Genomic DNA, 144,179 nt, shown 5'->3' on the forward strand with positions numbered 1-144,179 from the left:
ATTCTGCTTATTTATCTGTTTATTTCTTTTTATTTCTAAAGTTTGATTAGACACTCCCTAAACAACAGACATTGAGTTCAATGCCTTTATATATTAAAAGTGAACAGAGAGCATAAGCTTTCCAGGATTTAATTGTGAAAATGTGCAAATAGGAAAACTTCAGACTTCTTCAGTGCATATCAATATATCCACCATTGCCTAGCTTATAATTTAAATATTTTGCTGTGCTTCCTTTATAACATATTAATCCATCCCTCTATTCCTCATTCATGAATCTTATTTTTGATATATTTCAAAGTAAATTTCAGACAGCAGTAAAATTTCTCTAAATACTTAATCTTGCTTATAATTTACTAAGATTAAATATTTGTTTACTGGTTTATTTTCTTTAGAGTTTAAATATATATACATTGAAATGCAGGAACTTTTGGTGAACATTCACTGAGTTTTGACAAGTAGATAGTTATATGTAACACCCAAATCTGCAGACCCCAGATTCTCTCACTTTCCCATCCATTCTAGAGACAACCATTGTTTTTTGTTTTTTCTCACCATGGAAAAATTTCGTCAATTCTACAAGTTTATACGTACAAAATAATACATCTGGTGTTATTTTGTGTAAGTTTTTTAAAACTCTTTTTATGTTGAGTTATATTGTTTTTTGGAGAAGGCAATGGCACCCCACTCCAGCACTCTTGCCTGGAAAATCCCATGGACAGAGGAGCCTGATGGGCCGCAGTCCATGGGGTTGCTAAGAGTCGGACACAACTGAGCGACTTCACTTTCACTTTTCATTTTCATGCATTGGAGAAGGAATGGCAACCCACTCCAGTGTTCTTGCCTAGAGAATCCCAGGGATGGGGGAGCCTGGTGGGCTGCCGTCTATGGGGTCGCACAGAGTCGGACACGACTGAAGCGATTTAGCAGCAGCATATTGTTTTTATCTAAATATGTTCCTTTTCATACTGTTCATGGGATTCTCAAGGCAAGAATACTGAAGTGGTTTACAATTCCCTTCTCCAGTGGACCACGTCTGTCAGAACTCTCCACCATGACCTGTCCATCTTGGGTGGCCCTACACGGCGTGGCTCATAGTTTCATTGAGTTAGACAAGGCTGTGTTCCATGTGATAAGATTGGTTGGTTTTCTGTGATTGTGGTTTTCAGTCTGGCTGCCCTCTGATGGAGAAGGATAAGAGGCTTATGGAAGCTTCCTGATGAGAGAGACTGACTGAAGGGGAAACTGGGTATTGTTCTGATGGGCGGGGCCATGCTCAGTAAATCTTTAATTCAATTTTCTGTTGATGGGTGGGGCTATGTTCCCTCCCTGTTATTTACCTGGGGCCAAACTATGGTGGACACTGAAAGATGAGCTCCCCAGGTCGGTACATGCCCAATATGCTACTGGAGATCAGGGGAGAAATAACTTCAGAAAGAATGAAGAAATGGATCCAAAGCAAAAACAACACCCACTTGTGGATGCGATGGGTGATGGAAGTAAAGTCTGATGCTGTAAAGAGCAATATTGCATAGAAAACTGGAATGTTAGGTCCATGAATCCAGGCAAATTGGAAGTGGTCAAACAGGAGATGGCAAGAGTGAATATCCATATTTGAGGTATCAGCAAACTAAAATGGACTGGAATGGGCGAATTTAAATCAGATGATCAGTATACCTACTACTGTGGGCAAAAATCCCTTAGAAGAAATGGAATAGCCATCATAGTCAACAAAAGAGTCCAAAATGCAGTACTTGGAGGCAATCTCAAAAGCGACAGAATGATCTCTGTTCATTTCCAAGGCAAACCATTCAATATCATAATAATCCAAGTCTATGCCCCGACCAGTAATACTGAAGCAGCTGAAGTTGAACAGCTCTATGAAGACCTACAAGACCTTCTAGAACTAACACCCAAAAAAGATGTCCTTTTCATTATAGGGGACGGGAATGCAAAAGTAGGAAGTCAAGAAATACCTGGAGTAACAGGAAAATTTGGCTTTGGAGTACAGAATGAAGTAGGGGAAAGGCTAATGCAATTTTGCCAAGAAAATGCACTTGTCATAGCAAACACCATCTTCCAACAATACAAGAGAAGACTCTACATGTGAACATCACCAGATGATCAATACTGAAATCAGACTGATTATATTCTTTGTAGCCAAAGATGGAGAAGCTCTATACAGTCAGCAAAAAACAAGACTTGGAGCTGACTGTGGCTCAGATCATAAACTCCTTACTGCCAAATTCAGACTTAAATTGAAGAAAGTAGGAAAAACCTCTAGACCATTAAGGTAGGACCTAAATAAAATCCCTTATGATTATATAGTGGACGTGACAAATAGATTCAAAGGATTAGATCTGGTAGACAGAGTGCCTGAAGAACTATGGACAGAGGTTTGTGACATTGTATAGGAGGCAGGGATCAAGACCATTGCCAAGAAAAAGGAATGCAAAAAGGCAAGATGGTTGTCTGAGGAGGTCTTACAAATATCTGTGAAAAGAAGAGATGGGAAAGGCAAAAGAGAAAAGGAACAATATACCCATTTGAATGCAGAGTTCCAAAGAATAGCAAGGAGAGATAAGAAAGCCTTCCTCAGTGATCAAAGCAAAGAAATAGAGGAAAAGAATAGAATGGGAAAGTCTAGAGATCTCTTCAAGAAAATTAGAGAGACCAAGTCGAACATTTCATGCAAAGATGGGAACAACAAAGGACAGAAATGGTATGGACCTAACAGAAGCAGAAGATATTAAGAAGAGGTGGCAAGAATACACAGAGGAACTATACAGAAAATATTTTCATGACCCAGATAATCATGATGGTGTGATCACTCACCTAGAGCCAGACATCCTGGAATGTGAAGTCAAATGGGCCTTAGGAAGCATCACTACGAACAAAGCTAGGGGAGGTGATGGAATTCCAGTTGAACAATTTCAAATCCTGGAAGATGATGCAGTGAAAGTGCTGCACTCAATATGCCAGCAAATTTGGAAAACTCAGCAGTGGCCACAGGACTGGAAAAGGTCAGTTTTCATTCCAATCCCAAAGAAAGGCAATGCCAAAGAATGCTCAAACTACCACACAATTGCACTCATCTCACATGCTAGGAAGGTAATGCTCAAAATTCTCCAAGCCAAGCTTCAGCAATACATGAACTGTGAACTTCCAGAAATTCAAGCTATATTTAGAAAAGGGAGAGGAACCAGAGATCAAATTGCCAACATCTGCTGGATCATGGAAAAAGCAAGAGAGTTCCACAAAAATCATATACTTCTACTTTATTGACTATGCCAAAGCCCTTTAACTGAGTGGATCACAACAAACTATGGAAAATTCTGAAAGAGATGGAAATACCAGACCACCTGTCCTGCCTCTTGAGAAATCTGTATGCAGGTCAGGAAGCAACAGTTAGAACTAGACATAGATCAATGGAGTGTTTCCAAATAGGGAAGAGAATATGTCAAGGTTGTATATTGTCACTCCTGTGTATTTAATTTATATGCAGAATACATCATGAGAAACATTGGGCTGGAGGAAACACAAGCTGGAATCAAGATTGCTGGGAGAAATATCAATAACCTCAGATATGCAGATGACACCACCTTTATGGCAGAAAGGGAAGAAGAACTAAAGAGCCTCTTAATGAAAGTGAAAGTGGAGAGTGAAAAAGTTGGCTTAAAACTCAGCATTGAGAAAACTAAGATCATGGCATCTGGTTCCATCACTTCATGGGAAATAGATGGGGAAACAGTGGAAACAGTGGCTGACTTTATTTTTCTGGGCTCCAAAATCACTACAGATGGTGACTGTAGCCATGAAGTTAAAAGATGTTTGCTCCTTGTAAGAAAAGTTATGACAAACCTAGACAGCATATTAAATGCAGAGACATTACTTTGCCAACAAATGCCCATTTAGTCAAAGCTATGTGTTTTGTTTTTTTTTTTCAGTAGTCATGTATGTATGTGAGAGTTGGACTATAAAGAACGTTGAGCACTGAAGAATTGATGCTTTTGAACTGTGGTGTTGGAGAAGACTCTTGAGAGTCCCTTGGACTGCAAGGAGATCCAACTAGCCCATCCTAAAGGAAATCAGTCCTGAATATTCATTGGAAGGACTGATGCTAAGGCTGAAACTCCAATACTTCGGCCACCTGATGTGAAGAACTGACTCATTGGAAAAGACCCTGATGCTGGGAAAGATTGAAGGCAGGAGAGGGGGACAACAGAGGATGAGATGGTGGATGGCATCACCAATTCAATAGACATGAGTTTAAGTAAACTCTGGAAGTTAGTAATGGACAATGAGGCCTGGATGTCCTGCAGTCCATGGGGTCACAAAGAGTCAGACACGACTGAGTGACTGAAGTGAACTGAAGTGAAATATGTTCCTTATTTACAACATATTTAGAATTACATTGGGTAGAATTACATTGCATAACCTTACCCCAATTTTCTATTTTTCTAATATTTATGGGCATTTGGGCAGTTTCCAATTTGAGGCTGATATAAATCAGCTTTCTATCAACATTCTATAAAAGTCTTCTGGGGTATGTATCCATGTGTGTGTGTGTGTGTGTGTGTGTGTGTGTGTGTGTGTGTGTGTGTTTCCCTGCAGTACTCCAGGATAATATGACATTTGATCTTATTTTTGTGTGTACATTTTTATTTTTCAAAAATAAGAGAGATTGTTTAAAAAGATATAGACCATGACATCAGCTGTTAGTATCACTGAGATAACAATGTGCTCAGAAAGAAAAAGAGGGTAGCTCTTACCTTTGTGACCCTTCTGAAATTCTCTGGAAATTTTTCTTTATAGTCATATTTAATAATCTTAGAGAATTCATTTCCTTGCAGGTGAAAAGTGTTTTAAAAGACTCGGTAGGCCTAGATTTTCAAGATAGACAATAACAAAGACTCCAGCATTTCTCATCAGAAACAGTCATGTTCAACTAAATTAAAAAGAGAAAACTAAATGTCAAGCATTGTGTATAAACTTGGTTATCCTGTAAGGCTTAGAAACACTTAATGACCAAACATGGGAGAGGGTGTAACATCCCACCTGTTTGGGAAGTTAGGGAACCATTCTGTCATTCCTGTTACTAACTAATGTCATTATTTTGAAATATTTTAAACAATGTGTCTGAATAATATTTGACCTTGTGGTCCCTTGCTCCTGTCATGGCTTTTCTTTCTAAAGCCCAGTATATTCAGTATAAGTTGTGAAAGTTGGGATATATGGACTTGTACCATATGAACTTAACTGCTTTTCAAGCTTTACAACCATCTTCATAAAATTTGTTGTTTCTGAAAATATTTGTTTGCTTCTCTTTCCTAAAGACCTTTGTGCTTTAGCTTTCCTCACTACACTTAGTTCCCACACAGTAATGCTATAAAAGACTCTGGCAGTCTTTCCTGCTGACATTCCAAATGTGATTTCTCTTTCTTCTGAATCCTTACATCTTTTAATTATGTATCTTTATCATTAGCACATGAAAGCTTGTACAGTAGTGACATTTTTCAAATGTTTCTTTACCACAAACTAGGTAGTAACATGGTTTATACATCATTGTCTTCCTCCTTGCTCCCTAATACCTAAAAAATGCATTTACATGTATGAAGAGACACCTGGTTGTGCAAAAAAATGAAAGAATCTACCTAGAGATGTAACACCCACCCACACCATTTCACATACCATAGCCGTTAAAAGCCTCAACAAATAAATCTTTCAAAAAAAAGAAAAGCACACACACATTGAGCAGACTTTGTTGAGGCTGACATCAAATAAACAAGATGAAAAGGAAAACATACTAGTTCCATGGTTGGATTTTTTTTTTTTTTAATTTTTACTTGCTTCCAGACAGAATTGCATTGTTCTTTGTGGCTTAGATGGTAAATAATCCACCTGCAATGCAGGAGACCTCAGTTTGATCCCTGGGCTGGGAAAGTCCCCTGGAGAAGGGCATGGCAACCCACTCCAGTTATCTTGCCTGGAGAATTCCATAGACAGAGGAGCCAAAGAGTTGGAGACGACTGGGCAACTAACACTTTCACTCTACAGACAGAATTATCCTCAGATGTGTTCACTGCACATAGAATCAATACTTTAATTGTATAAGAACAATTAAAAATTAATGTGTTAATCTCTGGTTGGGGAACTAAGATCCTATATGCTGCAAGGCAACTAAACCCACGTGCTGCAACTACTGAGCCCACGTGCTACACCTAGAGAGAAGCCCTCACTACAACAAAGATCAAGCATGCTGCAGCTGAGACCTGACAAACCAAAAAGAAAAATAAAGAAATAAATAATTAAAAAAAAAAAGAATAGTATGACAAGACACTTGATGAAATTTGAGAAACTCTGCCATGGTTTTTGGAGAAGGCAATGGCACCCCACTCCAGTACTCTTGCCTGGAAAATCCCATGGATGGAGGAGCCTGGTAGGCTGCAGTCCATGGGGTCGCTAAGAGTTGGACACAACTGAGTGACTTCACTTTCACTTTTCACTTTCACGCATTGGAGAAGGAAATGGCAACCCGCTCCAGTGTTCTTGCCTGGAGAATCCCAGGGATGGGGAGCCTGACGGGCTGCTGTCTATGGGGTCACACAGAGTTGGACACGACTGAAGCGACTTAGCAGCAGCAGCAGCAGCCATGATTTTCCATCAAATTAAATACTACCTTAGCATTCCTAGTACTGTTATTTTTTTTATTAAAATACACGGGCTGTAGATCTACCACATCCTCCCTGCTTATAGTAATTTTTAACTGCTATAATTAGGTTTTCAGTTGATCAGTAATTGCCCATGAAGGATCCCCAAAACCCATCATAAGCCTGTGACAGAGTCCTCTGAATTTTCTTTTTCATCTTCACTGCTGAGTGAGGCTATGACAAGTAGTCTTTGGTAAATATAAGCAAGAATTTTTCATAATACTTTAAAAAAACAATCCATGGATACTACTTGTATTACTCTGCTCTGATAGAGGTTAATTTACTAAAAAAGTGTGTCTGCATTAATGGGAAAGTGATATATGTCTATATTTAGCATAAATATATTTATGATATATATCATATTTATCACACAAGGCTAGCTGTAATAAAACTTGAGTTGCATTTTTCCAAGATTATTTAGACTTTGTTATTTTATCCTATCTGGAGAAGGGAATGGCTACCAACTCCAGTATATTATATGCTATTCCAATTTTACATCACTTTCAGGTGGTTCATTATAGTTGAGTTTTATGACCTCAGTGTAAGATATTACAATTCAAAAAAATTTAGATTCAAAGACCATCTTATTTTTTATTCATTTTGATCACATCTTATAATATTTCATTGTACTGGCCTAATTATTTTTTTCCATCTAGACAACACATTTTACTAAAAGAGCCAGAAAAATGTACCTCAACTCACACCCAAAAAACTTTTTAGTCTAGAGAGCAATATCAGTCTGAAAGTTTTTCCCAGGTTCCACACATTCTGTTCATGCACACAAACAAATAAATCTGCTCAGACCAATTCCAAGGAACAAGACATTTGGTGTATAGGATAATTCCCTGAAAAGAAACTGTGATAAACATAACTTTAGGGAAATCACAAAGCCCTTTACTGTTCTTCTTCCCATTACATCCAAAATTCTATGTCATTTATCATATTTGCATCAAAATAGAAAAGAAATATATGTAAACATCATATATATTTCTAAAGCACATACTGTGTGCTATGCAGATAATGATAAGGATCAACATTGGCTAAAATATTATATATAACATAAACACCAAGACAGTAGCCAGCAACTACTTCATCCATCTAAGCTGGGGCCAGAGAACATACAAGGTAACTGGGAACGCTCCAAACTCACTGGTGAGTAAGACTCCTTCCTTAAGTGGAGTCCAGGGGCTGGGATTAATGAATTAGATGTCTATTTTTCAGGTCATATTGGCTTCCCAGGTGGTGCAGTGATAGAGAATCCCCCTGCCAGTGCAGAAGACAGAGGAGATTCAGGTTCAATTCCTGGGTTGGGAAGATCCCCTGGAGAAGGAAATGCAACCCACTCCAGTATTCTTGCCTGGAGAATTATATGGACAGAGGAGTCTGGCAGGCTATAGTCCATGGGGTTGCAAAAAGTTGGGCATGACTGAGCATACACACACACACATGTCAGGTCAGACTTATTCCAGTTTGAGAATAGCTTGAGCAAACCAAAAAAGAGAGAACAGCTTCACATCCAACTTTTACCTAGAATCCCACAGAGGGTCCTCTCTCTGAACACTGCTCAAGAGAAGTTAATTCTCCCAGTATCCCCTCCCCAACCTTCATCAAAAGCAAACAGCTCTTGCCTTCATGGCCCAGCATCTGGTAAGTAAGATGGTATTCCTCTTCCCTTCACTTTATATTCATTTTATTTACAACTGTAGTATAGGTAAAGGTATGTAGAGGAAGGAGAGAGATAGTTGAAATGTTCCTTTAAGAACACCATGGGACTTCCGCTGGTGGCCCAATAACTAAGACTCCATACACCCAATGCAGGGAACCCATGTTTAAACTCTGGTCAGGGAACTAGATTTCACATGCCACAAAACAAACTGAAGCCTGCTGAGGTCCTCTCTTCATGGAATTCTCCAGGCAAGAATACTCTTCTGCAAGGATCTTCCAGATCCAGGGATCAAAACTGGGTCTCCCACATTGGAGGCAGATTCTTTACCATCTGAGCCCTAAGGAAGCCCAAGCATTCACACATCACAACTAAAGATGTCATATGCCACTGCAACGAATATCCTGTGTGCCTCAACTAAGACTTCGCACAGCCAAATAAATGAACAAATGTAAATTTAAAATTAAAAAATAAGTACATTTAAGGAAGGTATCTTTCTTTTCTTTTATTATCTATATAATCTCTGAGATAAAGTGATTTGTCACATTGGAAATTACAAAGCCCATTAATTGGGTTTGTAAAAATCAAAGCCAAGCACAGAAATCACACACACACAAATGGACACTATTGTTTTCACACACAGGCTCCCAGAGAACATATATTACATTGCAGAAGATATAATTCAGTCATTCCTATAAGGAGCACTACCAAATCTTTGCATATTGAAAACCCTACTTACTGACCTACTTCCTTTCACAGCACACTAATTAACTGTTGAACCAATCACCACAAACGTTTTGGAAAAAAAAAAAATCACTGCAGTCAACAGCTACTTTTTTTCAAAAGCCCTATTCTCTATTTGAAATTAAACATGAGAGCAGTAGGTGTGCACAATGAAAGTTTACTCCAGCCTACTTCAAAGGACAAGCAAAACAAGATAAAGAAAGAAGTCATTTCATTCCCTTTATTAACAGATCTAAGTGAAAGTGCTCCAAACAGTTTGGGACTTAATGATGACAGAGACCAGTGGAGAAGATCCATCATCTTTTTCTTCTGACTATGAATAGTACAACAAGTCTTAAGCAGACTGATGCAGAAATAAGGAAAAACTCTTTCTAGCCACTCTAATTTGCTGGCTGATGTCTTTGAAAGTAGCATGTCATTTTACCAGAATGTGTTTTATTCAGTCTTATACCTAAATAAAAGAAATTATATGCATGCTGTCATTTTAACACATCAGGAAGTATTAAATTAATTAAAGAGGCCATTATGTTGAAAGGCTTGTGTGTAAGTTCATTCTTGTCTGACTCTTTGCAACCCCGTGGACTATAGCCCACCAGGCTCCTCTGTCCATGGGATTATCCGGGCAAAAATACTGGAGTGGGTTGCCATCTCCTCTTCCAGGGGATCTTCCCTACCAAGGGATTGAACCCCCATTTATTATGCCTCCTGCATTGGCAGGTAGGATCTTTACCACTAGCACCACCTGGGAAGCCCAGGCTACTGAAACAAACAAAAAGCCTCAAGGTTAGGAAATGGAAACAGAAGGAAATGGCAATCCACTCCAATATTCTTGCCTGGAGAATTCCATGGACAGAGGAGCAAGGCAGGCTACAGTCCATGGGGTTGCAAGAGTCGGACATGATTTAGTGACTGAACAACCAACCAACAGAGGACAACCAGTGATAGCCAGCTAGACTTTAATTGATAGTCAATCAGTAATCTCCTTAACTTTTCTTCCACCTTTTCTCTATTAAATTCTCTCTCTGAGGATCCTATGGGTGGAGTGCTCCTAATCACTTACTATTGATGCTACCTGACTGAAATGAATTTTTATTCAAATAAGCTATTAAAATTTTTTAAATGCCTCAGATTATCTTTTTACAGAAACAAAAAGATTTTAAAGGAAAACATTTCTGTTTTTAGTAAATAAAGCACACTGAAAAAGTATTTTTGCGTGCATTTTAAGAATTTTACTATGAATGTCTGTTATTTTATAATATTGGAATACATTAGTGCCTTCTTGGGTCTTTGATATCAGCCAAGCTTGTCTGCCTTTGGCATCCTTGTAATTCATACAGTTTACTCCGATGTTCCAGTGGGCTTCTGCTGTGTCCAGATGCAATGGTTTCTACAGAGTACCTCCTATAACGTTTTAGTTAATGCTTCTGCTTTTCTTTTCTTGCATCTGAAACCTTGGATTCAGCGAATTTATTTCTATTGCTTTCCAAACTTTCATTCTAATTTGGATCATCAGTTTGTAAAATCACTGCCCCAATTTCTGATTGTAATCTAAGGAAGCTGGTAAAAATAACAAAAACATAAGATGCTGCATAATTGTTATTATAAAGAACAAATCCATCACTGCCTATAGTATATTTAGTAATAATGAATTTCTTCCACTTCTAAATTCTTGTTACAATTGTTTAGCAATTTTCCACTTCTACTTCATTTTATGCACACTTTATGTATGTCTTAGCTTTCATACTAAATTTCAGTCTTTTTAAGGACAGAAGCAAGTACATAATGATTTCTATCTTTCCTTACTAGTCCCAACGTAGTATCTTAAAATGAATGTCTGAGTAGTGGAAAGAGCATATTCTTTGAGACAAGATTTTATAGATTAAGAAAAAGAATGTTAAAGAAAATATCAGAACATGGAAAACAAAACAAAAGTGCCAACAAACAAAAATAGTATGCTGCAATTGCTAAACACGTGCTTGTGTGCATGCTAAGTCACTTCAGTCGCATCCAACTCAAATGCTAAACACAGCACCTGTAAAATAGGATTTATTTATAAAGAAAAGCAACAGTCTCCTGCCTCATCTTTCTTTAAATACAGGCTTCCTTGGCAGAGTTGGCTATGGTTCATTCACGTAGCTATATATATGCCTTTAATTCTTTGGATTTGACTCATATTACAAATTAACTTGCTTAGACTGCTATGTCTTAACTTTAAAGTTTTAAACATTTAAAATTGATGTGTTGTGGGAAAGAGAGAAAGACTTGGAGTAGGAAACCCTCTGCCACCCTCTGCTCTCAGGTACACCAAAATTGCAGCTATTTACATGGGACCCCCAACTCTCAGGTCCTGCACCAGGAACACCAACCCCCAGAAAGCTGGGCTTTGAAAACTAGTGGGGCTTTTGTTCAGGAGAGCCACAGTGCTATAACAAACAGAGACTCTGCTTGCAAAATCTCACACTCAGAGTCCCAGTACAGAGGCACTAGTCTGAAAGGAGCTGGGGACATACCCAACAGGGAACTTGGGAGAGTTTCATGAGAGTCAGGAGAGAGCCAGGACTCACCCTGGTGACTGAAACACTGGAGTCAGCCATTTGGGGAGCTGCTCTGGTAACACCAGCTATCAAATGCTAATTTGAAATCATTCCTTTAGCCTATTAGCACTGCAGGCCCCAACCACCAATGAGTCCACAGCAGCCAAGCAGCAATGGGCCACATGCCTGCCTGCTCAGGAAAGCAGCCTCACCCGCCAATGGCTGCAGCAGCCACAAGGCCCGGTCTTGCAGCCTGCCTGTTGGGGGCCAGCCTCACTGTATCCATGTAGTCAGCCCTCCACAATAGAAGGGTTCACATAGCCCACCTAAGGGACAACTTTGAAGCATCTAGCTCTGATGGTCAGAAGGGAACATGTGGCTGGGTTCCCCAAGATGTCCTTCTAAAATCAGGAGGTATACTGTGCTGTACATTGTCACTCAGTCGTGTCTGCCTCTGTGACCCCATGGACTGTAGCCCACCAGGCTCCTCTGCCCATAGGGATTATCCAAGCAAGAATACTGGAGTGGGTTGCCATGCCCTCCTTCAGGGGATCTTCCCAAGCTGGGGATTGAATCCAGGTCTCCCACATTGCAGGTAGATTCTTTACCTTCTGAGCCACCAGGGAAGCCCCAGGGGATATACTAGACTTACTTGACACATAGAAAGAAACAGAGAATTAGACAAATGGAGGAGACGGGGTAATATGTTCTAAATGAAGGGAAAAAGACAAAACTTCAGAAAAAGATCTAAACAATGATAAGCAACCTACCTGTTAAAGAGTTCAAGGTAATGATTATAAGATACTTAATGAAATTGGGAGAGGAATGGATGAACACAGTAACAATTTTAACAAAGAATTAGATAATATAAATAACCATAAATACCTGAAAAATACAATAATTAAATCAACTACAGAAAAAAAACCCTGAAAAAAACCCACAACCAAGTGGAGGATAAATAATATGCTGCACTGCTGCTAAGTCGCTTCAGTTGTGTCTGACTCTGTGTGGCCCCATAGACAGAATCCACCAGGCTTCCCCGTCCCTGGGATTCTCTAGGCAAGAACCCTGAAGTGGGTTGCCATTTCCTCCTCCAATGCATGAAAGTGAAAAGTGAAAGTGAAGTCGCTCAGCTGTGTCCGACTCTTAGCGACCCCATGGACTGCAGCCCACCAGGCTCCTCCGTCCATGGGATTTTCCAGGCAAGAGTACTGGAGTGGGGTGCCATTGCCTTCTCCGAAATAATATGCTACCAAACAAATAATGAATCATTGAAGAAATCAGTGAGGGAATGGACAAAATACCTAGAAAGAAAGGAAAATGGAATCTCAATGACTGACTATTAAGGGACTCACAGGAAAAAAACCTTTAAAAAACAAGATCTAAGAGACACAGCAAAACAATTCTAAGAGAGAATTTATAGAGATACAATCTTACTTCAAGAAACAAGAAACATTTCCAATAAACAATCTAAAGTTACACTTAAAAGAACTAGAAAAAAGTAACTGGAAGAAAAGAAACAATAAATATCATCAGAAGTAAGTAATACTGAGGTTAAAAAATAATAGGAAAGATCAATGAAACTAAGAACTGATTCTTTGAAGAGACAGACAAAATTGATAAACCTTTAGTCAGACTCAACAAGAAGAGAGTCTGTCCCAAAGAGAGAAGGCCCAAATAAATAAAATCAGAAATGAAAGAGAAGTTATAATCAATACCACAATAAAATGGTATCCTAGAAGAATGAATAAATTCCTAGAAAATAACATGATCCTGAGATCAATGGAATAGAATACAGAGCCCAGAAATAAACCCACACATTTATGAAGTGCATAGAATATGCAAATATACAAAGAATATACAGATGCAAAGAATATACAGATATATAGAATACAGATCAGATCAGATCAGATGAGTCACTCAGTCATGTCCGACTCTTTGTGACCCCATGAATCGCAGTACTCCAGGCCTCCCTGTCCATATGCTTTTTCCTGTGGTCATGTATGGATGTGAGAGTTGGACTGTGAAGAAGGCTGAGCACCGAAAAATTGATGCTTTTGAACTGTGATGTTGGAGAAGACTCTTGAGAGTCCCTTGGACTGCAAGGAGATCCAACCGGTCCATTCTGAAGGAGATCAGCCCTGGGATTTCTTTGGAAAGAATGATGCTAAAGCTGAAACTCCAGTACCTTGGCCACCTCATGCGAAGAGTTGCCTCATTGGAAAAGACTCTGATGCTGGGAGGGATTGGGGGCAGGAGGAGAAGGGGACGACAGAGGATGAGATGGCTGGATGGCATCACTGCCTCAATGGATGTGAGTCTGAGTGAACTCCAGGAGTTGGTGATGGACAGGGAATACAAACATACGTATACAAATATACTAAGGAGGCAAAAATAGACAATAGGAAAAACAGCATCTTCAAAAAATGATATTAGCAAAACTGGACAGTCACATGCAAAGAATCAAACTGCACTACTTTCTCACACTGTATACAAAAATAATTGCAAGATGGATTAGATATTTAAATGTAAAATCTGAAGCCATAAAACTTCCAGAAGAAAGCAAACATAGTAGGCTCTTTGACATTAGTCTTAACCATGAAGATTTTTTTTTTTTTTTTGATCTGCCTCCTTAGGCAAGGGAAATAAAAGCAAAAATGGAACTACATCAACTGAAAAGCTTCTGCAGAGTAAATTACAAGTCAAAAAGCACCCTGCTAAATGGGAAACAATATTTGTGGATAATATATCTCTGACAAGAGGTTAATATCCAAAATATACAAAAAAAAAAAAAAACTCATACAATTCAAATTCAAAACAAACGACTCAATTAAAAAAATGGGCAGAAGGCCTGAATAGATTTGTTTTCCCCCAAAGAAGACAAAAGGTGGTCCATAGGCACATGAAAAGAGGCTCAGTAGTGCTAATCATCAGAGAAATACAAATCAAATCCACAATGAAATATCACCTCACACCTGTCAGAGTGGCCATCATTAAAAAGACCATAAAAACAAAATGTTGGCCAGGATATGGTGAAAAGGGAACCTTGTACACTGTTGATGGGAATGTAAATTGATGCAGCCACTGTGGAAAACATACTGTTCCTCAAAAGTTTAAAAACAAAACTACCATATAAACCAGCAATTTCACTTCTGAGTAATTTTCCAAAGAACAAAAACACTAGTTCAAAAATATATATGCACCCCGTGTTCATTGCAAGATATGTAAGCAACTTAAGGGTTTATAGATAGATTATTAGATACAGAAGTGGTAAATAGGCACAACTAAATAATATTCAGCCACAAAGGAAGAATGAAATCTTGTCATTTGTGACAACATAGGTAGACCTAGAGAGTATTACACTAGGTTGAAATAAGTCAGAGTAGGAAAAATATCATACGGTTTTACTTACATGTGCAATCTAAAAGGTAAAAAAAAAATAACAAAACAGAAACAAACTCATAGAATAGGGAACAAATCAACCACTGTCTGAGGAAAGAGAAATGAGGGGATGAGTGAAAGTTGAGGGAAATTAAGAGGTACAAGCTTCCAATTATATATATATATATATAAAAGTCATGGGGATGTAAAGTACAATGTAGGAAATATAGTCAATAATATTATAACAATTATATATGGTGACAGATAATAACTAGACTTGGATGATCATTTTGTGGTATATAAAACATTGCACCTGTCAGAATGGCTATCATAAAAAAGACTAGATATAATAAGTGCTGAAGAGTGTGTGGAGAAACAGAACCCTTCTACACAGTTGGTTGGAAGTGAATTGGTTCAGCCACCACGGAAAACAGTTTGAAAGTTCCTAGAAAAACTAAAAATGTAACTACCATATGACCTGACACTTCCACTTCTGAGCATTTACCAAAATAATAATAATAATTACAAAAAGTATATGCATCCCTTATTATGTTCATTGCAGCATTATTTACAGTTGCCAAGAAGCAACCTAAGAGCCCATCAAGAGATGAATGAAGAAGATGAACATATGAATATTACTTAGAATAAAAGGATAACTTCTTTAAAGAAATCAATAAACACTGAATCGTTTATGTAATACACCTGAGAGTAATATAGTATTGTGATTCAATTTTACTACAATAGAAAGAAAAAAAAAATTAAGAAGTGACAGGAGCCAAAATAAACCTCTTTATCTTTGTAAGATTTATGTCAATAAAATTATTATGACCTTCCGCTTCAAACTCCAAGGAAGGTAAAGCTAGTTCTCACTTAAATAGATCTGGCAGTCCTCGATGATGAAATTGTGTGTGTGTGTGTGTGTGTGTGTGTGTGAGTGAGAGAGAGAGAGAGAGTACTATTTTTAAAAAATCTGCTATAATTCAAATTCTATACAGCATATGGTTTACTTTATGGCTAAAATAATAATACTATGAATTATATTACTTTAGATTTAGTAAATCTGTTCCTTAAATCAGCCCTCCTATACAAACACTATTATTTTCCTATTTGAGTAAACTCAAGTACAAAGCCTGTTATTTCCCCAACGTCAGGAGACTAATAAATGGTTTTGCTACACAAATTGAGACACAAGCTGTTTGTCTTCACAAAAAGTACATTAAACCACCTTCTTCTCATATCTTGTCTTCTCATATGTCTCAATATGTCAATATGTCTTCTCATATCATATTTGATTCAATAACTAAGAAATAATTTTCAAGACATTTTCTTTAATAACCTCTTGCCAACCTATTTGCTGCCCCTTGACCAGCTACCCCTTTCATGTTTGTGTATTCTACAATCAGCTCATTTGTCATACTGTATGAAACTGTTTATAAATTGTCTCCCAAAGGAAAATTCAATTCATTGAAGATTAAGCACTAGACAACTATCAAAAATAAAGAAAATAAAGCTTTTGTGCAGAAGATCATATGTGAATGTTTAATTAAATAAATTCATGGTTATATGCTTTCATGTTAATATTCCTTCCAGCTCTGCACCCCCATGTCAATGATACAATGAAAACTTTCCAACAATGTTTTCACCATCTTGGTCCTGACTTTAAAATCAGCTTTTCCCTGTAAATAGAAGGAATTTTAAAAATGTTCCTTTTTATTATAACACTTTTACTTCTATTTGCCTATTTTTTAAAATTTAAATTTATTTATTTTAATTGGAGGCTAATTACTTTACAATATTGTATTGGTTTTGCCATACATCAACATGAATCTGCCATGTACACATGTACGCATGTTCCCAATCCTGAACCCCCCTCCCACCTCCCTCCCCATACCATCCCTCTGGGTCATCCCAGTGCACCAGCCCCAAGCATCCTGTATCCTTCCTCAAACCTGGACTGGTGATTCATTTCTTATATGATATTATAGATGTTTCAATGCCATTCTCCCAAATCATTTATTCTTTATTTTTATTGAAGTGTTAGGTAATTAGAATAGGGAAAAGGAGTCCAAAATGGCGGTGGCTAAAAGACAAGGAAGGGAAAAGCCTGCAAAAATAGAACAAAGGAAGGTCAAAGAAAGGTCCGAGGACCAGAATGAGGACCTCAGGAAGAACAAACAGCACTCCTGGCTAAGCCCAATTTGCATAGGGCAGGCCCAGGGGGAGGAAGAAACATATAAAAGGAGAAGCCAAAATGCTTTCTCTCTCTCTCTCTCTCTCCTGCACGTGTGCGCTCTTTTTCTCTCTTTCTCCACCGACCCCCCTCCCCAACTCTCTTTTCTTCTTCGAGGATGGATTCTTCTGCTATCTTATAAATAAAATAGAGCTGTAACACTGATTTGTCTAAGAGCTATGACACAGTTTGTTCAAGACCCAAGATCTGTGACGCGCCAAGGGCTTTAATGTCCGTCGCCCCAAATCATTGTTGTGATGAGACAAGAACCGAGAAACATACACTCACCTGACAGTTCCATAATTACTTTCTGCTGTTTAGGGGCGTAGTCCTTAAATTGTTAAGGCAACATTTTCTCCTAACCCTCATATTGAGGGTCTCTGGTCCAGGGGCCCCAAGTAATATTTGGAAGAGGCTGTGGCACTCATAGGAACTTGGACAACCATTTCTAACTTAAAGGCCTTCATGCAACTAGAAACAAATCCAATTTTACACAGTTACAGATGTAAGGCAAAATAGTCATTAAAACAAGTTAAAATTAAAGTTAAAAGTCATATTTTGTCCATAGATACATCAGTCCATCTTAGGATTGTTAAATGTCATCAGTTTAAGAAGAGGCATCACATGCGATTGTTGTTGAAGGTATTTGCAGACTTGGAGAAAGTATTTTTCTTGAAGTAGAGATGTCCACCATGGGAAGCCTTCCACTGATGAAGAGGGGAGCGCTCCACAGACCCAGCAGTTAGACTGATTGTAGAATTCAGCGTAGGAGTGAGCTCAGGACAGGAAGGTATTGTCTTGTGGATCAAACGGCTCAGGATTTTTGGAGTTAGCAGAAGTAGGCTCACATAGATTATCAGGCCCATCTGAAAAGTACAAAGTCAGAGCATAGAAAGTAAAAACATAAAATGAAGTCACTTAGTTCTGGCCAGGGTGCCACCTCTTAACTTGAGTGTGATGTATCCACAAATCACTTCCTGGTACTTTGACAGCTGTGGGAGAAGAAATAATAACCTGGTAAGGGTCTTCCCAGAGGGTCTCAAGGGATGGGCCCCCAGATCCCAATGTTTTTATGAGGACCTCGATTCCTGGCTCAAATAGGGGCTTGCTTGACTCAGAGGCTGGGTCAGGAGTCGTCTCCTGGAGTTCTGTTAATGTCTATTGAAAAGCTGAGAGCTGAGTTACATAATTAGTTAATTCCAAGGCTTTAGGGTCTATAACAATTTCCGTGCGTAAGAAAGCCCTTCCATAAATATATTCAAAGGGGGACAGTCCCTCCTTTTTTGCGGCAGTTCAAGCCCTCATTAAAGCTATGGGCAGGTCTTTAATCCAATTGTCCTATGTTTCCTGAGTTAATTTGTGCAGATGTCTTTTGATAATGTCATTAGCTTTTTCAACCTTTCCTGAGGATTGGGGTCTCCAGGAACAGTGTAAGTGATATTCTATTCCTAGAGCTTTAGACACCCCCTGAATTACAGCAGCTTTGAAGGTGGAGCCATCGTCACTCTGAAGGCTCTGTGGCAGCCCAAACCTGGGGATAATTTCATGGATTAAAATCTTTATAACCTCCTTAGCTTGTACACTATGACAGGGAAAAGCCTCAATCTATCCAGTAAAAGTATCCACCCAAACTTGTAAGCAAGAATACCCATTAGCTTCTGGCATATGAGTAAAATCAATTTCCCAGTCCTCTCCAGGATATTTTCCACTTTGTTGTAATCCAGATTTTGCTATCTTTTCAGTCTTTGGGTTATTTTTCTGACAAACCTCACACTTTTTGATAATGTTCTTTAAAGTTTTCATTACATTTTTACTTTCAAATAAGTGAGAAGCCAGCTGGTAAGTACTCTCTGTACCCAAATGAAAACTCTGGTGTAAATCTCTTCCACTGAGCACTTTTAGGAATTATTAATCGTCCATCCTCAGACTGTAACCATCCTTTATCAGTAATCTTTGCTCCTTCTTTCTCATCTTTCTAATTCTTCCTCAGTATATTGTGGTTTTTCCTGTTCTACAGGACCTGTCCAGATCAAAGATGTCTGTAGTGAAGGGGTTTTGTAAAGTGCCACTTTTCTGGCTTGACAGTCAGCCAGCTTGACCTTCAGCTACTTTACTCCCATCTCTGCTGTGTCCTTTGCAATGCAGAACAGCTACTTCTTTAGGACAATATATAGCAGCTGGAATGGGTGAATTTAACTCAGATGACCATTATATCTACTACTGTGAGCAGGAATCCCTTAGAAGAAATGGAGTAGCCATCATGGTCAACAAAAGAGTCCAAAATTCAGTACTTGGATGCAATCTCAAAAACAGCAGAATGATCTCTGTTCGTCTCCAAGGCAAATCATTCAGTATCACTGTAATCCCAGTCTATGCCCCAACCAGTAATGCCGAAGAAGCTGAAGTTGAACAGATCTGTGAAGACTGACAAGACCTTCTAAAACAAACACCCCAAAAAATGTCGTTTTCATTATAGGGGACTGGAATGCAAAAGTAGGAAGTCAAGAAACACCTGGAGTAACAGGCAAATTTGGCCTTGGAACATGGAATGAAACAGGGCAAAGGCTAATAGAATTTTGCCAAGAGAATGCATTGGTCATAGCAAATACCCTCTTTCAACAACACAAGAGAAGACTCTACACGTGGACATCACCAGATGGTCAAAACCAAAATCAGATTAATTATATTCTTTGCAGCCAAAGATATAGAAGCTCTATACAGTCAGCAAAAACAAGACTGGGTGCTGACTGTGGCTCAGATCATGAAGTCCTTATTGACAAATTCAGACTTAAATTGAAGAAAGTAGGGAAAACCACAAGACCATTCAGGTATGACCTAAATCAAATCCCTTATGAATATACAGTGGAAGTGGGAAATAGATTTAAGGGACTAGATCTGATAGATTGAGTGCCTGATGAACTATGGATGGAGGTTCATGACATTGTACAGGAGACAGGGATCAAGACCATCCCCATGGAAAAGAAATGCAAAAAAGCAAAATGGCTGTCTGAGGAGGCTTACAAATAGCTATGAAAAGAAGAGAAGCAAAAAGCAAAGGAGAAAAGGAAAGAAATAAGCATCTGAATGCAGAGTTCCAAAGAATAGCAAGGAGAGATAAGAAAGCCTTCCTCAGCGATCAATGCAAAGAAATAGAGGAAAACAACAGAATGGGAAAGACTAGAGATCTCTTCAAGAAAATTAGAGATACAAAGGGAACATTTCATGCAAAGATGGGCTTGATAATGGACAGAAATGGTATGGACTTAACAGAAGCAGAAGATATTAAGAGGTGGCAAGAATACAGAGAAAAACTGTACAAAAAAGATCTTCATGACCCAGAGAATCACGATGGTGTGATCACTCACCTAGAGCCAGATATCCTGGAATGTGAAGTGAAGTGGGCCTTAGAAAGCATCACTACGAACAAAGCTAGTGGAGGTGATGGAATTCCAGTTGAGCTATTCCAAATCCTAAAAGATGATGCTGTGAAAATGCTGCACTCAATATGCCAGCAAATTTGGAAAACTCAGCAGTGGCCACAGGACTGGAAAAGGTCAGTTTTCATTTCAATCCTAAAGAAAAGCAATGCCAAAGAATGCTCAAACTACAGAAAAATTGCACTCATCTCACACACTAGTAAAGTAATACTCAAAATTCTCCAAGCCAGGCTTCAGCAAAACATGAACCATGAACTTCCAGATGTTCAAGCTGGTTTTAGATAAGGCAGAGGAGCCAGAGATAAAATTGCCAACATTTTCTGGATCATGGAAAAAGCAAGAGAGTTCCAGAAAAACACCTATTTCTGCTTTATTGACTATGCCAAAGCCTTTGACTGTGTGGATCACAAGAAACTGGAAAATTCTGAAAGAGATGGGAATACTAGACCACCTGACCTACCTCTTGAGGAGCCTGTATGCAGGTCAGGAGGCAACAGTTAGAACTGGACATGGAACAAGAGACTGGTTCCAAATAGGAAAAGGAGCACATCAAGGCTGTATATTGTCACCCTGCTTATTTAATTTATATGCAGAGTACATCATGAGAAAAGCTGGGTTGAAAGAAGCACAAGCTGGAATCAAGATTTCCAGGAGAAATATCAATAACCTCAGATATGCAGATGACACCACCCTTATGGCAGAAAGTGAAGAGGAACTAAAAAGCCTCTTGATGAAAATGAAAGAGGAGAGTGAGAAAGTTGGCTTAAAGCTCAATATTCAGAAAACTAAGATCATGGCATATTATCCCATCACTACATGGGAAATAGATGGAGAAAGAGTGAAAACAGTGTCAGACTTTATTTTTTGGGGCTCCCAAATCACTGCAGATGGTGATTGCAGCCATGAAATTAAAAGACGCTTGCTCCTTGGAAGGAAGGTTATGACCAACCTAGATAGCATATTAAAAAGCAGAGACATTACTTTGCCAACAAAGGTCCGCTTAATGAAGGCTATGGTTTTTCCAGTAGTCATGTATGGATGTAAGAGTTGGACTGTGAAGAAAGCTTAACACCGAAGAATTGATGCTTTTGAACTGTGGTGTTGGAGAAGACTCTTGAGAGTCCCTTGGACTGCAAGGAGATCCAACCAGTCCACCCTAAAGCAGATCAGCCCTGGGATTTCTTTGGAAGGAATGGTGCTAAAGCTGAAACTCCAGTACTTTGGCCACCTCATGCGAAGAGTTGACTCATTGGAAAAGACTCTGATGCTGGGAGGGATTAGGGGCAGGAGGAGAAGGGGACGACAGAGGATGAGATGGCTGGATGGCATCACCAACTCGATGTAACTTTGAGTGAACTCTGGAAATTGGTGATGGACAGGGAGGCCTGGCGTGCTGCATTTCATGGGGTCGCAAAGAGTCGGACACGACTGAGCGAATGGAGTGAACTGAAAAGTCTCTTGATCTCTCTGAAATGTTTAATAGGTTCTCTTGTTACTTTTTTTTTAAGAGAGCCTATAATTTAATAGGAAGAAAAAAACCCTTAATTGATTTAATTAATGTATATTTGAATACAAGTTTGTGTTTTTTTATATCTTAATTTAATTTTATTTATTTTAATTGGAGGCTAATTACTTTACAATATCGTATTGGTTTTGCCATACATCCACATGAATCCACCACGGGTGTACATGTGCTCCCCGTCCTGAACCCCCCTCCCACCTCCCTCCCTGGACCATCCCTCTGGGTCATCCCAGTGCACCAGCCCCAAGCATCCTCTATCGAACCTAGACTGGCAATTCGTTTCTTATATGATATTATATATGTTTCAATGCCACTCTCCCAAATAATCCCCCCACCACCACTCTCTCCCACAGAGTCCAAAAGACTTCTATACATCTGTGTCTCTTTTGCTGTCTTGCATATAGGGTTATCGTTACCATCTTTCTAAATTCCATATATATGCGTTAGTATACTGAATTGGCGGAGAAGACAATGGCACCCCACTCCAGTACTCTTGCCTGGAAAATCCCATGGATGGAGGAGTCTGGTAGGCTGTAGTCCACGAGGTCGCTAAGAGCCCTTTCACTTTTCACTGTCATGCGTTGGAGGAGGAAATGGCAATCCACTCCAGTGTTCTTGCCTCTAGAATCCCAGGGGCGGGGGAGCTTGGTGGGCTTCCGTCTATGGGATCTCACAGAGTTGGACACGATGGAAGTGACTTAGTAGCAGTAGCAGCAATACTGTATTGGTGTTTTTCTTTCTGGCTTATTTCACTCTGTATAATAGGCTGTTACTGTTTTAAACTGTCTTTCTTTCCATATTACTGCATGAGCATGTAAATTCAAATAAGCACACTTAGAATCAGTGTAGATATTTGCCTGCTGCCCTTGGCTTAACTCTAGAGCTCGGGTCAGAGCCACAAGCTCCACTAACTGAGCACTGGTTCCCTGGGGGAGAACCTGTTCAGCAGTCACCACAGCATAACCTGCTTTATGTCTCCCATCCCGAAAAAAAGAACTTCCATCTGTAAATATTTCCATGTCAGGATGTCTAATGGGGTATCCATTAGATTTTCCCAAGCTGCATAGTTTAAAGTTAGGAATTGGGAACAATCGTGACCAGGTGTTTCATTTTCCTTCTCAGGAAGGAAAGTGGAAGGATTTAAATTTCCACAAACTTTAAGCTTAGTTACTGGTCCTTCTAACAATGACTGTTATTTAAGAAGCCTTCTGTCTGTGATCCAAATATCAACCTTAGAATTTAAGATTCCACTCACGTCATGAGAAGTCAGTGCAGTAATGTTTTGTCCATTAATTATTTTTAAAGCTTCAGGTGCTAATAAAGCCAGTGCCTCAATTACTCTTAGGCAGTGGTGCCACCCACGTGAAATTACATCTGATTCTCTGCTTAGATAAGCAATAGGTTGCTGGTGGAGCCCTCGGGGTTGTGTCAAAACTCCCAAAGCCACACCTTTTCTTTCAGTGACAAACAAATTAAATTCTGACCCTGTGGGCAAGCTCAGAGAAGGAGTTTGCAGGAGAGCAGTCTGAAGAACCTTTAAAGACTTTTGAGTATCTGGAGACCAAACCAGTTTGTCGGTTTGGGCCTGCTGAGTTTCAGCTATAAGTTTATATAAAGACCAGGCAAGTTCCCCATAACCCAGAATCTAAATGCGACAGTAGCCTGTGATTCCCCAAAATCTTCTCAGTTGCCTTAAAGCCATAGGTAGGGGATGATTTAGTATAGGTTTAATTCTCTAGGGGCCTATGGCCCGAGTCCCTTCTGATATGATTAGGCCCAGATATCTAGCAGATTGTTGACAAAGCTGAACCTTTTCTCTTGATGCCTTGTAACCTCAGCCTGCCAGAAAGTTTCAGAAGTCTTCTGAGGCTCGTGAACAAGCTTCCTCTGTCTCAACACAGAGCAAAATATCATCTACGTATTGTAACACCTCTGCTTCGAAGCTATTAAAGTTTTGTAGATCCCGTGACAAACTTTGTCCAAATAAGTAAGGACTGTCACGAAATCCCTGGGGCAAAACTGTCTAGGTTAACTGAGAAGTTGGCTGCGCAGAGTCCTCAAAGGCAAATAGAAATTGACTTTCTTCCGCCAAAGGCACTGAATAGAAGGCATATTTCGAATCAATTACTGAGAAATATTTGGCTCATTCAGGAATTTCAGACAACAGAGTATAAGGCTTAGGCACCGTGGGGTGTAAAGGAACTACAGCCTCATTTATTATTTGTAAATCTTGAACTAGTCTCTATTCACCATTTGATTTCTTTATACCCAAAATATGAGTGTTGCATGGACTGTTACAGGGAATTAATAGTCCCTGTTCCTTTAAATTTTCGATGATGGGTTTTATCCCTTTCTTTACCTCAGGTTTCAGTGGATACTGCTTCTTATATGGAAATAAGTGCGAGTCTTTGAGTTTGACAACTACAGGAATAGCATTTTGTGCTTGGCCCACAGATTTTCCATCAGCCCATACTCCAGGATTTACATTTTGTTCAGTTAAAGGGAGAGAAAGGGAAGGCTCCATATTCATGAAAACAAAGGCATGGACCTTGCTCAGTATATCCCTCCCCAAAAGGGGTGATGGAGACTCTGGCACGATCGGAAACTTGTGTGAAAATAGCACCGGATTCCAGTCACAACTGACAGAAACAATGAAGTAATACCTTTTGGCTCGTCTAGATAGTCCCATTATGGAAGCGGATTGGGAACAAAGTGGGCCAGGGGCTTCAGTAAGCATGGAGTACGTTGCCCCAGTGTCTAAAAGGAAACTGATGGATTGGCCCCCCACAGTTATTAATACCCGGGGTTCCTCGGGTGTAATTAGGACGGGAGCTAGTGTGGGGACCCCTGGGCACCTTCAGTCCTGATTGTCTTGAGTCTGACTCCTGAGACCTACGGCTCTGGGGGCAGTATCTCTTCCAGTGTGGTCTTTGCAGACCGGACATGGAGCCGGGGGCAGCTTAGATGCCTGAGGGCAATTCCGCTTGAGGTGCTCCTCCTTTCCACAGTAATAGCAAGTCCATCCCTTTTCACCTGGGTGCCTCTGGGCATTTTTCTCAGGCTGTTTAAGAACGGTTCTGATAGCCATTGCGAGGGCTTCCACTTGTTCCTTTGTCCTTTTCTGACTTTCTTTCTTTTCCTCATATTCCCTTCCATAATAGACTGTCTGAGCCAGTTGTAACAGAGTATTTAAAGACTGATTTGGTCCATACGCCCATTTTAATACCTTATGGCAGATATCTGGAGCCAACTGAGTGAGAAATCTATCCTTGAAGATCACTCTCCCCTCTTCACTTTTGGGATCAATCTCAGTGAATCTGCAAAGGGCTCCTCTCAGTCTATCTAGGAATTTACCAGGAGCTTCCTTCTCCTGTTCTATGTCTGCCAATTTGCCATAGTTTAAAGGACTGAGTGACTTCACTTTCACTTTTCAGTTTCATACATTGGAGAAGGAAATGGCAACCCACTCCAGTGTTCTTGCCTGGAGAATCCCAGGGACAGAGGAGCCTGGTGGGCTTCCGTCTATGGGGTCGCACAGAGTCAGACACGATTGACGCGACTTAGCAGTAGCAGCAGCAAAGGCTTAGCATGCGCCTGCCTGAGTCCTTCAAGAATACATCTGACAAAATGACTCTGATCCCATCTTCCTTTAGCTGTGCTGTAGTCCCAGTCTAGTTCTATAGTTGGGATTGCCTGCTTTCCAGTGGGGAGCGCGGCTATCTCGCCCTCCCTCTTCCCTACTGATTCATTACCAAGCCATTCATCTCCATAAGCAACCACTTTCCCCAAAACTCGACTCTTTGAGTTGGGAGTCAGCGTTTGTCCCAAGATATACATCACATCCTTCCAAGTAACGTCATAAAGCAGAGTAACACCTTTAAAAGCTCTAATATATTTTTCTGGGTCCTCTAAATAGTCTCCAAGATCCTCCTTGATTTTTTGTATTTCTTGGTAAGAAAAAGGCTTATTAACTCTCATAGACTAATTATTTCTCCTAGTGGGTTCTTCATGAAGAGGCAACAGTTTGTGTGGCTGTTCTTCAGTCTCTCTGGCTAGTCTGCGCATATGATCCCAGGGATAGATTGGAGAAACCTGCTTTTCTTTATCTCTTTGTCTCCTGTCCTCCATCTCATCTAGCAAAGTAGGAGGACAGGAGGGAGCTGAAGGTGTCACACCCAAATCTATACCCTTAGGACATAAGTCTGGCATATTTCACAAAGAGAAAAAGGGCAACGCATATGCTACTTCTACCCATTTTCCTTGTTTTCTACAGAACCAGTCTAGAGACCCTCCAACTGGCCACAATTTGCCATCCTTCAATGGATACCGTGGCCATGAAGTATCCCATAGAAAGACCAGGTTTGTTTTCTTTAAGCTTGGGGATCAAATCTATCCCAGTTTTTCAGGATACAGTTCAAAGGAGTGAGGCTGGAATTGCTAGCTCCCATCTGTAAGAGAGAGAGAGAGAGAGAAAAGAAACCAGCACCCTCTTTCTACAGGAGGCATCTCTCCTTGCTCTAGATGGGGGTGTAGACAGACTTTACACCAAAGCTTTTCTTTCCTGGGCGGACTTAGTCTGTCCCTTACTGACGCAGGCAACATACTCGTCCCTCCTGGTTCTACCCCCAAGATGGGATGGAGACGCACCAGGGGTAGACCTGATGGTATCCCTGACTGACGTCCAGCTCCTCACCATTGAAACCTTGCTTGCCTCTGATGCCACCCAGGGTGCAATCAGAGTAACCTTCTGGAATGCCTCCCAGGCTAAACCACTGGGGAAAACATTTCTCACCTGAGTGCCAGTGCATGACTGTATATTCTTGACCACAATAAGACTGATATGAACATAAAACTGAGATATTCCTTTCAAGCGTCACCACACCAGTATAAGAGCCTCCTAAGCATCACCACACCAGTATAAGAGTCTCCTCTGGTCCACTAAGAGCCAGCATTACCAATGGGGAAAAAAAAATCCACTGTAGTTCCAATCTGAGTAACCTTTAACCTCAGAGATGCTCTTGGAGCTAGAGCTCTATCTAGCTTCCAAACTTTCCATGCCTAGCGAGGCTAGGCGCTTCCTGACTACCAATCCAAGTTTGGGACCTAACTCATAGTACATAGTAACAGCGTAGATCACAAATCCCTTAAAAGTCTATAATCCAACAGATTAGGTTAGTACTTCTAATTTCCAAGGAGTTACGAAATGGTCAAAGAGACTGAAAAGTTTGACCAAGAAAGGAGAGTTTGGTCCACACGCTTTGCCCATTTCTGGTCAGTCCCCCAAAGGAGACATGGGGTGCCTCTTGGCATTGGCAAGTTGGTACAAACCCCCGACAGGTTTCTGCCATAAGCCGTATGAGGTCACCATGGAACCACAGAGCAGGGCTCCTCATTTGCTTCGCTCAGGGCATTTCATTCATCCACGCAAGCATACCGTAGAGTTAGTAAAGTACAGCAGAAAACGTGTTCGCTAGGAGAACAAAGAACTAGAGCTCCAAGCATCCTTACCTTGTCCTGAAGAATCCTGGATGAGACCCCAAGATGAAAGCTTGTTGCTGACACATGAAAAGACACAGGGATTCTTGGCCTCTGGAGGAGAAGAATTCAATCTGGGGCCAGAGACGAGGCTTGGTCACTCACAGCTTTTGTGTAATAAAGTTTTATTAAAGTATAAATGAGATAGAGAAAGCTTCTGACATAGGCATCAGAAGGGGGAAGAAAGAGTACCCCCTTGCTAGTGTTAGCCATGAAGTTATATACTCTCTAATTAGTTATTACGGTGAATCAAAAGAATGTCTGGAGGTTGTAAAGACCTCACTAGACCTACTCCCATAATTTACACCTTAAGATAACAGGATTAGCCAGAAGGTTTTTTCCAGAGACTGTCCTCAAACAGGATACATTATTGTTATATAATCCTAAGGAATGTAGAAGGACACAAAAGTTTGTCCTTTCTTCCTCATTGAGAATTCCAGACCCCTCTCTCCTTGGGGACATCTGGACTTCTTATCAACCTGCCTAGGAAATGACTCTCTCATATATATATATATATATATATATATATATATACACTTGTATATGTGTATATATAATATGTATATATGTATATTATATATTATATATATATATATACATTCTTTTTGCAATCTTTTATTGTTTATCACATGAGATTGGTTATAGTTTCCTATATTATACAGTAGGACCTTGTTGTTCATCCATTCTATATATAATAGTTCATCTGCTAACCCCGACCTCCCACTGTATCTTTCTCATAACCCTCTCCCCCGTCTCACAATTCTGATCTCTATCTCTGTGATTTAGATTTATATGGAATATAAAAATATGGATATATTTTATCATATGATATTTGTCTTTCACTTTTTGACTTAACTTCACTTAGTATGACAATCTCTAGTTGCATCTATGTTATAATAGTAACTGAAAATGGCATTATTTCATTCTTTTTCATGGGTGAGTAGTATTTCATTGCATATATGTATCACAACTTCTTTATTAATTCATTTGTCAATGGACATTTAGCCTGTCTCTATGTTCTGTCTATTGTTAGTAGAGTTTCTATGAACATAGCATGCATATGTATTTTTGAATTATAGTTTTGTTTAGATATATGCCTATGAGTGATATTGTTGGATCATAAAGTAATTCAGTTTTAGTTTTCTGAGGACCTGCTATATTGTCTTCCACAGTGTTTGCACCAACTTGCAATCCCATCAGTTGTGTAGAAGTTTTCCTCTTTCTACACACCCTCTGCAGCGTTTGTTATTTGTAGACTTTTAAATGATATGGAATGGAGTTTTCAAGTCAAGAATGCTGAAGTGGATTGCCATTCTCGTCTCCAGCTAATTGCCAACATCCATTGGTTAAAATAAAATGCAAGAGAATTCCAGAAATGCATCTACTTCTGTTTCATTGGCTATGCTAAAGCCTTTGACTGTGTGAATCACAACAAACTGTGGAAAATTCTTAAAGAGATGACCTGTCTCCTGAGGAACTTGTATGGACATTGAACAATGGACTGATTTAAAATTGGGGAATCAGTATATTGTCACCTATTTATTTAACTGCTGTGCATAGTACATCATGTGAAACGCTGGGCTGGATGAATCACAAGCTGTAATCTAGTTGCCAGTAGAAATATCAATAACTTCAGATATGCAAATGACGCTATCCTAATGGCAGAAAGTGAAGAGGAACAAAAAAGCCTCTTGATGAAGGTGAAATAGGAGAGTGAAAAAACTGGCTTAATACTCAACATTAAAAAAACTAAGATTATAGCATTCAGTCCCATTACTTCATGACAAATAGATGGGGAGAAAATGGCAAAAGTGACAGATTTTATTTTCTTGGGCTTCAAAATCACTTTGGACAATGATTGCAGCCATGATATTGAAAAATGTTTGCTCCTTGGAAGAAAAGCTATGACAATCCTAGACAGCATTTAGGTTGATTCTATTCCTTGGCTATTGAAAATATTGCTGCAATAAAAATTGGGTTGTGTATATCTTTTCTCTGGATACATGCCCAAGAGTGGGATTGCAGTATCATATGGTAACTTTATTTTTAATTTTTAAAGGAACTTTCATACTGTTCTCCATAGTGACTGCACCAGTTTATATTCTGATCAGCAGTATAGTGGGGTTCCTTTTTTTCTACACGCTCTCCAGGATTCATTGTTTGTAGATTTCTTGAAGATGGCCATTCTGACTGAAGTGAGGTGATATCTTATTGCAGTTTTGATTTGCATTTCTCTAATAATTGTCTATATTGAGCATCTTTCCATATGTCTTTTTGCATTTTCTATGTTTTCTTTGGAGAAATGTCTATATAGTGTATCTGCCCATTTTTGATTGGGTTGTTTTTTGCTTGTTTTTGCTTTTACAATAAGTTGTATGAGCTGTTTGTGTATTTTGAAAATTAATCTTTTGTTGGTTGCATCTTTACAAATATTTTTTTTCCCCATTCCATTGGTTGGATTTTCTGTTTATGGCTTCCTTTACTGTGCAGAAGCTTTTAAGTTGATTAGGTCCAATTTGCTTATTTTGTTATTATTGCCATTACTCTAGGAGATGGATCCAAAAAAATGTTGCTACAATTTATCTCAAACGTGTTCTGCCTATGTTTTCCTCTAGGAGTTTTAGAGTCTCTGGTTTTAACATTTAGGTATAGTCCATTTTGAGTTTATTTTTATATATAATATTTTAAAAAATGTTCTGATTTCAGTTTTTTACATGTGGCTGTCCAGCTTTTCCAGAATCAGTTACTGAAGAGACAGTGTCTTTCCTCCACTGTATATTTTTTAACTTAATTTTTATTTTAGTATACAGTTGCTTTACGATGTTATGTTAGTTTCTACTGTTCAGCAAAATGAGTCACAATAAATGTACATATATCTTCTCTTTTTTGGATTTCCTTCTCATTTAGGTCACCAGAGAGAACTGAGTAGGGTTCCCAGAGCTATACTGTGGGTTCTCATTAGTTATCTATTTTATACATAGTGTCAATAGTGTGCCTGCATGCTAAGTTGCTTCATTCGTGTCCAACTCTTTGTGACCCTATGGACTGTAGCCTACCAGGCTCTTCAGTCCATGGGATTCTCTCAGCAAGAATACTGGAGTGGGTTGCCATGCCCTCCTTCAGGGGATTTTCCCAATAGAAGGATCGAACCCTCATCTCCTATGTCTCCTGTGTTGGCAAGCTGGTTCTTCACCACTAGCACCTTTATGTAGACCATAAATGCCTGGATGTATTTCTGGACTTTCTGTCCTATTCCATGGATCAATGTGTCTACTTTTGTGCCCGTACCATACTGTTTTGATTACTGTAGCTATGTAGTACAGTCTGAAGCCAGGGAGCCTGATTCATTCAGCTTCATTCTTCCCTCTCAAGATTATTTTGACTTTTTGATGTCTTTTGTGTTTTCATATAAACTGAAGGACTTTTTGCTCTAGTTCTGTGAAAAAATGGCATTGATAATTTGATAGGATTGCATTGAATCTGTAGCTTGCCTTGTGTCATTTTAACAATAATAATTCTTCCAATCTAAGAACATGGGTGTATCTTTCTATCCATTTGTGTGTTCTTCAGTTTCTTTCATCAGCATGTTATAGTTTTTGGAGTACAGATTTTTGCCTTCTTAAGTAGGTTTATCCTTGAGTATTTTTTTTTTTTTTGATACCATTGTAAATGTAATCACTTTCTTAATTTATCTTTCTGGTATTTTGTTGTTAGTAAAATCATTTAAAAAATATTTTTATATTTCCTTCTGCACACTCTGGCACTGAAATTAGCAGTTCCTTTAGGTTTATTCCCCTCCCTCACTCAAGCCTTACAAATCTTTCTTTATACTAAATTACTTATGTGAATCTAGGTTAAATTTTGTCATTTGATAATCAGTTTATTTTTTCTGTTATCTCTATAGACAGTATCATTTTATACAAGCAAACATGTTTTCTTATCTATGTCTCATATTGTCCCCATCTAGTTTTCTTATTCCAATCATTAACCTGTCTTTTGCCAGTTTAATATTACCTGTCTCATCCCATTACTCACTCCCTCATCTGTTTTCCTTAATCCTCTCTCCCCACTCACTATGCAACAAAATTTTCCTAAAACCATTCCAAAAGGTAGAACAGAATGGTCTGGGACTTGAGACTTTATCTAGTTATAAAGTTAAATAATTAAAAGATTCAAATGTAAGATATCATTTCATAATGATTTAAGAAGAAAAAACAGAGACATAGGTGGCTAAATGGCTAATGATTGGGTATAATTTTGAGTAATAAAGACTATTTAAAATCTTTTTCCTTTTTAATTTAAATAAGATGCTATAAACCCTTGCTCTGGTTTCTGATAAATACTACTATCACAAATACTACTGCTATTACAACCTTTTTAATGAAGACATAAAATCTAGTGATACTTCTCTGCCAGAAATTTGAGATAAAATTTTTAGAAATAAAGAAGTCTAAGTAATTCTACAAAATGATATTACAGTATATATTGCTAAATATTAACTAAGGTTTTAGGAGTATGTGTGGAAAAAAAGATTCATTTATATTTGAGTGCTTTAGAGGAAATGGGAAAAAATCTTCAACTTAAAGAGAATGAATAGCATTCATGGTTTGGAAAAGGAAGAGGTAGGAAAGGAAGGAAAGGAATAAGGAGGGGTAGTGGAAGGGGGTAGGAAGGGAATGATGCACAGAGAAATTTTGAGAGCAGAAACCTGCCAAAGAAACCAAACACTTCCCTGTGATTTGATGACTCATTTTTCATAGCAAAAATTATAATTCTGTTCTAATTTTTTGTGTTGAATTCATGAAGCATTAACACTAACTGGGAAAAATTTAAGTGATAAAAACAATAGTATTCACAAAGCATTCTACAACAGTGCACAGAGATATGGGCAATGGGTCTGGACATCAGATCCTGGACATGGAACCTTTGGCTATTGGGCTTTGAAAGAGCATACACAAGGAAACACTAGCTCTTTCCCTGGTGAGACTGAGTACAGGGCACAAGCAATATGATATGGAGGGGAAAAAAAGTATGATTTAGCCCATCATCCCATCTCAGGCTTTATGTTTGGTGGGAAAATGGCCTCCCCCTAGACCTATAACACTCCAATGTCTGAGGCTCACAGCTGCAGCTCAGTGGCCTGGTAGAGCCTGTGTTTGGAGGATGCATCAGGCACCATCCAGGTGGGATGGAGCTTGGACTCAAACATTGCTGTTGACTGAGACTGAAATCCTGAAGCACAGGGCTCTGGTTAGTGTCTGTGGAGTTTTTCAGAAAGTCAGTTCTCTTATGGGAGGCCAGCCAGAAGGCAATCTTACATAATTTTCCTTCCCCCACTTTGTTAGTTTTAGAGGAAGCAGCTGCTGTTGCATGCTTCCCAGACACTTCCAGACTGGCAAACACATGGTCGTCTTTAAATCATTAACATACTTTAATGTCCTGATGTTTATAAAATTGTTCATCCCCATACTTTTCAAGATCAATGGAAACTTAAAAAAAATTTGAGTAAGAACGTATGCCTCTGGCATTCTGTTTTCTCCCTCAAATAGAGACACTGGGGTTGACATTATAAATTCTTTTCAAATAATCAGATCTTAAATTTAAAGAATCAAGTTTTCTGGTATATGTTTTAGAAATCATTTTATATTTATTGCTTTTTCTAGTTTACCTTAATAACATTTTTTTTCAAATTTTTAATCTTACACATTAATTTTCATTCTGACAAATATATTCTATCTTCTAAAGTGGTACCTAGTTAAACTTAGGCACTTTTGCAAAACAAACCATAAACACAATGAAAAGACCACACTCAAAATGGGAGAAAATATTTACAAAGTAAGCAAGCAATATGGATTAATCTCCAAAATATACAAATAGCTCCTGCAGCTCAATATCAAAAGACAAATATTCCAAACAAAAAATGGGTGGAAGATCTAAATAAATATTTCCCCAAAGAAAATATATGGATGGCTAAAAACCACATAAATATACAATATTATCTCTAACCATTAGAAAAATGTAACTCAAAACTACTGTGATATATCCTTTTACACTGGTAAGAACAGCCATCGTTAAAATCCCCATTTTATTAGGGAGCCATGGGGCCATGAAATGTACTTATTAAGGGAGTTTTAACTGGTAGGATATTAACAAACCATAGGCAAGAAGATATGACATTGAAAGATGAATTTCCCAGGTCGGTAGGTATCCAATATGCTACCGGAGAAGAGTGGAGAAAGAGCTATAAAAAGAATAAAGAGGGTGACCCAAAGAAAAAACAACACCCAGTTGTGGATGTGACAGGTGATGGAAGTAAAGTCCATTGCTGTAAAGAACAATATTGCACAGAAATCTGGAATGTTAGGTCCATGAATCAAGGTAAATTGAAAGTAGTCAAACAGGAGATGGCAAGAGTCAACATCGACATTTTACAAATCAGTGAACTAAAATGGACTGGAATTGGTGGATTTAATTCAAATGACTATTGTATCTATTACTGTGGGAAAGAATCCCTTAGAAAGAATGGAGTAGCTGTCATAGTCAACAAAAGACTCAAAAATGCAGTACTTGGGTGCAATCTCAAAAGCGACAAAATGATCTCTGTTAGTTTCCAAGGCAAACCATTCAACATGACAAAAATCCAAGTCTATGCCCTAACTGAAGAACGCTGAAGAAGCTCAACGGTTCTGTGAAGACCTACAAGACATTCTCCAACTAACACCAAAAAAAAAAAAAAAAAGATGTCCTTTTCATGATAGGGGACTGGACTGCAAAAGTAGGAAGTCAAGAGATAGCTGGAATAACAGGCAAATTTGGCCTTGGAGTACAAAATGAGGCAAGGCAAAGGCTAAGAGAGTTTTGCCAAGAGAACATCCTGGTCATAGCAAACACCCTCTTCAAACAACGTAAGAGATGGACACGGACATGGACATCGCCAGCTGGTCAATACCGAAATCAGATTGATTATATTCTTTGTGGCCAAAGATGGAGAAGCTCTATAGAGACAGCAAAAACAAGACAAGAAGCTGACTGTCGCTCAGATCATGAAATACTTATTGCAAAATTCAGACTTAAAATGAAAACAGTAGTGAAGACCACTAGTGAAAACATTCAGGTATGGCCTATATAAAGTCCCTTATGATTATACAGTGAAGGTGACAAATAGATTCAAGGGATTAGATCTGACAGGTAGAGTGCCTGAAGAATAATGGATGGAGATTTATAACATTGTACAGGTGGTGGTGATCAAAACAATCTCCAAGAAAAAGAAATGCAAAAAGGCAAAATGGTTGCCTGAGGAAGCCTTACAAATAGCTGAGAAAAGAAGAGAAGCAAAAGGGAAAGGAGAAAAGGAAAGATATGCCCATTTGAATGCAGAGTTTTAAAGAATAGCAAGGAGACATAAGAAAGCCTTCCTCAGTGATCAATGCAAAGAAAGAGAGGGAAACAACAGAATGGGAAAGACTAGAGATCTCTTCAAGAAAATTAGAGATACCAAGGGAACATTTCATGCAAAGATGGTCTCAATAAAGGACAGAAATGGTATGGACCTAACAGAAGCAGAAGATATTAGGAAGAGGTGGCAAGAATACACAGAAGAACTGTACCAAAAAAAAAAATCTTCACGATCCAGATAATCATGATGGTGTGATCACTCACCTAGAGCCAGACATCCTGGGATGGAAAGTCAAGTGAGTTCACCTAAACTCATGTGCATCGAGTCGGTGATGCTATCCAGCCATCTGATCTTCTGTCGTCTTCTTCTCCTCCTGACCCCAATCCCTCCCAGCATCAGAGTCTTTTCCAATGAGTTGGCAGTTTGCATAACGTGGCCAAAGTATTGGAGTTTCAGCTTTAGCATCAATCCTTCCAATGAACACACAAGACTGATCTCCTTTAGAATGGACAGGCTGGATCTCCTTGCAGTCCAAGGGACACTCAAGAGTCTTCTCCAACATCACAGTTCAAAAGCACAATTCTTCGGTGCTCAGCTTTCTTCACAGTCCAACTCTCACATCCATACATGACCACTGGAAAACCATAGCCTTGACTAGATGGACCTTTGTTGGCAAAGTAATATCTCTGCTTTTCAATATGCTATCTAGGTTGGTCATAACTTTCCATCCAAGGAGTAAGCGTCTTTTCATTTCAAGGCTGCAATCACCATCTGCAGTGATTTTGGAGCCCCCCAAAATATTACTTGTATGATATTCACCTTAAATTTTTTAAGATGTTCACTTTTACTCAGAATTCTATTTAAACAAATGGTATTTGACAAGTTACTTACTATTCAAAACATGCTTTGCTCATTGATGCTATATATTCACTTACCTTTTCTCAGATATAAAATAAGACATATTTGTCTTTTAAGGCTATACAAACTATATTTGTTGTTTTAATTTAATCTTTATAAAATGTAATTCCCAAGCTCTTATTTTTATATATCCTGAATTCTTTAATTCAAATTTCACAATTAAGGTATTCAGTTCAGTTCAGTTCAGTCGCTCAGTCGTGTCCGACTCTTTGCGACCCCATGAATCGCAGCACGCCAGGCCTCCCTGTCCATCACCAACTCCCGGAGTTCACTCAGACTCACGTCCATCGAGGTGGTGATGCCATCCAGCCATCTCATCCTCTGTCGTCCCCTTCTCCTCCTGCCCTCAATCCCTCCCAGCATCAGAGTCTTTTCCAATGAGTCAACTCTTCGCATGAGGTGGCCAAAGAACTGGAGTTTCAGCTTTAGCATCATTCCTTCCAAAGAAATCCCAGGGTATTAGTCCCTGATAATATCTTTTTGTCTGTATGCCTGTGTATCTGTCTTTCTATGTCTCTTTGTCTCCAATTCTCTCTTTCTCTCTCTCATACACCACACACACACACACAAAGCACACTGTTAATCTTATTTGCCTCGGTCACTAAAATGCCAAGAGAAAATTCAGAGCCATGCTAACACCATAACTTTTCCTGTTGCACCCTCAGCATCCCAGATCTAGAAACCCATTGCAGAGTGGGGTCTTTGCTAGGTGTGTGTCCTCAAACTAACCTCATGGTAAACATCTGCTGATCCCAGCAGGCAAAGGTGTTTCTACAAAGTAAGTTCCCATCTTCTGTGCTGTATGATAACCATGTGTATCTCTCAATGGAGAAGCCTGGACCCAAATGATACAGCTTTCTGGTGGTATTATGTTTTCAACTCACACACAGTCTGCCATTTTCTCCAAACCCTTTCCATAGTCCTGAGTTTCTGGAATGAAATCGATTCTGACATCATCATTTTCCTCTAGTTTTAATGAGATAAAACTCTGCTGGATCAGACTCATTTGATCTTAGTCATAATTTCTTTCTCAGATATATCTTTATCCATTTCTGTAAAAAACCTTGGTAAAGAACATCTTGTGGAGGTAAGGACTATATTGATTTTGTTATCTCAAGAAAATAACATAGTTCCAGGAGTGTTATTAATCTGTTTATGTATTTGCTCTCTCAAACTTACTCTCCTAAACCTTAGCAGCAGGGATAATGTATTTTACAGTAATCACTGCATTCCTTGTTCTCACTGTAGTGCAAGAGACATGGGGAGTACACAGTAATGCAGGATTAATAAACATTTGTCTGATTGGTGGGTTCGTAGGCAGGCTTCAGGTTGTCAGTTCTCCGACCCTCCCCTTCATCATTAATTTACATGAATATATGGTAAACAGTGATGAGTAAAGTGACAAAAACAGAACTTTAAATAATTTTGAAGCTAGCTCATGGGTACAATAAAATAATGTAAAATATGTTCCATTTGGTTATTTCAGTCAGTTTGAGAAATGCATCAAGGGAGAAATCTGGGGAAGTTTTTAAGCTTATTATTATATTACTGTCTTTTCAGGAAACTCTCATGTTCTGCCACTGAATCTAGCTGTTTCTATTTTGATTTAAATCATATATATATAATTATATATATAATATAGAGAAGGAATATATATATAATTATATATATAATATAGAGAAGGAAATGGCAACCCACTCCAGTATTCTTGCCTGGAAAACCCCATGGATGGAGGAGCATTGTAGGCTACAATCCATGGCATTGCAGAGTCGAGTCAGACACGACTGAGCGACTTCACTTCACTTCATATATATATATATATATATATATATATATATATATATATCATTACATATATGTTAGATCTGATAGAGCACCTGAAGAACTACGGGCAGAGGTTTGTAACACTGTACAGAAGGTGGTGGCCAAAAGCATGCCCAAGAAAAAGAAATGTAAAAAGAAAAATGGTTGTCTGAGGACGCCTTACAAATTGCTGAGAAAAGAAGAGAAGTGAAAGGCAAAGGAGAAAGGGAACAGTAAACCAAATTGAAAGCAGAGTTCCAGAGAACAACAAGGAGTGATAAGAGAGCCTTTTAAGTAACCAATGCAAAGAAATACAGGAAAACAATAGAAAGTCTAGAGATCTCTTCATGAACATCAGAGATACAAAGGGAACATATCATGCAAAAAATGGGTACAATAAAGGACAGAAACAGTAAGGACCTAACAGAAGCAGGTGAGATTAAGAAGAGGTAGCAAGAATACACAGAACAACTATACAAAAAATGTCTTAATGTCCCAGAAAATCACAATGGTGTAGTCACTCACCTGGAGCTAGACATCCTGGAGTGTGAAGTGGGCATTATCATATGTGAAACAGATCGCCAGTCCAGGTTCGATGCATGAGACAGGGTGCTCAGGGCTCATGCACTGGGATGACCCTGAAGGATGGGATGGAGAGGGAGGTGGGGGGGGGTTCAGGATGGGGAACACATGTACACCCCTGGCTGATTCATGTCAATGTATGGCAAAAACCACTACAATATTGTAATTAGCCTCCAATTAAAATTAATTAATTAATTAAAAAAAGGAAGCATTTGTTGTTGATTGTATAGTCACTAAGTTGTGTTTGACTCTTGTGACCCCATGGACTGTAGCCTGCCAGGCTCCTTGGAATTCTCCAGGCAAGAATACTGGAGTGGGTTGCCATTTCCTTCTCCAATTAGGAAGCATAACTACAAGCAAAACTAATGGAGGTGATGGAATTCCAGCTGAGATATTTCAAATCCTGAAAGACGATGTTGTTAAAATGCTGCACTCAATATGTCAGCAAATTTGGAAAACTCAGCAGTGACCATTAAGACAGGAAAATTTCAGTTTTCATTCCAATCAAAAAGAAGGGCAATACATGCTAAAGAATGTTTAAACTACAACACAATTGTGCTCATTTCACATGTAAGCAAAAAAATGCTCAAAATCCTTCAAGCTAGGCCTCAACAGCACATGAACTGAGAACTTCCAGATTTTCAAGCTGGATTTAAAAAAGAATGAACAAGAGGTCGAATTGCCAACATCCATTGGATCATAGATAAAACAAGGGAATTGCAGAAAAACATCTACTTCTGCTTCATTGACTATGCTACAGCCTTCGACTGCATGGATTACAACAAATTGTGGAAAATTCTTAAAGAGATGGGGATACAAGACCACCTTATCTGCCTCCAGAGAAATCTGTATACAGGTCAAGAAGCAACAGTTGAAACCAGCCATTGAACAAAGGACTGATTCAAAATTGAGAAAGCAGTACAGCAAGGCCGTATATTGTCACCCTGTTTATTTGCCTTCTGTGCAGAGTACACCATGTACAATGTTGGGCTTGATGAAGCTCAAGTTGGAATCTAGATTGCAGGGAGAAATGCCAATAACCTCAGTTACACTGATGACACTACTCTAATGGCAGAAGGTGAAGAGGAACTAAAAGGTCTCTTGATGAAGGTGAAAAAGAAGAATGAAAAAGCTGGCTTAAAATTCAACTTTCAAAAAGTGATTTGGAAGCCCCAAAATAATGTCTGTCTCTGTTTCCATTTTTCCCTATTTACCATGCATAAAGTGATGGTACCTCAGTTGGTACCATCAAATCACCAGATTTGTGAGGTATCACAAATCACTGCAGACAGTGACTGTAGCTGTTAAATTAAAAGAAACTTGCTCCTTGGAAGAAAAGCTATGACAAAACTAGTTACTGTATTAAAAAGCAGAGATGTCACTTTGCTGACAAAGGTCCACCTAGTCAAACCTAGAGTTTTTCCAGTAGTCATGTACAGAGGGAGATTTGGACCATAAAGAAGGCTGAGTGCCATAGAATTGTTGCTTTTGAATGGTGGTGTTGGAGAAGACTCTAGAGAGTCCCTTGGACAGCAAGATCAAACCAGTCAATCCTAAAAGAAATCAGCCCTGACTATTCACTGGAAGGACTAATGCTTAAGTTGAAGCTCCAATACTTATAGCCACCTGATGTGAAGAGCCAACTCATTGGAAAATACCTTATTCTGGGAAAGTTGAGGGCAGTAGGAGAAGGGGGCACAGAAGTTGAGATGATTGGATGGCATCATTGACTCAATGAACATGAGTTTGAGAAAACTCAGGGAGATAAAGGACAGGGAAGCTTGAAGTGCTGCAGTCCATGGGATTGCAGAGTCAGATAGGACTGAGCTTCTGAACCACAACAACAACTAAATATATATATGTATGAAGTGAAGTCTCTCAGTCGTGTCCGACTCTTTACAACCCCATGGACTGTAGCCTATCAGGCTCCTCCGTCTATGGGATTTTCCAGGCAAGAGTGCTGGAGTGGATTGCCATTTCCTTCTCCAGGGGATCTTCCTAACCCAGGAATCAAACCCGGGTCTCCTGCATTGCAGGCAGACGTTTTACCATCTGAGCCACCAGGGAAGCCCATATATATGTATATATGCATATATATATGTATATAGCACAGTGATTCCATTGGGTATCAACTTTGTTAAATGATACATTAGTGTTCTTACTTATAAATGTTAAGAAGAGTAGGTTAGATTCAGTTTTCAAAATCGTTCAGTTCAGTTCAGTCACTCAGTCTTGTCTGACCCTTTTTGACCCTATGGACTGCAGCAAGCCAGGCTTCCCTGTCCATCACCAACTCCCAGAGCTTACTCAAACTCATGTCCATGGAGTTGGTGGTGCCATCCAAACATTTCATCCTCTGTCATCCCCTTCACCTCCTGCCTTCAATCTTTCCCTGATTCAATCTTTCAAAGCAGTTACCTAAGAAAAATTAGGATTCTCTTTTTATACCAGATGGCTGTCTTTGGACTACCTAAAGCCTTGTACTTTCACTGGAGTATTAAAAACACTCTGAACTGTAAAATAATTTTACTTTCTGCAAGCTGTAAACTTTTCAGAAATCAAAAGAAGACAATTGATATTGAAGGAAATAAAAATTTTATTACAAAAATGATCAGGAAGTTTAAAAGAAATTGTTAAACTGTTAAAAATCACATTTCACTTTTATCTGGACACTCGATTCTAAATGATTTATAATAGTAGCTGACATGACTATCAAATAGATATCAGACACATTAAATGTGTTATCATGACAACAGATGTCTTACAGTGACTAATGATGAGTTTTCTTATTTAAAACTGTTTATCTCAAATAATTTATGAGTTCTAATCAATCCCATCAAATTCATCTCTGTTCTATTGAAAAGTAAGCTCATCATTGATTGTTCCCTTGAAGGCTCAGACAACTTAGATGGCAAATTTAGTGTAATTATACCAGTTAAAAATTGTTTGCTGCTAAGTCGCTTCAGTCGTGTCCGACTCTGTGCGATCCCATAGACGGCAGCCCACCAGGCTCCGCCGTCCCTGGGATTCTCCAGGCAAGAACACTGGAGTGGGTTGCCATTTCCTTCTCTAATGCATAAAAGTGAAAAGTGAAAGTGAAGTCGCTCAGTCGTGTCCGACTCCTAGCGACCCCATGGACTGCAGCCTATCAGGCTCCTCTGTCCATGGGATTTTTCAGGCAAGAGTACTGGAGTGGGTTGCCATTGCCTTCTCTGAAAAATTGTTTAGTATGCATTAAATAAAAACATATTCAAAATAACTATGCTTAACTGGAGATATACAGCAAACTGCTTTATAATCTGTCTTTCTAAATATTATATATTTTGTCAATTGCCATTTATAAATACTATTAGTTGGATGAGTTTAAAGTACCAAACATATTTTCATGTGCCTGTTGGTCATTTGTATGTCTCTTTTGGGAAAATCTCTATTCAACTTCTCTGCCCATTTTTTTAAATTAGGGATTTTGTTGTTGAGTCATGTGAGGTCTTTATGTTTTTTGAATACTAGCCCTTATCAGACATACTGTTTACAAATATCTTTTCCTATGCAGTAGGCTGCCTTTTCATTTTGTTGATAATTTCTTTCACTCTGTGAAAGCTTTTTAATTTGATGTAGTTTCATTTTTTTTGCTTTTGTTTCCCTTGCATTTAGGAGACAATACCCAGAAATATGTCACAAAGACCAGTATCATAGTGTCAAACTATTAGTGTCAAACTAATACTGCCTATGATTTCCTCTGGGTGTTTTGTGGTTTGGAGTCTTTCATTCAAATCTTTAATCTATATTTAGTGGGGTTTGTGTATGGTATGAGATACCGCAGCCAGAAAATTAAAAGACACATGCTCCTTGGGAGAAAAGCTATGACAAACCTGTAGATAGCATATTAAAAAGCAGAGACATCACTTTGCTTAAAGATCCATATAGCCAAAGCTGTGGTTTTTCCAGTAGTCATGTACAGATGTGAGAGTTGGACCATAAAGAGGGCTGAGTGCCGAAGAGTGATGCTTTCAAACTGTGGTGCTGGAGAAGGCTCTTGAGTTTCCCTTGGAAAGCAAAGAGATCAAACCAATCAATCATAAAAGAAATCTACCCTGAATATTCACTGGAAGGACTGATGCTGAAGCTGAAGCTCCAATAATTTGGCCACCTGATGTGAAGAGCTGACTAATTGGAAATGACCCTTATGCTGGGAAAGATTGAAGGCAGGAGAAGGGGTTGACAGAGGATGAGATGGTTGGATGGCATCACCAACTCAATGAACATGAGTTTGAACAAACTCATGAGTTTGAGAAAACTCACGAAAGTAGTGGAGGACAGGGAAGCCTGGTGTGCTGAAGTGCATGGGGTGGCAGAGTCCAACATGAATTAGCAACTGAAAAACAACAAATGAGATAGTTCTGTTTTTTTTTTTTTTTTTTTTTAACATGTAGCTGTCTAGTTTTCTCAACATGACTTATTGCAAAGAGTATCCTTTATCTATTGTATCTTTTTGCTCTTTTGTCATAAATTAATTGTCAATTTATGTGTAGGTTTATTTCTGGGTTCTCAATTAGGTTTCACTGATCTATGTGCATGGTTTTTCGCTAATAGCATGCTGTTTTGATTACTGTATCTTTGTATTATAGCTTGAAATTAGGGACTGTGATGTCTCCAGCTTTGTTCTTTTATCTCAGGATTGCTTTAGCTATTTGGGATTCCACATAAATTTTATAATTTTTTGTTTTATTTCTATGAAAACTGTCCTTGGGATTTTCATAGGGATTATATTTAATCTGTGCAAATTGCTTTAGCTAACATTTAAATTTTATCAGTGCTATTTTTTTTTTCAATATGTGAGCATGAAATATCTTTCCATTACTTTTGTCTACTTCAGTTTCAACAATATATTCTGGTCTTCAGTGTATAGGTCTTTTATCTCCTTTGTTAAATTTATTCCTAGGTATTTTATCCTTTCTGTTGCAATTGTAAATGGAATTCATTTCTTAATTTCTCTTTTTGGCAGCTCATTGTTAATAATTAGAAATGAAACAGATTTTTATATTTTCATATTTTATGTCCATTTTATTGTATTAATTTATTATTTTGAATAGATTTTTGGTGGAGTCTTTAGGATTTTCTATGTAAATAAAACCATGTCATCTGAAAATAATGAAAACTTCATTTCCAGTTTGGATGCCTTTTATTCTTTTCCTTGCCCAAGTGCTCTCACTAGGACTTCCAAAACTATGTTGAATAAAAGTGATGAGAATGGGAATCATTGTCTTATTCCTGATTTTAGAGGGACAGCTTTCAGTTTTTCACATGGAGTATGATGTTAGCTGTGAGTTTGTCATATATGGTCTTTGTTAATAACTATGTTTCTTCTATGCCCATTTCACTGGGAGCTTTTTTTATTATCAATAAATGTGGAATCTTCTGAAAATTTTTTCTGCATCTATTGAGATGATCATATGGCTTTTATCCTTCATTTTGTTAATGTGGTGAATCACGCTGATTGATTTATGAATATTAAGTCACCCTTGAATCCCTGAAATAAATCCCACTTAATTATGATATATGATCCTTTTAATGTATTGCCATATTCAGTTTGCTAATATTTTGTTGAGGATTTTCACATCTAAGTTTATCAGAAATATTAACCTGTAATTTTTGTGTGTTTGTGTTCTCTTTGTCTTATTTTGATATCAGGATAATGTTGGCCTTGTAAAATGAGTTATGAAGTATTCCCTCCTCTTCAAATTTTTGGAACAGTTTGAGAAAGATAGGTATTAAATCTTTCAGTGTTGAATTGACTGATGAAGCTGTCTGGTCCTGGACTTTTGTTTTGGGTAACATTTTTTATTTCTGTTCCAATCTCTTTATTAGTATTTGGTCTATTTCAGATTTTCTATTTCCTCATGATTCAGTATTGAAGGATTATATGACTGTAAGAATTAATTTTTTTCCCCTAGGTTGTCCAATTTGTTTGTATATAGCTGTTCACCAAAACCTCTTATAATCCTCTGAACTTCTGTGGTATCTGTTGTTCTTTCTCCTTTTTTTCCTCTGATTTTATGTATTAGAGTCTTCCCCCTTTATAAAATGAATCAGTTTATTAATTTTGTTTACCATTTCAAAGAACAGTTTTATTGATATGAGTGACTTTTTATAATTTAATTCTTATTAGTTATTTTTTCTTTGATTGTTTACAAACACTTCAGCCACCATTTGACATCACGGGGATGGATGGGGTAGATAAAACAGTTTTATAAAGGTTCAGATTGGGTGTTGATAATGCATATCCACATACATAATTGTAAAAGTAACCTTTTCACAGTATAAAGTGTGTTAATATAATCTAAATTCATGAGGCTTTCACCTATTGCCACTTAAAAAAGTTGCTTTTTAGAATGTACTCTTCACTTTCCCTTGCATACAAGGACCTCTCAAATTACCAGGCTGTGGCAATGAGTAGGAATTTCATAAGAGCAACTTCACAGAAAGTGCCATATTTGTGAAGTAAATTTTCTGATAATGTTTTAATCTCAATATTATTTGTCATAAGACATATCCTGGGATATTAAAAAACATTTGACCAATACACTTTATGAAACTTTCAATATGATATTTTTTTCTCATGAGAGGAAGATAGCAGAGGTTCCTATTAATTCTATGCTATGACTTCTCCCAGAAAATAGCTTATAATTTTCCTACAGTTCTAGAAAAAATTGTATGTAATTAATATGAGTCCTTAATAAGTTAGAATTTTCTGGTGTATTAACCACTGAATAAACATAAAAAATAAGTTCTTCAGAAAGCTATATCAATTACACAGACATCTGAAGATTCCTTGAGAGGTTTTCATGCTATTCAATAAATGCCATTCTGTGATAAATTAATCACTTTACATTTATCTTTTAAAGTGCAAAACATTTATTTTGGTATGAATTACATATAGAAATCACTTGACCAAGTATGTCAATTGATTACTTGTATTTATGCAGCTTCTTTTCCTTTTTATTTCTAGAATATTCATAATAAAATAAAACTTTTAGAGATTATTGAAAATAATTGAAGGATCAAATATAGTATGAACAGATAAATAAGAACTTAAAAAAGGTATAGTACTAGATGAATCTGTAAAACTCTGAGGAAAATCTTGATTGTCTGATACTCAAATCATCCCAAATAACATATTATAGAAGACAATAATCTATTTTCACAAATTGTGTTGTTTTTTTAATATTGAATGTGGCATTACTTATTTATGTATTTATTATGTTTTTTCCTGCCTCAATGAGTTGATTTTTTGTTTTTTGTTTTTATGTATTCTTTCTTTTCTTTTTTAAAATGGAGTATAGTTGCTTTAGAATGCTGTGTTACTTTCTGTTGTACAGCAAAGTGAATTTGCCATATATATGTATATATCCCCGCCCTTTTGAACCTCTGTCCTACCTTCCATTCCTCTAGTTTATCACAGAGCACTGAGCTGAGCTCCCGTTGTTATACAGCAGGTCTCCACTAGCTCTCTATTTTACATACGGTAGTGTACTTATGCCAGTGCCAATCTCCCAGTTCATCCCACCTCCCATTTTGCTCCTTTGTTCAAACAACTATTCTCTATGTTGGCATCTCAATTCTTGGCATGCAAGTAAGTTCATCTGTATCGTTTTTCTAGACTCCATTTAAATGCATCAAAATACAATATTTGTTTTTCTCTCTCTGACTTACTTCACTCTGTATAACAGATTCTAGGTTCATCAACTTCTTTGCAAATGACCCAACTTCATCCTTTTTTTATGACTGAGTAACATAGTCATTCGGAGAAGGCAATGGCACCCCACTCCAGTACTCTTGCCTCGAAAATCCCATGGACAGAAGAGCCTGGTAGGCTGCAGTCCACGGGGTCGCTAAGAGTCGGACACAACTGAGTGACTTCACTTTCACTTTTCACTTTCATGCATTGGAGAAGGAAATGGCACCCCACTCCAGTACTCTTGCCTGGAGAATCCCAGGGATGGGGGAGCCTGGTGGGCTGCCGTCTATGGGGTCGCACAGAGTCGGACACGACTGAAGCGACTTAGCAGCAGCAGCAGCAGCAGCAACATAGTCATTATGGAGAACAGAACTACTCTAAAAACTAAAAGTAGAACTACCATATGACCCAACAATCCCATTACTGGGCATATACCCTGAGAAAAAAAACATGAATCAAAAGGTCACATGCACCCCAATGTTCACTGCAGCTCTATTCACAAAAGCCAAGACATGGAAGCAACCTAGATGTCCATCAATAGGGTAATGGGTAAAGAAGATTCAATGAGTTATTTTTGTATTCTACCCCTAGGATTCCTCTGCAGCCTCATTCCTTGCCTCTTTCCTCTTAATACATTAATTAGGAGTCACGCTGAGTTCTTGATATAGACACATTGTGGGGAACTCCTAATTTGTGTGTGTCTGTAGTTACTTTGCCTAGAAAGTATCATGACTATCACCAAGTCACCTGGATAAATTATTACTCTTCTAAAAGTACTCAAATACCTCCTAATCCATGATTCCTTTACTTACCTCTGGCACCACCTGATAAAATAATTAATTCCCTACCCTCTAGCATCTAAATGCCTTCTATAACTGTATCACATGTACATCATTGTCTTGTCACCAAGATAGATAACTGTATTTTATTCAGTTTATATATGTACTATCCAGTTTATTGTCTGCCTAAATGTTGCTGAGCTAAAATAAAGTGTGTCATAAGGGAATATCTAGTTCCTTAATGGTGAGTTTAAAAGCAAAAATCTTTAAATTCCCAAGAGAGAGGTAGCGCTGTACCAGCTCTCCTAAAGCATCTGTCTTAGGCAGCTGTGTCTGCCTCAGTGTCCCTCTGCCTTCTACCCTACAAGGCTCCAGGGGAGTGAGAGGGAAACCAGCTGACTGATGTCCTTGTTCCATACCGTTTTACTCAGTCATGGGTCATCTGAACAATCTTTTCTCTGCAATGTGTGGTGTCTCACAGAGTTTCACCATCTGACATTCAAATCTACTCCCTACTTTGTCAATCAGATCACTTGTGAAAGTTACAAAAATGGGTCACCTGGGAATTCACCTAGGATATCGTAGGGCCACACTTGACTTGCAGATGGTATCCCAAAGCTCAGTCTGTGGTTCATTTGCCACTCTAGGTAGTAACTAACTACCATCTTCTGAATCCATTGAAAATGTTTTGTTGATCTTCATCATAGTACATTCTAAATTTATGTAGCCAGTGCCTCTTTTCTCTTTTCAGTAAAGACTATCCTGAACCTACCTTGTCACCCATGATATACATCCCAGATCTCAGGTGCAGAAACTATTTTTAACCAAATAGGCTAGCTGTGTTTTATCAACAGGATGCCACAAAGGCTATAACACAATGACACTGAACAGGCTAGATCCAAGATGGAGGGCAATGTACATTAAGGGTCACCATTTTCTTGTCATGTTTATCTCTGTGTTTGTTTCAAAAGCACCTTGTATTTGGCAGAGAGGCTTTGCAGCTGCACTTTGAGAGATACACAGTGGTCAACCACTCCAACCGACTCTGACTCAACCACAGGAACACAACGTCACAGATGAGACCGGGTGTCCCAGAATTTCCTTTGCTTCATTGCAACACTAAGATCTTCACCCCAAGACAGGATATATACTCTGTTAGGCACAATAGTGTCATGTGCAAGGGAGCCTAGGGACTGTGTATACACCAGCTGTTCCTGGAACTCTCCACCTTTTCCCTCATTTTCTGATAATTCCCCAACAATCGTCTCTTAAGGGAGATGATGCCTTTAGAGCATGAGCTCCCCTTCTCCATTCTCTGGTCAGTAAATAAAAGCCTGTCTTGCTTGGACTTAGCTCAGTTTCATGACTGGCAGTGTGACTCCAAGTGCCAAAGAGCTTTAGCCAGGAGCTGAGTCGGCAGTGTCTCATGTCTAATCTGGTAACACTTTTACAAAAGTTTGGAAAAAGTTTTGGAGGTGATACTAAAAATTTATTTATTTTATTTTATCTTTGCCTTTTATTTTTAGAGGATAGATTGTTTCATTTATCAATTTAGGTAATTTCTTATCTTACAGCTGAGAACAATTGCCAGTGTTTTATAATCTCATTAAATTTTGGGAACAACCATCATGCTTCAGTTATGACTTTAATTATAATTTTTTTCAGGCAAGGTTTATTGGATCTCATGCTATAGCACCAAGGCGCAAAAGCAATGGGATATTACTCAGCCATAAAAAGGAATGAAATAATGGCATTTGCAGCAATATGGATGGACCTAGAGGTTACCATACTAAGTAAGTCAGTAGAAAGATAAATCATGTTATATCATGTATATGTAGAATCTAAAAAAGGTAATACAAATGAACTTATGTATAAAACAGATACACACTCATAGATATAGAAAATAAACTTAAGTTACCAAAGGGGATAAGGGATAAATGAGAAATTTAGGATTAACAGACACACATTACTATGTAAAAAATAGACAAACTCAAGGACCTATTGGGAATTAAATCCAATATCTTGAAATAATCCATAATGGAAAAAAATATCAGTTCAGTTCAGTTCAATTGCTCAGTCGTGTCCGACTCTTTGTGACCCCATGAATCGCAGCACGCCAGGCCTCCCTGTCCATCACCAACTCCCAGAGTTCACTCAGACTCACGTCCATTGAGTCAGTGATGCCATCCAGCCATATCATCCTCTGTCGTCCCCTTTTCCTCTTGCCCCCAATCCCTCCCAGCATCAGTCTTTTCCAATGAGTCAACTCTTCGCATGAGGTGGCCAAAGTACTGGAGTTTCAGCTTTAGCATCATTCCCTCCAAAGAAATCCCAGGGCTGATCTCCTTCAGAATGGACTGGTTGGATCTCCTTGCAGTCCAAGGGACTCTCAAGAGTCTTCTCCAACACCACAATTCAAAAGCATCAATTCTTCGGCACTCAGCCTTCTTCACAATCCAACTCTCACATCCATACATGACCACAGGAAAAGCCATAGCCTTGACTAGACGAACCTTTGTTGGTAAAGTAATGTCTCTGCTTTTGAATATGCTATCTAGGTTGGTCATAACTTTCCTTCCAAGGAGAAAAAAAATATATATGTATATATATATATATGTATATATATATATATATATAATGTGTATGTATACATGAGCTTCCCTGGTGGCTCAGACAATAAAGAATCTGCCTGCAATGCAGGAGATTCAGGTTCAAAGCCTGGGTGGGGAAGATCTCCTGGAGGAGGGCATGCAACCCACTCCAGTATTCTTGCCTTGGAGGATCTCCATAGACAGAGGAGCATGGTGGGCTACAGTCCATGGGGTCACAAAGTGACCCGACTGAGTTACTAAGCACATATGTATATATATACATATATACGAATCATTTTGATGTAAACTTGAAATATTGTAAACTGACTATATATAAATTTTATTAAAAAAAACTGAAAAATTCATTCTGTATATACACAAAGTCATTAATCAATATTAGACTCAAAATGGAATATGTTAATAACAAGTGACTAAGTGTGAGTCACAGAATTTGGTGGCGTGATTAATCTAAATATGATTTATTCATTCTAACACAGTCACAGGAACTTCCCTGAGGCTCGTACTGTACAGGTACAGAGGAGCAGAAGAGCTGGTGGGCTACAATCCATGGGGTCGCAAACAGTCAGACACAACTGAGCAACTAAGCACACACAGCACAACACAGTCGCAAGGACCGTTCCTTTCATCTTAGATCTTTGACTGATGTTATCTTTGTTAAACTTGCTGAGAGCAAATTGTGAATGAGCAACTAAGCACACACAGCACAACACAGTCGCAAGGACCGTTCCTTTCATCTTAGATCTTTGACTGATGTTATCTTTGTTAAACTTGCTGAGAGCAAATTGTGAATGATGTTGGTAATGATGATGGTAATAAGGAAGCAAAGGAAAACAAGGAGGATGAAGAGCAGCTTCACAGAACCCTTTGCCTTTTACAAAGTGGTTTCACATACAGCTTGCACTTACTCGCACAGCAACTTGAAGGGTGATGTTGTACTTCTCACTTCCCAACTCAGACAACATCGTTTCAGAAAGTTTGTGACCTCTTTCAGAGCATAAAGTTCTAGAAGCAGAATTGAATCAAACAAGTATGAGTTTTTCTCTCCAAACTCCATGGTTCTTGTTACCTCAGAGTCAATCAATAAATGACTGTTTCATGCCATTCAAATGCACTTACTTGCAGCCCTCATGACACTTCACCACTAAATATTTCAACATTTCTTAAAAATGAATGTGTTCTGCTACATAACAAAATTACATCCATCACTTCAGGAAAAATAACATAATATGTAATTTAATATAATACAGATACCCAACACTCAGTTCAAGCTAAAATTTCTCTAATTGCTCAAGTAATATTCTTTATTGCTTTATCTTCTAAAATCTTGGATCCAAGAAGAAGCATGTGTTGCCTAAAGTTGTTACCTTTCTTTAGTCCACATCATTCAGCACAGGTCTTAGGTTGTGTTTGGTTTTCCTGAAGAGCATAGTCCAGCAGCTCCATTATATAATCCTTAATTTAAGCTTTCCTTATTTTCTCTGATGTTAAATAAAACTTTTATTTAGTAATAGGAGAGTAAAGGTGAATCTCAGATGATCCCTTTTCCACCCAGGAAAATTAATTAAAAAAAAAAAAAAGGTTTTGTGTGTATGACAAGAAAGAGGGGCAGCTGGAGGACAAACAAGTTCAATCTCATACAATAGGCTTTACAAATGACAGCTAAGGAAATGAGTCCAGGGCATAAGACACAGCCTCTGCTCTACATCAACTCTGCAAAAAGGAAAGATAGCATCTTTAATTTGTAGGAAAAAAGGCTGAGGATTATTTAAATAGCCTAGGAAAAAAGATAATTTGAAAGACAACTGAATTAACCTATTTTTTTTTATATGTTTGAACATTAGCATAAAAAGTAAAGCAAAATCAGTAGGACTATTGGGAGAAAGATTGAGGGCAGGAGGAGAAGGGGGTGTCAGAAGATAAGGTGGTTGGATGGTATCATTGACTCAATGAACATGAGTTTGAGCAAACTCCAGGAGATAATGAAGACAGGAAAGCCTGGCATGCTGTAGTCCATGGGGTCACAAAGAGTCAGACACAGCTTAGCAGCTGAACAACAACAACAAAGGATTGTTGCTCTTCATCTCTATGTATTTTTTTTAATTTTATTTTATTTTTAAACTTTACATAATTATATTAGTTTTGCCAAATATCAAAATGAATCCACCACAGGTATACACGTGTTCCCCATCCTGAACCCTCCTCCCTCCTCCCTCCCCATACCATCCCTCTGGGTCGTCCCAGTGCACTAGCCCCAAGCATCCAGTATCGTGCATCGAACCTGGACTGACAACTCATTTCTTACATGATATTTTACATGTTTCAATGTCATTCTCCCAAATCTTCCCACCCTCTCCCTCTCCCACAGAGTCCATAAGACTGTTCTATACATCAGTGTCTCTTTTGCTGTCTCTAAAATTAGTTTCATATATTGCTTTAGAAAAAAATTTTTTAATTTGAAAAAAAATTCTGGGGAATTTTGAAAGACACAGAGGGATTATAATCCATAACTGGTAACAACAGTTTTCTTAAATTCTTCATTTTAATTCCTTAAAATTCCATCCTCTCTGGAAACTCTTGTCAGGACCTCCGCCCACAATTTTCCTGAATCTCAAGTGTTCAGATCATTTTCTCTAATTGAATCTCTTTATTTTCCACCAATATTGTAAGCTGACTTGAACTATTCTTATTGCTGAATGACTTTCATATTTACTTTTCCTTTTTGATCTGTCCTGTTCTTTTCTGCCAATATTGAATCCTGAATTTCTACTGGTGAGGTATGTGGGAGTGGCATCCATGGTAGCTTGGGGGTGTGGGGGTAACAGGCAGTGAGGAGAAGCTAGCTTCCACCAGCTCATCACCTCCAGGTCTCCACTACCCTCCAGCCGCTGAGCGGTGCTTCTGCTAAATCTGCACTGTGAAGCACACAGAACTGCTCTTGCCTAGATAATATGGAAATGGCAGTGCCTAAACTCTTTCATGTTCATGACTTTGCTGCTTGAAACAAGCGCTAATTGTAAATTATCACACACTCTGGAACAGAAGCAGCTCGGAAGACTCTAACTACACAGCAGAAAGTCAGAGAGGTCAGTAGAGGTTTTCTGTAGATGGCTCTCTTAAAGCTGAAACTTAAAGAATGTACAGGTAAAGAATCCACCTGCCAAGCAGGAGATTCGGATTTGATCCCTAAGTCAGGGAGATCCCCTGGAGAAGGAAATAGCAACCCACTCCAGTATTACTGCCTGGGAAATCCCATGGAGAGAGGAGTCTGGCGGGTTACAGTCCTTGGGATCTCAAAAAGTTGGACATGACTTAACGTCTAAACAACAACAAGCAGTTAGTTAGGAATACAGACAGGAAAATTCATTTCAAAAAAAGAATTAGAGATCAACAGAGCATTTGACTAGACCATAGTGAGACAGGAAGGAAGGGGACAGGACACAACCGTTCAGAAGAATGGGATACCACGAAAACTGGTTAGAACATACTGGGTCCAAGACGACAGAAGATTCAACTTCCAGTAGACCTTGAGTCTCATGATATGCTCACTGTGATACGTTAGCATTATACCCAACAGCACCATGACTGTTCCAAGGTCAACCATGCAAGGCCAAAAACCGGGCAGTGCGCCTTCTCCAAGATAATTAGCATATCCTTCCTGCTTGTTAGCCTGTAAAATTACCCAGCCCATGAAAACTAACCACCCTCACACCTCAGGACTGCTCTCATCTTGAGACCACCCAGAAAGGGGGAGGCCCTGGGGCCACTTCTTGCCTTCTGAGATGGCCCACACTCTATGGAATATGTATTTGCCTGAATAAACCTACTTTCAGTTTACTATGGCTCTTGAATTCTTTCCTGTGTGACACCAAGGACCTTCACTTGGTGGCCATCCTAGGACTCACCTGAGACCTGGGACAGGACCATCTCACACTCCATTTTCCCTATAACAGTAGGAGCAAAAAGGACTGGGTGAAAGTAAAGAGTATGGATGGGAGGGCACCAGAGATATGAGTAGACATTGGGTCATAAAGAGACTTGTGCACTAGGTTAGAAGAACTTAATTTCTCATCTGAAGCCAAAGGAAATATTTGTATCTTCTTTATGGTAAAATCATAAACTTGGCTGTTATCTCCATTAAACATATTTATACAATTGTCAAGGCAGCATAATAAAAATCCCATGTTAATTTACCCTTGAGTTACCTAGCACAAGATTAGAGATGAACAAATAATTTTTTTTGTCTGGCTTCATATATTTCAATGAAACAGAAAAGCATACCATGCTTGTTATTATTTTGGAAAAAACATCCCTTTATCTTGCCAATTTTCTCCAAAATACACCAATATGTTTGTTTGAAATATATTTTCCTATATGAATGCTGAAAATAAACACCTCAAATTAAATAGAAACTCTGAGGAACACACCAAGTGTTTCTGACACAAACTCTTCTCTTTTCCAACAACAATTTTGTCCTCAAAATCATGGCTACTCCATGTGATATTTTTTGGATACACTATCTTAGCTTGCAATTTTAATCATGATATCTTGTGGTCATTGAGAAATATTATACTTTTTGGGAAAGGTTTAGTTTTGCCTTACCTCAAGGGAAGAGGCATTCTCACTTTAATAAGTAAACAAAGGGTCCTTAGATATGAAAGGAGAGCATAGATGCTGGTTATTAATGCACTTCGACATAAGTAAGAGCTCTTGTCTCTCTCTGATGCTTATATTTTTGTATCTGGACTTCTAAGAGTCTAAATGCTCTAGCAGGGTTAATTACGTTGGAAATCACATTTGGTGTCTTGGAGTTCTCCACAAGATTGTGCCTAAGAATGGATTAAAAGTTTAATTCTTTATTTGTGAATTATAAGCCCAAGTCAGTGAAAATGAGGGAAAAAGGAAGTGAAACCAGGAAAGATGCAAATCAAGAAGAGATGTTTTACAACACAGGCTCAAGCTTCACAAGCTGCTTTATTGGCATACAGGTGGCTCATAACTTGTGTTCAGCAGTACAAGGCACTTTGTTGGAAAGGCTACAGAAAGATCCACACCTTGAAGGAAGGGAAAGAAGGTGACTTATCCATTTTCACTGTTTTGTGTTACATTTCTCATGGGAAAAGATTCACCCCACAAGTGGCTTAGCTTCTTTCATCTGACTAACCACTCCAGAAGCCATGCTCCACAAACACCAGTTTGGTATTTCACACAAGTCTGGCATTAGAATCATGATTCTACAAAGGATTGCAACGTCAAAAAAAAAAAAAAAAAAAGAAAGAAAGAAAAAGAAAGTGGTAAAGGAACCTGCAAAGATGTGTGAGCTTTTTGTGAAACAAGAAATGGTGCACTGGAGGAATCTAGGTAGGGAGACATACACCTATATGATTTCATACAGAAAGTGTGTAAGTCACAATTTATGTGGCAAGATCATATTTTGAAAGGTTATGTTTTCTATGCATTTCTTGCCTGATTTTCTCACACAGATACCCTGATGGTTATTTTTCAGTCCTGGCACTCTTTAAGGCAGAAAACAAAGATTCAGATATAAACATTGAAGGCAATTTTCATCCAAATTCCAGGAAACTAAACTTGGAAGTATGTAGATTAATAAAAGTCTTTTTTTTTTTTTTCAGGAACTAATACAGAACAAATTTGACTCATTATTAGATCTATTTCTTTTACTTTAAACTTTGTGTTCTGTTGCTTTTGCTATAAGTTACTCACTAAAGTGATGTTGCCTACAGCTTATAGTGTACATAATGGAAACCCAGACTTTCAAATCTGAAGTTAAACTTTGTTTAGGTCACAGGAAATATCCTGACCATGCCCACCTGTGAATGGCTTCAGGAAAGAAGAAATTAACATATCCCCTTAGGAATCTGGCTTACAGAAAATATTTGCAAAGCTTATTGCCTGTTTTACCTTCCCTCCTTCCCTCCCTCTCCTTACTCCATAAGAGCACCTAACACCCAAACCTGGACCATAGGTTTCTTTGAGACAGTAGTCTGCCATCTTATTGGCCTGCTGGCTTTCCTATTAAAGTGGCTATTCCTTGTCCCACAACTCTTCTCTTGATTTACTGTCCTGTTATGCCTAGAGCAGTAGGAGCTTGGACTCAGTATAATACCATCAAATCAGGCACTGTGCAACCTAACCCTGCCGGTTTCATAGATGCTGGCTGAAGATGGGAAACCACAGTTGACCCAGCAAGTAACATCAGTTCCCTTTTTGCATCAGTTCCAAGTGCTGTGGAGGTGATGCAGAGAAGCCCAAGTAGAAGTTTCTCATGTGGTGGGTGTGCATCACGCTGAGGAAACCCCCAGATTATATGAGGGCTGCTATCACATCTGACCAGTCCCTGTCCTGTGGAAGATGTTCTCTTTATTATCTTGGCCAGGAAACAAATCTCCCATCCAGCTGAAAGATAGAAAACTATCTATCTTCCAAAGCTCATATCTGTGCTAATATGCTTGAAAAAAGAATCTGTAACAAAGCAACAAAAACTTTTAATGCTTCTTGCTCAAATGTGGAGAATAAAGAAAGCCATGACAAACCATATCTCAGCAAAGAGCAGAAAGTTTAGTTTGGAAGAAAAGCCCATTTGGCTACAAATATTCTCTAGGTCAGGATTTTTGTTGTTATAATGTAAGGATTTAATAAAACCGGTATTTATCCCTTGGAGAAGGTAATGGCAGCCCACTCCAGTACTCCTGTCTGGAAAATCCCATGGACGGAGGAGCCTGGTAGGCTGCAGTCCATGAGGTCGCTGAGAGTCGGACACAACTGAGCGATTTCACTTTCACTTTTCACTTTCATGCATTGGAGAAGGAAATGGCAACGCACTCCAGTGTTCTTGCCTGGAGAATCCCAGGGACGGCGGAGCCTGGTGGGCTGCCATCTATGGGGTCGCACAGAGTCAGACACGACTGAAGCGACTTAGCAGCAGCAGCAGCAGTATTTATCCCTCAACTGTATCAAAAAATTAGAGAAAGTAAAAGGAGTTATTATCTTGCTACCAAACTCCATACACACATACAAAATTACTATTTAAATCCGATGAAATATTGCTAAATTTGTACTTCCAAGTAACTGGTAAGTGTTGTGGGTTTTAAAATAATCCAACTGTTGAATCTTGTATAGATATGAAAAAAATAACTAGTGTAAAAAAATGTCATATCCTGTGTATTATCTTCTAAAAACACTGTTGTTGTTAAGTCACTCAGTCATGTTCAACTCTTTGTGACCCATGGACTGCAGCATGCCAGGCTTCCCTGTTCATCATCAACTCCTGGAGTTTGCTCAAACTCATGTATCATTGAGTCAATGATACCATCCAAACATCCCATCCTTCACCGCCCCCTTCTCCTCTGCCCTAAAAAAAGGTGGACTTCCTCAAACAAGTAAATAAATGCCAACTTTATCAAGATGTAAAATACCACCTGCACATTTAATGTCTTGGACTTTGACTAAATCTTTGACTAATTTGTGGAAATAGAAGAGTATTTCTAAGGCAATTTTATGTAAAAAAAGTCTTATTGGTTAAATCTTGGGTATCTACTGATTTTCTTTGATTCTAAGACCCAGTTTTTCTGTAAGAGTCAGTGAGAAAATATCATATGCCTAAAATCAAATATCTTTGCTTCTAGTCACAAGGTTCAGCAAAAGAAAAAGCAGCAGTTGGTCCGTGGGTCTCTACTCTTTCAGTACAGCTATAACTAAGTTCTCAGCACATGGAACTGGAGAATCAGGCCTACAATCTGACCTCTTGGAAACAGCCATTCAGTGTCCAGAGGACTGGGAAAGCCAGCACTGTTTTCCATGCCATTGGCACATGAACCCAGAAACCATGAGTCTATATCATGACTTTTTATAATAAAGTGCAGACACTGGCCCAGAGCAAACATGTCATATGGGCTTCAGGTTTCCTTGATATCTGTGGCCTCATCATTTCTTGTTCTTTGCTGACATCCATGAATTCATCTTGCAAGTGGTTGCCCCATGATTTTATTCTCTGTCCCCAGTCCCTCCTCAGAAAGTAAATGCAGGAAACATTTTATATATATATTTCTGTGAAGGTGTAAATCACTGACAAGTTTTAGCATGCCAACCCTAGTATGGTGCATTGTTACCTAAATAGAAATTTAAACCAAGCATCAGTCAACAAGTAGCAAAATTTGAGAGGAAAAAAATGAGAACTGACTTTTTATTGAACTCTTCATATGACCTGTGTTATTTCAAATAGTGAATTAGCTGTGTTGACTCCTGCCATCCTCATAATACTTCTAGGAGGGAGGTACTGAAACCATACTCTCCTTAAATGGGACTGGAACCCAGCTACACCTCTTATTGGGAATTGCTCCCATGATCCCTCACTAAGGAGAGGACTCTAACGCACTATGTTTTGATTGAAACTACCTGCCTGGTCTTAGGACTTTCTGACACACAGTTTCTTTGTCTACATGCAGAAAGAATTCAGTGAGAGGCAAACCAACAGGCAAAGAGTGAGGTTATTAGCCTAGGAAGCTTGTGAGAGATACAAGAGGCAGGAAAGGAAGTGCAACCATTGAGAACAAAGAGGGCTCAGTTCAGTTCAGTCATTCAGTCATGTCCGACTCTGTGACCTCAAGAATCGGAGCACACAAGGCCTCCCTGTCCATCACCAACTCTGGAGTTTACTCAAACTCATGTCCATGAAGTTGGTGATGCCATCCAGCCATCTCATCCTCTGTCGTCCCCTTTTCCTCCTGCCCTCAATCCCTCCCAGCATCAAGGTCTTTTCCAATGAGTCATCTCTTCACATGAGGTGGCCAAAGTATTGGAGTTTCAGCTTTAGCATCAATCCTTCCAATGAACACACAAGACTGATCTCCTTTAGAATGGACAGGCTGGATCTCCTTCAGTCCAAGGGACTCACAAGTGTCTTCTTCAACACCACAATTCAAAAGCATCAATTCTTCGGCACTCAGCTTTCTTCACAGTCCAACTCTCACATCCATACATGACCACTGGAAAAACCATAGCCTTGACTAGATAGACCTTTGTTGGCAAAGTAATGTCTCTGCTTTTCAATATGCTATCTACGTTGGTCATAACTTTCCTTCCAAGGAGCAAGCGTCTTTTAATTTCATGGCTGCAATCACCATCTGCAGTGATTTTGGAGCCCAAAAAAATAAAGTCTGACACTGTTTCCCTATCTATTTCCCATGAAGTGATGGGACCAGATGCCATGATCTTAGTTTTCTGAATATTGAGCTTTAGGCCAACTTTTTCACTCTCCTTTTTCACTTTCATCAAGAGGCTTTTTAGTTCCTCTTTATTTTCTGCCATAAGGGTGGTGTCATCTGTACATCTGAGGTTTTTGCTATTTCTCTGGTAATCTTGATTCCAGCTTGTGTATCTTCTAGCCCAGGATTTCTCATGATGTACCCTGCATATAAGTTAAATAAGCAGAGTCACAATATACATGTACTTGATGTACTTGACATACTCCTTTTCCTTTTTGGAACTAGTCTGTTATTCCATGCCCAGTTCTAACTGTTGCTTCCTGACCTGCATATAAGTTTCTCAAGAGGCAGGTCAGGTGGTCTGGTATGCCCACCTCTTTCAGAATTTTCCACAGTTTATTGTGATCCACACAGTCAAAGGCTTTGCCATAGTTGATAAAGCAGAAATAGATGTTTTTCTGGAACTCTCTTGCTTTTTCCATGATCCAGAAGATGTTTGCAATTTGACCTCTGGTTCCTTTGCCTTTTCTAAAACCATCTTGAACATCAGGAAGTTCACGGTTCACGTATTGCTGAAGCCTGGCTTAGAGAATTTTGAGCATTACTTTACTAGCGAGTGAGATGAGTGCAATTGTACAGTAGTGTGAGCATTTTTTGGCATTGCCTTTCTTTGGGATTGGAATGAAAACTGACCTTTTCTAGTCCTGTGGCCACTGCTGAGTTTTCCAAATTTGTTGGCATATTGAATGCAGCACTTTCAAGCATCATCTTTCAGGATTTGAAATAGCTCAACTGGAATTTCATCATCTCCACTAGCTTTGTTCGTAGTGATGCTTTCTCAGGCCCACTTGACTTCCCTTTCCAGGATGTCTGGCTTTAGGTGAGTGGTCAGAGCCTCATGATTACCTGTGTAGTGAAGATCTTTTTATACAGTTCTTCTGTGTATTCTTGCCACCTATTCTTGATATCTTCTGCTTCTGGTAGGTCCATACCATTTCTGTCCTTTATCGAGCCCATCTTTGCATGAAGTGTTCCCTTGGTATCTCTAATTTTCTTGAAGAGATCTCTAGTCTTTCCCATTCTGTTGTTTTCCTCTATTTCTTTGCATTGATCACTGAGGAAGGCTTTCTTACCTCTCCTTGCTATTCTTTGGAACTCTGCATTCAGATGCTTATATCTTTCCTTTTCTCCTTTGCTTTTCACTTCTCTTCTTTTCACAGTTATTTGTAAGGCCTCCCCAGACAGCCATTTTGCTTTTTTGCATTTCATTTTCTTTGAGATGGTGTTGATCCCTTTCTCCTCTACAATGTCACAAACCTCCATCCATAGTTCATCAGGCACTCTATCAGATCTAGTCCCTTAAACCTATTTCTCATTTCCACTGTATAATCATAAGGGATTTGATTTAGGTCATACCTGAATGATCTAGTGGTTTTCCCTACTTTCTTCAATTTAAGTCTGAATTTGGCAATAAAGAGTTCATGATCTGAGACATAGTCAGCTCCCAGTCTTGTTTTTGCTGACTGTTTAGAGCTTCTCCATCTTTGGCTGCAAAGAATATAATCAATCTGATTTCGGTGTTGACCATCTGGTGATGTCCACGTGTAGAGTCTTCTCTTGTGTTGTTGGAAGAGGGTGTTTGTTATGACCAGTGCATTCCCTTGGCAAAACTCTATTAGCCTTTGCCCTGTTTCATTCCATATTCCAAGGCCAACTTTGCCTGTTACCCCAGGTGTTTCTTGACTTCCTACTTTTGCATTCCAGTCCCCTATAATGAAAAGGACATCTTTTTTGGGTGTTAGTTCTAAAAGGTCTTGTAGATCTTCATAGAACCTTTCAACTTCAGCTTCTTCAGTGTTACTGGTTGGGGCATAGGCTTGGGTTACCGTGATATTGAATGGTTTGCCTTGGAAATGAACAGAGATCAATCTGTTGTTTTTGAGATTGCGTCTCAGTACTGCATTTCAAACTGTTTTGTTGACCATGATGATTACTCCATTTCTTCAATGGGATTCCTGCCCACAGTAGTAGATATAATGGTCATCTGAGTTAAATTCACCCATTCCAGTCCAAAAACTGGGAGGGAAGGAGACCACCTTCTTCCTCATTTTGGGGCAGACATTAAGGCTTACATCATTAGTTCCTCTTTCGACCCTGTGTGGTCTAACCAGGACATTCATGGCTCTATTTATTTATTTATTTTAGATCGGAGGATAATTGATTGATGGTTTTGTACTGGTTCCCAACATACAACAATGTGAATTGGCCATAAGTTTTCAAATGTCCCCTCCCTCTTGAATCTCCCCCATAACCCCCATCACATCTCACCCCTCTGGATTGTCACAGAGCACCCAGTCCAGCTCCCTGCACTACATATGGCACTATTTAAGTCATATGTACATTAGCAAAAGGATGTTGACCTATACTAAGAATGGTAATTCATCTCTGGTTTCACTGTAATGTCCCTTTTCTAACCCTTTCACCTATATTCCTGTCTTGCTTACTTCAAGGACCATTAACTCCCTGACTTCATGTAACAAGATTCAGACCCCATATCTATTGTCTTGTACTTTAGATTGTTGCTAGGTTTCACTGGATTCTTTTCTGGAGTGGTCATCAGCTTACAACAATCTCCAAAACTCCCTTAAAATTCCTTTTCTGTCTTTAACCCCCTAGTGGGATTTCTAAACTGTTTAATTACCCTGCTGCTGTTGCTGCTGCTAAGTCGCTTCAGTCGTGTCCAACTCTGTGTGACCCCATAGACTGCAGCCTACCAGGCTCCCCCATCCCTGGGATTCTCCAGGCAAGAACACTGGAGTGGGTTGCCATTTCCTTCTCCAATGCATGAAAGTGGAAAGTGAAAGTGAAGTCGCTCAGTTATGTCTGACTCTTAGCGACCCCATGGACTGCAGCCTACCAGGCTTCTCTATCCATGGGATTTTCCAGGCAAGATTACTGGAGTGGGGTGCCATTGCCTTCTCCCTTAATTACCCTACTTTATCTCTATAGATATTTACATTTTCAAGTAGATATAATTCACATACGAGGAAACCCTGGTGCAGGGTTTTAAGCAGCGAAATTAAGCAATTTGTTCAAGATTCTTTCCACAGTTAATGTCTACACTAGAATTTGATTCCACTTTCCTCAGCATCTGCATATGCAAACACTACAGTACACTGAATCTAGGAAGCCAAGAGAAAAAAAAAAAAAAGAAAATAAGTTTTTGGGCTTTCCAGAAATCATGTCATGTAAGCACCACATTGTCTGTTCTTAATGCCAGCCCAACCAATCTTGTGGGAGTATGTGAATGTTTCTGTGTTCATTATAGCAAATGCCAGAAGCCTGTCTTCACATTCCTTGATTATATTGATGATCACCCAGAAGAATTGACAGGCACCAAGGTGTCAATACACAGTTCTACAATAAAGTTTTCCTGCCTTATTAACATGTACTAAATTTAGCTGGAGAATAATTGGATTCAATTATGAAAGGCATTTACAGATTGAAAGTCATTATTTTTGTTCTCTTGTTGGCAGCGATTCCCTCCAGGAATCATTCTCCCACTTTCTCAAAAATTATTTTCCCATTATTTAGCTGCACTTGGTACAGAATGGAAGATTGTTCTAAAATCAGCAGTGAAAAAGCCCCCAAAAGAATGCACAACAGCATTGCAAAAGAATAGGCTGTGCTATTTGTATTATTTCTATCACACTTGTTTTCTAAAAACAAACAAACAAACAAAAAAACTGCTATATATATTTCTGAAACAAAATATGTGTGCTTACTGAGTGAGTAGTTCTTAGAATGTGCCAATATTGTGAAATTTGTTTAAAAACATTATTAAAATAATTTAACTGAGTATAAATAATGTAAGTCATAATCAAAATTTAAACTTGAAGCCTCTAGATATGTTTTCACCATTTTTTAGCTAGAAGTGAAGGCACTAGAAAAATAATGCATATGTACCATAGCTTTCTTATCCATTCATCTGCTGATGGACATCTAGGTTGCTTCCATGTCCTGGCTATTATAAACAGTGCTGCGATGAACATTGGGGTACACTTGTCTCTTTCCCTTCTGGTTTCCTCAGTGTGTATGCCCAGCAGTGGGATTGCTGGATCATAAGGCAGTTCTATTTCCAGTTTTTTAAGGAATCTCCACACTGTTCTCCATAGTGGCTGTACTAGTTTGCATTCCCACCAACAGTGTAAGAGAGTTCCCTTTTCTCCACACCCTCTCCAGCATTTATTGCTTGTAGACTTTTGGATCGCAGCCATTCTGACTGGCGTGAGATGATACCTCATAGTGGTTTTGATTTGCATTTCTCTGATAATGAGTGATGTTGAGCATCTTTTCATGTGTTTGTTAGCCATCTGTATGTCTTCTTTGGAGAAATGTCTATTTAGTTCTTTGGCCCATTTTTTGATTGGGTCATTTATTTTTCTGGAATTGAGCTGTAGGAGTTGCTTGTATATTTTTGAGATTAGTTGTTTGTCCGTTGCTTCATTTGCAATTATTTTCCCCCATTCTGAAGGCTGTCTTTTCACCTTGCTAAGAGTTTCCTTTGATGTGAGAAGCTTTTAAGGTTATTTAGGTCCCATTTGTTTATTTTTGCTTTTATTTCCAATATTCTGGGAGGTGGGTCATAGAGGATCCTGCTGTGATATATGTCAGAGAGTGTTTTGCCTATGTTCTCCTCTAGGAGTTTTATAGTTTCTGGTCTTACGTTTAGATCTTTAATCCATTTTGAGTTTATTTTTGTGTATGGTGTTAGAAAGTGTTCTAGTTTCAATCTTTTACAAGTGGTTGACCAGTTTTCCCAGCACCACTTGTTAAAGAGATTGTCTTTAATCCATTGTATATTCTTGCCTCCTTTGTCAAAGATAAGGTGTCCATATGTGCGTGGATTTATCTCAATGGAGTATTCCTCAGCCATTAAAAAGAATACATTTGAATCAGTTCTAATGAGGTGGATGAAACTGGAGCCTATTATACAGAGTGAAGTAAGCCAGAAGGAAAAACACCAATACAGTATACTAACGCATATATATGGAATTTAGAAAGATGGTAACAATAACCCTGTGTACGAGACAGCAAAAGAGACACTGATGTATAGAACAGTCTTATGGACTCTGAGGGAGAGGGAGAGGGTGGGAAGATTTGGGAGAATAGCATTGAAACATGTAAAATGTCATGTATGAAACGAGATGCCAGTCCAGGTTCGATGCACGATACTGGATGCTTGGGGCTAGTGCACTGGGACGACCCAGAGGGAGGGTATGGGGAGGGAGGAGGGAGGAGGGTTCAGGATGGGGAACACATGTATACCTGTGGTGGATTCATTTTGATATTTGGCAAAACTAATACAATTATGTAAAGTTTAAGAATGAAATAAAATTTTAAAAAATAAATAAAAAATAAAATAAAATTGCACCTAACAAAAAAAAAAAGAAAGAAAAATAATGCAAATAAATAAAAAGGTAATATTGTACAGATCAGATCAGATGAGATCAGTTGCTCAGTCGTGTCCAACTCTTTGCGACCCCATGAATCGCAGTACGCCAGGCCTCCCTGTCCATCACCAGCTCCCGGAGTTCACTGAGACTCACGTCCATCGAGTCAGTGATGCCATCCAGCCATCTCATCCTCTGTCGTCCCCTTCTCCTCTTGCCCCCAATACCTCCCAGCATCAGAGTCTTTTCCAATGAGTCAATTCTTCGCATGAGGTGGCCAAAGTACTGGAGTTTCAGCTTTAGCATCATTCCTTCCCAAGAAATCCCAGGGCTGATCTCCTTCAGAATGGACTGGCTGGATCTCCTTGCAGTCCAAGGGACTCTCAAGAGTCTTCTGCAACACCACAGTTCAAAAGCGTCAATTCTTCCGTGCTCAGCCTTCTTCACAGTCCAACTCTCACATCCATACATGACCACAGGAAAAACCATAGCCCTGACTAGACGGACCTTTGTTGGCAAAGTAATGTCTCTGCTTTTGAATATGCTATCTAGGTTGGTCATAACTTTCCTTCCAAGGAGTAAGCGTCTTTTAATTTCATGGCTGCAGTCACCATCTGTAGTGATTTTGGAGCCAAAAAAAACAAAGTCTGACACTGTTTCCACTGTTTCCCCATCTATTTACCATGAAGTGATGGGAACAGATGCCATGATCTTCGTTTTCTGAATGTTGAACTTTAAGCCAAATTTTTGACTCTCACTTTCACTTTCATCAAGAGGCTTTTGAGTTCCTCTTCACTTTCTCCCATAAGGGTGGTGTCATCTGCATATCTGAGGTTATTGATATTTCTCCCGGCAATCTTGATTCCAGCTTGTGCTTCTTCGAGTCCAGCATTTCTCATGATGTACTCTGCATATAAGTTAAATAAACAGAGTGACAATATGCAGCCTTGATGAACTCCTTTTCCTATTTGGAACCAGTCTGTTGTTCCATGTCAAGTTCTAACTGTTGCCTCCTGACCTGCATACAAATTTCTCAAGAGGCAGATCAGGTGGTCTTGTATTCCCATCTCTTTCAGAATTTTCCAGAATTTATTGTGATCCACACAGTCAAAGGCTTTGGCGTAGTCAATAAAGCAGAAATAGATGCTTTTCTGGAACTCTCATGCTTTTTCCATGATCCAGTGGATGTTGGCAATTTGGTCTCTGGTTCCTTGGCCTTTTCTAAAACCAGCTTGAACATCAGGAAATTCACGGTTCACGTATTGCTGAAGCCTGGCTTGGAGAATTTTGAGCATTACTTTACTAGTGTGTGAGATGACTGCAATTGTGTGGTAGTTTGAGCATTCTTTGGCATTGCCTTTCTTTGGGATTGGAATGAAAACTGACCTTTTCCAGTCCTGTGGCCACTGCTAAGTTTTCCAAATTTGCTGGCATATTGAGTGCAGCACTTTCACAGCATCATCTTTCAGGATTTGGAATAGCTCAACTGAAATTCCATCAACTCCACTAGCTTTGTTCATAGTGATGCCTTCTAAGGCCTACTTGACTTCACATTCCAGGATGTCTGACTCTAGGTCAGTGATCACACCATCGTGATTATCTGGGTCGTGAAGATCTTTTTTGTACAGTTCTTCTGTGTATTCTTGCCATCTCTTCTTAATATCTTCTGCTTCTGTTAGGCCTATACCATTTCTGTCCTTTATCGAGCCCATCTTTGCATGAAATGTTCCTTTGGTATCTCTGATTTTCTTGAAGAGATCCCTAGTCTTTCCCATTCTGTTGTTTTCCTCTATTTCTTTGCATTGATTGCTGAAGAAGGCTTTCTTATCTCTTCTTGCTATTCTTTGGAACTCTGCATTCAGATGTTTATATCTTTCTTTTCTCCTTTGCTTTTTGCTTCTCTTCTTTTCACAGCTATTTGTAAGGCCTCCCCAGACAGCCATTTTGCTTTTTTTGCATTTCTTTCCATGGGGATACTCTTGATCCCTGTCTCCTGTACAATGTCACGAACCTCATTCCATAGTTCATCAGGCACTCTGCCTATCAGATCTAGACCCTTAAATCTATTCTCTCTTCCACTGTATAATCATAAGGGATTTGATTTAGGTCATACCTGGATGGTCTAGTGGTTTTCCCTACTTTCTTCAATTTAAGTCTGAATTTGGCAATAAAGAGTTCATGATCTGAGACACAGTCAGCTCCCAGTCTTGTTTTTGCTGACTGTTTAGAGCTTCTCCATCTTTGGCTGCAAAGAATATAATCAATCTGATTTCGGTGTTGACCATCTGGTGATGTCCATGTGTAGAGTCTTCTCTTGTGTTGTTGGAAGAGGGTGTTTGTTATGACCAGTGCATTTTCTTGGCAAAACTTTATTAGTCTTTGCCCTGCTTCATTCCGTATTCCAAGGCCAAATTTGCCTGTTACTCCAGGTGTCTCTTGACTTCCTACTTCTGCATTCCAGTCCCCTATAATGAAAACAACCAGAAACTAAATCTTTAGTACTATGGTCTACAGTGATAATCAGGTCTGGAAAGTATTACTTCTTCACTTAAACAACAGAAAAGCTTGTGATAAGTATTCATAATAACCATTTTGGCATTCCTTTCTTTCTTCTTTGTATTCCTATGAAAATATGCTTGCATAAATATATATAATTAGCCAAATTTTGTGTGTAAATATTAGACAAGGACCATAAATCTGACTGATACTCAGAATCATATTCAAGTTGTTTCAAACTACAGAATGTCAGGATCTGTTCCAGTCATGCTGAATCAGGATTCCAGGATTAGAGACAGCATGTGAGTATGCAAGAAACCCCTGTAGAGGAGTCTGTTAATCAGCAGATCTTTAACTAGGCTATTATACTTAAGAGGACTTGTTTAATCCAATTTGCATTTATAGTTTATCAACTACAAATTGACATTTGCCATGGCCACTTGAAGAGAATTGAAAGGCAAAGGAGAAAAGGAAGGATATACCCATCTGAATGCAGAGTTCCCAAATTATAGCAAGGAGACATAAAAAAGCCTTCTTAGGTGAACAATGCAAAGAAATACAGGAAAATAATAGAATGGAAAATACTAAAACTTTCTTCTAGAAAATTAGAGATACCAAGGGAACATTACATGCAAAGATGGGCACAATAAAGGAGAGAAATGGTATGGGCCTAAAAGAAGCAGAAGATATTAAGAAGAGATGGCAAGAATACACAGAAGAGCTATACAAAAGAGGTCTTAATGATCACAATAACCACAATAGTGTGATCACTTACATAGAGCCAGACATCTCAGAGTGTGAAGTCAAGTGGTCCTTAGGAAGCATCACTATAAACAAAGCTAGTGAAGGTGATGGAATTCTAGGTGAACTATTTCAAATCCGAAAAGATGATGGTGTTAAAATATTGCACTCAATATGCCAACAAATTTGGAAAACTCAGCAGTGGCCACAGGACTGGAAAAAGTCAGTTTCCACTTGAATCCCAAAGAAGTGCAATGCAAAAGAATATTGAACTACCACATAATTTCACTCATTTCACAGGCTAGCAAGGTAATACTCAAAATGTTTCAAGCTAGCCTTGAACAGTACATGAATTGAGAGCTTGCAGATGCACAAACTGGATTTAGAAAAGGCAGAGGAACCAGAGATCAAATTACCAACTTCCATTGGATCATAGAAAAAGCAAGGAAATTTCAGAAAAACATCTACTTCTGCTTCATTGATTATGCTATAGCCTTTGACTGTGTGGATCACAATTAACTGTGGAAATGTCTTAAAGATATGGGCATACCAGACCACCTTTATGAGAAACCTGAATGCAGGACAAGAAGCAACAGTTAAAACTGGACATGGAACAATGGACTGGCTCCAAATTGGGAAAGGAGTTTGTTAAGACTGTACACTGTCACCCTACTTATTTAACTTATATGCATAATATATCATGTAAAATGCCAGACTGGATGAAGGAGAAGCAGGAATCAAGATTGCCATTAGAAATACCAATAATTTAAGATATGCAGATGACACCACCCTAATGGCAGAAAGCAAAGAGGAAGTAAAGAGCCTCTTGATGAAGGTGAAAGAGGAGAGTGAAAAAGCTGGCTTAAAACTCAGCATTCAGAAAACTAAGATCATGGCATCTGGTCCCATCACGTCATGGCAAATAGGGAAACAATGGAAACAGTGACAGACTTTATTTTTGGGGGGCTCCAAAATCACTGCAGATGGTGACTGTAGCCATGAAATTAAAAGCTGCTTGCTCCTTGGAAGAAAAGCTATGAAAAACCTAGATAGCATATTTTAAAGCAGAGACATCACTTTAGCAACAAAGAGCTGTATAGTCAAAGCTATGGCTCATTGGAAAAGACTCTGATGCTGGGAGGGATTGGGGGCAGGAGGAGAAGGGGACGACAGAGGATGAGATGACTGGATGGCATCACTGACTCGATGGACGTCAGTCTCAGTGAACTCCGAGAGTTGGTGATGGATAGGGAGGCCTGGCGTGCTGCGATTCATGGGGTCGCAAAGAGTCGGACACGACTGAGCAACTAATCTGATCTGATGGTTTTTCCAGTAATCATGTATGGGTGTGAGAGTTGGACAATAAAGAAGGCTGAGGGCTGAAGAATTGATGCTTTTGAACTGTGGTGTTGGAGAAGACTCTTGAGAGTCCCATGGACTGCAAGGAGATCCAACCAACTCATTCTAAAGGAAATCAGTCCTGGGTGTTCATTGGAAGGACTGATGCTGAAGCTGAAACTCCAATACTTTGGCCACCTGATGCAGAGAGCTGACTAATTTGAAAAGACCCTGATGCTGGGAAAGATTGAGGGAAGGAGGAGAAGGGGATGACAGAGGATGAGATGGTTGGATGGCATCACCGACACAACGGACATGGGTTTGGGTGGACTCCGGGAGTTGGTGATGGTTAGGGAGGCCTGGCGTGCCACGGTTCATGGGGTTGCAAAGAGTCAGACACGACTGAGTGACTGAACTGAACTGAACAAAATAAGATCCTTTATGATTATACAGTGGAGGAGACTAATAGATTCAAGGGATTAGATCTGGTAAACAGAGTGCCTGAAGAACTATGAATAGAGGTTCATAGCATTATACAGGAGGCAGTTTCCAAAACTATCCCAAAGAAAAAGGAATGTAAGAAGGCAAAGTGGTTGCCTGAGGAGGCTTTACACATAGTAGAGGAAAGAAAAGGGAAAAAAGCAAGGGAGAAAGGGAAAGATATACCCAACTGAATGCAGAATTCCAGAGAAACAGAAGGAAAGAATAGAAGGCTTTCTTCAATGAACAGTGGAAAGAAGAGGAAAACAATAGAATCAGAAAGACTAGCAATCTCTTCATTTAAAGTGGAAATATGGAAGAGTTGCTGTTGGGCTGAATGTGACATGACTGTAATGGGTCCACCGTCTATACTATCAAGAAGTGACTCAGGTCATGCTGCCTACATCTGCCAGGCAAAAAGCAGAAACATCATTCTGAATGCAGAAAACCCAAGTCAAACTGACACTCATCTGCTATCTAGCCAATATTGATTAGATGCTGTGAGAGAACCCTATTGTATACTGCTCTAACAATATTAAATTTGCTGTTTATTTTATTTTGGTAATTACCTTAACATTTCAAAATCAAATAGAGATGGTTCAGTACCAGAAATGAAATCATTGGTAATGTGTTGATTGATCATATTCACACACAAGAGATAGGGTGCAAAATGGTTTCTTCTTTATTCCCCCAGTATCTATCAATAACTCCTAAAATGATGTTAGGGAAAACTTTCTCTGACACCCCTCTGTCCTTCATCCCTCCTCACAGGTTCCCTGGATCTTATAGCCCACTGTTCCGCAGTACAAATCCCCTCTCTCTGCTGGATATGGTGTCAGTCCAAAACTGCCTAAGTTTCTCCTGGATGAAGATTGGAATCATGAGGTTACATCCTTCAAAGTCCTGTGCATAGAAGGAGTAAATGAGTAAAATAGTTTGCCTCATCCCATTTTGCACTTATAGATATAAAATACAAAATAAGTTACTTACTAAAATTATTTGCTTGTCCTATAAGAAAACACTTTTATCAATCTAGATTGCAATGGCCATTGTTTGGAAGTATGAGTGAGTGAGCACACAGCTTTAGAAGAGAAAGTGGGAAATAAAATTCCATTCTAGTATAAATTCCCCCTGTGAAACTTTTTTGGAGAAACTCCTTAAAGAATAGACTTTGGAGAAGACCCTGATTTATCTACACTGTCTTACAGGGTACATTTGCTCAATATAGATCAATGGGTGGGTCTCTCCATGACCTCAGTTTGGAACTGACTTTGATCTTTCATTTCATTATCCAAAATATACCTCCACCCTCAGAAATATACTTTATCTGCATTATTTTAAATCTGAAATATCACCAAGTGCTTGCATTTCAAACACTGAAACCTTAAGGTTCTGAGGAGGGTGATTACCTATATGAATTAAGGCTTGTCATATGCAACCTAGGGTTTGAGAACACTGGGTTCCTGCTTCATAAGGAAGTTCCCTTATCCTCTTATTTACTATCAAAAATCCACATATTCACTTCTGGAAGGAAGATCAGCTCTCTTTCATGTTCCTGCTTTACTAAGGGTTTTGCATAGATTTGAAAAAGACAGTCATTTAGAAGAAAGTGTCTAATTCTCCCAAAACATTTATTTTTGTGAATCTGATGGGACAGGCAAGAGGGTAAGAAATCTTTTCAATATATCTCCTCAAAAACAAGGACAGCATTAGAGGAGATATGGAGATAACTCATTTAGGTGGAACAGCAGTAACCTACAGCATGTGTGAGGGTAGAAGAAAGATGACTTGTCTTGAAGGATACCAGAGAGATTTGGGCAGGGAGACAGCAGCTATGGTAGAGAGGTGGGGTCCATCAAAGTATGAAAGATGGAAGACAGTGTAGGCTGCAAGTCTATATGGGATCAGCTGACCCTTTGTCTTCCTTAGTTTATAGGGGTCTAACCTCACACACTCCAACCAATGGGAAGATGAGACCTAAGAATACATCATGAATAAATACTCAGAAATGGTAGGCCTCAGAAGTGAAGAGGATGAAGCTGACATAGGTTTTGAACTGGGAAATAATTAAAATCAACAGGAAGAAAGAATAGCCAAATTTGAAGGGCCCTATCACTATGATAGGCAGAAAACATGTAAAAGCGGGCCTTTGGGGAACAGCCTCTGCTTCAATGGGCAGAGTCTATTAAAAATTGAAGGAAAGAGAGAACGAAAGGAAGGAGGAAGGCTGGGAGAGAAGAAATAACTGTGGTTTTATTATTTTTATTTTTAATTAGAGAGATCATCCTCAGCAACCTGTTGGTCCTTCCTTAATTCTGATCTTACAGATTGAGACGCATCCTTATTTGTTGCTTGAGGGATGCACGCATTGTTAACAGTTTCCTATATTTCTATACTTGTTGCAGGTTATTGGCTTCCCTTCATTGCAATAATTGCCTCCACATTTAAATACTGCTGCCAGGCCTCCTCTGGTGGTGGAGGGGAGGGGGTCAGGGGGCAGCTTCTATAAACTTTCCTGCTATTTGTAAGCCCAGATTTCCAATGGTGTCTTCCTCATCAGCCCTATCATAAATTGATCATTGTGCTCCTTCTCAATACTAACTCATCATTGCTTTGAAAAATGGTGCCTCATCCAGGATGTATAATGAAGTATAGTCTTGGGTAAATTTTCAGCCTTGCATGCACTTTAATTATTAAATTAACAAATTAAATTTAATTATTAATTTAATAATTAAATTTATTAAATGCACTTTAATACATATATGCCAACCTGCCCACCTCTGCCTTTAATCCATATTTCCACAGTCTCTCACACCAAATCTGGCCAGCATTTATTCTTACATGGATCACAATTTTTCCACTCTTATGGGATATTCTAGACTGTATGCTTCATTTTCCAGGGTCCTTGCTGGGGTATTAAATCATACATCTGAAAAGGACCCCCTTATATCAATATGTACTTTTTATTCAAGATTAAGTTAAACCTCTGTTCATCCAGTACCCTCAGAATTCAGTACTGTATTCACTTTCACAGCTCCTGCCAGTTTGTGATGTCTGGGTCCTGCCGTTTCACAGGGCCTTTCCTCTCTTTAGTGGATCCACTGCATCCCCAACCAGGTTATGTTGAGACTTGCCCATGCACTGGCCATGTGTGAGCATGTCTTGACAGAGTGTATGTCATCTTGTAAACAAGAGACACTTGCATCATCTTCAAGCAATGGCAGAGCTCCAGCCCGTAGTGCATAAAAGTGAGTGACTTTTGCAAGCTCATAGAGTTCTGGGAAAGTGAAAGATTCAAGACTTTTTACCCATCCATACGTGTCCCAGTGCCATGCTTTCTGAGTAGGACCCTAATCTTCATATGGGTAGTCTACCTTGATTGAGAATTTGATATTCACAGGAGCTTTTTCTACTTTTCTGCTGCAGGTGATGAATATCCCTTTATACCCTGCCACAGAGGCCTTGAACGCTTGGCTTCTAGCTGCCAATTGTCTCTGCTCTTATTCACCTTTTTATCAGAGCATCAGTTGAGCAGAGTAATAACCACCCAATTACACTGCCTTTACAGTACTGTTTCCTGCCTATTTCTAAATTCATAATAGAGAATTCAGTCCTTTTGGGTGGGAATTTTTTCATAGCACCTGGTCAGCAGCAGTGCTAAGCAAAGCATAGGCGCAGACACAACCTTCCTCTCTTCCTGGCTCACTCCAACTTGTCCTATCCTTCTCCCATAAATGCCAGGTAGGTCCTGAAGGATGTGTGTTTGACTCCATTCATCTCATTTCCCACAAGACTGCATATCCTCTGCCACAGTACCCAGCACATTATGTGGGAGCTGTCTACATGTGAATCTCTTCCCCACTCTACAGACTCAGCTGGAGGTAGGGCCCCACGTCTGTCTTACTCCCTATTGGTTATACCTGTAGCAAGGAGCATAGCACCAGAGACATACTAAATAATTGATAAAGGCTTGTTTAGAGAATAAGTCAATGTTGCTCAATACTCTGGCTTTCTATTATCCAGATGTCCCTTGATTCAGTATGCTGTCCTCATTAAAAAAAAAAAAAAAAAAAAAGGAAGAGTGAGTTAACTGTTAATAAAAATATTCATGAGATTTAGTGACAAATCTCTTTACACATCTGTTGTGTAGCTAGACAGCATCCCCTAATCCTGCTTTTCAGAGCTAGCTATATATATCACTAAAACATCACTTGTCATTGTTTTATTAAGTTTGCAGACTTTCAATTTAGGATCTATCAGCATCGTCACCATTGTTTAAAAATGTACTGCTGTTGCATTATGTAAAGTGGTCCTGTAATGACCTAACTGTGTTACTCACTGTCTTGGACTATTCAGTGAGTCATATTATATTTCCTTTCAAAATCTTTCATCTTATTTTTAACTATCCAAATGCTTAAATAATTGGCATTATTTATGGAAATGAAGCATGGTGAAAGTAAGTGGAAAGTTAGTCAAAAACTAGTCCATTTTATTGGAGAAGGACATGGCAACCCACTCCAGTATTCTTGCCTAGAGAATCCCATGGACAGAAGAGCCTGGTGGGCTGCTGTCCACAGGGCCGCACAGATTCGGACACGACTGAAGTGACTTAGCAGCAGCAGCAGCAGTCCATTTTATTAGAGAAGGACATGGAAATGCACTCCAATATTCTTGCCTAGAGAATCCCATGGACAGAAGAGCCTGGTGGGCTGCTGTCCACAAGGCCACACAGAGTCGAACATGACTGAAGCAACTTAGCATGCATGCGTGCATTGGAAAAGGAAATGGCAATCCACTCCAGTATTCTTGCCTGGGGAATCCTGGGAACAGGGACTGAGGTGACTTAGCATGCATGCATGAAGTCCATTTTAGAAGGTACAATTATTTAAGAGGTACACAGTTTTGCCACAGTTTTATTACAATACATGTGTGTCCACCTCTTTGCAACCCCATGGACTATAGCCCACCAAGCTCCTATTGTCTAAAGGATTCTCCAGATATGAATACTGCAGTGTGTTGCCATTTCCTTCTCTAGGAAATCTTCCTGACCCAGGATCGAACCCAGGCCTTCTACATTGCAGGCGGATTCTTTAATATCTGAGCTATCACAGAAGACCACTATAACAAGAGGAATAATTATGCCATCTTCTTATTTAAAAGGCTATATTCTCTTTCTTTCTATATACAAATAAAATATATGATATACATGTATCTATACATATAATACACACATATATATTTACACATGTATGGGCATAATTGTACATTCATAATAAAATGATATTTTCTTTAATATCCACTTTGAAAGTTCTATAAGCTGTTCTATGATATACTCCTTTACAAACACTGAATCTATTCTTTGACTTGAAGGAATGTCTGTTCTGTTGATCTTTGTACCTATTGGCTGCAAATCTTAGTGCCCACCTTTCTTTCAATTATCTTAGATCAATTTATCTTGTAACAACTGGCTTCTGGAATCCTGTAGAGAATTTCAGTTTATTGCCTTTGAAATAGAATTAATTTCCAGAGCTTCATAGTTATAGATACAGCTAACTACTTAGAGTTGCATACAGATTATGGTTTATATTTGCTGCTGAGGAAACTGCTCAAAAAATTGGAACCAGAAGAAATGTCAAACACAGATCCAAGTGTATCAGTTATGTACAAAGTAAATCCCAATTTAGTCTCCCAGTAAATCCCACTGATTCGTTCCAGTGATAGAAGCCACATCTTTGCCTGCTTTGCTGTTAACTCAAAGTGTGTGCATGCTGACTTACATGATTTGATTTTCTATTCCGTCAATTAAAGTTTTAGCCACTGTGTAAGAAAATCCTCTACTAGGAATGAAAGTGTAAGTTTTAGCTTTTATTTCTCCATGAAATGAAACTACCCAATCTAGTTCAGTTCACTTTAGTTTGTTGTTCTCTGGGCATATCGATTATATTATATATCAGATTGACTATATTCTTTGCAGCCAAAGATGGAGAAGCTCTATACAGTCAGCAAAAACAAGAATGGGAGCTGACTGTGGCTAAGATCATGAACTTCTTATTGCCAAATTTCGACTTAAATTGAAGAAAATAGGGAAAACCACTAGACCATTCAGGTATGACCTAAGTCAAATCCCTTATGATTATACAGTGGAAGTGAGAAATAGATTTTAGGGACTAGGTCGAATAGACAGAGTGCCTGATGAAATATGGACTGAGGTTCATGACATTGTACAGGAGACAGGGATCAAGACCATCCCCATGGCAAAGAAATGCAAAAAATCAAAATGGTTGTCTCAGGAGACCTTACAAATAGCTGTGAAAAGAGGAGAAGTGAAAGGCAAAGGAGAAAAGGAAAGATATACCCATTTCAATGTAGAGTTCCAAAGAATACCCAGGAGAGATAAGAAAGCCTTCATCAGTGATCAGTGCAAATAAAGTGGAAAACAATAGAATGGGAAAAACTGGAGATCTCTTCAAGAAAATTAGCAAGGGAACATTTCATGCAAAGATGGGCTCAAAAGGACAGAAAAGGTATAGACTTAACAGAAGCAGAAGATATTAAGAGGTGTCAAGAATACACAGAAGAACTGTACAAAAAAGATATTCATGACCCGGATAACCACAATGGTGTGATCATTCACCTAGAGCCAGATATCCTGGAATGGAAAGTCAAGTGGCCTTAGAAAGCATCACTACGAACCAAGCTAGTGGAGTTGATGGAATTTCAGTTGAGCTATTTCACATCCTAAAAATGATGCTGTGAAAGTGCTGCACTCAATATGTCAGAAAATTTGGAAAACTCAGCAGTGGCCACAGGGCTGGAAAAGGTCAGTTTTTATTCCAATACCAAAGAAAGGCAATGCCAAAGAATGCTCAAACTACCGCACAATTGCACTCATGTCACAATCTAGCAAAGTAATGCTCAAAATTCTCCAAGGCAGGCTTCAGCAATACACGAACCATAAATTTCCAGATGTTCAACTGGTTTTAGAAAAGGCAGAGGAACTGGAGATCAAATTACCAACATCTCCTAGATTATCAAAAAAGCAAGAGAGTTCCAGAAAAAACATCTATTTCTGCTTTATTGACTATGCCAAAGCCTTTGACTGTGTGGATCACAACAAGCTGTGGAAAAAGCTGAAAGAGATGGGAATACCAGACCACCTGACCTGCCTCTTGAGAAATCTGTTATAGGTCAGGAAGCAACAGTTAGAACTGGACATGGAACAACAGACTTATTCCAAGTAGGAAAAGGAGTATGTCAAGGCTGTATATTGTCACCCTGATTATCTGGTGGCTCAGACGGTAAAGCGGCTCCCTGCAATGCGGGAGGCCCAGGTTCAATTCCTGGGTCAGGAACATCCCCAGGAGAAGGAAATGGAAACCCACTCCAGTATTCTTGCCTGGAAAATTCCATGGATGGAGGAGACTGGTAGCCTACAGTCCATGGGGTTGCAGAGTCGGACACAACTAAGTGACTTCATGTTCTTTCTTTTATTTAACATATGCAGAGTACATCATGAGACACGCTGGGCTGGAAGAAGCACAAGCTGGAATCAAGATTGCTGGGAGAAATACCAATAACCTCAGGTATGCAGATGACACAACCCTTATGGCAGAAAGTGAAGAACTAAAGAGCCTCTTGATAAAAGTGAAAGAAGAGAGTGAAAAAGTTGGCTTAAAACTCAACATTCAGAAAACTAAGATCGTGGCATCTGGTCCCATCACTTCATGACGAATAGATGGAGAAACAGTGAAAACAGTGACAGACTAATTTTTATGGGCTCCAAAATCACTGCAGATGTTGATTGTAGCCATGAAATTTAAAGACACTTACTCCTTGAAAGGAAATTTATGACCAACCTAGACAGAATATTAAAAAGCAGAGACATTACTTTGCCAACAAAGGTCCATCTAGCCAAGGCTATGGTTTTTCCAGTAGTCACGTATGGATGTGAGAATTGGACTGTGAAGAAAGCTGAGCTCTGAACAACTGATGTTTTTGAATGGTGTTGGAGAAGACTCTTGAGAGTCCCTTGGACTGCAAGGATTTCCAACCAGTCCATCCTAAAGGAGATCAGTCCTGGGTGTTCACTGGAAGGATTGAAGTTGAAGCTGAAACTCCAATACTTTGGCCACCTGATGAGAAGTGCTGACTCATTTGAAAAGACCTTGATACTGGGAGGGGTTGGGGACAGGAGGATAAGGGGATGACAGAGGATGAGATGGCTGGATGGCATCACCAACTCGATGCACATGAGTTTGGATGAACTCACTTGACTTCCCATTCCAGGATCTTTGGCTCTAGGTGAGTGATCACACCATCATGTTTATCTGGGTCGTGAAGATCTTTTTTTGTACAGTTCTTCTGTGTATTCTTGCCACCTCTTCTTAATATCTTCTGTTTCTGTTAGGTCCATAACATTTCTGTCCTTTATCGAGCCCATCTTTGCAATAAATGTACCCTTGGTACCTCTAATTTTCATGAAGAGATCTCTAGTCTTTCCCATTCTCTTGTTTTCCTCTATTTCTTTGCATTGATTGCTGAGGAAGGCTTTCTTATCTCTCCTTGCTATTCTTTAAAACCTGCATTCAGATGCTTATATCTTTCCTTTTCTCCTCTGTTTTTCACTTCTCTTTTTTTTCACAGGTATTTGTAAGGCCTCCTCAGACAGCCATTTTGCTTTTTGTATTTCTTTTGCATGGGATGGTCTTGATCCCTGTCTCCTGTACAATGCCATGAACCTCCGTCCATAGTTCATCAGGCACTCTGTCTATCAGATCTAGTCCCTTAAATCTATTTCTCACTTCCACTGTATAATATAAGGGATTTGATTTAGGTCATACATGGATGGTCTAGTGGTTTTCCCTACTTTCTTCAATTTAAGTCTGAATTTGGCAATAAGGAGTTCATGATCTGAGACACAGTCAGCTCCCGGTCTTGTTTTTGCTGACTGTATAGAGCTTCTCCATCTTTGGCTGCAAAGAATATAATCAGTCTGATTTCCGTGTTGACCATCTGGTGAAGTTCATGTGTAGAGTCTTCTCTTGTGTTGTTGGAAGAGGGTGTTTGCTATGATCATTGTGTTCTCTTTGCAAAACTCTATTAGTCTTTCTTGGCAAAACTCTATTAGTCTTTGCCCTGTTTCATTCCATATTCCAAGACCAAATTTGCCTGTTACTCCAGGTGTTTCTTGACTTCCTACTTTTGCATTCCAGTTCCCTATAATGAAAAGGACATCTTTTTTGGTTGTTAGTTCTAAAAGGTCTTGTAGGTCTTCATAGAACTGTTCAACTTTAGCTTCTTCAGCATTGCACAGGCTTGGATCACCATAATATTGAATGGTTTGCCTTGGAAATGAACAGAGATCATTTTGTCGTTTTTGAGATTGCATCCAAGTACTGCATTTTGGACTTTTTTGTTGACCGTGATGGCTACTCCATTTCTTCTAAGGGATTCCTGCCCACAGTAGTAGATATAATGGTCATCTGAGTTAAATTCACCCATTCCAATCCATTTTAGTTCAGTCATTCCTAGAATGTCGATGTTCACTCTTGCCATCTCCTGTTTGACCACTTCCAATTTGCCTTGATTCACGGACCTAACATTCCAGGTTCCTATGCAATATTGCTCTTTACAGCATTGGGCCTTGCTTCTATCACCAGTCACATCCACAACTGGGTATTGTTTTTGCTTTGGCTCCATCCCTTCATTGTTTCTGGAGTTATTTCTCCACTGATCTCCTGTAGCATATTGGGCACCTACCAACCTGGGGAGTTCCTCTTTCAGTATCCTATCATTTTGTCTTTTTATACTGTTCATGGGGTTCTCAAGGCAAGAATACTGACGTGGTTTTCCATTCACTTCTCCAGTACCACATTCTGAGGGTATATTAAGATGAAATAAAATTAATGGTAAATTATATATTTAGTGATATATAAATTAACAAAAGCCTATTCTTAAATTTGACCCAGGTTCGATCCCTGGGTAAAGAAGATCCTCTGGAGAAGGAAATGGCAACCCACTCCAATATTCTTGGCTGGAAAGTCCTATGGATGGAGGAGGGTGGTAGGCTACAGTGCATGGAATTGCAAAGAATCATCCCTGGGATTCTCCAGGCAAGAACACCAGAGTGGGTTCCCATTTCCTTCTCCAATGCATGGAAGTGAAAGGTGAAAGTGAAGTTGCTCAGTCATGTCTGACTCTTAGCGACCCCATGGATTGCAGCCCACCAGACTCCTCCATCCATGGGATTTTCCAGACAGGAGTACTGGAGTGGGGTGCCATTGCCTTCTCCTCCTAATGGCTACTTCATAGCAAATAACTGAAGTCCAGTTCCTCTGTCAGTTATGATTAGAGAGTACTGCCTTTGGAACTTTCACGTCCTTCCTGTTTCCACATAAAGGACTATCTAGATATATTTAATCCATGCCCCCTTAGCACAAGCTATCCGGCATGCCCATCCAATATACCATCATCTGACACAAGACATTCCAAGGAGTAGAGTAACACATTTTTATGATTATTATTTTATTGGCACTGACAACAGTGTATGAAACATCTTTTATGGCTTAGTTAGCAAATTTCAGTGTAAGCAACACCATTTGGAAGATAATCCTCAAAATAGTTTATACCATGAATCCTTTGATAGCTTACTTGCCTATTAAATTATTTCTTTTTATCTAAGGCTATGTGTTAGTTGAACAGTCATGTCCGACCCTTTGTGACCCCATGGACTGTACCCCACCAGGCTCGTCTTGTCCATGGGATTCTCCAGGCAAGAATACTGGAGTGGGTTGCCATTTCCTTTTCCAGTGGATCTTCCTGACCCAGGGAGCGAACCCCGGTCTCCTGTATTGGCAGGCTGATCCTTTACCATGTGAGCCACCAGGGAAGTCCTAAGTGAAACTAAAAACAAAACAAATAAATCTTTGTCTTTAGTTTTAGCATGCACGTAGTAGGTAGCCACAAGATATTTTATAATTAAACACATCAAACTGAGTCAAGTGCTTCATATTTTAGAAATTTTACTACACATCTCTTTGCAGTAAACCTAACATTAGTCCATCCATATCTATGAGCTGCATAATCCCTAAAGTCAATTAACTTAGAGTATACTTATTTGGACTTCCTTGGTGGCTCAGATGGTAAAGCATCTGCCTTCAATGCAGGAAGCCTGGGTTCGATCCCTGGGCTGAGAAGATCCTCTGGAGAAGGAAATGGTAACCCACTCCAATATTCTTGGCTGGAAAATCCTATGGATGGAGGACAGTGGTAGGCTGCAGTCCATGGGGTTGCAAAGAGTCAGACACGACTGAGCGATTTCACTTCACATACTTATTTTAAAAATGCAGTCTTAGAAACAACACAGTACATATTGAAATTATGTTAGGTAATATAAACTATGTGAATCTGACAATTAATAAATAATGTATTATATTTTAATATCCCTAAAGACTACATTTAAAATCTAATAATTTTCTAAAGCTGTTTGAGTTACATGATCCTTTCAAAAGGTAATCATTTGCATTTCAAAAGGAGCTTTTGTCCTTTAGGGCTATGAGAGCCCATCTGAAATAAAACCTGACTGGGATAAGATTCACTATAGAAGATGAAGCAGTGATAATGTTTACTTAATGCCTGCAGAGAAAGCAACCAGATAATATCTCTATAGTGTAGTTTAATGCAAATGCTTGTAGCTTTTTTCAACTTAATTTTTATTTAGACAGTGAAGGAATAATTAAAAAAAGGACTGAAATTTTTTATGATGACAGCTTTCAAGACAAAGGTTAACGTTCATGTACTTTTGGCTCAGAAAAATAAATAAAGAGGACCAAAGAGATTTATTGACCAGATTTTTTTTAATACATGTCAAATTGGATTTTAAATCATCAGATCAAAATGCATAGCTAGATCCTTGGCCCAAAGCAACATCAAAATGAAAACAGTTTCATTCAGCTAACATTTCTATCAAATCTAGGGACACAGAGTTTTCTAATTTACATAATTATGGATTTAAAATTTCATGCATTTAAATAACCTTAACATTTCAAACAGATTTGAGTTCCAGTTTTTTAAATAAAGTGAGACGAACTAAGAATTTATCCTCAAATTATGTACATTCACTGCTATTGAAAGTGATGGAAAAAATAGCTGTCCATGAAGTAAGAAATTTCATTTTAGAAGCTGAATGCTACAACAAGAAAGTGTGACTAGCGACTCATAATCTTCAACTGGCTGTTAAGATGCAGTGCCCAGTTAGCATCCGGAAATCCTGAGTGAATTTTCTGCAGTTCTCCCCAGCAGTTCTCTCAAATCTTTACTAATCCAACTATGCATCAACCGCCTCTCTCACATATGACCATTTTCCTGACTTCCGTGAGAAAAGATAGTCCATTAGGTATGAAACCCCACATCTTTCTCTTAATATTATTCTAATTTGACTTCATCACTTTCTCTTTCTTTCTGATTTTTTAATCTCAATGGCCAATCACTCCACATGTAACCTGGATTTCATTATCTGCTGCCTGTTCAGTGGACTTGAAAGTGAAAGTGAAGTCGCTCGGTCGTGTCCGACTCTTTGCGACCCGTGGACTGTAGCCCACCAGGCTCCTCCGTCCATGGGATTCTCCAGGCAAGAATATTGGAGTGGGTTGCCATTTCCTTCTCCAGGGGATCTTCCCAATCCAGGGATTGAACCTAGGTCTCCAGCATTGCAGGCAGACGCTTTAACCTCTGAGCCACCAGGGAAGCTGCCTGTTCAGTGGACTTACTCCACATTAAAAAAAAAAAAAAATTACTGGCGTATAGTTGCTTTACAGTGTTGTTAGTTTCTGTGCTCTGATGTGCTTAGCTGCTCAGTAGTGTCCGACTCTGTGTGACCCCAAGGGCTGTAGCGCGCCAGGCTCCTCTGTCCATGGGATTCTCTACTGGAGTGGGTAGCCTTTCCCTCCTCCAGGGGATCTTCCCCACCCAGGGACTGAACCCGGGTCTCTCACATTGCAGGCGGACCCTTCACCGTCTGAGCCCGTGTTAGTTTCCACTGTACAGCAAAGGGAATCAGTCACGTGTATGCTTATGTACCTTATTTTTGGGTTTTCTTCCCATGTGGGTGGCCACAGGGCAGTGAGTACGGCTCCTGTGCTATGCGGTAAGTTCGCGTTAGGTGTCCATTGTATACACAGTGCAACTAGTGTCTGTGTGTCAATCCCTGTCTCCCAATTCATCCTGCCCTTCCCTCTCCCTGCTTGGCACCCATGAATGTATTCTCTATGTCTGCCTCTCTATTTCTGCTTTGCAAATGAAATAGTCTATACCATTTTCCCAAATTCCACACATATGTGTTAATACACAATATTTATTTTTCTCTTTCTTACTCACGTCATTCTGTATGATAATCTCTAGTCTCCAGTCAAATTATTTCTCTTTTGTGTATGTTATCTTCACCATCTTCCTCCAGACTTGTTTCTTAAATTCAGTATGCAAGTCTGCTCACACTTAGTATGTGTTAAATAATGAACTTTTCTTGGGCTTCCCTGGTGGCTCAGCAGTAAAGAACCTGCCCGCAATGCAGGAGACCTGGGTTTGATCCCTGGGTCAGGAAGATCCCCCGGAAGAGGGCATAAAACCCCCTCTAAGTACTCTTGCCTAGAGAATCCCACAGACACACGAGCCTGGCAGGCTGCAGTCCATAGGGTCGAACAGAGTAGGACACATCTGAAGTGACTATGCAGCAGCAGCAGTGAACTTTCCTTATGCCTTCATCTCCCTATATCTAGTCCTATATGTACATCTTCCTACACTTCCATTTATGGCCATGGCTCCACGTGGGGCTAATTTATATAGTTTATATTCTGGGTCCACACCTCCTCACCTCACCCTTTCATACCTCTACATTTTGTTCTTAATCTTGCATCTAAACTATCTTTGCCAGAGATATTAATAAGGCTTAACTACTAAGTGAAAAAGTTATATAATCTTTTTTTTCATGTCACTTTCCTGCATTTTACAATCAACCATCTCATCCTTGAAATTCCATGTTCCTCTGCCTTCAATGACTGCACTTTCTTCTGGTTTTCCAGCTATTCTTTCAAAAACACTTTCCTAACTTCCTCATTCTCTGACTAGCTCTTAAACAGCACTGTTGTCCAGGGTTTCACTCAATCATATGTATTTTATTTAAATTCTGTATCTCCTCCATAAGTGATCATATCCATATTCATCCCTTTAATAAAATTAATAACTAAAGTTTAACCCCTCACTCTATTTATAAGGGTGATTGCTATGTTCTCTACTGCTAAATATTAGAGATTAATAAAATACCACCAATTCATATATAAGAGAATTTGGCCACCTGATCCAATAGTTTGGCCACTGATGTGAAGAACTAACTCACTGGAAAATACCCTGTTGCTGGGAAAGATTGAAGGCAGGAGGAGAAGGGGATAGCAGAGGATGAGACGGTTGGATGGCATCACCAACTCAATGGACATGAGCTTGAGCAAGCTCCGGGAGTTGGTGATGGACAGGGAAGCCTGGCGTGCTACAGTCCATGGGATGGCAAAGAGACATGACTGAACTGAACTGAATATATAAAATACTTGATTGTTCTGTCATTCCAAAATTCCAGATGACTAGTAAAAATTGAGTGTAATAAACACAGATGTGTGTCCAAACTGGTGTTGGACAAACTTTGGTTAAAATCTTAGGCCTGTCATACGGTAGTTGAGTGGCTTGTATCTCACTTTAAGCCTCATTCAATTTAAATTCTCTCATTTGTGTGGCTTAGCTGGTAAAGAATCTGCCTGCAATGTGGGAGACCTGGGTTTGATCCCTGGGTTGGGAAGATCCCCTGGAGAAGGGAAAGGCTACCCATTCCAGTATTCTGGTCTGGAGAATCTCATGGACTATACAGTCCATGTGGTCTCAAATATTCGGACACTACTGAGCAACTTTCACGTCACTTCCTTCATTTGTAAAGTGGGTCTAAGTAGTAATACCCTCTCTACTGCTGTAAGATACATACTTAATGAAGTCCTTGGGTTTAATAAATTTTCCAAAAAAAATTAGAAAGACAAACTGCTAACATCTTCTTCCATAATTTTACCAAACAAATTTAGCACTTACCCTTAAGTGCTAAAATTATTAGGTATGCCCTGAAATTATTTAATAAAGTTGAATTTTATCGTCACTTTGAAAAGGAAAGTGAAGAGAGTTGGAGAAAGCATTCCCTTCTCTAAGAGGCTCCGGACTTGGAGATTCTCTTGTCAAGCAAAAGACCACTACAGAATGAAATGTGATCAGATCAGATCAGTCGCTCAGTCATGTCCGACTCTTTGCGACCCCATGAATTGCAGCATGCCAGGCCTCCCTGTCCATCACCAACTCCCGGAGTTCACTCAGACTCACGTCCATCGAGTCAGTGATGCCATCCAGCCATCTCATCCTCTGTCGTCCACTTCTCCTCTTGCCCCCAATCACTTCCAGCATCAGAGTCTTTTCCAATGCATCAACTCTTTGCATGAGGTGGCCAAAGTACTGAAGTTTCAGCTTTAGCATCATTCCTTCCAAAGAAATCCCAGGACTTATCTCCTTCAGAATGGACTGGTTGGATCTCCTTGCAGTCCAAGGGACTCTCAAGAGTCTTCTCCAACACCACAGTTCAAAAGCATCAATTCTTCAGTGCTCAGCCTTCTTCACAGTCCAACTCTCACATCCATACATGACCACAGGAAAAACCATAGCCTTGACTAGATGAACCTTTTTTGGCAAATTAATGTCTCTGCTTTTGAATATGCTATCTAGGTTGGTCATAACTTTTCTTCCAAGGAGTAAGCGTCTTTTAATTTCATTGATGCAGTCACCACCTGTAGTGATTTTGGAGCCCAGAAAAATAAAGTCTGACACTGAAATGAGAGACTTTATTCAAAAAGACTGTTGGGATAAGGGAAAAGTGACAACTACCATACAGAAAATTTTCCATTGTAAGTCCTGTATGTTTTTCAAAGATTAGGCAAAAATGTTTTCTTTTGTTGGAAATGAAATAAATTTTCATATATTAAGACACAGGGAAGTCATTCAGGCTTACGCATGAGTTAACTTGAGACAGCTCATCTGTGCCCCATCAAACATACACTGTCTCTCTGCTTTAGCTACGTTTCTGTGTTTGTGGCTGAGCTGGGTCTTGGTTGCAGCACACTAGCTCCTTGCTGCTGTGTGGGCTTTTTCTAGCTGCTGCGAATGAGTGCTACTCTCTAGTTTCGGTGCATGGTCTTCTCATTGCAGTGGCTTCTCCTCTTGTGGAGTATAGGCTTAGTTCTTCCACAGCATGTGAGATCTTAGTTTCAGGACCAGGGATCAAACCCATGTCCCCTGCATTGGCAGGAGGATTCTTAACCACTGGACCACCAGGAAAGTCCCTGCTTTAATTATTAAAGAAAAGGGCACACTGATCACAAGTAAAGAATGTCCATGTAAAAAATGACTCCCTTCTCATGTGCCAAGGCCATACTGTATGTGCTGTACATGCAAGCACTGATCTTTTTTTTAAACTTTGGAGAAATGCATCTTTGCTGAAAAATCTGCTTCTCTGGAGCAGTTTTGAGTTATCTGGGAAGCAAGCTTCTGAGCTAGTTCTCAGTTGGCTCAAATAAAACTCTTTTTATTCTTATTATTGATTATTTTCATTGACAGAGGAGTGGGGTGAGCAGGAGGCAATATTTAGTAGTTGAGCAGGAAGTGTCCATTTTGCTGTCAGGCAGTTCTCAGGACGAGGCATTGAGAGTGGAGAGACCTGTTTCTCCATTCTAGTATCGAGAAAATTAGAGATACCAAAGGAACATTTCATGCAAAGATGGGCTCGATAAAGGACAGAAATGGTATGGACCTAACAGAAGCAGAAGATACTAAGAAGAGGTGGCAAGAATACACAGAACTATACAAATAAAATATTCACCACCCAGATAATCACGATGGTGTGATCACTCACCTAGAGATCCTGGAATGGGAAGTCAAGTGGGCCTTCAAAAGCATCACTACGAACAAAGCTAGTAGAGCTGATGGAATTCCAGTTGAGCTATTTCAAATCCTAAAAGATGATGCTGTGAAAGTGCTGCACGCAATATGCCAACAAATTTGGAAAACTCAGCAGTGGCCACAGGACTGGAAAAGGTCAGTTTTCATTCCAATCCCAAAGAAAGGCAATGCCAAAGAATGCTCAAACTACTGTACAATTGTACTCATCTCACATGCTAGTAAAGTAATGCTCAAAATTCTCCAAGCCAGGCTTCAGCAATATATGAATCGTGAACTTCCAGATGTTCAAGCTGGTTTTAGAAAAGGCAGAGGAACCAGAGATCAAATTGTCAACCTTTGCTGGATCATTGAAAAAACAAGAGAGTTCCAGAAAAACATCTATTTCTGCTTTATTGACTATGCCAAAGCCTTTGACTGTGTGGAACACAATAAACTGTGGAAAATTCTGAAAGAAATGGGTATACTAGACCACCTGACCTGCCTCTTGAAAAAACTGTACACGGGTTAGGAAGCAACAGTTAGAACTGGACATGGAACAACAGACTGGTTCCAAATAGGAAAAGGAGTATGTCAAGGCTGTATATTGTCACCCTGCTTATTGAACTTATATGCAGAGTACATCATGAGAAACGCTGGGCTGGAAGAAGCACAAGCTGGAATCAAGATTGTGGGGAGAAATATCAATAACCTCAGATATGCAGATGACACCATCTTGATGAAAGTGAAAGAGGAGAGTGAGAAAGTTGGCTTAAAGTTCAACATTCAGAAAATGAAGATCATGGCATCTGGTCCCATCACTTCATGGGAAATAGATAGGGAAACAGTGGAAACAGTGTCAGACTTTATTTTTCTGGGCTCCAAAGTCACTGCAGATGGTGACTGCAGCCATGAAATTAAAAGATGCTTACTCTTTGGAAGGAAAGTTATGATCAACCTAGATAGCATATTAAAAAGCAGAGATTACTTTGCCAACAAAAGTCCATCTAGTCAAGGCTATGGTTTTTCCAGTGGTCATGAAAGGATGTGAGAGTTGGACTGTGAAGAAAGCTGAGCACTGAACAATTGATGGTTTTTAACTGTGATGCTGGAGATGACTCTTGAGAGTCCCTAGGGCTGCAAGGAGATACAAACCAGTCCATCCTAAAGCAAATCAGTCCTAGGTGTTCATTGGAAGGACTGATGTTGAAGCTGAAACTCCAATACTTTGGTCACCTCATGTGAAAAGTTGACTCATTGGAAAAGACTATGATCCTGGGAGGGATTGGGGCCAGGAGGAGAAGGGGACGACAGAGGATGAGATGGCTGGATGGCATCACCGACTCGATGGACGTGAGTTTGAGTGAACTCCAGGAGTTGGTGATGGACAGGGAGGCCTGGCGTGCTGAGATTCATGGGGTCGCAAAGAGTTGGACACGACTGAGTGACTGAACTGAACTGGTCTGAACTGATCTGCTGAGTTCCCAATGCTTGCTTAAAATTTAGGGTGGGTCAAAGGTCAGAGCCCTTAGAAGAGAGAAGCCTGGCTTATATTTGATAATGTCAAGCTAAGGGGCATTTTGTCCAGATTAGTCAGCTGTTCATTGAAGAGACAGAGACGAGGATGTGTATTCAGCCTTTTCCAAGGTCAATCAGAGGTCTGCCCCCAACTCCTACCTAGATTCTTTAGGGCAAGTGTGGTTCTTAGAGTAAGTCCTTTCCTGGAACACACAGCAGGAAGAATTCCTAATCATCTTTGATTTCCTATTTAGGGATGAGGTGAAGTTCAACATTTATCTAACATGTAACAAAATGTGTAACATCTTTGGTACAACCCAATCCATCCCACAGTTAGTGTCTGACCAGAGCAATGCGGGGAATCTGGTTTCACATGGTCACTGCACACATAGGTCACTGCACACACTGCACACTTGTGCAATCTTTATTTTGGAAGTTTTCACCTTCTAAACGTTAGGCCTTTGTTGTTGTTTTTTAGTGCAAGGCGCTCTCAGCTAGCTACTTTGGATATGTGTCGCTATTATTACTGTTTGTGTATCTTTCTTATCACTAGGCTTCTCACCAGTCCCAAGTCCAGTGGAAAATTGCTTCTAGACATGCTCTACTTGTTGTTAGGACTAGACCACTAGAGAATAAACTTTTCCTTGAGAAATGTCTTCTTGCAGACCCTTATAGAGACATAAGTTGAAGTTCATTAAAGGGATTCCTGCCTAGTTCATAAAAATGTCTTTGCCTCTAAGGCCTTCTTATTATTAACTTTAAGTTTCTGCCATATTAATAATTATGCTATTATTTTTCCATTTTTGAAAAATTAATTTAATATCTTATACCCCCTTTCCCCCAAAAGACTAATTAATGTAACTATGTAATACATGTAAGAAATAATTGTTATGTTTTACTGAGTTCACTGGTAATTTTCCCATCATTCTTATTGAAATGTGGTCTCCAGATTCCAAATGTCCAAATGTGTTACTCACATGCACAATAGATGTGTGCATTTTACTGGTGGTCTTCTCCCTTAAAGTTTCAATTCTTCTGTGCTGACCTAGACTGCTCCTCCCTTACCTGCAACATGGCTGTCCTGTGAATTCTCTCAGCCTCTGTTTTGGTTATACTGTATCCTGATCATTCATGTTTTTACTTTCTGAACTTACTCCTTTGTTTTGATAGAACAAATCTTCTAGTAGCTTCCTCTTTATCCCCATTTTTATAAGTTTATAACTATTTTATTCCTTTAGTTAGTACATGGAAAGTAAAGGAACACCCATGTGATCAATCCCTATTTTTAATACTTTTTTTGCTCATAAATAATATTTTAAAAAGAATTTGGAAATCAGGCCTAAGGCTACTTTCATCATCAAATTTAAAATACAGAAAATTCTACAAATTCAAAACTAATTGCATTTACTAACGATTATCTTTTCAACCTAGAAATAATATTTATATTATCTTATCAGTCTAAGAGTAAAAATTATTTGATATGCCATATTTCATATAACAAAAGAAAGAGAATTGGTGAGAAAAAAAATGAAGTAAACTGTTAATCAATTTCAAAGGAACAAACACCAATTCCAACTATTATAAGTTTGGCCAGAACTGTGAAGAAATACAAGCTTTAAAAACTTAAAAATGTTCATTGATTTTGCATCCCACTTTTAATCTTTTCATGCTTAACTTTGTTAACTAGATAACTTACAGCATCCTTTTCCTTTCTTCATGTATCTTTTTTTCTTTTCTTTTTAAAATCTTCATTGGAGTATAGTTGATCTACAAAGGAGTGAGGGATTAGTTTGGAGATTGGGATTGACATATACACACTATATATAATATGGATAACCAACAAGGACCTACTGTATACCATGGGGAACTCCACTCAGTGCTCTTTAACAGCCTATGTGGGAAAAGAATCTTCATGCATGTTCAACAGACATGCATGCATCAAAGAAAAATATTTCCTAGATGACTAAGGTGTGATTGGAAAGAGGTATATATGTATATGAAGTCAGCATTTAAACTAATTCTCAGTTGACTTTATTGAATAACCAAGAATAAGTACAAGAAAAACAATCCTATTCATAAGCTATTCAGACTCTCATGAATAAAAGTAGTTAAAAAGGAGGCCCTGACTGCTTTCCCCACTATGTAGCCTCAGAATTCACTTGAGTGTCCAGTGTCTCAGGGAATGTGTGCTCAGTCACACTGTTGTGTTCAACAATTTGTGACCCTATGGATGATAGCAGGCCAGGCTCCTCTGTCCATGGGATTCTCCAGGCAAGAATACTGGAGTGGGTTGCCGTGTATTTATTCAAGGGATCTTCCTGAACCAGGGATCAAACCTGTGTCTACTGCATCTCCTGCACTGGCATGTGAATGCTTTATCATTGAGCATCTGGGAAGCCCAAGTTGGTAATATTTGCAGCTAAATGAATACTCTTATAATTAGCTTTCAAAATTATTGTTCTTATCTGAGGATTCTATGTTATATAAGCTACTTTTCTAATTCCTTTTATTGTTTCTTTATTTATATATCTCTAAAATAAGTTTTTTCCACTAATGTTAGAATTGTGGCTTTGTCCTAAACCGGACATTACTTCCCAATGTGAATATATATATTAAAAAAATACTTCTGCTGCTATATGTAACATTCTTATTAAGAGTTTTGCAGCTGCTAGTGCTGCTACTATTATCAGAATGATATATTATGGTAAGTAGTCATGTATGGATGTGAGAGTTGGACTATAAATAAAGCTAAGCACTGAAGAATTGATGCTTTTGAACTGTGGTGTTGGAGAAGACTCTTGAGAGTCCCTTGGACTGCAAGGAGATCAAACGAGTCAACCTTGAAGGAAATCAGTCCTAAGAAGCTGAAACTCCAATACTTTGGCCACCAAATGCAAAGAGTGACTCATTTGAAAAGACCCTGATGCTGGGAAAGATTGAAGGTGGGAGGAGAAAAGGATGACAGAGGATGAGATGGTTGGATGGCATCACTGACTCAATGGATGCGAGTGTGTAAGCTCTGGGAGTTGGTGATGGACAGGGAGGCCTGAAATGCTTCAGTCCATGGGGTCGCAAAGAGTCGGACACAATTGAGTGACTGAACTGAACTGAACTGATAATCCTAAAAGATGAGTTAATGTACTGCATTCAATATACCAGCAAATTTGGAAAACTCAGCAGTAGCCACAGGACTGGTAAACATCAGTTTTCATGTCAATCCCAAAGAAGCGCAATGTCAAAGAATGTTCAAACTACTGCACAATTGCACTTATCTCACACACTAGCAAAAGAATGCTCAAAATTCTCCAAGTTAGTCTTCAACAATACATGAATCAAGAACATCCAGATATTCAAGCTGGATTTAGAAAAAGCAGAAGAAACAGAGATCAAATTGCCAACATCTGTTGGATCATAGAAAAGGCAAGAGAGTTCCAGAGAAACATATACTTCTATTTCACTGACTGTGCTAAAGCCTTTGACTGTGGGTCACAGCAAACTGTGGAAAATTCTTAAAGAAATGAAAATACCAGACCACCTTACTTGTCTCTTGAGAAATCTCTATGTAGGACAATAAGCAACAGTTAGAATCAGACATGGAACAATGAGCTGGTTCCAAATTGGGAAAGGAGTATGTCAAGGCTATATATTGTCACCCTGCTTATTTAACTTATATGCAGAGTATGTCATGCAAAATGCCAGCTTGATGAAGCACAACTGAAATCTTTGCCAGGAGAAATATCAATAACCTCAGATATGCAGATGACACCACCTTTATGGGAGAAAGTAAAGAAGAACTAAAGAGCCTCTTGATGAAGGTGAAAGAGGAGAGTGAAAAAGCTTGCTTAAAGCTTAATATTAAAAAAACGAAGATCATGGCACCTGGCCCCATCACTTCATGGCAAATAGATGGGAAAACAGTGGAAACAGTGACTTTATTTTTCTGGGCTCCAAAATCACTGCAGATGGTTATTGCAGCCATATTAAAAGATACACTTGCTCCTTAGAAGAAAAGCTATGACAAACCTAGACAGTGTATTTAAGAGTAGAGACAGTACTTTCTCAACAAAGGTCAAAGTGCATGGTTTTTCTAGTAGCCATGTAGGAATGTGAGAGTTGGACCATAAAGAAGGCTGGGTCCCAAAGAATTGATGCTTTTTAATTGTGGTGTTAGGGAAGACTCTTGAGAGTCCCCTGAACTGCAAGGTAATCAAACCAGTTGACCCTAAAGGAGATCAATGCTGAATATTCATTGGAAGGACTGATACTGAAGCTGCAGCTTCAAAACTGTGGCCACCTGATTGGAAGAGCCAAGTCATTAGAAAAGACCCTGATGCTGGGAAAGATTGAAGACGGGAGGAGAAGGGGATGCCAGAGGATTAGATGGTTGGATGACACGAATTTGAGCAAGCTCCAGGTGATGATGAAGCACAGGGAAGCCTGGAGTGCTGCAGTCCATGGAGTTACAGAGTCAGACATGACTGAGTGACTGAAGGAAGACCAGGCTGCTGATAATAACAAGAATGATGATTATGAAGATGACATAAATACATCACATTATTCTTAAAACTTGGATCCATCTCAGCTGCTTTCATGGAGGGTTCACTGTACCTTTAATAAGAGCAAAGCCCTTCACTGTTCACTTTAACTTCTTTCACATAGACATATGCAAATCATCTTAATTCCTTCTTTTTTTTTTTTTCTATTCAGAGGTCTTCTCTGTCTGCTAGTTTCATGTTCCTTTCTTCTATCCCTCACTAGGGCAGGCAGCACACTCCTTTTTTACATTTTTGGGTCAATCCCAGCAGGAGAGAGATGATACAGGAGAATCATTTGAAGAATGTATATTTACAAAGAGACTAACACACACACACACACACACAAAAGATTAAAAGAAGTACCTAAATAGAGGAGGAAGCAGAGGCCAATGGTAGCAGAGCTGCCACGACACCTATGTGATAGGGAACAAGGGGAGGAAAAGGAAGAGAGTCCGCTGGAGTCTTGAGAGAACCAACGTCCCTCAGTAAAGGGACACCACCAGGTCAAAGCAAACTCTCTGTACAGGAGTCAGAGAAATAAACAGAAAATTGCCAGAGAAATACCCTCCCATCAGCCTCTTCCTTTTTGCTGATCCCAGCCTGTAGTTTAATCCCCAAAGATGCCAGACTGTACAGGAGCTTGTGATGTGATTAATGTGGGTTAGGAACCTGGAGGAGAGAATGAGGTGGAAGGGTGGAGACCAGGTGTGGAGTGGAGCCTTCTGGCACAGTCTGTACCTTTGTTCCTCAGCATCTATTCTCCTATTCCATCATACTTAGTCATAAATCCTGAAGAGCAGGTCAACTTATACTATAGACTAAAACTCTTTATTTCAGTTCAGTTCAGTCACTCAGTCATGTCCGACTCTTTGCAACCCCATGAACCACAGCATGCAAGGCCTCCCTGTCCCTCACCAACTCCCAGAGTTGACCGAAACTCATGTCCATTGAGTCGGTGATGCCATCCAGCCATCTCATTTTCTGTTGTCCCCTTCTCCTCCTGCCCTCAGTCTTTCCCAGCATCAGGGTCTTTCCAAATGAGTCAGCTCTTCGCATCAGGTGGCCAAAGTATTGGAGTTTCAGCTTCAACATCAGTCCTTCCAATGAACACCCAGGACTGATCTCCTTTAGGATGGACTGGATGGATCTTCTTGCAGTCCAAGGGACTCTCAAGAGTCTTCTCCAACACCACAGTTCAAAAGCATCAATTCTTTGGCGCTGAGCTTTCTTTATAGTCCAATTCTCACATCCATACATGACCACTAGAAAAACCATAGCCTTGACTAGATGGACCTTTGTTGGCAAAGTAATGTCTCTGCTTTTTAATATGCTATCTAAGTTGGTCATAACTTTCCTTCCAAGGAGTAAGCATCTTTTAATTTCATGGCTGCAATCACCATTTTCAGTGATTTTGGAGCCCAAAAAATAAAGTCAGCCACTGTTTGCACTGTTTCCCCATCTATTTCCCATGAAGTGATGGGAGCGGATGCCATGATGTTAGTTATCTGAATGTTGAGCTTTAAGCCAACTTTTTAACTCTCCTCTTTCAGTTTCATCAAGACGGTCTTTAGTTCTTCACTTTCTGCCATAAGGGTGGTGTCATCTGCATATCTGAGGTTATTGATATTTCTCCTGGCAATCTTGATTCCAGCTTGTGCTTCCTCCAGCCCAGAGTTTCTTTATTTGGGAACCACATAAAACTGAAATACATGTCATATGATACAAAGGTTGGAAAAACATGTCCAAATGTGACATATGTTTTCTTCTGAAACCCAAAAAGTTTTCCAAGCATGGTGTCACTTTCCTTCATGAGGGGATATTAAATGCACCTTCAGAGCTCATCTTGATTCTGGTGGTGGAATGGCTTAAAAGAGGATCTTGGTCCTTGACTTTTCGAAGAAAGGGTTCAGCAGACAGACCAAGGTTGTGTAATAGAGACAGCGTTTATTAGAAGCAAAGTGTGGAAGATTACATGGGTGAAAAAGCGAGTTTGCACACAATAGGGCAGCTTAGTTTGCTTACATGAGGGCAGTTTTGCAGATTGTCTCTGGCCAGTCTTCTCACTTATGCCCATATTTGGTCTGGCAAAAGGCAGTGGGAGACCAGTTGCACCTGCTCAGCCTGGGACCTGACTATTTTCTATTTCAACCTGACAAGCACTAGGTTATGGACTCTCAAAAACTTCATTAACAGATTGGGTTTCTGAGTTTTTCCAGAGTTTATTTTCAAACCTCAAGACAGAAATGTCTTATCAAGTTGTAGAGGGTGCTTCCTGATTATTAGATCTTAGTATCATGAAGTCATCAGTGCCATGAGTCAATGTGATGTTTTATGGAATATCAAGTTGGTCAAAGTCCGTCTAGATTATATCATAAAACAGACCCAAAGAAAGGGTATAGAAGGAGCAGAGCAGGAAATAGGAAGAATTGCCAGTACTCTGCACATGCAGACTAGTTTTGATTTTGTGTACTGACTGCACTACTGCTAAGTCACTTCAGTCATGTCCAACTCTGTGCGACCCCACAGACGGCAGCCCACCAGGCTCCCCCGTCCCTGGGATTCTCCAGGCAAGAACACTGGAATGGGTTGCCATTTCCTTCTCCAATGCGTGAAAGTGAAAAGTGAAAGTGAAGTCACTCAGTCGTGTCTGACTCTCAGCGACCCTATGGACTCCAGCCTTCCAGGTTCCTCCAACCATTCGATTTTCCAGGCAGGAGTACTGGAGTGGAGTGCCATTGCCTTCTCCGACTGACTGCACTAGAAAGGAACATATCTGACAAATAAATAGCTACAGATCAGAAACCAGGAATTGTATTGAAGTATGCCACTAAAACATTAAACAAGCAAACCAACAAACACAAAACAATAGCAAAAAAACACACAAATCCATAATGGGTTGTAAATTGCATCATTACTTGGTTTAGATCATGACAACCTAAGGAGACGCTCCATGATGCATCTGGTCTTTTTTCCTGATATGTAACTTATATGTGAAGTGAGTATGTGTTAAGAATCACCATTCTTGCATCTATAGACTTTGATAGTATCCCTCATCTCTATCTATTTCAGGAGCATGGAATTACTTTTGGTACACTCTCTCTGATGGTGAATTTCTGGGAGCTTTAACTTGGCTTTAACATATATAATAGCCCTTCCTTTATTACTCAGATAATCAATTTTAGTATTCTCCTAGTTATCAAAAATATCCATTTCAGCTGTACATTCCTGAGATTGTGGAACTATTGAATGATATTAGAATGTGGAAATGATTGAATGATAGACAGTCTGCTGCTGCTTTGTTGCCTCAGTCACGTCCAGCTCTGTGCAACCCTATGAATTGTAGCCTACCAGGCTCCTCTGTCCACAGAATTCTACAGGCAAAGAGTACTGGTGTGGGTTGCCAGGCCCTCCTCCAGGGGATCATTCCAACCTAGGAATCAAACCTGGGTCTCCTGCATCGCAAGCAGATTCTTTACCACTGATCACCAGGGAAGCCCAAATGATAGTCTAATCTCACACATAAAATCCATTCCAATATTGCCAAGTTCCTGGATTTTACTTTCCTTCTTCTACAATATGCCAACATATCAGGTTCACTGAGTTCATTGAGGGCAGGCCATTGCTGAGTTGAGTCTGATTCTGGCATGTTTTTATTTTAAGTTCTAGATACTTGCATCAGACATTGAATTCTAAATTCTAATTTGGTTCAGTGTTATTAACAAATTTGAGCTCTCTGAGATTTACATTATTTCCCCCTTTGTCTAGTATCCTCACAGACTTCAGCTCTTATGCTCCTTGGGATCCTTCAGATAAATATTGGAAAGGTCTTGTAATTCTCTTAAGTTCTCTGGTGGCTGAGATGGTACAGCATCTGCCTGCAATGTGGGAGACCCGGGTTTGATCTCTGGGTTGGGACGATCTCCTGGAGAAGGAAATGGCAATCCACTCCAGTACTCTTGCCTGGAAAATCCCATGGACCGAGGAGCCTGGTAGGCTACAGTCCATGGGGTTGCAAAGAGTCAGACATGACTGAGCAACTTCACTTTTCTTTCACTTTGTGATTCTCTTAATGTGCAGATTATATGTCTCCTCCTGGACCATGTTTTATATCTTTTGATCACTGTAGATAACTGCAAGTTCAAACTCAAATATTGCCCTCAAGAAAAAGAAAGGAAAGTAGTTTCCGGAGAATTGGTACTGAGTTTGAACACCTATAGAAGAGATTCAATGTAGAGGTGGACTAGGATCCGTCAGGTAGAAGGATATCTTACCACCTATGGCATAAGCATTTAATGAAGATTTTAGATGTTCAGTTTCTCCGCCTCAGTTCTGTTTGCCCAAATGTCCTAAGGCTTCAGTCTTTTCCCATCAGCAAGAGACTTATTAGGATACAGGGTTTCATCTGTGTTGCTGCTTTGAGACCCTCACAAAGCTAGGCTGATTTCAGGTGTATCTTCCCATCTATGACTATTAAAGATAAGAAATTTCAGAAGTACTATAGAGTCTTTTGGTCTCCACAAGTGTCTTAATTTTAGAATCCTAATTTTCAATTTGTCTTTGTTTTTCTATGTATGTCCTTTAGAGTGTTATGGAGTAACCAAGTGATTTCACAATCACTGAAGAATTTTTGTTACTATGTTGTGTTGAGGAACCCAAACCACCCCCGATTCAGTGATCTTCAAGGAAGATTATAAGACTCTCTAATAGTCACATGAATGCTATGATTTATTATAACTCAAGACTACAAAGTAAGTTCACAGAGGGAAAAGCATATTGGGTGAAGTACAGAGGACACCAGGCATAAACTCTCTCCTTCCCAGTGGAGTCACACAGGGACTGCTTCCAGTGAGATTGTGACAAAAAGTATGCAATGTCTCCCAGGGGAGCTCATTAGACACTCTGTTCCCAGGAGTTTTATTGAGGGCTGGTCATGCAGGTACTCACTGGAGACCAAGTGCTGAAATTCCAGACTCCCAAAGGATAGCAGGCGTGCAACAAAAAGTACATTGTTGTGTACATCAGAAAACGTTATGGTGTGTACTTAAGTACATAGTTTTTGTCATCAAACATCAAATAAACCTGAGGGAAAACACATTTTCCAAATAGTTTAGGCATAGAGAAACACTCTTGGAGTTCTGAGAATGGTAAGAACCCCCTTCCACAATCTAAATTTCCAGATGTCAGCTAAGAGCTTGTCTTGCAAGCAGGACTTGGAAAGGGTGGGGGTCTCAGTGACATTTGTGTGCAGCCCACTAACTCAGTGCAAAGAAATCTATTCTTCCAAGACTTTGCTTTCTGATTGCACTTTATCTCAGGTCCCTCTGAAAATTTGAAACATTATAGTATTTTTCAGTGCTATGAATTGCTTGTATCTTATTTTCACCTGCAATGGAAGTTATCTATGTATTCTTTAAATCTATGACAAACAAAACTCCAGAATCCCATTTTTATTAGCTTTTATTATAATATAGTTGCTTTATAACAGTGTGTTAATTTCTATTGTATAGCAAAATTAATCAGCTATATATACACATACATCCCCCTTTTTTTGGATATTCTTCCCATTTAGATCACCACAGTGTATTAAGTACAGTTCTCTGTGCTATACAGTAGATTCTCATTAGTTATCTATCTTATATATAGTACTGAATATATGTCAGTCTCAATCTCCCAATTCAACCCACCCTCATCCCCCTGCCACGTCCATATGTTTATGCTCTATGTCTATGTTTCTATTTTGTTTTGCAGATAAGACTGTCTATACCATTTTTTTGGATTCCACATATATGTGTTATTAATAATATATATTTGTTTTTATCTTTCTGACTTACTTCACTTTGTGTGCAAATCTCTAGGTCTCATCCACGTTTCTACATATGTCCCAATTTTGTTCCTTTTTATGACTAAGTAATATTCTATCATATGTATGGACCACATCTTCTTTACCCATTCCTCTGTTGATGGACATTTATGTTGTTTTCATGTCTTGGCTGTTGTAAACAGTGCTACAGTGAACACTGGTGTACATGTGTCTTTTTGAATTATGTTTCTCTCAGGAAATTCTCTGGCAGTCCACTCATTAAGACTTCATCCTCCCCCTGCTGGGGTGCTGGTTTTATCCCAGTTTGAGGAACTAAGAATCCTACATACAGTGTGGACAAAAACAAAACAAAAAACAGAATCCCATTTTAAAGACCTTTTTATTAGGCCCACTTCTGGTGGTAGTTATTATATCAATCTGTGACCGAACAGAAAACAAGTGAAATAATAAAATTTGAAATATGTCAGATCAGATCAGATCAGTCACTCAGTCGTGTCCGACTCTTTGCGACCGCATGAATCGCAGCACGCCAGGCCTCCCTGTCCATCACCAACGCCCGGAGTTCACTCAGACTCACGTCCATCGAGTCAGTGATGCCATCCAGCCATCTCATCCTCTGTCGTCCCCTTCTCCTCCTGCCCCCAATCCCTCCCAGCATCAGAGTCTTTTCCAATGAGTCAACTCTTCACATGAGGTGGCCAAAGTACTGGAGTTTCAGCTTTAGCATCATTCCTTCCAAAGAACACCCAGAGCTGATCTCCTTTAGAATGGACTGGTTGGATCTCCTTGCAGTCCAAGGGACTCTCAAGAGTCTTCTCCAACACCACAGTTCAAAAGCATCAATTCTTCGGTGCTCAGCCCTCTTCACAGTCCAACTCTCACATCCATACATGAACACAGGAAAAACCATAGCCTTGACTAGACGAACCTTTGTTGGCAAAGTAATGTCTCTGCTTTTGAATATGCTATCTAGGTTGGTCATAACTTTCCTTCCAAGGAGTAAGCGTCTTTTAATTTCATGGCTGCAGTCACCATCTGTAGTGATTTTGGAGCCCAGAAAAATAAAGTCTGACACTGTGTCCACTGTTTCCCCATCTATTTCCCATGAAGTGATGGGAGCGGATGCCATGATCTTCATTTTCTGAATGTTGAGCTTTAAGCCAACGTTTTCACTCTCCTCTTTCACTTTCATCAAGAGGCTTTTGAGTTCCTCTTCACTTTCTGCCATAAGGGTGGTGTCATCTGCATATCTGAGGTTATTGATATTTCTCCCGGCAATCTTGATTCCAGCTTGTGCTTCTTCCAGCCCAGCGTTTCTCATGATGTACTCTGCATATAAGTTAAATAAACAGGGTGACAATATACAGCCTTCACGAACTCCTTTTCCTATTTGGAACCAGTCTGTTGTTCCATGTCCAGTTCTAACTGTTGCTTCCTGACCTGCATACAAATTTCTCAAGAGGAAGATCAGGTGGTCTGGTATTCCTATCTCTTGAAGAATTTTCCACAGTTTATTGTGATCCACACAGTCAAAGGCTTTGGCATAGTCAATAAAGCAGAAATAGGTGCTTTTCTGGAACTCTCTTGCTTTTTCTATGATCCAGCGGATGTTGGCAATTTGATCTCTTGTTCCTCTGCCTTTTCTAAAACCAGCTTGAACATCAGGAAGTTCATGGTTCACATATTGCTGAAGCCTGGCTTGGAGAATTTTGAGCAGTACTTTACTAGCATGTGAGATGAGTGCAATTGTGTGGTAGTTTGAGCATTCTTTGGCATTGCCTTTCTTTGAGATTGGAATGAAAACTGGCCTTTTCCAGTCCTGTGGCCACTGCTGAGTTTTCCAAATTTGCTGGCATATTGAGTGCAGCACTTTCACAGCATCATCTTTCAGGATTTGGAATAGCTCAACTGGAATTCCATCACCTCCACTAGCTTTGTTCATAGTGATGCTTTCTAAGGCCCACTTGACTTCACATTCCAGGATGTCTGGCTCTCAAAGGGGTGGTATTTACAAAGTTAAGAGTATGGAGACTTCATAGAATGGGACAGAAACACAGGACCACCACCAGCAGAGTTGCAAACCACCTCTGCACTAGGAGACATTAGAAGGATAGTTTTATGCACCCACAAAAATGAAGGGGGACACCTTAGGAGAACCAGTGGTCTGTCTTATCCTTGGGGGATGCAGCCAGCTGAAGCCATCCAGGAAAGAAGCACTCTGAGCTCATTCTTCTCCCATTTTTATGATCTCTCACAGTACTGCATGTAGGTTTAACCCAGTTGGAGCCCACAGGCCAGAGGGGGCCTAGATATATAATCAATATAGGGCAGATCCTCAGGACACGGGACAATTTGCAAAAGATTACAGAGATTGATCTGGAAGGGCAACAGAAGATTTGGGACATGAATTATAGTTTCCTTTCCATTTGCCACAAATTCTGCATCCTTTGATTCAAATATATTCTGACATCTCACCTTCTCAAAGAATAATTCTAAAAATGAATTACAAGTAATGAACTTCCTTTCTCCTCCTTGTCTAAATATTCAAGTCTCATCACTACCTACCAGTTTTCCCAAAATATACTATTAAAATGTACTTCTGTGTTTTAAAAAATTTGCAGTTTTATTTCTAACTATTTTCTCATTTTGTTATTTGTTGAGAATATCTTAATGCCCTTAATAACTATTCATTTTGTACTGTATAAAACAAATCTTGTGTTTTAAAGCTCATAATTTGCAAGTGCTCTATGTGTTTTGCTAAATTAATACAAGGTATTGCCCAGCATTCTGAGCATGTAAATTTGGCATTCATGTTTTTTTTTTCTATCCTTGCCAAAATCTAGCTCAGTAAAATGTTTACCAGAGAATAAGAGGCATTAGCTTATGTCAAGAGACTGGGATTGTAAACACTTCTTATGCCTGCCAGAAACACATCTTGATCTGGGAAATTTCTCTCAAACTCATCATCCTCACTTGCAGCTTGGATGTTATCATCTCTGATACCTTTTCCAGGTTTAAGAGTCTGTTTGCTGATTTCAGTTCAATCATCCTTAGAAAATTTTTCTATCCTTCCCCCTAACTGGAAATACAGAGTATTTTCAAGAGGATATCAAATTTCTATGCCAATTATTCTACAGATTTGAAGTGTTCTTCTGAGAGTCAACTTGTCCAAAATCAACTTTTGTGATGCAATGTTTTCATCTGATTTTAGGTGTTAGAATTATAAAACAAATTTCTACCAGTATTGGCATTTCCTCATTATCCCATTACATGCTTTATTGGTTTACATCTTAATGATAAGACAGTTCTCTTGTCTGGACCTTACTATGCCAGTTTTCATGTTTATATATAAATATTATTGCATTTAAACTATAATCAAACATTTTAGACTTTATTACTTTTTAAAATTAACTAATTTATTTTAATTGGAGGCTAATTACTTTACAATGTTGTAGTGGTTTTTGCCATACATTGACATGAATCAGCCATGGGTGTATATGTGTTCCCCATCCTGAATCCGCCTCTCACCTCGCTCCCCATCCCATCCATCAGGGTCATCCCAGTGCACCAGCCCTGAGCATCCCGTCTCATGCATCAAACCTGTACTGGCAATCTGTTTCACATATAATATACATGTTTCAATGCTATTCTCTCATATCATTCCACCCTTACCTTCTCCCACAGAGTCCAAAAGACTGTTCTTTACATCTGTGTCTCTTTTGCTGTCTCGCATACAGGGTCATTGTTGCATCTTTCTAAATTCCACATATATGCATTAGTATACCATATTGGCGCTTTTCTTTCTGACTTACTTCACTCTATATAATAGGCTAATAGGCTCCATTTTCATCCACCTCATTAGAACTGATTCAAACACATTATTTTTAATGGCTTAGTAATATTCCATGTGTATATATACCACAGCTTTCTTATCCATCTGACTGCTGATAGACATTTAGGTTGCTTCCATGTCCTGGTTATTGTAAACAGTGCTGTGATGAACATTGGGGTACACGTGTCTCTTTCAATTCTGGTTTCCTTGGTGTGTATGTCCAGCAGTGGGATTCCTGGGTCATATGGCAGTTCTATTTCCAGTTTTTTAAGGAATCTCTATACTGTTCTCCATAGTGGCTGTACTAGTTTGCATTCCCACCAACAGTGTAAGAGGGTTCCCTTTTTTCTGCACACTCTCCAGCATTTATTATTTGTAGACTTTTTAATAGCAATCATTCTGACTGGCATGAGATGGTATCTCATTGTGGTTTTGATTTGCATTTCTCTGATAATGAGTGATGTTGAGCATCTTTTCATGTGTTTTTTAGCCATCAGTATGTCTTCTTTGGAAAAACGTCTGTTTAGTTCTTTGGCCCATTTTTTGATTGGGTCTTTTATTTTTCTGGAATTGAGACACAGGAGCTGCTTGTACATTTTTGAGATTAATTCTTTATCAGTTGCTTCATTGGCTATTATTTTCTCCCATTCTGAAGGCTGTCTTTTCATCTTGCTTTTCACCTTCCTTCATTGTGCAAAAGCTTTTAAGTTTAATTAGGTCCCATTTGTTTATTTTTGTTTTTATTTCCATTACTCTGGAAGGTGGGTCATAGAGGATCCTGCTGTGATTTATGTCAGAGAGTGTTTTGCCTATGTTTTCCTCTAGGAGTTTTATACTTTCTGGTCTTACGTTTAGATCTTTAATCCATTTTGAGTTAATTTTTCTGTATGGTGTTAGAAAGTGTTCTAGTTTCATTCTTTTACAGGTGGTTGACCAGTTTTCCCAGCACCAATTGTTAAATAGATTTTTTTCTCCATTGTATATTCTTGCCTCCTTTGTCAAAGATAAGGTGTCCATAGGTGTGTGGATTTATCTCTGGGCTTTCTATTTTGTTCCACTGACCTATATTTCTGTCTTTGTGGCAGTACCATACAGTCTTGATGACTGTAGCTTTGTAGTATAGTCTGAAGTTAGGCAGGGTGATTCCTTCAGTTCCATTCTTCTTTCTTAAGATTGCTTTGGCTACTTGAGGTTTTTTGTATTTCCATACAAATTGTAAAATATTTGTTCTAATTCTCTGAGATATAGCATTGGTAGCTTGACAGGGATTGCATTGAACCTATAGATTGCTTTGGGTATTATATTCATTTTCACTATATTTATTCTTCCAATCCATGAAGATGGTATATTTCTCCATCTATTTGTGTCATCTTTGATTTCTTTCCTCAGTGTTTTATAGTTTTCTATATATAGGTCTTTTGTTTCTTTAGGTAGATTTATTTCTAAGTATTTTATTCTTTTCATTGCAATGGTGAATAGAATTGTTTCCTTAATTTCTCTTTCTATTTTCTCATTGTTAGTGTATAGGAATGCAAGGGATTTCTGTGTATTAATTTTATATCCTGCAAATTTACTATATTCGTTGATTAGCTCTAGTAATTTTCTAGTGGAGTCTTTAGGGTTTTCTATGTAGAGGGTCATGTGATCAAAACAGTGAGAGTTTTACTTCTTCTTTCCAATTTGGATTCCTTTTATTTCTTTTTTTCTCTGATTGCTGTGTCTAAAACTTCCAAAACTATGTTGAATAGTAGTGGTGAGAATGGGCACCCTTGTCTTGTTCCTGACTTTAGAAGAAATGCTTTCAATTTTCACCACTGAGGCTAATGTTTGCTGTGGGCTTATCATATATGGCTTTTATTACATTGAGGTATGTGCCTTCTATGCCTGCTTTCTGGAGGGTTTGTTTTTTTTTTATCATAAATGGATGTTGAATTTTGTCAAAGGCTTTCTCTGCATCTATTGAGATAATCATATGATTTTTCTCTTTCAATTTATTAATGTGGTGTATTACATTGATTGATTTGCAGATATTAAAGAATCCTTGCATTCCTGGAATACAGCCCACTTGGTCATGATGTATGATCTTTTTAATATGCTGTTAGATGCTGTTTGCTAGAATTTTGTTAAGGAATTTTGCATCTATGTTCATCAGTGATATTGACCTGTAGTTTTCTTTTTTGGTGGCCTCTTTGTCTGGTTTTGGTATTAGGGTGATGGTAGCCTCATAGAATGAGTTTGGAAGATTACCTTCCTCTGCAATTTTCTGGAAGAGTTTGAGTAGGATAGGTGTTAGCTCTTCTCTAAATTTTTGGTAGAATTCAGCTGTGAAGCCATCTGGTCCTGGGCTTTTATTTGCTGGAAGATTTCTGATTATAGTTTCACTTTCTGTGCTTGTGATGGGTCTGTTAGGATTTTCTATTTCTTCCTGGTTCAGTTTTGGAAAGATACTTTTCTAAGAATTTGTCCATTTCTTCCAAGTTGTCCATTTTATTGGCATATAGTTGCTGATAGTAGTCTCTTATGATCCTTTGTATTTCTGTGTTGTCTGTTTTGGTTTCTCCATTTTCATTTCTAATTTTCTTGATTTAATTCTTCTCCTTTTGTTTCTTGATGACTCTGGCTAATGGTTTGTCTATTTTATGTATCTTCTCAAAGAACCAGGTTTTAGCTTTGTTGATGTTTGCTATGGTCTCCTTTGTTTCTTTTTCATTTATTTCTGGCCTAATTTTTATGATTTCTTTCCTTCCACTAACTCTGTGGTTCTTCATTTCTTCCTTTTCTAGTTCCTTAGGTGTACAGTTGGATTATTTATTTGATTTTTCTCTTGTTTCTTGAGGTAAGCTTGTAAGCTATGAACCTTCCCCTTAGCATTGCTTTTACTGAGTCCCTTAGGTTTTGGGTTGTTGTGTTTTCACTTTCATTCATTTCTATACATATTTTATTTCTTTTTTTTATTTCTTCTTTGATTTGTTGGTTATTCAGAAGCATGTATTTAGCCTCCATATGTTTGTATTTTTAATATTTTTTTTTCCTGTAGTTGACATCTAATCTTACTGCATTGTGATCAGAAAACATGCTTGGAATGATTTAATTTTTTTTTTTAAATTTATCAAGGCTAGATTTATGGCCCAGGATGTGATCTATCCTGGAGAAGGTTCCATATGCACTTGAGAAAAAGGTGAAATTCATTGTTTTGGGGTGAAATGTCCTATAGATACCAGTTATGTCTAACTGGTCCATTGTATCATTTAAGTTTGTGTTTCTTCACTAATTCTCTGTTTAGTTGATCTAGCCATAGGTGTAAGTGGGGTATTAAACTCTCCTACTATTATTGTGTTACTGTTAATTTCCCCTTTCATACTTATTAGCATGTGCCTTACATATTGTGGTGCTCCTATGTTAGGTGCATATATATTTATAATTGTTATATCTTCTTCTTGGATTGATCCTTTGATCATAATGTAGTGTCCTTCTTTGTCTCTTTTCAGAGCCTTTATTTCAAAGTCTATTTTATCTGACATGAATATTGCTACTCCTGCTTTCTTTTGGTCTCCATTTGCATGAAATGTCTTTTTCCAGCCCTTCACATTCAGTCTGTATGTGTCCCCTGTTTTGAGGTGGGTCTCTTGTAGGCAGCATATATAGGGGTCTTGTTTTTGTATCCATTCAGCTAGTCTTTGTCTTTTGGTTAGGACATTCAACCCATTTACATTTAACCTAATTATTGATAAGTATGATCCCTTTGCCATTTACTTTGTTGTTTTGGGTTCGACTTTGCATTACTCCTTTTCTGTGTTTCCTGTCTAGAGAAGATCCTTTAGCATTTGTTGAAGAGCTGATTTGGTGGTGCTGAATTATCTCAGCTTTTGCTTGTCTGTAAAGCTTTTGATTTCTCCTTCATATTTGAATGAGATCCTTGCTGCGTATAGTAATCTGGGTTGTAGGTGTTTCTCTTTTATCACTTTAAGTATGTCCTGCCATTTCCTCCTGGCCTGAAGAGTTTCTGTTGAAAGATCTGCTGTTATCCTTACGGGGATCCCCTTGTGTGTTATTTGTTGTTTTTCCCTTGCTGCTTTTAATATTTGTTCTTTGTGTTTGATCTTTGTTAATTTGATTAATATATGTCTTGTGGTGTTTCACCTTGTGTTTATCCTGTTTGGGACTTTGGGTTTCTTGGACTTGGGTGGCTATTTCCTTCCCAATTTTGGGAAGTTTTCAACTATTATCTCCTCAAGTATTTTCTCACAGCCTTTCCTTTTGTCTTCTTCTTCTGGGACTCCTATGATTCTAATGTTGGGGCATTTGACATTGTCCCAGAGGTCTCTGAGGTTGTGCTCATTTCTTTTAATTCTTTTTTTTTTTTTTTTTTTCCCTCTCTGCTTTATTTATTTCCACCACTCTATATTCCACCTCACTTATCCTATCTTCTGACTCAGTTCCCTCCAGAGTTCCCTTGGCTCCCTCCAGAGTGTTTTTGATCTCAGTTATTGCGTTATTCATTATTGATTGAATTTTTTTATTTCTTCTAGGTCCTTGTTAAACATTTCTTACATCTTCTCAATCCTTGTCTCCAGACTATTTATCTGTAACTCCATTTTGTTTTCAAGATTTTGGATCATTTTTACTATCATTATTCTGAATTCTTTTTCAGGTAGACTCCCTATCTCCTCCTCTTTTGTTTGGTTTGGTGGGCATTTATCAAGTTCCTTTACTGCTGACTATTTCTCTGCCTTTTCATCTTGCTTAGATTGCTGTGTTTTGAGTGGCCTTTGGGTATGCTGGAAGTTTGTGGTTCCTCTTTATTGTGGAGGTTCCTCCCTATGGGTGGGGTTGGACAGGTGGCTTGTCAAGGTTTCCTGGTTAGGGAAGCTTGCATCAGTGTTCTGGTGGGTGGGGCTGGATCTCTTCTCTCTGGAGTGCAACAAAGTGTCCAGGAGTAAATTTTGAGGTGTCTATGGGTTTGGTGTGACTTTGGGAAGCCTGTGTATTAATGCTTATGGCTATGTTCCTACTTTGCTGGAGAATTAGCGTGATATGTCTTGCTCTGGAACTTTTTGGCTCTTGGGTGGAGCTTGGTTTCAGCATAGGTATGGAGGCTTTTGGATGAGTTCTTGTCAATTAATGTTCCCTAGAGTCGGGAGTTTTCTGGTGTTCTCAAGTTTTGGATTTAAGTCTCCTGCCTCTGGTTTTCAATCTTATTCTTACAGTAGCCTCAAGACTTCTCCATCCATACCTCACCGATGATAAAACATCTAGGTTAATGAAGAAAAGATTCTCCACGGTGAGGGACACCCGGAGAGATTCACAGAGTTACATGGAGAAGAGAAGAGGGAGGAGGGAGATAGAGGTCACCAGGAGGAGAAGAGAGGGAATCAAAAGGGGAGAGAGCAAGCTAGCCAGTAATTAATTCCCTATGTGCTCTCTACAGCCTGGAACACCTAGAGAGGTTCACAGAGTTACATAGAGAAGAGAAGAGGAAGGAAAGAGATAGAGGTAGCCAGGAGGAGAAGAGGGGGAGTCAAAAGGAGAGAGACAGATCTAGCCAGTAATCGGTTCCTAAAGTGTTCTCCACAGCCCAGAATACCCAATTCACAGCATTAGGTAGAGAATAGAAGGGCAAGGAAGGAGATAGAGGTGACCTGGGGGAGAAAAAGGAGAGTCAAAATGGGGAAAGGAAAATCAAACCAGTAATGACACTTTTAAGTAAAAATGGGTACTGAAGACTGTATTCTTAAAGGTACAAAATTGATAACAAATACCAAGCAAAAATTAAAAATCTAAAGTAGAGGTTAGACTCTCAAAAGTACAATGTTAAAAAAAAATCACAAAAATCATAAAAAATGTATTTGAAATTTGCTTTAAAAATAGGGTCGTTTTTTGTAAGGTAATAGTAGGTTATAAAAATGAAAATTAAAGGAGAAATAAAGGGCTTAAAATTTTAAAAAATGATAATAGTAAAATATATATAGGAATTTCTCCAAAACTGTTGCAGGCAGTGTGGGGTCAGATCAGTTTCAGATAGTTCCTTGTTCTAGCTTATACTTCTTCTTGAGGTCTATAGGCCCCTTCCAATGTAGTTGGTGCTAACTACAGGGTTTTAATCTGTTGCACCTGTCACTTCCCAAGCGATTCCCTCTGTTTATTTTGGCTCTTTCTGTTTGCAAGTCTCTTCAATGTCTAATTTCCACCCTGACACAAACGGGCAGAAGCAGTCACTTATTTAGGCTCACTTGTTCAGTTGTACTGTGGGGAAGGAGGAACACTGCAAACAAATATCACTGGCATGTGTGGGGGGGTGCTCTCAGTGTCTGGGCCACACTGGGTTTGCCCCCACTCACAGCGTGTGTGCTTTCCTGGTCTACACTGCTCAGGCTCCAGGTTGCTCTTCAGGGGAACTGTCTAAAGTGGGCACTGGGTTGGGTGCACATCCCAGGTCTAAGCTGCTCAGGTTCAGGTTCTCAGGTACTCCACAAAGGCACAGACTCAGTTGGGTCTGCGTTTGGTGCCCTTCCCAGGTCTGAGCAGCTCAGGCGACCAGGTGCTTGGAGAGCACACTCTCCACAGGTGGGCAGTGCGTCTTATCACCTCCCCATCCCAGTCGCTGGATTTCCTGGGTGTGCAGCAGGAGAGCCGTCTCAGGTGTGCCATGTGTCTCCTCTGGGGAGCTGATCTCTGGCTGCAGCCCTCCTGGTGGATGTCAACTCTCCAGGATCCCAGGAAGATGTAGTTAGCAACTGGAAGCCTGCTCGCAGTTTGGTAGAGGATGCCATCTCTTGGGGCCGAGTTTGCCCCTTTCCAGCTTTGTCTGTTGCCCACCTGTCTCCCTGCCTCTGACAGGGATAGGCTGTTCTGCAGCTGGCTAGCTCTCCTCTGGTATTTGCTCAGTCTTTGTTTTGTGAGCAGGCCCAGAAGTGCCTTAGGTTAGAGATGTTTGCAGGAAAGTTCTCTCTCTCTCTGTTTTTCTTTTCTCTCTCTCTGACTATCCCATAGTTTGGGTTGCTATCTCACGTTAGCTCCCTCAGATTGCCCTCAGGGCATTCAGGCCTGGTCCTTACTCTAAGCAATGCAGCCCGTGCCTCCCTGTTCAGCCCCTGCTTGCTGATGGTGGATGTGAGCATCTGGGCTACTTCTCTGTTGGGAGTTGCCATTAGGCATGTAATCTGTGGGTTTTATTGATTTATTTTTTCCTCCCTGTTTTGTTGCCCTCTGAGCTTCCAAAACTCCCAACAGACCCACCAGTGAGAGGGTTTCCTATTGTTTGGAAACTTCTCCTCTATTAAGACTCCCTCCCTGGGATGAGTCTCCGTCCCCAAATCTTTTTGTTTTTCTTTTTATCTTTTATCTTTTGTCCTCAGTTCAGTTCAGTTCAGTCGCTCAGTCATGTCCAACTCTTTGCAACCCCATGAATTGCAGCATGCCAGGCCTCCCTGTCCATCATCAACTCCTGGAGTTAACTCAAACTCACATCCATCAAGTCCGTGATGCCATGCAGTCATCTCATCCTCTGTCGTCCCCTTCTCCTCCTGCCCCCAATCCCTCCCAGCATCAGAGACTTTTCCAATGAGTCAACTCTTCACATGAGGTGGCCAAAGTACTGAGGTTTCAGCTTTAGCATCATTCCTTCCAGAGAACACCCAGGACCTGTAGAATGGACTGCTTGGATCTCCTTCCAGTCCAAGACACTCTCAAGAGTCTTCTCCAATACCACAGTTCAAAAGCATCAATTCTTCGGCGCTCAGCTTTCTTCACAGTACAACTCTCACTTCCTTTCATGACCACTGGAAAAACCATAGCCTTGACTAGATGGACCTTTGCTGGCAAAGTAATGTCTCTGCTTTTGAATATGCTATCTGGTTGGTCATAACTTTCCTTCCAAGAAATAAGCGTCTTTTAATATCATGGCTGCAATCACCATCTGCAGTGATTTTGGAGTCCCCAAAAATAAAGTCTGACACTGTTTCCCCATCTATTTGCCATGAACTGATGGGACCAGATGCCATGATCTTCGTTTTCTGAATGTTGAGCTTTAAGTCAACTTTTTCACTCTCCTCTTTCACCTTCATCAAGAGGCTTTTTTGTTCCTCCTCACTTTCTGCCATAAGGGTGGTGTCATATGCATATCTGAGGTTATTGATATTTCTCCCGGCAATTTTGATTCCAGCTTGTGTTTCTTCCAGTCCAGCATTTCTCATGATGTACTCTGCAAATAAGTTAAATAAGCAGGGTGACAATATACAGCCTTGATGTATTCCTTTTCCTATTTGGAACCAGTCTGTTGTTCCATGTCCAGTTCTAACTGTTGCTTCCTGACCTGCATACAGATTTCTCAGGAGGCAGGTCAGGTTGTCTGGTATTCCCATCTCTTTCAGAATTTTCCACAATTTATTGTGATCCACACAGTCAAAGGCTTTGGCATAGTCAATAAAGCAGAAATAGATGCTTTTCTGGAACTCTCTTGCTTTTTCCATGATCCAGCGGGTGTTGGCAATTTGATCTCTGGTTCCTCTGCCTTTTCTAAAACCAGCTTGAACGTCTGGAAGTTCATGGTTCAGGTATTGCTGAAGCGTGGCTTGGAGAATTTTGAGCATTACGTTACTAGTGTGTGAGATAAGTGGAATTGTGCAGTAGTTTGAGCATTCTTGGGCATTGCCTTTCTTTGGGATTGGAATGAAAACTGGCCTTTTCCAGTCCTGTGGCCACTGCTGAGTTTTCCAAATTTGCTGGCATACTGAGTGCAACACTTTCACAGCATCATCTTTCAGGATTTGAAATAGCTCAACTGGAATTCCATCACCTCCACTAGCTTTGTTTGTAGTGATGATTTTGAAGGCCCACTTGACTTCGCATTCCAGGATGTCTGGCTCTAGGTGAGTGATCACATCATCGTGATTATCTTGGTCGTGAAGATCTTTTTTGTATAGTCCTTCTGTGTATTCTTACCACCTCTTCTTAATATCTCCTGCTTCTGTTAGGTCCATACCATTTCTGTCCTTTATCGAGCCCATCTTTGCATGAAATGTTCCCTTGGTATCTCGAATTTTCTTGAAGAGATCTCTAGTCTTTCCCATTCTGTTGTTTTCCTCTATTTCTTTGCATTGATCACTGAGGAAGGCTTTCTTATCTCTTCTTGCTACTCTTTGGAACTCTGCATTCAGATGCTTATATCTTTCCTTTTCTCCTTTGCTTTTCGCTTCTCTCCTTTCAAAGACAATGGGCTGCCTTTCTGTGTGCCTGGTGTCCTCCACCAGTGTTCAGAAGTTGTTTTGTGGCGTTTACTCAGTGTTCAAATGATCATTCGATGAATTTGTGGGGGGAAAAGTGGTCTCCCCGTCCTAGTCCTCCATCTTAGGACAGCCCCCTTTAGACTTTATTTCAATGAACAGATATCAACAGGACAAATTTCAAAGTTCATGAGGCGACCTACATATACATACATGCCAAATCAAGAAGTATAAATTTTGATGAGAATTTAAAAGTTTAAAACAGTCTGAAGTTATTAGCTGCCATCAAATTTAGGTAACTGTCCCAGACTCTTCATGCAAGTAGCTGTGAAATGAAGAAATGAAGTCGCTCAGTCCTGTCTGACTCTTTGCGACCCCATGGACTGTAGCCTACTGGCTTCTCTGTCCCTTCGATTTTTCAGGCAAGAATACTGGAGTGGATTGCCATTTCCTTCTCCACAGGAACTTCCTGACCCAGGGATCGAACCCAGGTCTCCTGCATTGTAGGCAGATGCTTTACCATCTGAGCCACAATGAAAGCAAGTAGCTGTACTCATATGTAAAGCAATTTCCCTATAAAGAAGTCACTAGTTACTCTTCCAAATAGCTGTTTAGCAGATGCTCACTTTGTATTGTATACTGTGCTTAGAGCTAAAGACAGAAAGAAATAAAAAATTAAAATGACACTGTTACCATAGAACTTACCATCTATTAAGTTAAAATGTACTTTTAAAAATACACATAAATGAGTTAATCATTGTAAACATTTCTTATGTAAATAAACCAAGAAGGACCCAATAAAGTCTGAGAGACAAAGGAAAACTATCCAGAAGAGATATTAAAATTAGATAAAAAGAACAAGTAATCATTAACTGGGTAGATAGAGAAGGAAAACTCCAGGCTAAGGAAACAATAAGTATGAAGAACTTGCTGCTGCTACTGCTGCTAAGTCGCTTCAGTCATGTCCTACTCTGTGGGACCCCATAGACGGCAGCCCACCAGGCCCTGCTGTCCCTGGGATTCTCTAGGCAAGAACACTGGAGTGGGTTGTCATTTCCTTCTCCAATGCATGAAAGTGAAAAGTGAAAGTGAAGTCGCTTAGTTGTGTCCGACTTTTAGTGACCCCATGGACTGCAGTCTACCAGGGTCCTCCATCCATGGGATTTTCCAGGCAAGAGTACTGGAGTGGGTTGCCATTGCCAGAAGAAAGAGATGAAGAGGGAAGCAGTTCTGTGTGAAACAAGAGATCAGACTTTGGGGCCATATTAAGTGTTTTGGCTTTTATCTGTTGGGAATAGGACTTACTAAAGGGTTTTAACCTTTAAAAGAAAAGACTCTGATGCTGGGAGGGGTTGGGGGCAGGAGGAGAAGGGGACGACAGAGGATGAGATGGCTGGATGGCATCACTGACTCGATGGACTTGAGTCTGAGTGAACTCCAGGAGTTGGTTATGGACAGGGAGGCCTGGAGTGCTGCAATTCATGGGGTGGCAAAGAGTCAGACACGACTGAGCAACTGAACTGAACTGAAAGGGTTTTAACAGGCAACACCATGTCTATAATTCCACTTTACAAACATCATTCTGACAAAACATCCATTCATTACTAACATTATTTTGTTTTCTTTTCTGAAAACAAATTATTAGAAACATTTATTTTTTTAATTTTATTTTATTTTTAAACTTTACATAATTGTATTAGTTTTGCCAAATATCAAAATGAATCCACCACAGGTATACATGTGTTCCCTATCCTGAACCCTCCTCCCTCCTCCCTCCCCATTCCATCCCCCTGGGTGGTCCCAGTGCACTAGCCCCAAGCATCCAAGCTAAGGTTAAAAACTTTGAGACCTCAGTTGGGAGGCTACAATAGTCCAAGTAGGACATGGAGGTAGGCTAGCTAGGGGCTATGGCAGTAAAGATGGGATTAATAGGATGGTTTCAATAAATACATAGAACATAAAGTTGGAGGAACTTACTGATTTATTGGATAATGGGAAGTGAAAGAAAGAGAAAAGACAGGAATAAATCTTAGGATTTTACCTTGAAATTCTAGTAGATGATGGTGTCCTGTATTGATAGTAGAAGCAATAAAGATTAAATATATTGAGTAGTTGTGAGTGGGGACAATGAATCAAGATTTGTATGTGTTTCTTGGAGATGGTCATGTGATACTCAAAGTAGCTTAATATTTTGTCTAAGCCAAAGATGCAGATATAAGAATAATTGATGTTTAGATAACTAAAGCCACGGAAAGGGGTGAGATATAAGTCTGTATACAGCATTCTTTAAGAGAATGGAGGAAAGCATGAATTCTGGCATCAGATTAACTAGTGCTGACAGGCTTGGATCTTCATCTAACATTCATCAGCTGAATTAGCTTGAGTAAGATTATTAACCTGTATTTAGTATTCTCATTTTTTAAAGGGAATAATGATAGTGGACAGCTTATGGAGATATTAAGAGTATGTCATTAGTTAAAATATACTAAGAGCATAGGATAGCATCTGGCAGAAAAGGACATGCTCAATAAATGTCACATTACTGTCATCATCATCATTATCATCATTTCTTAAAAGTATGCTGAGTAAAAAGAGGTTCAGGATAGTTATGAGAAGTCTCAACATTTGACAATCAGGAGAGAAAAATGAAGATTGTGAAGAGAAATCAGAGAAACCTGAAAAAATATGCACCAGATTTAATAGTATGAAAGATTTTCCACCTCAAGATCACCTAAACAAAATGGTAAGAGTAAAACTCTAATGATTCTGTTTTGAAGAGTATACAAAACTCTTTCAAGTAGTTACCTGTGAAAGCCAGGTAGTTGGAATGAAAGTGGGATAGGCAGCAAGTTTAAATACAGATAGACGTATTCTAATAATAACAGAGAGACTGAAGCTAGGCAAAGTGAAAGGAGGTCATGGAAGAGTGATTAATAGTCAAAGTCTCTAGAGAGAAAAATGAGACTGTTCTCAGCTACCAACAGGGCAACTTGGGAGGGATTATAGATTTATCTGGAAAGAAATACAGCTCCCTCCTTGTAATAGAAAAAATAAAGGAAAGAAGAAGTTAATATTTAGGATTATTTGTAAATCTAGTTGTTAAAAATGAGGAAAATTCTCTTTAATCATTTTTCTGCTCTCACTAAAAATAGTAGTCAAAGACTAGTCAGATGTTTGTAGTTTGGAAATATTAGGGAAATTTTGTTATGACAAATACAAAAAGATTGAACTGAGAATCAGATACAGGTATTTAGTTGATTATAAAACAATTAATAAGTAAAATTCTGAAGTTAATGATTGTGAATTTTTGGTACCCTAATATATAAGAATCTCCAGTTTTGCTTAGCTATTTGGGTGAATACATGTATAAGGTGGCCACTTTCATCCACAGTTACAATTTTTAATGTGCTAAATACAGAGGACTTAGAAATACAGGTTTAGGTAATTTTTCATGGAATCTAATTTTTGTTAGAAAGGAAGTGATTATTAGCAAGGAAAATTCTGCTGAATATGGAGAAATAAGAAGAGTTGGTATTCTGGCATTTTCCATGGGCCCCAAAATGAAGATGACAGATTTAATAAGTGAATGAGCTGGAAGCAGAGTGCATTGCATTAAGACAGTGGGATTTCTAGGCTAACATTCAAAAAGGACTAATAGATTTGAGTGATGTAAATGTACTGGGTATGGTCCTGGGGCCAGAGCCCCATCCATTCAGCCTGCGTGGAGTTCAGCTTTTGATCAACCACTTGTGTTTTTGTGCAGTTCACAGTGTACAGCCTGCTTCCTGGGTATGGTTAGTAAAGGTCAAGTGGAAAGATTTTGTAGTTGAGAAAAAAACTGAGGAACCAGTATGAGGAACTGGGCAACTATGGATTTTATAGTTTAGAATGATGGCAGGACTTAAAAGTAAAAGGAAAATTTTAATGTGCTGACCAAAGTATTATGAGGAAAGATGAGTGAATAGATGCTCATTTGTAGTGCAGAGTCAAAGAGGATGTGAACAGCTTCCTCAGATAATATGACACTTGGTTTTTCTGAGACAAATGCCAGCCTATCCTTCCTACTCAGAGGTAGATAGGCTCTTATTTGATATTTTCCTTTAAGTGAACATTTGCATAAGACTGCATCTTACAAACTGTTCTAATCTCTTTAGAAATATTAACATATTTAATCTCATAACAATTTTATGAGGATCACTCTCATACTTGAAACCACATTCCTTTGAGTGAGCCTTGAACCCACAATCCCTGACTTAGGAGGGAACTTGAACCCACTATCTTTTAACTGAAGCTGCTCATCTGGTCTCAGGACTTACTGAAGCTCAGGTTCTTTGTTTCAGTGCAGAAAGAATTCAGCAGGAGGCAAAGTGATAGACAAAGAGTAAGTTTATTAGCACAGGACACTTGTGAGAGATACAAGTGGGCAGACAAGGGAAAACAGCCTTGAGAACACTGAGGGCTGTATCTTTAGAATCAAAGGAAAAATGGAAAGGAGGAAAAACCACATTCCTTCTCATTTTTGGGCAGATGTCAAGGCTTACATCTTTAGGTTCTCCTTTAGCCCTATATGGCCTAAGCAGGATGGTCGTGGCACTATTTAAATCATATTATATTATCAGAAGAGTGGAGATATATATATATATACATATACATATATACATATAGTAATTCATCTCAGGTTTCAATATAATGTCCCATTTTCCTAATTTTTTTTTCCCTTTCACCTGTAATCCTGTTTTTGGCAATGAGCAGGAAGGCAGTTTTTTTTTTTTTTTTTTCAGGGACTGTTATCTTATACACTTACCAAGATCCAATGCAGGTCTTGTATCCATTTTTCTGTGATAATAGTTTAAGTATGTCTGTTTAGTTTCAAAATGTTTTGATTGTTGCTTAGTTGCCAGATGTTCTGGTTGGTGTCTAGTTTATGGTGATCTCTTGAAGTTCCTCTCTATCTATCTTTCCCTAGTAGGATTTCTAGCTGTGTAACTATTAGGTTGGTGCAACTGTAATTGCTTTTGGACCTTGCATTTTAAATCATTATAACTACACGCAAACACTCCTTATTAATCAAAATAGGAACAATTACAATCAACACTTTTTTTTTTTTTTGCCAATGAGAAATAAGTTTGTTTATTCCTGTAGCATAAAAATCTGTGCTTCAGGATTTGACAATATCTTGGAAAGCATTTTCTGCCTCCTTTTCCAGGTGGCATTAGTGGTAAAGTACCCACCTGCCAATGCAGGAGACATAAGAGACACGGGTTCTATTCCTGAGTTGGGAAGATCCCCTAGAGGAGGGCATGGAAATCCACTCCAGTATTCTTTCTTGGAGAATCCCACAGACAGAGGAGCCTGGTGGGCTACAGTTCATAGGGTCACAAAGAATCAGCCATGACTGAGCGACTAAGCACACACACATGCTGGTTGTGGAAGCATTTTCCCTGCAAAAAGTTATCAAGATGCTTGAATAAGTGGTGGTTTGTGGGAGGTCAGGTGAATATGGCAGATGAGACAAAACATCTTAGCCCAATTTGTTCAACTTTTGAAGCCTTGGTTGTGCTATGTACATGAGGTCAGGTGTTGTCGTGTAGAAGAATTGGGCCCTTTCTGTTGACCAATGCAGGCTGCAGGCATGGCAATTTTCAGTGCATCTCATAGATTTTCTGAGCATACTTCTCAGATATAATGGTTTCACTGGGATTTAGAAAGCTATAGTGGATCAGATCGGCAGCAGACAATCAAACATCAACCATGACCTTTTTTGGTGAAAGTTTGGCTTTGGGAAGTACTTTGGCATTTCTTCTCAATCGAACCACTGAATTGGTCTCCTCCAGTTTTTATAAAAAATCTACATTTTGTCACAAGTCACAATCTGAAAAATGGTTTGTTGTTGTTGTGCACAATAAGAGAAGATGACACTTCAAACGATAATATTTTAAATTTACAGTCAGCTGATGAGGCACTCACTTACCAAGTTCTTTCACCTTTCCAATTTGCTTCAAATGCCAAATAACCGTAGAATGGTCGACACTGAGTTCTTTGGCAACTTCTCTTGAAGTTGGACGAGGGTCAGCTTTGATGATGCTCTTAATTGGTCATTGTCAACTTCCAATGGCCAGCCACTGTGCTCCTCCTCTTCAAGGCTATGATCTTCTTTGTAAAACTTCTTGAACCACCACTGTACTGTACATTCATTAGCAGTTCCTGGGCCAAATGTGTTTTTTGATGTTGCGAGTCGTCTCTGATGCTTAATGATCTATGTTGAACTCTAATAAGAAAACCTCTCATATTTGTTTTTTGTCTAACATAATTTCCAGTCTAAAATAAATATAAAATAAACAGCAATAACTCATTAGCAAAACAAACACACAAAGCAAGAAATGCATATTAAAATAATGTATAAAATAAACACACTTACTTAAGAATGTATTCCTGTATCAAATGGCTAATTTCAACAATGCAAAAACCGTGATTACTTTTGCACCAATGTAGTATCTTATTCTATCTCTATCATAATCATTCAGCAGATAAAGATATGTAAACCGAGAAAGTTAGATAAGTTGTCTAAAATGATATTGCCAGTTAACAGCATAGCTGAGATTCAATCCACTTGGTAAAAGGGAGAGAGAAAGAAGCCACTTCTTAATTAAATCAAGGATTGTGAAGGGTAGAGAATTCAGTAGTATTTATGGTTAGTATAAATAAATACTGAGTGGTTAGAAAGATGGTAAAGAGACAAAGATTACGGGAGGAAAATAAGAAGTGGAAGGTTGACTTTTGAAAAGTAATCTGATGCTGGAGTAAGAGCAAAAAGGAGGAAATGTCACTGAGAAAAATAAAAGGTAACACACTCTAAATTGTGTTGGGACAATTCCTTAATAAAAAGTGACTGTTAAAACTGACAGGCTTGTGCCATGATCTGAAACAAAGTTTGGAATTGTTGTGTTTGGTTGGAGCTTTTCCCTTCATGTCCCAAAGATGCAAATGTTTCCTATTCTCAGACAAAAGTTGTGGCCTTGTGGTTCAGCACAGAAACAGGGAGCAGTTAGTTAGAATTAATCATGCTGTTGATCATGCTCCCAGAAAAGCAAAGGGCACTTCCCCATGGCCCTGTTCACAACCCTCCACTGCGACATGTCTCTGCTACTGTCTACATTCTATTACAATATATGGGTGGTAAATTTCCATTATCTTCATCACACTGAAAATGATTAAGCTACATTGCTTTCTGTTTCTCAAGTTTCTGTGTGTTTGGGCAACAGGACTGCCAGGCAGTTGTTGAATAAGGTTTTTAAGAACCTTAATAAGAACTAAACCACAGGCCGCCATGGTGATTAATCAAATACAAGAGATAAGTGGCACCACTGTGGGGACACTGTGCCAGGCCAATATTTAGCTATAATTTTATTTTTTTAAGATGAAGGATTCAGATTTCCCACTGCTAATCTCACACCCATATTAAAAAAATAGTAATAAAGCAATGAAAATCACTGGGGAAAAAAGAGTCTCCAAGACAGAACACAGTTATAAAGGAGCTAAAGAAGATTTAGACGTTACAGAATAAAGGACCATGGGAGTCATTTGATCTGAGAACTCCTGGGCAGTCATATGACATCTGCTTTTTTCATAACCAAAGCAGATTTCCAAGACAAACCCTAGTATTCTTCCTGTTGATCACAAATATGACCCTAAAAACTAAAAACAGAGCTTCAGATAGTGCCAGAAAATTAATGTACGTAGCTGGTATACATTAATTTAGATTCCTCTGTGAGATATTATTTCTTCATCTATGAGAAAAGGAAACCAAGAAAAGGAAAAGATGCTAAGTGACCAGTGAGGCCAAGTGAGTGAAGGAGAAAGTCACACTCACACTCAGATTCACCCCCTGGACCATCTTGTTCTCTGCGGACCATGTCCATTTCAATGATACAATAGTTGACTTATCTTTTGATGAGGGAAATACAGAAATTTTCCTAATCAAAGGAACAAATGAAGTCTTCCTGCAATCTGAGTCCCCATGTTCCTGTTCACTGAATGACAGACCCATCTCAGGAATGTTAAGCCAGTACACTGCTTCATTTGTATGACAGATGAAATGTGATTCTCAGAAGCATAAGTCCAATACTCTCTTCTGAAATTCCATATCCAATAACTAAAGATGGTGGTCATTTTGATTTGGGTAAAGCATTTTTTTAAAATCAGCTTTACTGAAGTATAGCTGGTAAAATTATACCAAACTTAAGTGTATGACGTGATGATTTGATATGTGTATACATTGTGAAGGATCCCACTGATCCTTCATTGCTTTCACTGCTTATCAATTTTGACTCTAATTGATAATACTGTTTTGTATAATTGAAGTTTTCTAATAGTATGACATAAATGTCCTCACCAACAAAGAAAGACTAAAAATGACTAGAGCAATATTTTGAACTTCATGGACTAGGACTTACTAAACACATCATTCTGGAGATGTTTTAATATGTCTTTTGTTATGCAAACATTATTGACCAGAGTATTTCAATATTCACTCACATACTGATGGCCACAAGCATTAGTTTCTGCAAAAATCTTCTGGCTAATAATGTAACAGTTAATTGAAAGCATGGTCTTTATGAGGCCAGGAAATGTGTATTTCCTGGTGGGAAAAAAGAAATAAACTGGAAATTTAAAAAATGGCACTTTGGTATTTTATGCCACTATTTTGCCCTGCCCAGGTCCTACCTTTATTAATCCCCTTTCACTTATTCCTAGGAGTATATGTAATGGTACCAAATATCTCTTGGGTTTGAGGATTTTGCAACTAAAGTGACATTCATTTTCTTTCAGAAGACTGTGATGTTGGATTGTGAAAATTATGATGAGTTGACATTCATTTCATTCTAGAACAGTGTGTGTCTTAACCCACAGCTTTCCTCCTTCTTGAGTGCCTTATAGACAGTGTTATTTTTTCTCCCTTCTCATTATCACCTGAACTGTGCTTAAAATGGACCCTAGCAACAGAACTGTTTTTGCCAACTCTCTATTTTCTAGCATCTAATTTGTTCCAGGTAACGCAAATGTTCCCTTGCAGCTTAGGAATAACCTAGAGGCAATAAGGTATTCAAACCCTGTAACTGTATCTTCTCAGATTTTCTTCTAAGTTAATTTTCATATATTCTGCTTTCTTTTCCCTATTCTGTTATGCACACTATGCTTGCAAGATATCTCAAATCCTTAGGGAATTTGAGAGTGAGGGGGATAAATGCTGTCATCTTCCCAAAAGATACTCATCACCCTTAGGCTATCTTTGATTCATGGCTATTTAAAAATAATTGCACTGCCTATTAATTCTTAATTGGCAGGTAGGAAAAGATTTTTTGTTTTTTGATTACCTATTTGCTTTGATGGGACTTCCCAGGTGGCTCAATGGGTAAAGAATCTGCCTGCAATGCAAGAGACGCAGGAGACATGGATTTGATTCCTGGGTGGGGAAGATCCCTGGAGGAGGGCAGGGCGATACACTCCAGTATTCTTGCCTGAGCATCCCATAGACAGAGGAGCTTGGCAGGCTATAGTCCATAAGATCGCAAAGAGTTGGACACAACTAAAGCAACTGAGCATCCACACATATATTTTGCTAAGCTTTGAAATTTAAAAATATTTTTATGTATAACAAAGAGCTTAATAAATTGGACAATACTGAAGACCGGTGAAATTTAAGCTTAAATATAGAGGGCAAAAGTTGTTGATCAGTGTAATCTAATGGTCTACATTCTCCCTGTGAAGAGTTCATATCTCTAATACGATCTCACTCTCAAGTGCTAACAATCTTTATGATCTTTTCTCTCAGGGTACAAGGAAGGACTTTTAATTTTGCCCGTAGAGTTTGGAATAAAAGGAAATGGTGATAGAATGCCATAGGGAAAGTTTTTTTTTTTTTTTTCTTTTTCTTTTTTAATGCTTTCCACTGAAATTCCCTTTCCCTTCTCTAATTGTGAAGAAAATTACTCTTGGCTTAAGTTTCAATTTTCCTTCAAAACTCCACTTTCCTACCACCAAATTCAATTAATTTGTTCTACAAATTAATTTGGTTTTGGTCCTAATTCAACAAAGCTTTTCATAGGGCTATATGGCCATTCCTGGAGAAGGGAATGGCACCCTACTCCAGTACTCTTGCCTGGAAAATCCCATGAATGGAGGAGTCTGGTAGGCTGCAGTCCATGGGGTCGCTAAGAGTAGAACAAGACTGAGCGACTTCACTTTCACTGTTCACTTTCATGCATTGGAGAAGGGAATGGCAACCCACTCCAGTGTTCTTGCCTGGAGAATTCCAGGGATAGAGGAGCCTGGTGGGCTGCTGTCTATGGGATCTCACAGAGTTGGACATGACAGCCACTCCATTCTGTGCAAAGTGCTATCAACTCACAGATACACCAACCACTGAACCACATAACATATTGCTGAGTTTAGTGTAGGGAAAACAGGTTAAATGTAGAAAATTGAGTATTCAAGTTAGAATTTTTCATCATGGCCAGAAACTGTTCAGTTCAGTTCAGTCGCTCATCGTGCCCGACTCTTTGCGACCCCATGAATCACAGCACCCAGGCCTCCCTGTCCATCACCAACCGGCGGAGTTCACTCAGACTCGTGTTCATTGAGTCAGTGATGCCATCCAGCCATCTCATCCTCTGCAGTCCCCTTCTCCTCCTGCCCCCAATGCCTCCCAGCATCAGAGTCTTTTCCAATGAGTCAACGCTTCGCATGAGGTGGCCAAAGTACTGGAGTTTCAGCTTTAGCGTCATTCTTTCCAAAGAACACCCAGGGCTGATCTCCTTCAGAATGGACTGGTTGGATCTCCTTGCAGTCCAAGGGACTCTCAAGAGTCTTCTCCAACACCACAGTTCAAAAGCATCAATTCTTTGGCACTCAGCCTTCTTCACAGTCCAACTCTCACATCCATACATGACCACTGGAAAAACCATAGCCTTGACTAGACGGACCTTTGTTGGCAAAGTAATGTCTCTGCTTTTGAATATGCTATCTAGGTTGGTCATAACTTTTTTTCCAAGCAGTAAGCGTCTTTTAATTTTGTGGCTGCAGTCACCATCTGCAGTGATTTTGGAGCTCCCCTCAAAATAAAGTCTGACACTGTATCCACTGTTTCCCCATCAATTTCCCATGAAGTGATGGGACCAGATGCCACGATCTTCATTTTCTGAATGTTGAGCTTTAAGCCAATTTTTTCCCTCTCCTCTTTCACTTTCATCAAGAGGCTTTTGAGTTCCTCTTCACTTTCTGCCATAAGGGTGGTGTCCTCTGCATATCTGAGGTTATTGATATTTCTCCTGGCCATCTTGATTCCAGCTTGTGCTTCTTCCAGCCCAGCGTTTCTCATGATGTACTCTGCATATAAGTTCAATAAGCAGGGTGACAATATACAGCCTTGACATACTCTTTTTCCTATTTGGAACCACTCTGTTGTTCCATGTCCAGTTCTAACTGTTGCTTCCTGACCTGCATACAAATTTCTCAGGAGGCAGGTCAGGTGATCTGATATTCCCATCTCTTTCAGAATTTTCCACAGTTTATTGTGATCCACACAGTCAAAGGCTTTGGCATAGTCAATAGAGCAGAAACAGATGTTCTTCTGGAACTCTCTTGCTTTTTCCATGATCCAGCATATGTTGGCAATTTGATCTCTGGTTCCTCTGCCTTTTCTAAAACCAGCTTGAAAATCTGGAAGTTCCTCAGCGATCAATGCAAATGCAGTTCACGTATTGTTGAAGCCTGGCTTGGAGAATTTTGAGCATTACTTTACTAGCATGTGAGATGAGTGCAATTGTGTGGTAGTTTGAGCATTCTTGGGCATTGCCTTTCTTTGGGATTGGAATGAAAATTGACCTTTTCCAGTCCTGTGGCTACTGCTGAGTTTTCCAAATTTGCTGGCATATTGAGTGCAGCACTTTCACAGCATCATCTTTCAGGATTTGAAATAGCTCAACTGGAATTCCATCACCTCCACTAGCTTTGTTTGTAGTCATGATTTTGAAGGCCCACTTGACTTCACATTCCAGGATGTCTGGCTCTAGGTTAGTGATCACACCATCGTGATTATCTGGGTCGTGAAGATCTTTTTTGTATAGTTCTTCTGTGTATTCTTACCACCTCTTCTTAATATCTTCTGCTTCTGTTAGGTCCATACCATTTCTGTCCTTTATTGAGCCCATCTTTGCATGAAATGTTCCCTTGGTATCTCTAATTTTCTTGAAGAGATCTCTAGTCTTTCCCATTCTGTTGTTTTCCTCTATTTCTTTGCATTGATTGCTGAGGAAGGATTTATCTCTTCTTGCTCTTCTTTGGAACTCTGCATTCAGATGCTTATTTCTTTCCTTTTCTCCTTTGCTTTTCGCTTCTCTTCTTTTCACAGCTATTTGTAAGGCTTCCCCAGACAGCCATTTTGCTTTTTAGCATTTCTTTTCCATGAGAATTGTCTTGATCCCTGTCTCCTGTACAATGTCATGAACCTCCATCCATAGTTCATCAGGCACTCTATCTATCAGATCTAGGCCCTTAAATCTATTTCTCACTTCCACTGTATAATCATAAGGGATTTGATTTAGGTCATACCTGAATGATCTAGTGGTTTTCCCTACTTTCTTCAATTAAATCTGAATTTGGTAATAAGGAGTTCATGATCTGAGCCACAGTCAGTTCCTGGTCTTGTTTTTGCTGACTGTATAGAGCTTCTCCATCTCTGGTTGCAAAGAATATAATCAATCTGTAAGTAATATCAAAAACCATAATTGCAAAAAAGAATAAATACATGTTCTTTGTTCTTATATATATGAATGTGGCATGTTCACGTACCAGAAAACCACAAAGCAATGGAAATAAAGAAACTGCAGCTACATTCAGCAACATGGGTTAATCTTAGAAACAATGTTAAATGGAAAAAGCTGTAGGAAAAAATGCATTTTGTATAATTCCCCTTTATATGTATTTCAATAATTTGCAGAAAGTGAAAGTGTTAGTCCCTCAGTTGTTTTTGACTCTTTTGACTGTTTTTGACCATGAACTGTGTAGCCCAGCAGGCTCCTCAGTCTGTGTGATTCTCCAGGCAAGAATATTGAAGTGGGTTGCCATGCCCTCCTCCAGGGTATCTTCCCCACCCAGTGATTGAACCTGGGTCTCCTGCATTGGAGGTAGATTCTTTACCACCTTAGCCAACAGGGAAGCCCCATTAGAAGGTAAACGTAAGAGTTAAAAGGACAAAGAAAAGTAAAGAAACTATGAATAATAAATGTTATGATAGTGGTAACTTTTGAGGAAAAGGGAGACAATGTAATTTTAACAATTATAAAGAAAGGCATAGTGTCCTTGTTCAGGTGTCCAGATGTTTGTTCTATACTGGTTTATGAGGTTGTGCATATTGTTTTATTTTTGATGTGTGTCATTTTTCAAAAATAAAAATATTTTTACAACAAAAAAGTGTAACATATCCTGAAAATGAATATGTATTTCTTTATTACTTGTTTTTCAAAATAGAGTCTATGTCCTTTGACAGTGGAAACTGCTGTCTTCAACTCTGCATACTCAATGCCTAGCACTTAGCTTGTGCTTTACACTTTCTTGTTGAATAAATGAACATTTATTGAGTATTGGAAGGTAATAGAAATTGTATATACTTCAAGAACACTTAGTATACATTTTTAATCATTGATAAAAGTTATGGAGGCTTAAAAATATTAAATAGCGGGACTTCCTGGTGTTCCAGTGATTGAGACTTCACCTTCCGATGCAGAGGACACAGGTTCAATCCCTAGTTGTGGAACTAAGATCCCACATGCCATGGGGCAGCTAAGCCTGTGTCCTCTGGAGCCTGCATGCCACAACTAAAAAAAGAGGTCCACGTGCCACAGTGAAAAGATCTTGCATGCCACAGTGAAGATGCCCTGTGCTTCAGTTAAGACCCAACACAGTCAAATAAATAAATAAATATTTTAAATATATAAAATATATATAATATTATATATTATGGTTTCCCAGGTAATTCAAACAGTAAAGAATTTGCCTGCAATGAAGAAGAATTGGGTTCAATCCCTGGATCGGGAACATCCCCTGGAGAAGAGCATGGCAACCCACTCCAATATTCTTGCCTGGAGAATCCCATGGACAGAGGAGCCTGGTAGGTCTACAGTACCTGGGGTCAAAAAGAGTCAGATGCAACTGAGCGACTAACACTTTCTCAATAAGTTTTAGCTTTTTTAAGATTTTTTTTTATGTAGACCATTTTTAAAGTCTTGATTGAATTTGAATTCGTTACAATATTACTTCTGTTTTCTGTTTGGTTTTTTGGTTGCAAGGCATGTGGGATCTTAATTCCCCACCAGGGATCAAATACTCACCCGTGCATTGGAACATGGAGTCTTCATCACTGGACCAGCAGGAAAGTCCCTAACTTAATAGTTGAATTGAAGAGAGTGAGGCGAGAAGATAGTGGCATCACAGCATTTACAGACAATCCTCTGAGGGTCTATCACATTTCTGCATGTCCTGAAAGCAGAGATGTTGCTACCTGTATTCCAGACTATCCTCTAAGAGATGTTTCTCTCCTTCCAAAATCAAGGGCAAGTTTGCTTAGAGCCCATTGTAAATGATTTGGGCTCTCTCAACTCAGGTTGCATTTCTATGATGCAACCTGCTGAGTGTTCAGCCAACACCTGGTCCCCTCACCATTGCTTCGTGGGTATCAGCACTTAGGTCGCCAACAGAAATGTTGATATTCTGGCTATTGCCTTTGTCATGAGTAGTGGACATTTCTTTCTTCTTGGAACAGGCATCTTGTGTCTTCCACAGTATCTTTGGAACTGTTGCAGGCTAACTTGTAGAGAGAAAAACCTGACCCTTGACAACACTTGACACACAGATATTACCTTAAGGAATTGCAAAGACACTAGAAAATCCCAATGAAATATATCAACACCTATGGTTTATTTTGAAAATAGATTTTTGGTAGGAAATCATCTGAAGTTCTGGGAGTTTATTTTAATGAATAATTGTACTTACTACTTCTAAGCTGTCACATTAAAATTGGGTTTTTCCCTTTACCCCAAAAAAGTGTTTTCAATGAAAATGGAATGACATAAGTGAAAAAGAATATCGGAAGTATTTTTTCACTACATTCCTGTTTATTTATGAAGTGTTAGATTTTCCTTCACTGATTTGGCATATTTAACCAGCTATTGAAAAATGATTCAAGAGTTTTATTCCTTAAGTGAAGTTCTGAAAAACAATATTTCTCTGTGCACAGGATGCTAAAAGTGAATTCACAGCTAATGCTTCACAAAATATGATGCAGCTGAATGTGACCTACAGGAAATTACACAGCAAGGTCTTTGGGCATAAAAATGTCAGAACAACAGGACACCAAAATGCAAAGGCTTTTGCTTTATTTTCTGAAAAGAAAAATGACTTGAAAATGAATATAAATACTACACAGAAACATTTAAAACTCTCAGGATAACTTCCATGAAAATTATCAATGTTCACATTTTTCTTAAATGTCTTGAAATATTCTGTACCTAATTAACTATTGCCAATGAAATTTTCCTCTTGGATTTTTTAATGCCCCATTTGTCCCATGCCATAATGTGCTGTGTGTGCTCTGTCATTCAGGCATGCCTGACTCTTTGCAGCCCTGTGAACTATAGCCCACCAGGCTCTGTCCATGGAATTTTCAAGACAAGAATACCGGAGCAGATTGTCATTTCCTACTCCAGGGGATCTTCCCAATCCAGGGACTGAATCTGCATCTCCTGCATTGGCAGGCAGATTCTTTATCAATGAGCCACCTGGGAAGACCCCCTTCACGCCATAATACTTTGATATTTTAAAAGTCACTCAAATTAATGAAACCATTTCCTATTTGTCAAGCTCTTATACCTTACATGTCTTATCCCACTTAATCTCCAAGACTGCATAATGTTATTAGGTACTATGCCAAAGTGATTACTCTGGCATAAACATGCAGCATGTGAGATCCTAGTTCCCCAGCCAGGGATTGAACTGGCATTCTCAACATTTGAGGTGCAAAGTCTTAACCACTGGGCTGCTAGGGAAATCTCCCTAAAACAGTTTTCAAAATACACTTGTCTACATTCATTGTCACTGTTGGGTAGAGAACTATGTTAAAAACTCCAAGGTCATGGAACTGCCTTCATGTGGGTCATAAGGATTTGCTGCCCTCCACAGGCAGACATTTCTCCCAAATACAAGCTCTTTATGGACCAGGTAAGAGGGAAATTATCTTTGTTATTATTGGGAAAGCTACCCATAAATGCCCCACAATTTTGAGATGATATTGTCACCTGTACTCCTGAGGGACAGCTCAATTTTTTAAGCCTCTAAAATGGGGTCATTTTAGATAAGGTTTATCCTTCATTTATACATATATCATCAATTATTAAGTCACACTACCACTTTATTTCTCTATTTATGGCTTCCTCATCATCATAATTGTCATTTATTAAAACAAATGCTGTAATAGGCATTTATTTAGTGCTATCTCATTCAACAATCACAATAAACCGTTACAGTATTAAGATCTTCATTTTATAGACTATGAAACTAAAATTTAGAAAGACTGTGCATTGCTCCCAAAGCCATATGTCTGTTTAGTGAATATTAACTCAGATTCAAATTTAGGCCTTTTCAACCCCAGTAACTACTTCCATTTTAGCATGTTTCAATGTGGAACCCATAAGATTAAATATATATTGTTTGTCTATTTATCAAATATTGATAGGGTATGTACTGCATGCCAGACTGTGATGTATGCACTGGTATTTCAGCAGTAAGTGGTCCAAACAATGTCTCTGTCTTCCTGGTTTTGACACACGAGAGCCAGATAACACACATAAATAAAAAGGATAACTTCAGCTATTGTTTAGTGTTATACTTCAGTTATCAGTTGCTGCATAATGAATCTCTCCAACACAAAAGGGGCTTAAAACCATGATTATTTTGTATATATCATGAATCTGTAGGTAAAATGGACAGATCTGCTAGTCTTAACTAGGCTCACTCGTGAGGCTGGCCCCAACTCACATATCTGGGTATTGGTACCACCTGTCAGCTGGCCTTATCTATCCATTAGAGAGATAAATCAGCTCCTCTTTAGAACTTAGCCTGGACCTCCTGACATAAAAGATGGAGCAAGAGAAGAAAAACAGAAGGTGTTGATTCTGGCTAGTCCATCCTGAGATGCTTCATTCAAGCTTCCTATCAAAAGAAACACTAAAAATGATATTTATATATAGATACAGATATAAATGTAAATCCATACATATGGATTAATAGGCAAGCATTTCTAGAGTTTTGGAGAAATATTAGAATGCTGAAATTTGACTGAAATCACAAATATTAGCCCATCATTCAATATACAGCTAGGATAAGTGAAAGCATCTTCATAAAAGTAGATTAAAAATACTTTTAACCCTGCTCTTCCCCACCCTCCCAGTTTGCCTCATCTCTTCCAGGACAAGAGAGCCTCTTTTTAAAGCAATCAGAATACCTCTTTAGAAACTCTATTACATTTTGTCTTTCTAAGTCCAGTTAAAATTACAATTGCATGAGAGCTACTGGGTGGGAATCAAGGCAGGAAAGAAACCAGTAGAGAGACTACAGCAGCCTGAAAATAAGGCCACCTCACATAAAGGGCTATAGAAGGGGTTCATGTTGTGGGAAATGGGTATCACAGCTCCCCGAGCACCAGACCCACACCACAGAGTCAGAGAGCAGGATGCAGCCCCAAAAGATCCCAGCAGCCATCATCTAGATGTAAGCCTGCCCACTTGTGAGCAGAAAGATGATGGCATCACCCAGCTCCATCACTCAGCCATTACCCTCGGGACACACTGGAAGTATGCCTGCAGGCAAAGAATCAAGACAGAGGGAATAGACTGGAAGACAGGGAAAAATCATTCAGTATATTAAGTAAGAAAAACAAAACCTCTTCCCTACCTAGTAAGGGGTAGACATGCTCATTTGTCACATGTTTTTAAACACTCATCTTTTCTCAGACATTCAGGATGCACACATACAGGCTGTCATACGTTTTTATGACTCAGAGAAGGACACTGAAGTTGAGTCCCTGGCAAAGAAGGATAAGGGTACTAAATTTTTAATAGAAAATATTGGAAGAACAATTCTGCAAGAAGAATTGTCTTGAGAATTGATTAATGCTTAAAGTTTTACCTGTGTTTGTGAAATGTTAAAATGTGAATTTCATCTTTGAATAAAACTTGATTCATATGGAGTTCTGTGTAGTTCATATATACTGCTGCTTTTTTGTCTGATAATTGTAAAAACTTACCAAAGTTATTGTAATCAGAATCTGACCCCAACCCAACACAAACAATACACTACATGAAACAGGGAGGGGAATTTATTTTATTTTTGGTTAGAAACTATAATTGGATTTGGTATTTCCCTAGAAAACCAAAAACTCAGTTTTGCTTAATTTTTAATCAATCAATAGTCCTTTTAATAAAAAAGGTGAAGGGTTTCATTAGAAACCCTTTGTTTCATTTAATCAGTAAATATGTATAAACATTTGAGAACATTAATTAGAAATATATAATCATCATTGTAGGAATTCAATTAATTTTTGGATTCAGTTTGGTTGCAGATAAATTTTCATTGGTAATTTTAATTATCAGTCAGAAGTGTTTATTTCTGGAGTAAACAGATATCTCTTAATATCCTTCATGTTCAAGCTGTGTACCATCACAGAACACAATATAGCAAGGTAAGAATATGGTGTTTCACCTCTGCAAGTGTTATCAGATCAGGTCTACTGCTCACTACGCAAAAATCAATTCTCAAGAGGGAAAAATGTTGGTAGGAAGAAATTCAATCAAATTAGATTCAAAGTTAATCAGAATTCTGGCAATCTGGGGGAGAAGGTGGACTCGTGTCCATCAGTGTCCCCCAAAAACCACCTCCAAAGATTCTGCTGGGCCATGAAAGTTTTTCAAGAGAAGCGGAAGTAATTTCAGTGAATCATTGACATGGAGGGTCAGAGGCATTGCCATCTCCCATTGTGTGCAGGCTTGTCACTTTTTGTGTTCTTTAGATATTATCTTGTTCACATAGTTTGTGAGATGGATGAAGGGGAAGGTGGAGAAGAGATCTGGCCTGGATCACTTACTTATTCTTCATTTCTACTACTTTGATCTGTGGGAAGCATCAACATCTTAGGCAAAGTATGGCATGATGAAAGGATTTGGAAGGTGTACTTGGGCTGAAGATGAGTAGAGCGTGGGGGCAGCTGGTTTAAGGTTAGTGACAGACAAAGGGGCTGCTGCAGGGAGCTCTTTCCTGCCAAAAGCTGCTTACACAAGTTATTTATAAGCCTTGAAATCTGTTTGCAATTTAATTGATTGGAAATGTTTAAGAATTGTCATTGTATAATTTTTGTTTGTTTTTTTTTACATTTATGGAAATGTATAGTCCTTTCCTGTTGCATGTGGGAGTCCTGTGGAATAGACCTTGGGTGGTTATTTGTGCCCTCAGTTGGATCTTTCCTCCCGTGAATGCTGGGAGGAATGGCTGAGATGCTGAATGCTGAAAACCCAATGTCAGCATTTCAGGTTTTCTCAATATGTTGACAATCTTGAGGACTGATGGAGGAGGCAGGCTAAGCCCAGGATACCTGATGCTGTTTTGTTGTTTTTGTTTGTTTGTTTTCAGCTTGAGAACAGGCTAGTGAATGGCAGATAAGAGTCTGTATGCCCTATATCATGACTCCCTATTGACATTATTACCAGTCATTACTATGAGTTTTCTTGGGGTCTAAGTAATGGGAACTCAGAAATATGGACAAATTCTCTTCCTTTTCTTCTTGTTATGGTCCCAAGCCATGGCTTCTGCTGACAAGGAGAGCCTTTTGTTTTGAGCATGACTGTCCTCTCCCTGTGGTGACCACTACTGTCGGCATTGTGTGTTGGGGAAGGGACTCTGCTTTAGGACACATGAGAGTAGAATGGTCCCTTATCATCTGGTGAAATCTTAGTCTGAGTTTCAACAGGAATAGGATTAAGAGACCTCAACCTATCCTCAATCTATGTGTCATTCAGTTTGAGCACCACCCAGCTCAAAAGGAAAAGCACCAAGATCACACCACTACCTTTCTAACTCCTCATCCACAAAGCTTGGAGTCCAGTCTCACTCGTGGCTCCCCCTTGCTAAGGATACCTGAAAACACAAATGTGACACTGCACTCCTTCTCGGGTGGGACTTGAACCCCACCCCAAAACTCGGATTGGGGCCTGAACTCAAGAACCCTGACTTAGGAGGGGACTCGAGCCCACTGTCTTTTAATTGAAACTGCCCACGTGGTGTCAGGACTTACTGAAACTCAGGTTCTTTTGTCTTGAAGCAGAAAAAAATCAGTATTAGTCAAAGCAATAGGTAGAGAGTGAGTTTATTAGCATAGGATGCTTATTAGCATAGTGGGCAAGAGAGGGAGCACAGCCCTGAGAACACATAGGGCTACATTTTTATAATCAAAGAAAAAGTAAGGAGGGGAGAAGACCACCTTCATCTTCATTTTTGAGTGGGTGTCAAAGCTTACATAATTAGTTTCCCCTTTGACTCTACACAGTCTCACTGGGATAGTCATGAGCTATTTAAATCACATATTAACAAAGGAGTGGTGATAAACACTAAAATTTGGCAATTCATCCCAAGTTTCAGCACAATGCTCCCTTTCACCTAGTTTCTTTCCACTTTCGCCTATGTGTCTGTCTTGGCTACATCTAGAAATGTTATTCTTCAAGGACCATTAACTCCCTGGCTTCACCTTACGACATTCAAACCTCGAATCTATTGTTTTCTGTTTTGACTATCAGGATTTGTGGCTTGAGTGTGCCTGGTGCTTGAATGTATCTGGTCTTCCTTCAAGGCAGAGTGGATTGTTGGTAGGCTACTAGATTATTTTCTTGAGTGTCATTAGCTTACAACAGTCTCCCACACTCCCTTAAAATTCCCTTTCTATCATTAATTCCTAGTAGGATTTCTAAACTATTGAATTATCCTACTCTATCCCTATCAAATGTAATAAAGTAATGCAGTGACATCACACAGTAGTGAAAATGATTGAAAGCTACACACATCTACATGGATGAGTCTCAGGAACACAGAGAAAGAGAAGAAAGACTCAGAAGTCTCTAGTGCATACTTCCTTTTATATGAATTTTCCAAACTAAACAATATATTGGACAAATTAAGTATAGAGCGCTTAAACACATATTAAGCAAACTAAAAAATACTGTTAAAAATAAATACGTAGATGTAAAATATGACGAAAATAAATGGGAATGATTGGAAAACAGTTCAGGGTTTGGTCATTCTCCAGACAAACTAATGCTCAGACCTGGGCTCCCAAGAGCTTTCGGGCTATGAGTAATGTGTATGTTCTCCTCTGAGGTGGGGCAATCACCTTTCCTTACTCACTTTTCAACTCTATATATGTATTCATTATTTCTACACTATATTCCAAAGTTTTTTAAAGGGTAAAAATTATAGAAAATAAATCTGAAATATAATACAAATGATGAGCAATTAAACTAATGCAAAATATTGCTTTTTAAAAAGAAAGTATTTAAATCCCAAACTCCCAATTTATGCCCCTCCCCACCTTTCCTCTTCAGTAACCATAAATTTGCTTTCTATGTCTGTGGGTCTGCTTCTGGTTTATAAATAAGTTCATTTGTATCATTATTTTTAGATTACATATATAAATAATATCCTACAATTTCTGTCTTTCTCTGTCTAACATACTCCACTTAAAATATACGTACTACTATATATATAAAATGGGCTTCCCAGGTGGCGCTAGTGGTGAAGAACCTGCCTGCCAATGCTGCAGGCATAGGAGATATGGGTTTGATCCTTGGGTCGGGAAGGTCCCCTGGAGGAGGGCATGGCAACCCACTCCAGTATTCTTGCCTGAAGTATCCCACAAACAGAGAAGCCTGGCAGGCTACAGTCCATAGGGTTACAAAAAGTCAGACACAATTGAAGCAACTTATCATGCGTGCATATATATAAAATAACCAACAAGGACCTACTCTGTTGAGGTCCCCATCCTTTTTGGCACCAGGCACAAGTTTCATGGAAGACAGTATTTCCATGGACAGAGGGATGGCTTGGGGATGATTCAAGTGCATTACATTTTTGTGCAGTTTATTTATATTATTATTACATTGTGATATACATTGAAATAATTGTACAACTCCCATAGTGCAGCACCAGTGGGAGGCCGGAGCTTATTTTCCTATAACTAGATGGTCCCATTTGGGGGTGATAGGAGACAGTGACACCCAGAGTGTATTGCTTGTGTCCAAATGAAGCTTCTCTTGAGTTCCTGCTACTCACCTCCTGCTAGGCAGTCCTGTTCCTAACAGTCCACAGACCAGCACTGGTCTGTGACCTGGGGTATACTGCTCTATAGCACAGGGAGCTATACTCAACATTGTATAATAACCTTTAAAGGGAAAGAATCTGAAAAATAATATATATATATATATATATATATATATATATGTATAAACTATATATTTTAAAATTGTTAATTAAAAAATAAAAAAGGGGGAAAGAAAGAGAAAAAGAGGGGAAAATGAGATTTTAAAAGATTAGGCTTAAAAAACAGATTTTAGGCTGTAAAGAAAAAGAACTGGAGCAGAATTTTTGCAACAACTGCAAGTCATTTTTGTTGTTTTTATTTTTACTGTTATTGTTGTCATTTAGTCTGTGCTATGGGCTGTGTTATGGACTGTGCTGTAGGGCAATGGCACCCCACTCCAGTACTCTTACCTGGAAAATCCCATGGGCGGAGGAGCCTGGTAGGCTGCAGTCCACAGAGTTGCAAAGAGTCAGACACGACTTCACTTTCACTTTCACTTTTCACTTTCATGCTTTGGAGAAGGAAATGGCAACCCACTCCAGTGTTCTTGCCTGGATAATCCCAGGGACAGCAGAGCCTGGTGGGCTGCCATCTGTGGGGTCGCACAGAGTCGGACACAACAAGTGACTTAGCAGTAGCAGTAGATTGATTGGGCCTCTCTCTTTGCCACTAGCTGTATTATATGTCTGCTTGATGTTGCCATTAGGGGACGTTGGTTATGTGGCCAGTTCTAGATGCCTATAACAAAGGTGAAGAAAAACCAACACATCATTGCTGAGCTTCCTGGCCTTTTGATGTGCTGGTTGGGCTTTCTATGTTGTCCATTTTGCCTTATTGTACTCTGATTTTCCATTCTTGTTTATTTGAGGGAATACATACAAGATAACATGAGTATGTTGGCAGAATGACAGCTGTAGTGGAATTTAGCACAACTTTATGTAAAAGACATCTAGCCACATAGGAGAAAGAAAAGGGACTTCTGACATATAACAAAGTGTGTAAACTTATTATTTTTACTTGGAAAAAATTACTCCAAGGTTGATGGCTTACAGATGTGATGAAGAGGTTGGCAGAATAGATTGGGCAGTCTTATAGGACTTCATTGTGAGAAATAGTCAAAATATCAGGACCTTGAGATTTTTATCTCCTGACACACAGAGGTATGGAACAAAGACCAGAAGAAAACACTTTTTTTAATGCCCTACTATGAAATCTCTGTGATTTATAACTTATAACATACTGTGTAACTTATAACATACTTATAACATCCTGTGTAAAAAGCAGCCCTAGGTCACATGGATGTATTTCCCTTTATTAAGATGAGCTGAGTAGATCAATGAAATATTTCCAAAACCTGTCAGAAGTATCCTAGTTATCGTCAGCAGTATTCCAATTGTAGTGTTGCCCTACATCCTCCACAAAGGCCACTACCAAGTTCCTACAACCTGCCAACACTACTGTTCCAGTGGCATCATTGTCCTAGGAGCATAATATAAATGGTATTTACTAGAGTTGTGCAGAGAGGTGGCCTGGGCCCCTGAGCACCATCTTATAAAATATAATGAATGAGGTGTATCTAGGAAAGCTCAAACCCTACAGAATACTGTGTATCCCACAAAGTGTGATGGGTACAGCTGTTAAATGAACTGTGTCCTTTGTCCAAATTCATGTGTTGAAGTCAGCCCTAACTTCTATGTGACTATGCAAAAGATAGGGCCTTTGAATAGGTGATTAAGGCTAAATGAAGTCATTAGGATAGAGACCTGACCCAAAAGAACTGGTTTCTTTATAGAAAAGGAAGAGACACCAGAGCTTGCTCTCTCTTTCCATGCATGCTAAAAAACCAGGCCATGTGCACACACAGTGAGAAGACAGCTTCTACCAGTCAAGGGAAGAAGCCTCAGAATGACACCTACCTTGCTGGTTCCTGGACCTTGGGCTTGCAGCTTCCAAAGCAATGAGGAACAAACCCCTGTCATTTAACCCCCACTCCAACCCCAAGTCTACAGCTTTTGTTATGACATTGTGAGAAGAATAAAATAGAAACATAAGCTCTTGAGTGCAAAATTTTACTAGTGATTTTATTTATATTTAGAGTGCTACCCTTCCTATTATCTCTATCTACTCACAAGCAACTTCATAATATTTATCTTTGCATCCTGAAAATCCATGTCAGGTGATCTCTCTTCCACAGTGCCTTTCTTCTTCTTTCCTTGTATGTCATCCTGCTAGCAAATGAAATTAATAGCATGTTTTCACCATTCATAACTTATGTTCCAGTGATCTGTATGTGTAATTATGAGCATTATCAATATTCCTGTCATTATCCTGTCAGTAAAAGTCAGTTGCTGAGAACAGAAACTTTTCTTTCCTTCATATTGAGTATATTGGCAAGTTTTGTCAGCCCTGTGTCAACATATTCCTCGAGATTGAGCATGTTGCCTCAGATCCAGCTCCATCTGTTGAATTTTAACTACATCGCCTGTCACTTGGACAATATCAGTAGCTTCCTAGACACAGTTGTCTTCCACCGCTCTAGTTTCCTTATAGGGTAATCTTTTCATAGAAGCCATTGTGATCTTTTTAAAATGTAAGTCATATAGGATCACTTATCTGCTTAACCACCAATGCCACCATCTTGCTGCAAGTTACATTAAAAAATCAAAGGTTGTCCTAACAGGGATCATTTAACTTATCTTTTTGGTCATTTCAGAAATGAAGGACTGAGAGTATTGGAGTGGGCAAGAGTCTTTCTGAGTCACATTCAATGTACCAGCTGTAGAACTGGGACTGTGCCTAATGCCAGCACCAATCATTTATCACACCACATGGGGTACAATGTTTCCTTTTAGTAGGGATGAAAGAAAGACAATCTTTGAGAAAGCAGAGATTCACAGAAGGAAATGCCTGGTTGGAGGACAGAAATTTGTGATAAATAATATCTTTTATTCTGGCTTCCAGAATCTATCTGAAAGAATGAGTTTCCATTATATGTGTTTTTCATTGCAAATTAACTTGTATGTATCATGCAAATTATAGTTATGATTAATAAATAGCACATTAAATCCATTTGTTCATTCACTTCTCAAATATTGTTGGATATCTCCTAAGCCCCAGACATTATTGTAGGTATTAGAGAAAAGTAGTTAACAAAATATACACATATGTATAAATTCAGTTAAATAAAATTATAAAAGTTAATTGGTTTAGAACTATTATATGAGGAAATCAAAACTGAAAAATTAGTGATTTACATCTGTACAATGTACAAAAGACAGACAATGTACAGAAACTTCAGTAAAGCATGGAGTATGTCAGATCCAAATAAGTGTTGAAAAGTAAAATCAAAGAGGGAAGAGCTAGGAATAATTTGGGGGTGGAAAAAAAGATGAAATTTAGGTTGAGGATCCAGGAGAGTTTTCCTTGACAAGTTCAGTCATTTGACTACAAATCTGAAATAAATGAAGGGGTGATCCACTTGGGTACATGAGAAGGAAGAGCTGGAAGAGCAGAGTCAGTGCAAAGGCCACGAGGCAGGAGTGTGTCTGCATGTATGAAGACAGGTTAGTCAGAGCAGGCAGAGCAGAATGAGCAACAGGGAAGGGGTGCTACCATGGTAGAAAGATACCAGGTCATGCCAAAAGTCAGGGGCTGGTGTGAAACCTCAGCTTTTTCTCCGAGATGGAAACTCTTGGAGGGCCTGAGCAGAGCAATGGTTCCAGGCTGAAACAGCAGCAAGGGAGAAGCAGGGGTACACTTTTAAGACAATTATAACAACCCAGGCATCTGAAATGTGGGCAATTCTGAGTCACCTCCACACAGGTCCCATCTAATATCATAGATTGTCTGACTAAAAATTCACCTAATCTTGTCTAGGTAACCAACCAGATTAATACATCTTCCCCATTCCCTTGGAAACATGGCTCAGGTCAGTTCTCTTTCATTCAGCTACCTTGCCTGTGGGATGCTTGCCAATTATCACTATCTTCTTCAAAAATGTTTTAGGCTAATTTTATTAATTGATTATTTTATTGACTATGCCAAAGCCTTTGACTGTGTGGATCACAATTAACTGTGGAAAATTCTGAAAGAGATGGGAATACCAGATCACCTGACCTGCCTCTTGAGATACCTATATGCAGCTCAGGAAGCAACAGTTAGAACTGGACATGGAACAACAGACTGGTTCCAAGTAGGAAAAGGAGTACATCAAGGTTGTATATTGTCACTCTGCTTATTTAACTTATATGCAGAGTACATCATGAGAAACGCTGGGCTGGAAGAAGCACAAGCTGGAATCAAGATTGCCGGGAGATATATAAATAACCTCAGATATGTAGATGACACCACCCTTATGGCAGAAAGTGAAGAAGAACTAAAAAGCCTCTTGATGAAAGTGAAAGAGGAGAGTGAAAAAGTTGACTTAAAGCTCAACATTCAGGAAACGAAGATCATGGCATCCGGTCCCATCACTTCATGGGAAATAGATGGGGAAACAGTGGAAACAGTGTCAGACTTTGTTTTTTGGGGGTTCCAAAATTACTGCAGATGGTGATTGCAGCCACAAAATTAAAAGACGCTTACTCCTTGGAAGAAAAGTTATGACCAACGTAGACAGCATATTGAAAAGCAGACACATTACTTTGCCAACAAAGGTCCATCTAGTCAAGGCTATGGTTTTTCCAGTGGTCATGCATGGGTGTGAGAGTTGGACTGTGAAGAAAGCTGAGCGCCGAAGAATTGATGCTTTTGAACTGTGGTGTTGGAGAAGACTCTTGAGAGTCCCTTGGACTGCAAGGAGATCCAACCAGTCCATTCTAAAGGAGATCAGTCCTAGGTGTTCTTTGGAAGGAATGATGCTAAAGCTGCAACTCCAGTACTTTGGCCACCTCATGCAAAGAGTTGACTCATTTGGAAAAGACTCTGATTTTGGGAGGGATTGGGGGCAGGAGGAAAAGGGGATGACAGAAGATGAGATGGCTGGATGGCATCACCAATTCAATGGATGTGAGTTTGAGTGAACGCCAGGAGTTGGTGATGGACAGGAAGGCCTGGCATGATGTGAATCATGGGGTCGCAAAGAGTCAGACACAACTGAGCGACTGAACTGAACTGATTATTTTATGCATTGATTTATTGTGTAATTCAAACAAATATTATGTAAATAAATTAAACATGTACACAAAAAGTCATTATTTATATGAAGACCACGTGAAAATTTTTGAAAAACTGATAAAAGTAGTGTGTTTTTAAAATATTGAATTAGGTGAAGGAGATGATTTTAAAGACTAGGGAAAAGGAAACATCTATAAAGATGCTTTACTCAGATTGTTTTAAAAATCTATTTAAGTAGAATGTCTACTTTTAAATGAACCAAACTAAATGCAAATATTGACAAAGATATGTGCAGTTATTTTTAATTAAAATAAAATATCTAAGCTTAACTCATGATCTCTAAATGATTCTTTAAATATATGTTTTCAATTACTCAACCTATAATTTCTACTCCTGATATAGAGAAGGTTCCTATTAGAATATGTGTAATGTCAAATAATTAAGGAAAACTATTAAAATTAAGTATTTGAAATTTTTATCTGAAAACAAACATAGCAAAGAATAGTGATTGATACTATCTACAAAGCATAGAACTACTGAAGCAAGTCTTTGCCAGAGACTGTTGTGCTATATTCATATATGCTTTCTGTTCTGTTCAGTTGCTCAGCCATGCCTGAGTCTTTGCAACACGATGAACCACAGCATGCCAAAACTCTCTGTCCATCACCAACTCCCGGAGCTTGCTAAGACTCATGTCCATTGAGTCGGTAATGCCATGCAATCATCTCATCCTCTGTTGTCTCTTTCTCCTCCTGCCCTCAATCTTTCCCAGCATCAGGGTCTCTTCAAATGAGTCAGCTCTTTACATCAAGTGGACAAAGTATTGGAGTTTCAGCTTCAACATCAGTCCTTCCAATGAACACCTAGGACTGATTTCCTTTGGGACGGACAGGTCTCCTTGCAGTCCAAGGGACTCTTAAGAGTCTTCTCCAACACCACAGTCCAAAAATACCAATTCTTCTGCGCTCAGCTTTCTTTACAGTCCAACTCTCATATCCATACACGACCACTGGAAAAACCATAGCTTTGACTAGACAGACCTTTGTTGACAAAGTAATGTCTCTGCTTTTTAATATGCTGTCTAGGTTGGGCATAACTTTTCTTCCAAGCAGTAAGCGTCTTTTAATTTCATTGCTGCAATCACCATCTGCAGTGATTTTGGAGCCCAGAAAAATAAAGTCAGCCACTGTTTCCCCATCTATTGCCATGAAGTGATGGGACCAGATGCCCTGATCTTAGTTTTCTGAATGTTAAGCTTTAAGCCAAGTATTTCACTCTCCTCTTTCACTTTCAAGAGGCTCTTTAGTTCTTCTTAACTTTCTGCCATAAGGGTGGTGCCATCTGCATATCTGAGGCTATTGATATTTCTCCCAGCAATCTTGATTCCAGCTTGTGCTTCATCCAGCCCAGGGTTTCTCATGATGTACTCTGCATATAAGTTAAATATTCAGGGTGACAATATGAAGCCTTGATGTACTCCTTTCCCTATTTGGAACCAGTCTGTTGTTCCATGTCCAGGTCTAACTGTTGCTTCCTGACCTGCATATAGGTATCTCAAGAGGCAGGTCAAGTGGTCTGGTATTCCCATCTCTTTCAGAATTTTTCACAGTTTCTTGTGATCCACTCAAAGGCTTTGGCATAGTCAATAAAGCAGAAATAGATGTTTTTCTGGAACTCTGTTGCTTTTTCAATGATCCAGTGGAAGTTGGCAATTTGATTTCTGGTTCCTCTGCCTTTTCTAAAACCAGCTTGAACATCTGGAAGCTTACGGTTCATGTATTGCTGAAATGTATGCTTTAGCTTACTGGAAATCGAACTTTAAGGCAGAATTTCTGTGATTCAGTCCTTCCCCATAGAAATAGAGACTAGCAAATATAAAAAAAAAATATGTAAAAATAAATCTACCAAATTAAAAAAAAAAACAACAAACTAGCCTGTTCCTCAAAAATTTCCATAGTGTTTTTTGTCAGTAATGTGAATATTCAAATGATATACTAAAGCAATCTACAGATTCAGCACAATTAATATCAAATTACCAATGACATTCTTCACAGAATTGGAACAAAAACTTTTACAATTTTTATGGAAACACAAAAGACCCTGAATAGCCAACATAATCTTGAGATAGAAGAACCGAGCAGGAGGAATGAGGAGCCCCAAATTCAAACTATACTACAAAGCTACAGTAATCAAAACAGTATGGTACTGCACAAAAACAGAAACAGGAAAATGGTATAGGATAGAAAGCTCAGAGATAAACCCATGAACCTATGGTCACCTAATCAATGATAGGAGACAAGAATATACAAGGGTAAAAAGACAGCATCTCCAATAAGCGGTGTCTGAAATCTGGACAGGTACATGTAAAATAATGAAATTAGAACACTACCTAACACCATAAACAAAAATAAACTCAAAATGGATTAAAAACCTAAATGTAAGGCTAGATAGTAAAAAATTCTTAGAGGGAAAAAAGAAAAAGGAAAAACATTCTTTGATAAAAATTACAGCAAGATCTTTTTCGGCCCACCTTCTAAAATAATGAAAATAAAAGCAAAAATAAACAACTGGGACCTAATCTGCCTGCAATGTGGGAGACCTGGGTTCAATCCTCGGGGTGGGAAGATACCCTGAATCTTCCACTCTTGCTATTTTGGCCTGGAGAATGCCACAGACTGTATAGTCCATGTGGTAGCAAAGAGTTGGAAACGACTGAGCCGCTTTCACTTTCACTTTCTTTGGGACCTAATTAAACTTTAAATCTTTTGCACAGCCAAGGAAACCATAAACAAGATGAAAGACAATGGGAGAAAATATTTTCAAAGGAAGCAATAGACAAGGAATTAATCTCCAAAATATACAAACAGCTTATGAAACTCAAGATAAAAAAAAAAAAAACAAAACAAGCAAACAATCCGATCAAAAAATGGGTGGAATATCTTAATAGACATCTCTCTAAAGATGACATATGGATGGCCAAGAGACACATGAAATAATGCTCCTTATCACTAATTATTAGAGAAATGAAAATCAAAACTACAGTGAGTTATCACCTCATACTAGCCAGAATAGTCACCATCAAAAAATCTACAAACAATAAATGCTGGAGAGGGTGTGGAAAAAAGGAAAACCTTTTACATTGTTGGTGGGAATAGAAAATGGTACATCCATTGTGGAGAATAATATGGAGGTTCCTTGAAAAACTAAAAATAAAACTGCTATATGACCCAGAAATCCCACTACAGCAAATATACCCTGAGAAAACCATAACTCAAAAAGACACATGTACTCCAATGTTCACTGCACCACTATTTACAGTAGCCAGGACATGCAAGCAGCCTAGATATCCATCAAGAAATGAATCAGTTAAGAAAACATGGTATGTATATACAATGGAATATTTCTTATTCATAAAAAAGAATGAATTTGAGTCAGTTCTAGTGAGGTAGATGAACCTAGAGGCTGTTACACAGAGTGAAGTAAGTTATAAAGAGAAAAACAAATATTGCATATTAGTGTGTGTGTATATATATATATATATATATATATATATATATATAACCTAGGAAAATGGTATTGATGAACCTATTTGAAGGGAAAGAATGGAGATGCAGATATAAAGAATGGACTTGTGGACACAATAGGAGGAGAGAGTGGGACAGATGGAGAAAATAGCTTTGACATATATATATATACTACCATGTGTAAAAGTAATTGGTTGGTGTGATTATAGATAAGCAGTGGAAAGCTGCTATATAACATAGGATCTCAACTCTGTGGTGACCTAGATGGGTGGAATGAGAGAGAAGGGTGTGGCGCAGGGTGGGGAAAAACAAAAGAGGTGGGCATATATGTATACTTATGGCTGATTCACAATGTGGCACAGCAGAAACAGCAGAACATTGCAAAGCAATTTTTCTCAAATTAAAAAAAAAAATCTGATCACATCCCCCAAAAAAGGGGGATGTGAAAACTAAGAATATTTAGAATATAGAAAGAGATTCTTCAATGGCTAGTGTTCAAAGGTTTTGTATTCAGTGTGTTTTATTGTATCACAATACTTAGGGAACATTATGACCTTTCACAGACTCTTTCTAATTGAGGTGTAGTTACAGAAATTGTACAATAAGTGATGCAAATGTAACATGGGTACTGTACTCCTGGTGCCATCTTCCTCTCTCATTTTTCTGGTGAATAGATAAGTGTCTTTTACTGAATGAAATCCACCCTCTAACCTGGATACTTCCCTAACTCTGGCTACACAGTATCCCTGCTGGTTCAATGTTGTCCTCAGAACATTTTTTTTTTTTTTTTATATCCAACAGAGTTATGTGAAATAGAGCATAAAAAGTAGGCACTGTACACAGAAAATAATAAGCATTTGACCAATAATAACTGCAGTTGTAAATGTTTTATAATTTTAATTATTTATTTTTTGCTGCAGTCTTTAATTTAAAATTTTTAGGGCAGACTGGAAATTTGGGAGAGAATTGATATTACAGTCTTCTTATTTTCCAGAAAATCTCAGTATTGCTCTAAAGGCCTCCACTGATAGGGTGAGCCCCACCCTCATTGTTGAGGTTCGTCTCCTTTACTTGATGTCAGTTGGCTGTAAATGTGGACCACATCTTCAAAATACTTAGATTAATGTTGGATTAAACAGCTGAATACTATAGCCTAATGAATTTAGCACATGAAACAGACCATCACATAATGTTATGGCAGCCATACACAATATGTAAGCAAATGGATGTGTAGATGTTGCTGCTCCAATAAAACTTGATTTAGTTTGAATTTCATAAACTTTTCACATGTTACCTATTGTTTTTTCCCTAAAACACTCCAAAATATACATACCATATTAAGCTCACAGACAGACCATATAAATCAGGTAGTGTGCCAAATTTGTCCCAGTTGCTGACCCCCTACTCCAAGACAATGCATTGCATGTGTTATCTATGTTAATTATAAATATATTAAAATTTTGTTTTAATCACATTGACTGACATTAAGAGAGGATCTGATAATATGTCCAGACTCAGAGCAGTGAAATACAGAAATCAGAGTATGGTCTTGGTTTCTGACATAGGCTGTACTCTTGAACCAGGAGGTGCTTGTTGTGCATTGTAAAGCAATAGGAAATGTTTGGGAAGTCCCATGGAGAGAGGAACTTGGAGGGCTACAGTTCATGGGGTTGTAATTGAGTCAGACATGACTGAGAGACTAAACAACAAGAACAAGAAAACTTTTTGTGCATTTTCCCTATGAATTAAATGATATAAAGAAAAAAATTAAAAGCAGGTCTGTAGACAGAATAAGCACTAAGCAAAAGATAGTTACTGTTATTATCAGTGATAGCATCTTTTGGCCTTA

General features: G+C 39.0%; 1 protein-coding gene and 1 pseudogene across 1 annotated transcript; one reads left to right on the plus strand and one right to left on the minus strand.

The window, feature by feature from the left end:
• Positions 1 to 1,480: 1,480 nt before the first annotated feature.
• LOC138988270 (craniofacial development protein 2-like) lies at positions 1,481 to 2,279 on the plus strand (annotated as a pseudogene).
• Positions 2,280 to 26,588: 24,309 nt separating this feature from the next.
• LOC138988257 (craniofacial development protein 2-like) lies at positions 26,589 to 78,973 on the minus strand (the record flags this gene model as incomplete). Its single annotated transcript, XM_070372895.1, is given in 6 exon segments — positions 26,589 to 26,666; positions 50,487 to 50,583; positions 53,067 to 53,248; positions 66,380 to 66,672; positions 78,479 to 78,616; positions 78,619 to 78,973. Coding segments are annotated over 6 exon segments (1,143 nt in total), but the record flags the coding sequence as incomplete, so codon positions are not given.
• Positions 78,974 to 144,179: the final 65,206 nt, after the last annotated feature.

The sequence above is a fragment of the Bos mutus genome, chromosome 6 (genome assembly GCF_027580195.1).
Source record: "Bos mutus isolate GX-2022 chromosome 6, NWIPB_WYAK_1.1, whole genome shotgun sequence".
Lineage (NCBI taxonomy): Eukaryota > Metazoa > Chordata > Mammalia > Artiodactyla > Bovidae > Bos > Bos mutus.